General features: G+C 42.1%; 2 protein-coding genes across 2 annotated transcripts; both read left to right on the forward strand.

Moving 5' to 3' along the window:
- The first annotated feature begins 13,237 nt into the window (after positions 1 to 13,237).
- Positions 13,238 to 41,559, forward strand: LOC145349293 (interleukin-18 receptor 1-like). The gene is made up of 11 exons (XM_080197800.1): positions 13,238 to 13,247; positions 16,850 to 16,933; positions 18,650 to 18,920; positions 22,580 to 22,760; positions 23,492 to 23,639; positions 24,898 to 24,963; positions 28,452 to 28,569; positions 30,367 to 30,512; positions 34,152 to 34,304; positions 38,416 to 38,577; positions 40,108 to 41,559. The coding sequence occupies exons 1-11, from the start codon at positions 13,238 to 13,240 to the stop codon at positions 40,455 to 40,457; spliced, it is 1,689 nt and encodes a 562-aa protein (XP_080053926.1). The 3' UTR covers positions 40,458 to 41,559.
- A 17,857-nt stretch (positions 41,560 to 59,416) lies between these two features.
- Positions 59,417 to 101,355, forward strand: LOC145349294 (interleukin-18 receptor accessory protein-like). Its single transcript, XM_080197801.1, has 11 exons — positions 59,417 to 59,436; positions 61,128 to 61,228; positions 64,976 to 65,228; positions 68,021 to 68,198; positions 73,444 to 73,618; positions 79,934 to 80,002; positions 82,839 to 82,965; positions 89,967 to 90,112; positions 93,968 to 94,117; positions 97,227 to 97,406; positions 101,030 to 101,355. The coding sequence occupies exons 1-11, from the start codon at positions 59,417 to 59,419 to the stop codon at positions 101,353 to 101,355; spliced, it is 1,725 nt and encodes a 574-aa protein (XP_080053927.1).
- The last annotated feature ends 1,916 nt before the right edge of the window (positions 101,356 to 103,271 follow it).

Raw genomic sequence — 103,271 nt, forward strand, 5'->3', positions numbered from 1 at the left:
GGTGGGAGGAGAGGTCAAGGGGATGTCCATTATGGTTCTGGAAGGAAATGGAAGAAGTGAGAGTAGAAGTGCAGGAAATGGAATGGATATAGTAGAGGGAATCTTCGACTGATGAAAAGGAATGCATGTAGAAAACATCGATATAGAGAGTGGGATTCTCAGAACAGATACATTGGATTCCGAGAAGCTGGGAGATTGGAATAAAGCCCTCACAAGAAGTGAACTGAAACAAAGTACAGTCAATGTACCTTTGGGTTGATGGTGAATTTTTGTCCATAGATTATCTCCAGCAACTGAGACAGACAAGTCAAGGAAGGGAAAGGAAGAATTGGAGATGGAACATGTAAAGGGTAAAAATTGGAAACCAAGGGGGCGAATCTTCTAAAAAAGTTCTAAGTGTTGAATTTGCGGGAAAACTGGTGTGAATCACGATTATTTTTTCAGTGGGAGTTCACACTTGAATCTCCTACTGAAAAAGGCACCAGATTCTGGCAAATGGGGGATTTTCCTAGTAACTTCATTATAGTGTTAATGTAAGCCTACTTATGAATAATAAATAAACTTTCTGTGGTCATGACTTTCTTTTCTTGATCAAATTGAACCGCTTGTTGATAAGTGGTTCCTGGAAATTAGAGACAATTTGAGAATCAGTATGTGAAGACTCCCAATTTGAGGGCTGGTAAACATTTGCAAATGTTATCCTTGTGCGGGCTCAAAGCTTTTTGTTGAAGTTTGTGTATATCAAAATAGAAATGATCTACCAACCAGGTAAGACCAATATGAAAATAGATAATTAATCACGTGAGACATTCCAAAACAGCAAACGTATGACTCCCATCAGCACCATGAAAGATGGCCTAGTAACTAAAAATAAACATTGGCATTATCCTATACATCATATTAACTGTTAAAATGAGGACCAAGTCTCTTCCTTGAATATCTAATATTTTTAAAAAATTTAGTTCTTCCCTTTCAGCAGTAGGTGGCGCTATTTTAAAAGCCAACCAGTGACCAGCCCTCCCACTGGCTCCTGAAAGTTAGAATGTGGCTGTCAGTTGGAAAAGAGAACAATTATGCATTTAGCGCTCCATTCTTCTCATTCTAAAGAAAAATATTGTGAAAGAAGTAAATAGTGGTATTGCTCGTTACTATGTCAGCAGATTGTTATTGTAGTAACTTCAAAAGTGATTTATTGTGACTTCAAATTGGTCTATTAATTATATTAACTATAACTGGATGGCACGGCAGCGCAGTGATTAGCACTGCTGCCTCACAGCACCAGGGACCCAAGTTCAATTCCTGCCTTGGGTCATTGTCTGTGTGGAGTTTGCACATTCTCCCCGTGTTTGCGTGGGTTCCTCCAGGTGCTCCGGTTTCCTCCCACTATCTTAAGATGTATAGGTTAGATGGATTGGCCATGATAAATTGCTCCTTAGGATCAAGTGGACTAGTTAGGATAAATGCATGGGATTATAGGGATAGCGCTGAGTGGGTTCGTGGTCGGCGCAGACTTGATGGGCCGGATTGCCTTCTTCTCATAGAACCTCATAGAACCCTACAGTGCAGAAGGAGGCCCTTCGGCCCATTGAGTATGCACCGAACACAATCCCACCCAGGCCCTACCTCCATATCCCTACATATTATACCCACTAATCCCTCTAATCTATGCATCCCTGGACACTAAGGGGCAATTTCTTAGCATGGCCAATCAACCTAACCCATACATCTTTGGACTTCTGTGCTGTAGAATTCTATGATCTGTATATACACACATAGATATAAATACAAGATAAGGGTCTGACAAAATTGCAATACAAGTCTACTCTCTTCTCCTCTTTGGCTCCGACTGAGGTTCCTCCCTGGGATTTGATTTGATTTATTACTGTCACATGTTTTGGTATACAATGGACTGGGCTTCATTCATGACCCTTTGTAGTTTATTGCGGTCTTGGGCAGAGCAACAGCCATACCAGGCTGTGATGCAACCAGAAAGAATGCTTTCTATGGTGCATCTGTAAAAGTTGGTAAGAATTGTAGTGGACATGCAAAATTTCCTTGTCTCCTGAGAAAGTAGAGGCATTGATGGGCTTTCCTAACTATAGTGTCAGTATGGAAGGACTAGGACAGGTTGTTGGTGATCTGGGCACCTAAGAACTTGAAGTTCTCGATCATTTCTACTTTGTCCCTATTGATGTAGACAGGTGCATGTCCTCCACTATGTTTCCTGAAGTTGATCATTATCTCCTTCATTTTGTTGACATTGAGGGAGAGATTATTGTCATCATACCAGTTCACCAGATTCGCTTTGCTGTACTGTGTCTTGTTGTTGTTTGAGATGCAACCCACTATGGTGGTGTCATTAACAAACTTGAAAATTGAGTTGGAAGTGAATTTGGCCACACAGGCAGAGGTGTATAAGGAGTATAGTAAAGGGCTGAGGAGACAGCCTTGTGAGGCACCAGTGTTGTCTTGCACGGCCTCTCCATGGGGTCCGGCCTGATCATGTGGCTCTCAAAGGGTGTCGCCTTAGAGGGGCCACGTTATTGTATTCCTTCCACTCCTAATTCCTGAGTCTGCTTATGAATGAATCAAAAGGACCGCAATAAACTACAAAGGGTCATGAATGAAGTTTAGTCCATCACGTAAGCCAGCCTCCCACCCATTGATACTATCTACACTTCTTGCTGCCTCGGAAAAGCAACCAGCATAATCAAGGACCCCACACACCCTGGACATTCTTTCTTCCACCTTCCTCTGTTGGGAAAAGGATACAAAAGTCTATCAGTAAACATAGGCATACATAACACAATGACACATCAGGGACACCCCCAGGGGAAAACTCATCATAATGTCAGTCGGTTTGGAGACTTCCAGTCTCTAGAGGAACATCTCAACTCGGTGCTGCTTCAGTGAATAAAGAATCCAGGTGGGCAGATGCAAACGATAAACTCATCAATCTGGAGTTGACATTCTCCGTAATAGCTACTACTTCCTTGACCTTGGGAACCATAGGTTGCCTCAACTCCACATTTACAACTGGGATCCCTGAATCAGTAATTGGTGAACATGAGTCCACTGCAGGACAGACCTGTTGATCCCCTTGTATCATAAGATCATAAGACCATAAGACATAGGAGCAGAATTAAGCCAATTGGCTCATCGAGTCTGTTCCGCCATTCAATTATGGCTGATATTTTTCTCATCCCTACTTTCCTGCCTTTTCCCCATAACCCTGATCCCTTACTAATCAAGAACCTATCTATCTCTTTCTTAAAAACATTCAATGACCTGGCCTCCGCAGCCTTCTGCGGCAAAGAGTTCCACAGATTCATCACTCTCTAGCTGAATAAATTCCTCCTCATCTCTGTTTTAAAGGATCGTTCCTTTAGCCTGAGGTTATGCCCCCTGGTTCTAGTTTTACCTACTAGTGGAAACATCCTCTCCACATTCACTCTATCCAGGCCTCACAGTATCCTGTAAGTTTCAATAACATCCCCTTCTTCCTTCTAAACTCCTATAAGTATAGACCCAGAGTCCTCAACCATTCCTCATACGACAAACTCTTTATTCCAGGGATCATTTTTGTGAATCTCCTCTGGATCCTTTCCAAGGCCAGCACATCCTTCCTCAGATATGAGGCCCAAAACTGCTCACAATACTCCAAATGGGGTCTGACTAAAGCCATTTACAGTCTTGGAGGTACATCTCTGCTCTTGCATTCTAGTCTTCTTGGCATGAACGCTAACATTGCATTTGCCTTCCTAACTGCCAACTGAACCTACACATTAACCTTCAGAGAATCTTGAGTTGCAAGTCCCTTTGTGTTTCCTGATTTCCTAGCTTGACTTAACAAATCTTTGAAACAACTCTGCTGTGAATGCTGCGCCATTCTCTGACACTAAGACCTTTGGAATGCCATAAATGGCAAAAATCTGCCTCAACATATTGATAGCAGCTTTAGCCGTTGTAAACTTCATTAATTGCACATCCAACTATTTTGAATAAGCATCAACCAGGATGAGGAACAAATGTCCCCTAAACAGTCCTGCAAAGTCTATATGCAGTTTTGACCATGGCCAATCTGGCCACTCCCATGGATACGTATTTGCCAATGACAGCAATGACTGCTGGGCTTCACAACTTGGGCACTGGCTAACCAGTCATTCGATTTCTTTATCGATGCCTGGCCATCAAACATAAAATCTGGCAAGTGCTTTCATCCTATTTTGCCTGGGATGTAAGTTGTGCGATTCCTGTAATAAAAGCCATTGTCCCTGTGGTAGTATTATAACACGAGTCCCCTGCACAATAACATAAGAACATAAGAACATAAGAAATAGGAGCAGGAGTAGGCCATCTAGCCCTTCGAGCCTGCCCCGCCATTCAATAAGATCATGGCTGATCTGTTGTGGCTCAGTTCCACTTTCCCGCCCTCTCTCCATAACCCTTAATCCCCTCTCTTATCAAGAACCCATCAACCCGCTTCTTAAAAATATTTAGCGAGGCAGCCTCCACCACTTCAACGGGCAGAGAATTCCAGAGATTCACCACCCTTTGAGTGAAGAAGTTCCTCCTCAACTCCGTTCTAAACCGCCTCCCCTTTATCTTGAGGCTGTGCCCCCTAGTCCTACTGTCTTTTTTGAGCGGGAAGAGTCTCTCCACCTCTATCCTATCCATCCCATTCATCATCTTATACGTCTCAATGAGATAACGTGCCACCCTCAGATGTTATTTCCATCTTACACTGCTGGTAATGTCTAATTTGCTCTAATTTATCTTATCATCATCCTTGCATCACCATTCTCTTCACTTTGACAACACTGTGTCCCTTTTGATCCAAGTGTTTAAATGAATAGCTGAGGCCAGCAAAGTCTCTATCAAGTGCAGTGTCAACACTATCGTGGTACATGTGGTGAAGGAACTGTCTGCAGCAGTGGGAAGCGGCTGAGTGTGTCAGCATTTAATATTCACATTCTTGGCCTATGCTGGAAAGAATAGAAGTATGCAGATAGCAATAGAGCCCATCTCTTCACCCTTACAGAGGCAATTGGTAGCACTGGTTTACCCTCTTGGAGTAAACCCACTAGCGACTTGTGATCTGATACTCTGGTGAAATGTCTACCATATATATATTGATGAAACTTTTTCACTGAATAGATTACTACCAGACTTTCTTTGTTAATCTGAGAATACTTCTTCACAAGCCATTTAAAAAATATTCTCATTTTCTATTCTTACTACTGAAGTGAACAATCTCACACTTCCCCACACTATAGTCCACATGCCATCTCCATTTATATCTCTGCAGCCAACCTTCTCACAGTTTCCACTCCTGTGAGCTTTGTATTGTCAGGAAATTTGAATACATTATTTTCAGCCTCTTTTCTGAGATATTAATATGGATTGTCATGAATCTCATGAGAAGGCCAAATCGTGCTTTATGTAAGTTGGAAAGCTTCCCGTGGTCATCCCTTCTCCCCCCATGCAACAACAGCAACATCTTTTCCATTCAGGAATCATAACTCCATCCCCTCCCCAACCTCCCTTGCCCCACCACAATCCACCCAGCGGTGTGATGTCATGGCAGGGCGAATCATGATTGCTTTTAAAAGGCATGCACCTGGTGAGCATACCTCTGGGGGGTTCAGAGTTGAGGGTTGTGCTTGTGGAGCAGCTCTGCTTATTCAGAAGGGACCTGAGGCACCAGTCACAGACCCGGAGGTACTGTGGAAGCACATGGCCATACCAGCCAAGGACATGGGGAAAGGGGCAAAGGCCTCAGTGTTGAGCAGCCAGGATCTGGGGTGACGGGGGGATGACTCAGAGTCATCAGGGGAAGACTGCAGGCCAGAAGGGGAGAAGACTCCAGGCCAGAAGCAGGGGTAGATTCCAGGCCAGAAGGGGATACGACTCCAGGTCAGAAGGTGGAGTAGATTCCAGGCCAGAAGGGGATACGACTCCAGGTCAGAAGGGGAGAAAACTCCAGGCCAGAAAGGGGGGAGAATCCAAGTCAGAAGGGGGGGAAACCCCAGGCCAGAAAAGGGGGAGAATCCAGGCCAGAAGGGGAGGAAGAGTCCAGGCCAGAAGATGGATTACTGACCAGAGCAAATCTAATGGTAAGACAAGTTAGTAATGAACATTCCATTGCAGCTGAAATTTTTCAGTTACAACTCAATTAATATGCCTGGAGTTTGACTGCTGAGCCAATTATACTCACTAAATCATTACTCATTGCCACTCAGCAGTTAAGCCCTAGCACAATAGCTTCCAGATACAGTGACTGCTCTGGTTTTCCTGCACCATTGGCCAATTGGGTAAGTAAATACATCCAATTGGCAAGGGTGCACTCCCTGAGAGAGTGCTCTGAACCGTGCAATGTGTACTGAGGTGCATTTTGACATGTGTCTGCAAACACCCACCACCCCCCGCCAACACCTCCAGAGACTGGTTTGCAAATAATGCCTTTAATGAAGCCTGGAGCAATTTTTATGGCACAAATGAGAGCTCAGGATGCAGTACAGTAGCCAAAGCTGTGGCCACTTGGTCATGTTGCACGGGGTAAGGGTGGTGTGGTGTTGAGTCTATTCAGTGAGTGACTGAAAGACAGATTATCAATGTGATGGCCAGCACATGAGTCACTGGCTCTGGAGAAGCAATTTCCAATTGTGATTGGGCAAACAGTGAACCCTAGGAGGCAAATGGCAACAATCAAGTCACTCTTTCATATTGCTGTGAGGACAGTGAACTAAAGTTTCATTTTAATGTTTATTTATTAGTGTCACAGGTAGGCTTACATTAACACTGCAATGAAGTTCCTGTGAAACTTCCCTAGTTGCTACACTCCGACGCCTGTTTGGGTACAGTGAGGGAGAGTTTAGCATGCCAATGCACCTAACCAGCATATTCTTTTGGAATGTGGGAGGAAACCCACACAGACCCAGGGAGAACATGCAGACTCCACAGAGACAAGTGACCCAAGCCAGGAATCGAACCTGAGTCCCTGGCACTATGAGGCAGCAGTGCTAACCTCAGAGCCACCATGCCTTTTGAACTGGCCTGTTGAAATGGTGGCATGGAGGCACAATGGTTAGCATTGCTGCCTCAGTGCAGTGTGTTCAATTCCAGCCTTGGGTGACAATTTGTGTGGAGTTTGCATATTCTCCCTGTGTGTGCATGGGTTTCCTCCGGACGCTCTGGTTTTCTCCCACAGTCTAAAGATGTACAGGTTAGGTGGATTGGCCATGCTAAATTGCCCATTAGTGTTGAATGATGTGCAGATTAGGTGGATCAGCCATGCAAAATTACCCACTTATGCCCAAAGATATGTAGGCTAAGGGGATTAGCCATGGTAAATGTGTTGCTCTTTCCGAGAGTAGGTGCAAACTTGATAGGCCAAAAAGCACTGTCGGGATTCCATGTTTCTCTGGTTCTATGGCTCATGGATAGGAGAGAAGACAGCAATGGTGGTGCTGGTCTCACCAAAGGCACAGGTAAACCCTAAGGAGGAAGGGGATGGCAAGGCCTGCTCCACAGGCAGAAGAGATACCTCAGAGGGCGGTTGCTCGGAGATGTCTTTCTGGACCCCAGGTGTACGGATGGCACCTGATGTTCCTGCAAATGATCAAGAATAGTGTCACCAAAGATTCTATCTGAAAAGGGAGCTGATTTTTCACATATGCCATCTCCTGCAAGATTTGGCACTATGGGGTCTTGGAGGCCATCCACGGCCAATGGTGTTGCAAGTTATAGCCCCACTCAACTGTTATGTGACTGATTTCTTCCAGGGTTCCACAGGCATCTTGCAAGCCTCCACACACAATTGCATCGAGGAGTCGATGGACCCAATCTTTGCAAGGATGCAAAATGTTCATCTAGGATCATGCAAGCTGGGATGCAAGGGTCAAGGGATCTGCACAATTGTGTGGCTTTCCACAGATGCAGGGTGTCATCAATTGTACTCATGTTGCCCAGATGAATCTTATGGGTTCAAATTTTTGGTCCAATGTTGCACTATACAATATGGTGTATGCCATTGCTGTCAGCGGGCTCAACACCACTTTTCCCATGTACCATCAGCCTTTGCTAAATTCTGGGAAAATTCCTCACAGTCTATTAACTTGAAAATGCCCCAGCTAACCCTAGTCTCAGCTTCGTGGCTTTTAAACAACCCTCTATTCTTGCTAATATGTAACCCTAAGTGCACAAGACTTTACCTTGTGTAATAATATTTGTGTGGCATGTTATTAAATGCCTTTTGGAAACTCAAATATACTATGTTTACTGGTTTCCATTTTATTCATCCTACTAGTTAAATCTTTAAAGTTGCATCCTCTAACAAATTTGTAAAATGCAATTTCTCTTGTGAGTATATCTGATCACCCTATGGTTTTCTAAATTTGATGCCTGATGTCAAGCTAACTAGCCTGTCATTCCCTGTTTTCTCTCTCTCTCCTTTCTTGAACAGCAGAGTTACATTTGCTGATTCCAATCTGCGGGGACCAGTCTAGAATCTAGGGAACTTTGGAAAATCATAACTGGTGCATCCAGTAACTCTTATAGCTGCCACATTTAGAACTTAGGATGCAGGGCATCAGGACCTGGAATTTTTTGAATTTTAATCCCTTAAGTTTCTCTGGCGATCCAATGTACCTAGGTACATTATTCGATCATATCCATATTTCTCGGAGGTCCTGTGGCACAGTGGGTAGCATTTCTGCCTCTGAACCAGAAGCTGTGGATTCGAATCTTTCCAACACAAACCAAATGGTGAGAGCTGGAGAGATTCTTGATCTGTCATGTGATGGAAAGAAAACTGGAGTCCTTACCATCACTATTCGTAACTCTGGACTGCAACACCATAGAACCCCTACAGAAGGAGGGCATTTGGTTCATCAAATCTGCACTGACCATAATCCCACCCAGGCCTTATTCCTGTAACCCCAAATATTTATCCTGCTAATCCCCCTAACACTACAATCAATTTAGCATGGCCAATTAACCTAACCTGCACATCTTTGGACTGTGGGAGGAAACCAGAGCACTGCAGGAAACCCATGCAGACACAAGGAGAATGTGTAAACTCCACGCAGTGACTTGAGGTTGGAATTGATACGGTGCCCTGGTGCTGTGAGGCAGCAGTGCTAACCACTGTGTCATCATGCTGCCCCATGTATACAGAAGTCTCCATGTGGGACTGACAGGTGTGGATCAGATTGGTGCCAATGGCATGGTGTTCAATTTCCATTCTGGTGGATTTAGGACCCACTTCTTTGCCCTACCAGTAATGGAGATTGTGGTCCAGTGTGTCAGATTTGCCTTCAGGCAGATAGATGCTGAAGAAGTCTACATTTCTATGGGAATTGTAAATCATTGATTGTGATTATCATGTTTACTTAGTACTGTGCCCACTTTTATAACAAGCCTTTTTTTCAAAAAAAAAGTCCCAGGTCCATAGTAAGATGTCCTATGGTTTAGGAAAGTCAGAAGCATACAGAAGATGCTCATTTCAGGGATCTGGGAATGTAAGGAGGAGGATGGTGGAGCTTGGAAAGACTTGTTCTTAGGTTTGGGTTTATTGACAGGACCAGGGAGCAATAGAACTGATCTTTAGTGAAGGAGGTGTTAAAATTTTGCAGTGATAAGAGGATGTTTGTTTTTGAGGGTGTCAGTGCTGGGACGGTGATACTGGGAGTGGGAGGGTGGTGAAGTAATGGAAACAATGATAGATAAGATTTCAATTACTATAAATCTAGCCATCAGAGATGTTTATTTTTTTAAAAAACCACAATAAAACAAGATGAGGGCTGCAAACAAGTTGTATAAAGCACACCATGAAAGAGACTCGCCATTGATCAGGACCATGCCGGGAGGTGACAAAGAGGATCGACTCTTTACTCAGTGAAAGTGAACCTCTGCACTGCTTTTCTCTGTCGGTGAGTGCCTGTCCCCTCCATAGACTGATCTGGATAGAATTAGTGATAAAAAGGAGATTCAATTTTTCACCTTCACTCTGAACAGACACTGTAGTGAAACTGTTGGATCCGAGTGATGGATCTTGTGACCTACAGCAGCAGAATGTAAGTGTAGTCTCCAGAAATGTTCATTCTCACCAAAGCTGCAGCCTTATCTAAGCAATAGACATCCAACATCATTTAGATTCTCATTTTCAGCAATTCATCTGTTGATGATTTTCATCCGTTAAAACTCGCCCCAAAAAACCCCTCCCCTTGCTCGTTCCGACTCTTGCATCCATTGCCCTTTGCACATCTCTGGTAAGTCATTCCAAAAGGAGGAGGTGAACGGTCTGGTAGTAAGTTAGCATGACATTTGAGGGATTGGAAATCCGCAGGATGCTTTGCACAGGACTTAATTCTTAATATAAGACAATGTTTCTGTGATGGTTTCTGCGGATACGTTTTGTAAAATAATTGCCTCAGAAAATGTAAAACACAAGAATCACCGCCCCCCCCCACCCCCCAGCCAATCCCCTCGCCCCCTCTAGTTCTGACTTAGAGGTCTGGGATCTGCAGGAACCTGGAATCCAGCAGATAAAACCATTCACACTGTGGGTGTCACTGGAACTGCCTTAAGCTCCAATGTTTGCACTTTGAAGAATCAATCTCTCTCTCTCTCTCTGACAACACTAAAAAAGGTCACCCAGTAGCTGCCCTGACTTTACATGGTCAGTAGCTAGGTTATAAGAGGCCAACACGTGAAAGAGCCAGGAAGACCCTTGTCAATTCCCCATCCACACTGAGTTTGGTGATCTCAATTGGGTAGTGTGGTCTGCTCATCAAAATTGATCTCAATGCTCAGTAATTATACAAGAGAAAATTGGCAAAAGGGCTCTTGACTTTGAGCCATTTCCAGACTCATGTGATCACTGTTGTTTATGATGGGCCTTATTATTAATGTCCATGGCACTCATAATAAGGCAACAACATAATATATGGAATGTGTTCCCTCATATGTTTTGATTTGAATATTTGATTCCCATATGTTGAAAACAGTCTAATTCTTTCTGAGTTGTGATTAAAGTGTTGACTTCAGATTGTATGCACATTTTCTTCACAATTTAAAAAACACATATAAAAGGGTAGATGTTTGTAATACTAAATATGCGCTAAATATAGGATGCCTATTTTATGTGTAAATATTTAAATGATAAAATTTGATTGTGAGTAGAAGCACATTCGAATGTAATGTTCCTTTACAGTTAAAAGATTTATGGGCGGCACTGCACCACAGTGGTTAGCACAGCTGCTTCACAGCTCCAGGGACCTGGGTTTGATTCCTGGCTTGGGTCACTACCTGTGTGGAGTTTGCACATTCTCCTTGTGTCTGCATGGGTTTCCTCCGGGTGCTCCAGTTTCCTCCCACAGTCCAAAGATGTGCAGGTTAGGTTGATTGGCCATGCTAAAATTGCCCCATAGTGTTCTGAGATGTGTAGGTTAGAGGGATTAGTGGGTAAATATGTACGGATATGGGGGTAGGGAATGGGTGGGATTGTGGTCAGTGCAGACTTGATGGGCCAAATGGCCTCTTTCTGCACTGTAGGGTTTCTATGATACATTTAAATTTTTAAAAATTATCTGCTTTGTGAGTTGTTTACAACATTTGTTGTGATGTTTTGGCTTATCTGTGTAATCTATTCTATTATCATAAAGAATCCAGATAACTACCTATGTGTGAGATAAACTTTTCACATCACTTCTGAAATTGGTATTATATTTCCTTTATCACTTGCAGCTGTAGCATAAGATACAGTAGATTTGGGTTTGTGCATCATTTTAAGCAGGAGAATATATTTTATCAAGAATTGCAAAGCACAACATTTGTTAGACCAGTCTTTTTATCTGGTGTAATGAAAATGTGAGAAATATAAGTCGAGAATATCAAGACCACTTGTGGGTTACGATATACAGTTTTTGCCTCATTATTTAAGAAAGGATGTAATTGCATTAGAAGCTGTTCAGAGAAGGTTCACTTGACTGACTCCTGGGATATGAGGGTTATCTTATAAGGAAAGATTAGAAGGTTGGGCTTGTGTCCATTGGAAAGTAGAAGAATGAGAGGCTGAAACATTGGAATTTTATTGAAACGTTAACAATTCTGAGGTTGGACACAATGCTGAAAGGATGTTTCCCTTTGGGAGAGAGACAGGGGGCACAAGTCTCCCCAAAACATTCAAAGTGCCAAATTCAGTAAACTGGAGTAATTCCCGCTTTTTTTTTTCAGCGGGAGTTCATATTAAAATCTCCCACACACTGTGCAATGCAGAGGCCACCAGCGTTAATATCATTAGATTTCAGGGGGTGGACTATTCCCATCCGGGAGGTTGAAACCAGTGGGCCTCTGCGCATGTTCATTGGCCCCGAGATGTCAGCCTCCCTCTTTGCTGGCCAGCCCACGACCCCCGCAGTTCTGTCCCTCCAAACCCCCCCAATTGATGCCAATTGTGGCCCCCTCTGATCACTTCTGGCAGGCCCCGATTGCCCCCCATTCATTCCAGCAAGGCCATCCCAATAGTTTTCTCAAAAGCGGGAGCCTACTGTAAAGCCCGCTTGAGTGAAGTCTAGCCTCTCCCACCTCTGCCGGGGTGGGAGAGGCTAGCAGGCCTGGTGTATTCAGTCTCAGGCCTGCTAATTACACTTAAATAGCTTACCTGTCTTCCCACTGGTTTCCAGCGAAGATCTGACATCACCAGAAATCTGACGCTGGGAGATATGCTTGCGGTGGGAACGCATGCATGAATTGCATGCATTCCCGGATGCAAGATTCTCCCATCGTGTTGCGCTAGAAAATTAGCATGGCCGGATGGGAGAATTGCCCCCAGGGTGCAGAATGATATGGATGGCATGATGGCATGAATTCTCCAGAAACCATGTCGGCTTGAAGCCAACCCACTCCACACTGAGCTGCCCCTCGTGGGGAATAGGTACCCCTGTAGAGATGCCAATCGATTAGATTGGCTGGCAGCTCCATCAGTCCTGACAGCACCAGAAAGGCATCAATGATAATTGCCAGGATTGTACCTGAAGAAAGGAACCCAAGGACTAGGATTCCTGGAGCAGTTAAGCCCAGGGTCTTTGGCTGGATGGGTTTGAGAGGGTTAGGAAGAGGGGCTTATGGGGATATAACAGGGGTGTGGAACTGAGTAGAATGATCTTTCAGAGCGCATGATCAGCAAAGGGCAGCACCATTTAAGAGTAAAAAATCACCTACATGCTCATGCAAAATGTCTCCTGGTATGAGCAGTGTACTCTTAGGGACAGTTAGGCTTGATAACAAACCTAATTGACCCTTAATTGGTCAGCACCCACTCTTTGAATTACATATGAGCTCTTAGGTGAGGGGAATGCGGAGGGAGGTATGCCCATGCCATTTTACGTGTATCCCACACAGGAAACATGTCCACTTGGGACACATAAAATTTAGCCCTGGGACCAGGGTTCACACTTTAAAATTAAGGGTTGTCTCATTTAAAACAGAGGTGAGGAGAATTTGTTTTCTCTCAGAGTGCGGCGAGTCTCTGAAACTCATGTCCCCAGAGAATGTTACAGATAAGGTCATTGAATATTTTCAAGATAGATGTAGATAGGTTCTTGACTAACAAAGTGAATTGTAAGGTCTTGGAGGTAGGCAGGATAGTGGCACTGAGACCACAATCAGATCAGCTATGATTTTATTGATGGCCATGATGTGAAGATACCGGCTTTGGAGTGGGGTAGGCACAGTAAGAAATCTCACAACATCAGGTTAAAGTCCAATGAGTTTATTTGGAATCACGAGCTTTCGGAGCATTGCTCCTTCCTCAGGTGTCCACTCACCTGATGAAGGAGCAGCGCTCCAAAATTTTATTGATGGCAGAACAGATTCGAGAGAATCAAATTAATATTGTATTCTACACGATAACATTTTGGGATGTTCCGAAGTTGTGAAATAAAATTGAAGTCTCTATTTTTGTAATATGTGTTGAAAAGGTTTGGTCATTTCCATCTGGTCCCATAAAAGGCAGGGCAGGATTTTTGCAAAATTTTTTGCCCCAGAGTCCAGAACAAGTAAATCATGGTAGGAGGGATGGTGAGACCCAGGTGTTGGGAGAGGAGGGAGGTGTGGATCTTGAAGGAGAGGTGGGTGGAGGGGCTGCATGTGGGGAAGGGAGCAACCATTGGGCATTTGAGGTGAAGCCCCAGTGTGAAGGGGGCCAATGGATGGCAGCACCCCAGGACTGTGGAACATCAAAATTGAGGCTGGGTTGGAAACCATCTTTAAGTGGCCAATAGTTAGCCACTTAAGGATCTCAAACAGGACCAGGGCAAGCAGGCTGCCCCAGGTTGCACCTCCCCCATGTAAAATTTTGGATGGGTCAGGGGCAGATCGGAGAGCCACCCAGGAAAGTTTAAAGGTTCCATCCCCATGCTGGCAGGGGACCATAAATTTCTTCCCGTTCATCTTTCAATTCATGGTAGAATTCATTTGCAGATGACAATATTTTAATTGCTGTCCTCGTGACATTAATGCACAGGCAATATGACATTTGTTCCACTGCTTTACAGTTGTGATACTAATGGTTGGAGAAATGCTATTGCTCTGTGAAACTTTTTTTGTGTGTCTATATATGTGAAACCAGTACTGCAGAAATGTCGTGTGTTATATTGCTGTTTAAATTACTGAGAACCCAGATTGAAAGATCTCAGTTTACAGAATGAGATCAAATCAAATTTGAAGAACGTAGGTGAGAAATTGTGGTTCAGTGAAACAATGCTTTGTTTCAAATACTTGCAGTTGGTTCAGCTTAAAGAATGAGTTGGTTAGAAAGTCTCTAAACAAGATAGTTATTGCAATATCATTAATATTAATAGATAACTAACATTAATAACATTAATATTCTGTTCTCATTGATTTTTGGGGTTTTACTAGTATACAGTTAACTGGAAATGTAATCAAACCTAGTTAAATTTTTCAGTCTTGACATTTCCGATTTAAGGTCTTCTTCACACTTTGTTTTCTGCAACTTTACTTGATTAGTGGAACTGGATTTTTGCTTATCTTGACATATTTGGTTTGATTTGCTTTTGAAAAGCAATGACCATGCTATCATGTTAAAATTACATTCAATGCATAGCTTTCTACTTTTTCTGCTGTCTCTGAGTCAAATTCTAAAATTGTTATGTTGCTAAAAATGTTTTGCATGCTTGTTTCTAACTGAGAATATTGAATATCATGAGTAAGGTAAGTTATCCAACTAGCAAAGACATACATTCCAACAGTTGTCAGAAAAGTTCTAAGATTTATCTTATAGGCATCCTTAGTCAGGTTTAGTTCTCCCTGACCATCAGTATCAATCACAAGATAAGAAATATTTTGCAATAGGACCATCCTATACATTTTACTCATTCCTTAAAGGTTTACAAAAGGATTGATGGTTTGAAAATCCATATATTATGACCTGCAAATGCAATATTTGTTACAGCTGCATAATATCATTCAAAGGCTTCAGTCAGAAAAACAAGAGATGAAGGACAAAATAAACATTTTTCAAACAACATCTAATTATCACTAATGAAGCACATGCTCATTACAGTTTAGTAACAGTGAAACAGTTGGATAGCTATTGTTAGAACATATTATTCTTTAGCTAGTTAACATATTAATAATTAGTAAAAGCCTATGTATGCACCTTTTGAAGTCTACCAGTATTGAACCCATTAAAAATACATGTGGAATTATTTGCTGATACTAATCTGCAGATTACAATTTCCTTGACAATCTACAGAAATCCAATTTCAAATGCATGCAAAGCTAAATTGCAGATAATGTCAGGTGTACGGAGTTAACAGTGTGAGACTCACCAATGTCAGCTGTTTTCTTTCATAAAGACATACCTTTATGATAAATCAGTTCCTAACATCAGCCTAGAAGATGAATGAACTTGCTTCAGGTCAAAAGATCAAAGAGTATTTGTAAGACACATTCTCTGATGATTCTGCCAGAAACAAATTTAGTATTGTTTCAGAGAAAAGGACATGAAGAATAAAAATAGACATCCATAAAAGAAGGGGAAATAGTAAAGAAAATATAAGCACAGTTTATTTTTATTATTTTGTACAACATTGGGATCTAACTGTATTTGTGAAGTTAATGTCAAAGAAATCTGTGTTGAGAAAGTATTGGCTATGAAACATAATTCCCAAGTGGAGAGTATGATTACACGGGAGAGGAAGGTGGTGGACAAGAGGGATGGGGAAGATCAGTTCCAGTGTTTGTGGGGATGGTGCAGGGGTTTGTAGTGAAGAGTAGGGATCTGGGGAGGGAGACATGTAGAGGGTCTAATGATGGGGACAGGACCTAAGGCCTGGCATAAGCTCTTCCTAGGGTCCAAGGCTGTCTTTGCTGTGGCTGCCAATTTCAAGGAAATCCAACCAACCAAAATTTAAGCTACAAAGCAAATTAAGTTCATAGGATTTTAAAACTTATTACTATTATTGAAATGTCACCCCATTTCCTGTCCCTTAACCTGCCTGAATAAAGGGAGGTAATCACAAGTTAGATTTGACTTCCAATGGATTTACAAAGATGATACTAGAGGCCTGTACGAAGGGATTTGATGGGGTAAACATAGGGAAGATGTTTCCACGTAGGGAAAGTCCAAACCTCAGGTCATAAATAATAAACAATCACCAATAAATTCAGTCATGAATTCAAGGGAAGGGTCTTTACAAGTCAGATCAAATGGCTGAATATAAAGTTATATTGTTTCATGTGTACAGTAACAGTTCTAGAAGTTATTATCTTTCTTTATATTTAAGAAGTAATTTTTCCTAACATTAACAAAATGTCATTTCAGTGGTGAAATCTAACCAGAATGTGAAAATGGATGTGAAGTATTTGACATTGATAATATTCATTTGTTTTCTGGAAAGAATTCAAGGTAAGTAAAATAGTAGGTTTCCTAATGAACATTATTTTTGCTTCTATTTAAAATGTTAACTTTCAGAATAAGAGTAAAGCTTTGCTTTATATTACTTTTTCAGTGCTGATGTAAAATAAAATTATTTCAATGAGTTCCAGTTGAGCTAAATTCATGATTTCATCTGGAGTTTAGTGAAAGTATTAATTTTTTCGTTATATCACATTAAATTAGAAAATAGTCACCTGTAGTAACTGTCTGATACAATGAATTATCTTAAAATGCCTCATAAATTGCAGGTGATGAACTGGATAATGAGCAAAAGTTTCAAGAGCAGTTAGGAGAGGTGACCCATGATTTAGACTGGAATTCTTCAATCTCATCAATGGCGGAGATTCTCCAGTCCTGCTGCTGTGAATGGAGATTTGGCTGAGTGTCAAATTCTCTGTTCTTGCTGGTAATGGTGGCAGAGTATACTAGACTGGAAAATTCTTGCCTTGGTCAAAGAGAGGGCTGGAATTCCCTGCCCTTGCCTGTGGCTGGGATTTCCTGCTTTCGAGGGTGCATTGGTAAGTTGCTGTAGTGCATTTTGTAGATGGCATACACAGCTGCCGCTGTACGTCGGGGGTGGAGAGGATGAATGTTTAAGGAGGTGATGGGGCACCAATCAAACATGCTACTTAATCCTGGGTAGTATTTAACTTCTTGAGCATTTTTGAAACTGCACTCATCAAAGCAAATGGAGAGTATTCCATCACATTCCTGACATGTGTTTGGAGACAGACTTTGGGGAATCAAGAGATTAGTTACTTGTCATAGAATACTGACCTGCTATTGTAGTATTGATATAGCTAGTCCAGTTCAGTTTTTGGCTAATAGTAAGCCCCAGGATGTTGATAGTGCCAGATTCAGCGTTGGTAATGCTATTGAATGTTCAGGAGAGATGGTTAGATTCTCTCTTGCCTGGCACTTTTGAGACATGAATGTTACCTGCCACTTGCCACATCCTGTCTGAATATTGTCCAGATCTTACTCCATATAAATATAGACTTCATCAGTTTCTAAGGAGTAGCAAATAGTGCTGAACACTGTGTAAATCAGTGAACATCTGCAAATCTGATTTTATGATGGAGAGGTCAATATAGCTATACTGGTCAGGATGGTCCAGGAACATTTAACTGACCTCATTTGGAGCAGCAGTAGGGAAATTATAATTAATCTTAAAGAGTGATGCATAACCTCCTGCTGCTAATCACATCCAGTCACTCCTGCTAGAAGAGGTTATGTAGACATTGACTGAAATTTTACCAGCCTGCTGCCATGGGAATCGGAATGGTTGAGGGCCGGAGCATAGGAAGGTCCGTTGACCTCGGGCGGAATTTTACGGTTTCTGAGACGAGCGAGGCCGTAAAATCCTGCCCATCAAATGAGATATTAGGTGAACTTGATTGCAATGCCCCTGAGGCGGAATAGCATTTTCACACTCAATAATGTAAATAGGTGAAACCCAACAACAATATGGAGTAACTGGAGAGTTTACATCAGAACAAAATACATCTATGGTATCATATATTTTGCAATTAGCACATCCAAAATAAACATTGAATGAACAATCTTTGACTGGCATCATCACCCAGTAAAAAGTACAAAGAATGAACCTGTGTAAACAAGAACCAAGATGCTGTTCATAACACTTTTTTGTCACCTCCCACTGAGATTTTCTACTTCTGATTATAGGAGATCTGATTAAATGCCCTCAAAATTGGGGATCGACAACAACCAATGCTCTTGAAGGGGAGCATGTGCGTATAAGGTGTAAACTGTGCAATCTACCTGTCCGGAGTGACTTTCAAACATATGGATTTAACATCACCTGGTTCAAAGACACTTCCAAAAGTGGTCCTGTGGAGCTATCCAGAGAAACAGACAGAATTACATTTGACGGAACCTCACTAGGATTTTGGCCTGCATTCGAGAATGACACTGGAAGATATTTTTGTTTTGCCTCGTAAGTAGCAATGAGAATAATAACCCACACAAGCCCATAAATTTCCATCCAGGAACCTGTTGAAGCATCTTATGTCTGGTGACTTTAGCAGAACTTGGCAGGTATTCTGTCCCATTGATAATGGTGTGCAGTTTCTTTTGAGTTGGCACCAGGTACTTTGAAATTCAGTTCTCAAAAAGGTAGATGCTTCAGTTAAGTGCACATTAAGAATAGAGTTGCCCTGATGTCCTTAATGTTGTTGGTAAAGAATGCCAATAGAGGAAACATGTGCAACATTTCTGGGGCATGCAATCTGAAGGGCACAGGTAAGTACTTAAAACTATATTTGGGATAGCTTTAACACATTTTTGTGAGAAAAAGTTCCACTGACATTCAGATTCAAACTAATAAGTGACAAAATTCAGCACTGGAATCACTAAGTACTTCTTCACACAGCAAGTGATAGACACCTGGTATCACTTTTTGTGTAACATAGTGGAAGCAAATGATTTTCTCTAGATGGTTAAAACAGGATTTTCCTCTGAGACTTCAGGACACCACCATCAGGTTCAGATGGGAGTCAGCCCGCTCTGTGCGGATACAGTCACTCACTTGTGATTTTCCCCAATTTAGTGGTCAAAGGCCAGACTCGCCATAGGATGGCAAGCAGGATGTTGAATGAAGTGGCCATGAGAACATAACATAAGAACATAAGAAATAGGAGCAGGAGTAGGCCATCCAGCCCTTCGAGCCTGCCCCGCCATTCAATAAGATCAGCAAGACCTCCCTACTTTTATATTCAATCCCCCTCGCTACGAAGGCCAGCATCCCATTAGCCTTCCTGACCACCTGCTGCACCTGCAGGCTGGGTATATGCGACTCATGCACAAGGACCCCGAGGTCCCTCTGCACCGTCACCTGCTGCAGTTTTTCGCCCCGTAAGTAATAGTCCTTCCTACCATTATTCCTACCAAAGTGGACCCCCTCGCACTCACAAAGCCATACAATTTAGTGAACGCACAAGATTCAATAAATGCATCACAAGCCTCAACCAAAAAAAAATCAATTAAAAATGCAGCTCACTGAGTATTAACAGGAATTTCAGCAATTCAAATGAGCACCCTCTCGGAAAGGATTTTCTTCCCCCCCAAACACAAAATAAACCGGGTACACATGCAGATTCACACTGATGTTGTGATCAGGCACAGGTGTGGTGGGTAGCCCTCCAGCTCAGAGGCAGCATCTGGATGCCATGGCAGCTAAATGAGGGAGAAGATTTCTCATCTAGATGGAAGCACATTCTGTCCAACGTTTTTTCAACTGAAAATTCAAAAGGACTCTTTGCAACTAGCCATCAAACAGAGGTGGGGGTGTGGAGGGAGGGGGACCCTTCATGGGGTGACCTGTGGTTGCATCTGAACTGAGTAAAGCAGAGAGGGCGTCTATGAGAGAATGATCACCTGCACTGATCTTTGTGATTGTCAACCCATCTTTGGCCAATTCATACAGGGTAAAAGGATTATTATAAATAACTAGGATGTTGTACTATCATGATTGTGGGACGATGAAACTGTTTAATTATATGGTAAATATATTTTTGCTGTAGATGCGCATCGCTTAAATCCTATGAATTTCTGTTTGCCTTTATTAGTATTTGGGGTGAGGCAGAAATATATAAACTGAAATATATCTTCCTTTCCAAACATGTGAAGAAGATATTCAACTTATGGTCTAGAATTAGAACATAGAACAACATAGAACATTACAGCGCAGAACAGGCCCTTTGGCCCACGATGTTGCGCCGACCAGTTACAAAAACAATGACCCACTAGCCTATACCAATCCCTTTTCGTCCATAAACCTATCCAGAGATCTCTTAAACGCCCCCAAACTAGACGCATTTACAACTGCAGCAGGCAGGGCATTCCAATCCCTCACCACCCGCTGGGTAAAGAACCTACCCCTGACATCCGTCCTGTAGCTACCCCCCCTTAATTTAAAGCCATGCCCCCTCGTGCTAGCTTTCTCCATCCGAGGAAAAAGGCTATCACTATCCACCCTATCTAAACCTCTAATCATCTTATATGTTTCAATAAGATCCCCTCTTAGCCGCCTTCTTTCCAACGAAAACAACCCTAAATCCCTCAGTCTCTCCTCATAGGACCTCCCCACCATACCAGGCAACATCCTAGTAAACCTCCTCTGCACCCTCTCCAACGCCTCCACATCCTTCTTGTAATGCGGGGACCAGAACTGCACACAGTACTCCAAGTGCGACCGCACTAGAGTAGTGTACAGTTGCAACATGACGCTGCGACTCCTAAATTCAATCCCCCTACCAATAAACGCCAAGACACCGTACGCCTTCTTAACAACCTTATCTACTTGATTCCCAACTTTCAGGGATCTATGTACACATACACCTAGATCCCTCTGTTCATCCACACTATTCAAAGTCCTCCCGTTAGCCCTATACTCGACACATCTGTTGCTCCTACCAAAGTGAATTACCTCACACTTCTCCGCATTAAATTCCATCCGCCACCTCTCGGCTCAGCTCTGCAACCTATCTAAGTCTCCCTGCAGACTATGACACCCTTCCTCACAATCTACCACACCTCCGACTTTGGTGTCATCAGCAAATTTACTAATCCACCCAACTATACCCTCATCCAGATCATTAATAAAAATTACAAACAACAGTGGCCCCAAAACAGATCCCTGAGGCACACCACTCATAACCGAACTCCATGATGAATATTTACCATCAACCACCACCCTCTGTCTCCTATCTGATAGCCAATTCCTGATCCAACTTCCTAGATTACCCACAATCCCATACATCTGCATTTTCTGCAGAAGCCTACCATGGTGAACCTTATCGAACGCCTTACTAAAATCCATATATACCACGTCAACTGCCTTGCCCCCATCCACCTCTTTGGTCACCTTCTCAAAAAACTCAATAAGGTTAGTAAGGCACGACCTACCCGCTACAAAACCATGCTGACTATTTCTAATCAATTCATTACACTCCAAATAACTATAAATCCTATCCCTAATAATTTTTTCTAAAACCTTGCCCACAACAGAAGTAAGACTCACCGGTCTATAATTCCCGGCAAAGTCTCTGTTCCCCTTCTTAAACAATGGGACAACATTCGCTATCCTCCAATCCTCCGGGACTACACCAGAGACCAATGACGACCTGAAGATCAGAGCCAGAGGCTCTGCAATCACCTCTCTAGCCTCCCAGAGAATCCTAGGGTAGATCCCATCCGGACCAGGGGACTTATCTATTTTCAGCCCCTCAAGAATTTCCAGCACATCCCCCTTATCAACCGTAATACTGTCTATTTTACACCCCTGCAATTGTCTTGGAACTTTTTATAGCTCGATGCTTTTGTTGATAATCGTGCAAACTAGTGATTTTGTGGAAAGCTATTTGCATTGATCTCTTACTCAAGGCATCTAGTCTCGAAAGATATGCTGAGTAACTACTGGAGCCACCATGCCTAAGTTAAAGCTGTTTTACAGTATTAAATAAACTGGTACAGGCAGAAAACAAATACCAAAAATGCTTTCAAACATTGAAGGTTGAATGCTAGATTTTTGGCACTAGCTCATTAATAATGAGTATAATATTATAAAATTTATGGTGCTTATTTTCCTATTTGTAGGAATAGAACTTCTCGTATAATGAGTATAAATACAACCTTGAATGTACAAAAGAACAAAAGAGAACAAAATTGTCATGGCAGTTTCTATCCTTTTAATTCAAATGTTGGAGAATCCTTTACGTTGAGATGTCCAGGACTACAAGAATATAGCTATAAGGAAGACAATATTATATGGCTGAAGGTATAAACATTTTCATACTTTTGTGTAATTACTTACCTTATGGAGGAGAGTTACATTTTTAAGTTTTTGCAAAATTGTTTCAATTAGTGTATACATGCCTTGCAAAAAATAATTAACTGTTTCACAACTCAAAATTAAAAAAAACCTTTTCCATAAAAGAGATGACATTATTTGCAGGATAAAATGCCTTTATTGAAGGAGTTCGTTACTAGATAACAATACTGACTGTTCTTCAAAAATAGGTAATTGACTGTAAAGCAATTTGGAACATGTTGAGGATGAGATGAAGTGCAATATATGTGCAAGTTCGTTCTTTCATTCCGTCTTCTGGCGTTTCATTGATGAAGATAGAATTGTTATTATTGTAATTCAGTCTATCAGAAAAAGAAAATGTAAGATTTAGGCTTTTGTCATGTTATGTAGCCTATTGTAAAAGCAGAAAGGCATTTGATGTGTTACATCCTCTGATTATTTACATATATGATGCATATCTATGTTATACTACTCATGAAAATATTACACCAACAATTGGGGCATACATTTCTACCTTCGCTACATGTGTGATCATTTGGCTGAGCAACAACTCGTTCATTTGTTTTAAAATCTACTCATCAAGCTCAATAGGATGAAAAGCAGGCAACTTCTACAAAGTCAGAATGTCAACTCCATCAGATGTCCATTCAGAGAGTTCAGGTGAAAAGTACAACCAGTTACATTCTTGTATCTTTCAGGATTGCAAGCATAATGTCCACACAGGGACTCAGTACGTTATTCGGAAAGTGGAAGAAACGAGTGCTGGATACTATTTGTGTGTACTCCCTCTAGAAAACGGTGGTGTTCAATATAATGTTACAAGATTACTGAAATTGACAACCCAAGGTATAGATCGACATCCATTTTTATTACTGTGTTATTAAAAGGTACCAAACTGATGAGTTCAATTATGCAAAATATATTCTAACGTGAGCTGTTATTTGGAAAATTTATAACAAGATTTGGTCCATTTGGGCCTCAGAAGAACTGTATTCCTCTTTGGAAGTGAAGATTACCTTGCACTAGGGCAGACACACTCCAATGGCCAGCTCCGATCGCTAGCTTCCTGCATTCTGTCACTGATCCCAGTGCAGACTGGCAGCGGGATCCCCCACCCCCACCAATTGCCCCAAGTGGCCCCGCTCCAATAGGCCCTGCCCCCTCTGGCCTCACACCCTTGGCACTACTCGATGCCTGCTGGGTAGTGCCAAGATGACCCCTGGGTATTGCCACTTTGCCCCTTGGGCAGTGCCAGTGGGCCAGGCTGGCAATGCCTAGCGTGTATTCCTCATTACCCCCAATCTCCTGGGGGGACCTCTATGGCCTCCCTTCACTCCAGCATGGCTGGTCACCAGTTCCCCATTCGTGGGGAGCTGTTGTAAACTCCACTGGAGTGAACTGCTCCTGATGGGGCAGGAGGGGGAATGGTGCTAGCGGGACCGGAGGCTTCAGTTCAGAGCAGTGCAATAGGCTTGGAGAATCGTCCCCCACTCACCTCTGTGGTGAAGGTTGTGTGGAACTCATGAGGGAGCTATCTTGTGGATTATGGCCAGCCCCTCATGATGATGCTTTGTAGTTGCCTGCATGTGATGTCACCAGGAAGAACTGCTTGAGTTCCTGTATTCGACAAGAAGGTAGTACCTCCACAACCATAATGTCTATATCTTCCTCATGCCTCTCCTGAATTGTGGTGGGTAAGAAAGCTCTGAAGAGGCTATCAGTCAAGTACAACTCCCCGTCACATATGCGGATGATGCTGAGGTTGTAGTATAACAACTTTGGCATTATGCTTTGCAGCCATAATGTGGAGAGGTTTCTTTATGCTAGTTATGAGTAGCTGGTGATCTGTTTCAACCATTGCAGGGTGACCCTATATCAAATCATGACACTTCTGATAGGCAAAGACTAGAGCAAGGATGTCCAACAAAGGTAGTTTATTCCTAAACTCAACAGTTATCTGTTACTTGTACTCTGCCCAAGCAGAGCTTTGTTTTTTTTTTCCCTCTTTGCTTCTTTCTCCAGTGTTTGTTTCTTAAATGTACCATTATTGCCTCGGAATTAAAAATTAAAATCTGTTAATGAATATGTTCCTCCTTCTTCACAGAATTTGTCGAACCATTTAAACCAAAGTTAATTTATCCTATTGAAGAACAAATTGAGCTTGTACTTGGTATGTGTAATTTTGAGTAGCTTTGTGACATAACAATCCTGACAATTTTCTTTCCTCCTCTGCCGAGGATACTATTCATACTGGGGCAGAGGTTTGAGAAGCTTACTAAAGTAACCATTCTACATGTCTAAGTCAAGGTGGTTGGAGTCAAAACTATTTGACTCTGCCCACTCATGTGCAATTGTTACCAGGAATGACTGGAGAGCAATCTGGCCAAGATTCCTGACTCTTACCTTTCAATTACAAAGCAGAAAGGTCAACTGTAGTAACCTGAACATTGCCCCAGCTGAGATCAATACTGACTGAGAGTCAAGTTTGCATAGATCCATCCTTTATGATTTAGCAGCATAATAAATTAGACTTCCTGATTTGGTTTAGTTAACAGTGGCATTAATCCATGAATGGAACCTGGGTGGCATGGTGGCACAGTGATTCGCACTGTTTCCTCACAGCTCCAGGGATCCGGGCTCAATTCCTGGCTTGGGTCACTGCCTGTGTGGGATTTGCATGCTCTCCCTGTGTCTGCGTGAGATTCCTCCGGGTACTCCAGTTTCCTCCCACTGTCCATAGAAGTGCGGGTTAGGTTGATTGGCCATGCTAAATTTCCCCTTACTGTCCTGGGATGCGCAGATTAGAAGGATTAGTGGGGTCACGGACATAGGGCTTTGATGTCAGTGCAGACTCAATGGGCCGAATGGTCATTTTCAGCACTGTAGGGATTCTGTGTGTAGTTCCAACCTATTTGTTTCACATGGGTTAGCAGCCGCATTAAAGTCACATCATTCAATGTTGTTGGAAATTGTCTTTAACCATTTGGTGATCAGGATAGCTGTATATTTGTAAGGCGAAATTTCATACCTTATGTAAAAGCTGTTAGATCATTCAGGTCCTGAAAGCCTGCACTGTGGCTTGTGTCTCTGTTCCTTCTGCTGGTTAAAATCCATGAAAAGTAATCGACTGGAGAAGCTAACCCTATCCCTCTCACCATGGATGTAGCAAGATCTGCATGAGTGTTTCCAGCATTTTTTGTTTTTATCTATGACCCTGCAGAAATTTGTGAGGTCCTGCAGATTGGGAGTTAGCTAATGTGACACTGCTATGAAAAAAGGAAGGAATGGAAGTCCAGGGCAATTAACCTAACATCATTCAGAAAGCGTTAAGAATGGACTTGGAAAATCATAATATGATCTGACAAAATCAACATGCTTTTATGCAAGGGAAATATAATTTAACGAATTTATTAGTATGTTATGAGGATGTAAATAGTAGGGGTTTTGTATTATTTCAAGGGATGTGTACATCACAGGCCAGTATTTGTTGCCTACCCTTAATTATTCTTGAGAAGATGTTGATGAGTTGCTGCTGCCTTGAGCATAGTACATAGAACCATAGAACCATAGAACATTACAGCACAGAAACAGGCCTTTTGGCCCTTCTTGTCTGTGCCAAACCATTTTTCTGCCTAGTCTCACTGACCTGTACCTGGACTATATCCCTCCACACCCCTCTCAGCCATGCATCTGTCCAAGTTTTTCTTAAATGTTAAAAATGAGCCCGCTTTCACCTCTTCATCTGGCAGCTTATTCCACACTCCCACCACTCTCTGTGAAGAAGCCCACCCTAATATTCCCTTTAAACTTTTCCCCCTTTACCGTCAACCCATGTCCTCTAGTTTTTTTCTCCCCTAGCCTCAGTGGAAAAAGCCTGCTTGCATTCACTCTATCCATACTCATCATAATTTTATACACCTCTACCAAATGTTCCCTCATTCTTCTACGTTCCAGGGAATAAAGTCCTAACCTATTCAACCTTTCTCTGTAACTCAGTTTCTCAAGTCCTGCCAACATCCTTTGTAAACGTTCTCTGCACTCTTTCAACCTTATTAATATGCTTCCTGTAATTAGGGGACCAAAACTGCACACAATACTCCAAATTCAGCCTCACCAATGTCTCATACAGCCTCATCATAACATTCCAACTCTTATACTCGATACTTTGATTTATAAACGCCAACATACCAAAAGCACTCTTTATGACCCTATCTACCTGTGATGCCACTTTTAGGGAATTATGTATCTGTATTTTCAGATCCATCTGTTCTACTGCACTCTTCAGTGTCCTACCATTTGCCTTGTATGTTCTACCTTGGTTTGTCCTTCCAAAGTGCAATACCTCACACTTGTCTGCATTAAACTCCATCTGCCATTTTTCAGCCCATTTTTCTAGCTGGTCCAAATCCCTCTGCAAGCTTTGAAAACTTTCCTCACTGTCTGCTATACCTCCAATCTTTGTATCATCAGCAAATTTGCTGATCCAATTTATCACATTATCATCCAGATCATTGATATGGATGACGAACAACAATGGACCCAGCACTGATCCCTGTGGCACACCACTAGTTATAGGTCTCTACTCAAAGAAGCAATCCTCCGCTACCACTCTCTGGCTTCTTCTGTTGAGCCAATGTCTAATCCAATTTACTACCTCTCCATGTATGCCTAGCGACTGAACATTCCTAACTAACCTCCCATCTGGTGTGAACACTCATAGCATGGTTAGGAAGGGAGTTCAGGAGTTTGATAAAGAGGAGCCAGTGCGTGAAGTGTACTTGGATTTAAAAAATTGCATTTGATAAATGGCCACATGAAAGCTTAATCTGCAAGATGAGATAATTCAAAATAGTACCAGCTGAATAAAAATGACAGCCCAGAAATTGTGGTCTGAGTTTGGAGAACTGCAACAGGATTTCTAGCCACCAGTTAGATCTCATCTTTTCCAAAGTCCAAATTGTTGGAATGGGATTGTGTGAATACTGGGATGGGGGAGCAGGGGAAGGGTTATCTGCCATACTAATGGTGCAGCTGGTGTTAGTTTTAATTCTGTAGCTAACAATTTTAATTCCCTGCTACTGTCTGGGTATTTAGAATTTAGAATTTCTACAGTGCAGAAGGAGTCTATTCAGCCCATTGAGGCTGCACTGACCACAATCCCACCCAGGCCTTATCCCCATAACCCCATATACTTACCCTGCTAATCCCTGACACTAGGGTCAATTTAGCAACTTAACCCACGCATCTTTATACTGTGGGCGGAAACTGGAGTACCTGGAGGAAACCCACGCAGACACGGAGAGAATGTGCAAACTGCACACAGACAGACATGTTGCTGATGTCCAAATTGTAAGCACTTCTCTATTAGAAGTGGCTAAAAAATTAGCAGGACAGTGACCTTGGCAGTTAAGCTGAGATCTCATTCACTGAGAATTACCAGGACAAGGCCTTGACTTAATTTGTAGCCACTCTGAAAGGCTCATAGGTTTTTAGTTCCAACATATATTTTTAGTTTGTTTGAAGTGATAGGGAATCTGATGATATTTTTGAGATCATTTAGGTTATAAGAATAGTTTTAAAAAGTAACAGACAACAAATGCTTGTTTTACTGGCCACAGCAAAACATAATCACTTGCATTACTGTTTTTTTTGTATTAGGTGAAAAAAGAGAAATTGAATGCAAAGCTATTTTTGGCTATAGAATGAATGAATTCTGCATACTATATTGGATTTTTAATAAGAATGAAAATGATACAGTGTATGAAAGTTCTGAAAGGTAAGAGTGGACTAATATGTATATTGTATTTGGTGTAATGGTATCTTATTCTTAATTGCTTGCATGAGAAGAATGACAAAGTAGTATCATTAATCCATAGAGTTCAATCATTAACTCCCTTTATTCTCCGGTATGTTGGTTATTACACCCTCTGCTAATTTTGTGAGGAGTTATGCTGCATGGTGACATTCAAACAATCAAAGAACAAAGAACAACCCAGCACGGGAAACAGGCCCTTCGGCCCAACGAGCCCGCGCCGCCGCATCCTCCTACACCTACCCTGCCCTGTGTGTCAACCTTCATGCTTTTCATTAAATAAACCACAGAGAAGTGCAGATTTTATTCTTGTTCTTATTCATACAAAAATCCATCAAGCCTTTTCCATTTGGAGTAAATGTACATATTCTGCCATGGTGTTTGCTCCCACAGCTTTACCTATTGTAAATAACTAGGGCCTTCCCATGTTACACATTTCTATCGCTGCCGTGGGTGAGAATTTCTATCCTTTGGCCCGAGAGTGATTAGGAACATTTTGGGTTAATACCACTGTTGGATTATAAGTGATAGTGACAATGTTTTGATTTCAATGAACGTAATCTTATCAAAAAATGGCAGTGTTGTTTTGGTGAGAAAACTGGTGTATTTCTCACCAATAAACCAATTGGTTTCCTTTCCAGATTTGATCACACTCTGCCAAAAAAAAATCAGTGGGATGTGAATCATGCCATCATAGAGGTGGACAGGGCTTAAACACACCAGCAAACCTGGCTGCTCAGAGATCGGGGCACCATCTTTAAAGGGCGCCCTGATCAGAACTCCAATAAACTTCCCCTGACTCCACCATTGAGGAATGAGGGGTCCCCTTTGCACCCCCCAAATCAGAGCAAATGCTCGCTCTGATCTCTCACTCATCCTGCACTGTGATCATCAGCCCCTTCTCTCCTCTGTTGTCATTACTGGCCCCTTCTCCCCTCACCCCACCCTGCTATCATTGATCCCTTCCCTCCCACAGTCAAAGCCACTAACATCCCCTCGCAATGACCATCACCAGCATCTGGCATCCCCCAATCGTCAGATTGCTGCCAGCCACAAGCACAGCAACATTAACACCCCACCTCCAATGAGGCTACCTCTGTGACCTGTCCCTTGCACAGGTTGACAGTATCAACCTGGCAGTGCCAACCTGTGCCAAGGGGCAGTGCCAGGACAGTGCCTAGCCTTGGCCCTCTTCCCCAAGGGCTATACCTACCTTTATACCCTCAGGGAGACAGACCCCAATGACAGGTTCATGTCAGTGTGAACTGCATCAATGTGATGTCACTTCAGACTGTTGTCAATATCTGGCAGGGTGGGAGGGGGTCAAGATACAGAGAGGGAAGCAGGATTTTGGTATTAAAATGCATGCTAATGCGTAAAAAACAAGTGAACCTGATGGCGTCACCAGGGAAGGGCGCCAATGAGAACTGCAACTTCCGGATCTTGAGCCCCTGTCGCAACATGGGCTCGAGATTTCACCAAGAGATTTTAGAGATGTTTTTCTGCAGATTTCTTGTGTAATGGGAACTGTTGATTGTCCATTCTATTCAAGTTCCATATTCATGGCTAAAATGACATACCAGTCATTCCTTGAGAAGAAACGGGCAAGGAGATGTAAACGGTAGAGTTTTACATTCTCTCATCAATAATAATCATCTCCCATTCTCCCTCTGTTCTGTTTGCTGAAGTAGAAATTATTTATTTTGTTAAAGTCATTTGGTATTTTCCATTATAAAATGTTCACACTTCTGTACCTTTTAGGCTTGTTACTGAAGATAACAGAAAATTCTTGATCAGACCACTTGTGTTCACCGAAGTTAAAGCAGAGTATTTGAATCAATCTTTTAAGTGTGTTTTAAATTGTCCGGACACTTACCAAATCGGTAACATCATTATTCTAGAAAGAGGTATTCCATTCTTTCATAATAAGATGGTAAAATCACAACTGAGCAACTCTAACACTGCTTCTTGTCCTTTTATTCTGATGGATAGTCTAAAAAGTGAACTGATACTAATTGGTACTGGTCAGGGAGATCCAAGTCCATGTCAAGTCAGCTGAAACAATAACTATGGTGATATAATTGTGTGCTCATAGAATCCCTACAGTGCAAAAAAAAGCCATGTGGCCCATCGAGTCTGCACCGACCACAATCCCACCCAGGCCCTATCCCCATATACCGACACATTTACCCATAATCCCTCTAACCTACGCATCTCAGGACACTAAGGGGCAACTTTGGCATGACCAAGCAACCTAACCCGCACATCTTTAGACTGTGGGAGGAAACCGGAGCACTCAGAGGAAACCCACACAGACACGAGGAGAATGTGTAAACTCCACACAGACAGTGACCCAAGCTGGGAATTGAACCCAGGTCCCTGGAGCTATGAAGCCACAGTGCTAACCACTGTGCTACCATGCTGCCCATGTGCTTTTAAAGTAAAAGTTTAGTTATTAGGCACAAGTAAGGCTTACATTAACACCACAATGAAGTTACCGTGAAATTCCCCTGGTTGCCACAATTTGGCACCTGTTCAGGTCAATGCATCCAACCAGCACGTCTTTCAGACTGTGGGAGGAAACCCATGCAGACACGTGCAAACTCCACACAGACAGTGACCTAAGCTGGGAATTGAACCTAGGCCTCTGGTGCTGTGAGGCAGCAATGCTAACCACTGTGCCACTGTGCCATTCCATGGCAAGCAAAGGGAAGATTCAAGTAAATTTTCACTTCTGTTAAATAGCTGCTCTGGATGTTAGTGAGGATAGAATTGACTTGATTTGCAATGCACTCCGGGTTTAATTAGCCTGCCTTTGGTCACTGTTTACGTTTCCATGAGCATCAATTCCCTGTTTCTGTTCACCTGAACTCTAGGGACACAACTAATTAAAGCAAGCATGAAATTGGAAAAGAAGGGCCAGTCTCAATTTCTTTCTGGGCTGCACTCTTCCAATTTTAGTGAGTTAAAATGCACGTGTCAATTTTTTGCATGAGCTCTATTAATGTGAAATATAAATATATATAAAGGAACAAGAACAACTCGACAAAATTAACTTTTAAGGAATGAACCCTCGGAGTGGAATTTTCCCACCCCGCCCGCCATGGGAATTGTAACAGGCAGGGGGCAGGCTATGCAAAGGACCGTTGACCTCGCGTGGGATTTTCCTGTTTTGGGGCGCGTGTGGCTGGAAAATCCCACCCTTTGTTAGAAGTGGAGGATATTGCAGATGTACAGCATTTAAGAAGGAACTGAACGGGGGGAAAAGGGAACTGAACAAAACATAATCCCGCACGGGAAAGTGTTTTGATGAATTTAGAAGGTTGAGAGGGGAACTTATTAAAATAAGGAGAGGAGAGGAGAACTTATTAAAATATGTAAGACTCTGAGAGTGCTGAGATGGTGTTTCCACTCCTCAGGGAATTTAGAACTGGGGGTGGGAGGGGGCACAATTTCAAGTTGAGGGGTCTCATATTTAGGATGCAGGTGAGGAGGAATTTCCCCTAGAGGGCACACATTTTTGTAATTCTTTTCGCCAGCGAGCAGTAGAGTCTGCGTTGACTGAATTTATGATGTGGGTATGCCGGCGTTGGACTGGCGTAAACACAGTAAAAAGTCTGACAACACCAGGTTTTAGTCCAACCGATTTATTTGATAATATTCTCACTAGCTTTCGAGGGGACAGCCTCTTCGTCAGGTGAATGGAGAGTTCTGGCCTCAGACAGAGCATATAAAGCACAGACAGTTTAGAGATTACTGATTAAAATGCGAATCCTTACACCTAACCTGCTGTTCAAGACCTGAAGTGGCTGACAATGTGAGTGGTAGGAGCACTGATCACAGTTTAAAGAGATGTGTATTGTCTCCAGACAGTACAGTAAGTGAGGTTTTGCAAACCCAGGCAAGTCACGGGGGTTACAGATAGTGCGACATGGGATCTTGGGTTCATGTCGCACTATCTGTAACCCCCGTGACTTGCCTGGGTTTGCAAAACCTCACTTACTGTACTGTCTGGAGACAATACACATCTCTTTAAACTGTGATCAGTGCTCCTACCACTCACATTGTCAGCCACTTCAGGTCTTGAACAGCAGGTTAGGTGTAAGGATTCGCATTTTAATCAGTAATCTCTAAACTGTCTGTGCTTTATATGCTCTGTCTGAGGCCAGAACTCTCCATTCACCTGATGAAGAGGCTGTCCCCTCGAAAGCTAGTGAGAATATTATCAAATAAATAGGTTGGACTAAAACCTGGTGTTGTCAGACTTTTTACTGTGTTGACTGAATTTATTCAGGACTGAATCAGACAGGTTTTTGACCTACAAGGGAATCAGGGTGGGAACAGTCAGGAAAGTAGAATTATGGCCACAATTAGATCGGCATGCTCTTACTGAATGACAAAGTACACTGAAAAGGCAAATTGGCCTACTGCAGTTTCTATCTTTAATAAGCCTTTGGAGGCAGAAGTCCCTTCACTAAAATCCCTTTATTTACAACTCTAACAGCAGTACACAGAATGCTATCAGTCAGCAGTCTACCTCCAGAAGTGTCACAGGAACTGACACTCCCGGTTAGATACAAGGTAAAGACTGCCTGATGGCCCATCAATTGGATCCTTAATTAGGGAGTTCATACTCCAATAGGCCAACCTCAATTGCCTGATTGAAATCATTACACTATCTCTTATATTCTTACGTATTGCAGAAATGTGGGAAAATGGGAATAAAAGGCAGTGACAAGATATCTTTGCCAGTTAGCAATTACCTGTTCAAACCTAAGTAACTTAAAGAGTTATACTTTCCTTTCCGGTTCTTTATTTGCATTTTCTTTTCTTCTTTCACTGTTCCTTTTTAAATTTATTGGTAATAACTTCCGTTTCCAATGAAAGGTTCATACTTGAAACATTCACTTGTTTGTTTCTTTCCCACAAATGCTGTCTGTTGAATATTTATTAAGCATTTCCCAAATTTTCTGTTCTTGTTTCCGATTTCCGGCAACTGCCATATTTTGCACGTTGTCCAAAAGTATTTGTGTCAGGTAAAAGCAAAACACTGTGGATGTTGGAATCTGAAACAAAAACAGAAAATGCTGAAAATCTCAGCAGGTCTGATAGCATCTGTGGAGGGAGAATAGAGCCAACATTTTGAGTCTGAATGACCTTTTGTCAGAGTATTTGTGTGAAGTTTGGAACAGTACAATCTGATGTCATGGCATTTACTGTAAAAACAATTTTTGGTGGGAATAGGGGGTACTTTGTTACAACATCTTCTATAAATTAACAACTGGTTTCAAGTTAAACTATGTCATAAGTATATTGATGATGCATTAATTTCAGCTCACTTCACTTGAGTAAATAAAATATGTAAATTGTACAATGTGTGCACAAACAATATTGTTGAAGCCTGACTAGTTACATTACGCAAATGATGTTTATTCAGTGCCAGCAGCTGCAGAAACCACAGTATTTTTGGATAATGCGGGCTGCAGTGTCAGATTGATATTCCAGATTTTTGATAATGACCAAAAATGTTATTTAAGTTTTCACAGACAAGAGTGAAACTGGTCCAACAGTCCAGCTAATAAAAATAATAATAATAACAGTGGCAACTTTCATCGTTGTATCAGTTATGTACGTGAGGTTCAAGATTTACTTTGTCCTTTGCTTCAGAGACTTCATGTCCGGGGATGAAACTCTGGAAGGTAAGATTACAAAAAGAAAGCATACGTACAGATAGTATTTTGGTTTAATATCAAAAACAGCCCAACTAACTCAAACAGGGCTAGGAATGGAGTGCTTCTGTCAGACAGGGCTAGAATAAATCATAGCAGAAAGTGCTAGCATCACCTATATCAGACAGAACTAGATTCACCTGTATCAGACAGGGCAAGCATCACCTGTATCAGACAGGGCTAGCATCACCTGTATCAGACTGGGTTAATATCACCTGTATAAGACAGGGCTAGCATCACCTGTATCAGACAGGGCTAGTATCACCTGTATCAAACAGGGCTAGCATCACCTGTATCAGACAGGGCTAGCATCACCTGTATCAGACAGGGCTAGCATCACCTGTATAAGACAGGGCGAGCATCATCTGTATCAGGCAGGGCTAGCATCACCTGTATCAGACTGGGTTAATATCACCTGTATCAGACAGGGCTAGCATCACCTGTATCAGACAGGGCTAGTATCACCTGTATCAGACAGGGCGAGCATCACCTGTATCAGACAGGGCCAGCAACACCTGTATCAGACTGGGTTAATATCACCTGTATAAGACAGGGCTAGCATCACCTGTATCAGACAGGGCTAGTATCACCTGTATCAGACAGGGCGAGCATCACCTGTATCAGACAGGGCTAGCATCACCTGTATCAGACAGGGCTAGCATCACCTGTATCAGACAGGGCGAGCATCACCTGTATCAGACAGGGCGAGCATCACCTGTATCAGACAGGCCTAGCATCACCTGTATCAGACTGGGTTAGTATCACCTGTATCAGACAGGGCTAGAATCACCTGTATCAGACAGGGCGAGCATCACCTGTATCAGACAGGGCTAGCATCACCTGTATCAGACAGGGCGAGCATCACCTGTATCAGACAGGGCGAGCATCACCTGTATCAGACAGGGCTAGCATCACCTGTATCAGACAGGGCTAGCATCACCTGTATCAGACAGGGCTAGCATCACCTGTATCAGACTGGGTTAATATCACCTGTATCAGACAGGGCGAACATCACCTGTATCAGACAGGGCTAGCATCACCTGTATCAGACTGGGTTAATATCACCTGTATCAGACAGGGCGAGCATCACCTGTATCAGACAGGGCTAGCATCACCTGTATCAGACAGGGCTAGCATCACCTGTATCAGACAGGGCTAGCATCACCTGTATCAGATAGGGCTAGCATCACCTGTATCAGTCAGGGCTAGCATCACCTGTATCAGACAGGGCTAGCATCACCTGTATCAGACTGGGTTAGTATCACCTGTATCAGACAGGGCGAGCATCACCTGTATCAGTCAGGGCTAGCATCACCTGTATCAGACAGGGCTAGCATCACCTGTATCAGACTGGGTTAGTATCACCTGTATCAGACAGGGCGAGCATCACCTGTATCAGTCAGGGCTAGCATCACCTGTATCAGACAGGGCTAGCATCACCTGTATCAGACTGGGTTAATATCACCTGTATCAGACAGGGCTAGCATCACCTGTAATCGGACAGGGCTAGCATCACCTGTATCAGACAGGGCTAACATCACCTGTAATCGGACAAGGCTAGCATCACTTGTATCGGACACGGCAAGGATCACCTGTATCAGACAGGACTAGCATTACCTGTATCAGATAGGGCTCGATTCACCTGTATCAGACAGGATTTGGACCAACCGTTTCAGACATGGCAAGGATCACTTTCATTATATAGGGTTTAAATCATCAATTTTTGTACACAGACTAAAATATCTTGTTATGAATTTTAAGTATATACGTGTTGAGAATCCCACTGTTGTTCGATGTGATGTTATCCCAAAACCCAGAGTGTAATGTGGAACACTGGTTCTTAAGTGTGTGTTTTGTCAATTTGGTATGATGTGAAGACAGATATATAAACCAGTAAAGGAGAGGCCTAATCTTGTTTTAACCATAAAAAAATGTTTATGAATATGTAAAAACACACAACATAAAAGGCTTCAATACAAAAGAAAGATATACAAAACTACAATAATAGCTATATGCAGGTATTGTATTCTGGAATTAACCCAATTCCATTTATCCATGTTCCTGAACTCTGAGACATGTCCAAACACAATCATCTCAAACAGTATAACTCTGAGCTAACTCCAGCAAATGATTACCAACCACAAGTTGGGGGCAATTCTCCCAGCCCACTGCACTGCTCTATCATCTTTAATGTACCCTATTTTTGAATCTTTACTTTATTCAAGCTCTTGATTCCAGCAACATTCATTAGAAAACATCTCATTTATTATTCAAAGGATTTCCAAAGGTTCCATCATGCTACCCAACTTGTTTGTTCATTATTCCCCTTGCTGTTCCTTGTCCCCAAAGAGAAAAGTAATATTTACATGTATGTAAATGCAGAAAAACAATAGGCGCGTTGGAGATACTTACAGAAAGAAGTGATTTTGAACACACTCTGTAGTCTATCCAAGGAACCACCAATCCTGTCATGAATAGATTAAATAAGTTTTCACAATTTAAAAAAAAACACACTTCCAGCCTATAGGAGAACTTAAAGATTAAAGTTAAAATTTATTTATTAGTGTCACAAGTTGGCTTACATTAACACTGTAATGAAGTTACTGTGAAAATCCCCTGGGTGCCTGTTCAAGTACAACAAAATTTCGCATGGCCAATGCACCGTACCAGCATGTCTTTTGGATTGTGGGAGGAAACCGGAGCACTCAAAGGAAACTCAGGCAGACATGACAATAACGTGCAGACTCCACACAGTCACCTAAGCCGGGAATCAAACCCGAGTCCTTGGCACTGTGAGACAGCATTGCTAACCATTGTGCCACCATGCTGTAAGAAGTCTTACAACACCAGGTTAAAGTCCAACAGGTTTATTTGGTAGCAAACGCCATTAGCTTTCGGAGCTTTTGCTGCTCCTTTGTCAGGTGTGTGGGAGATCTTTTCACAAACAGGGCATATAAAGGCACAAACTCAATTTACAGAATAATGATTGAAATGTGAGTCTTTACAGCTAATCAAGTCTTAAAGGTATAGACAGTGTAAGTGGAGAGAGCATTAAGCACAAGTTAAAGAGATGTGTATTTTCTCCAGACAGGGCAGTTAGTGAGATTTTGCAAGTCCAGGCAAGTCATGGTGGGGTGGGGGGGGAACGGATTATTGTAACCCCTATGACTTGCCTGGACTTGCAAAATCTCACTAACTGTTCTGTCTGGAGACAATACACATCTCTTTAACTTGTGCTTAATGCTCTCTCCACTTACACTGTCTGTACTTTTAAGACTTGATTAGCTGTAAAGACTCACATTTCAATCATTATTCTGTAAATTGGGTTTGTGCCTTTATATGCCCTGTTTGTGAAAAGATCTCCCACTCACCTGACAAAAGACCAGCAAATGCTCTGAAAGCTAGTGGCGTTTGCTACCAAATAAACCTGTTGGACTTTAACCTGGTGTTGTAAGACTTCTTACTGTGTTTACCCCAGTCCAATGCCGGCATCTCCACATCATGACCACCATGCTGCATCAGGGCAGTTGGCCTAACGGCCATGGGAAACTAAGAAAGAAAGAATTCTGGAGGTCTAAAGTGATGGGTGTGAGGAAGTCAGAGAGGCACATACTCAGTTTGGTCTGGTGAAGCCTGGAGAAGCAGTCTTGCTCCCCCTGGTCATACAAACATGTAGATAAAACTACTTTTGGCATCTTCATCAGTTGACGACAACTGATTCTTCACAGCATGCACGGTACACAGCCCGTTTGAACTAAGAATGCAACAGGTGTCCTTTGCATGTCATAGTATTTTGAATGGGTGTATTAAATTACTCAGTTTTGCCTCGCTGTAGGCCTGGGGGAGCAGTACCATGGCTATAGCAATGGTAAACGTTTTGGAGTTGTCACTGGTCTGTTTACATTTGGTAGAAGGTCTAAAATATTAGGTCAACAACTGTTCATAGCACTCACACTCTCACAACTAAAATCTTGCATCCAGTGCTATATATCTACTTTTAAAGAAGAAACTATTACATTTTATCTTCTTGTTTTTCTTTAAATATATGGATTAATGCTGATGCTCCAAACTTAATTTTCAGACAATAAGGAATATGACGCCTATGTGTTGCTCCTTAAGAGCCATAAAACTCTCCTCAGTGCTGAGGAAGAAACATTTGCGTTGGAACTATTACCTGCAATTCTAGAACAAAAATTTGGTTACCGACTGTGCATTTTTGAACGTGATGTTCTTCCAGGAGGAGGTAAGGTGGATTTATTCTTTTCTAATCTTGCAAATCACCAAATCCAAGGGTTGCAAATTTATACATATCTGGTGCACAAGTGACCACCATTCATGGCAGATCATAATTAGGTTGAATTACACAACATATACAGCACTAAATAGACTCATTAGATTCTCTTTAAATCACCTGTATATTAGATTCCCTTGAATTCATCTATATGCTATTTATTTTAAGTACTCCCAATGGTTGTGAATTTCACAGAAAACAGAAAGTAGGAAAATCGGGTCACTCTCAGGTGGGCAGGCTGTGACTAGTGAGTAGCACAAGGGTCCTTTTGAGATATCTGTGTTGATTATATTCAAGTCTCTTGAGAATCCCCTATTTTAATATCTGGGGGTTACCACTGACCAGAAACTGAACTGGACCAGTAATATAAATACCATGGCTGCAAGACCAGGACAGAAACTTGTTACATTGCAGAGGATAACTGACCCCCTGACTCCCCAAAGTTGGTCGCCATCTGCAAGTCACAACTCAGGAGTGTACCAGGGACGTAGTGGCAGAGTGGTATTGTCACTGGTCTAGTAATTCTAAGGATCAGGGTAATGGTCTGGGGACCTGGGTTTGAATCCACAATGGCAGATGGTGAAATTTGAGTTCCATAAAAATCTGGCTTTAAATCTGGATTATGAAATGGTTGTTTTGAAAACTCATCTGATTCAGTAAATTCCTTTAGGGAAACAAATCTGCCATTATTACTTAGCCTGGACATGACTCCAGATTTGCAGCAATGTGATTGACTTTTATTTGTCCTCTGAAATGGTCTGGCAAGCCATTCGGGCAATTAGAAATCCAGCAAAGAACAAAAGAAGTCACTATTCAAAAAGTTCAACACGATCTAGAACACATCATCCTGCTTGATTGTCACCCCATCTTCAACATCCATTCCCTCCAACACCAACACACAGATACAGCAACCTCTACCAGCAAAAAGGATAAGGATAGCAGATGCATGGGAACACCATCACTTGCAAGTTTCCCTGCAAAGTGCCCACAATCCTGACTTGGAACTATATTGCTGCTCCCTCACTGTTGCTGGGTCAAAATCCTGGAACTCTAATCCTAACAGAATTGTGATTGCAGTGGTTCAAAAAGGCAGCTCACCACCACTTCCTCAAAGGCAATTAAGGATAGATAATAAAAATGCTGCCCTTGTCAAAGACATCTATGTTCCATGAAAGAGTTTTTACAAATCTGTGACTGTGCCTTCAGATCCCTAGGCCCTAACTGATAGATTTTCCGCAATGAACAGTTCTTCCTCTTTTTTGACTTTTAAGTCACTCCTTGATATTCATTGATACTCTTTGACCAACCTTTGGTCCATCTGCCTGAATATTGCATTATGTGGCTCAATGACAAATTTTGCTTTATACCAATCCTGGCAAGCAGCTGGGAACAATTTAATACATTAAAGACTCAATTTAAATAAATGCTTTGCTATTTACTTTAAATTATTTGTTCATCTAAAACGTTTATTTTGTTTTTCAGCTTCTGCAAGTGACATACTTTCCTACATTAACAAATGCAGAAGATTAATTATAGTACTTTGTGCTGAATGCATGGCAGACGATAGTTCCATGTATGAATTGATGACAGGTCTCCATCAAGCTTTAGTTGAGAGATTAATAAAACCAATACTTATTGAATATAATCCAATAGGAGATATTACAGTTTTGCCGCAGTCACTTCAGCTTATTTGGAGATCAAACAGGAGAGTGAAGTGGAGAAGTGCATCTCTATCGCAAAAGTCACACTTTTGGAAGAAGTTGAGGTACCTTATGCCAGAAAAGCACATTAAGGCATCTGAATATTCTCAAAATGGAAGAACAATTCCGTGACGGCAGAATCTAATGACCCAGAAATCATATAATTATAGACGGGAGCTCATACAGATCTCATTGTGCCTGTGATCATAGAAAGTATATCGTCTATGTCAGCAGCAAACTTTAAGTTCTGAGAAGTACCCTGCACACAAACCATAGAAGTGACTGACTAATACGAAAAACAATGGATAAATATAAAGAAATAAGAATTTAAGGATGGTTCATCTTGCCCTTCCCACAGATATATCTATAATTTGCACTATCACGATCTCTACTCAGTTAATTTGATCTCTGAAAAGGATGAACCAGCCTGAGGTAAGCTTCCATAAAAGAGCATCAAACTTACATTTTCTGAACACTTGACCCGGTTCGCAAAAATATCCCAAGGCATTTCACACAGAATCAATAACATTGTGAAGATACTGTTGATGTGTAAACAAAACACCATTTTGCCCATAGCTAGGTTCCGTCAGCAGCAATTAAACAAATGACTAGTTAATCTGTTTCTTGTAGTAGTTGAAGGAAGAATATTGACCATAACGTCAGAAGAACATCCTGCTCTTCATCGAATAGCGCCATGGGGTCTTTAACCTCCAAATGAACAAATGGGACCTCAGCAATGTGAATTTTTCATTCTATTCTTAATCAGCTCTTTTCCCAGTAACTAATGAAGAGTTATTTGATTTATTTGTGACAGAAGTAAAATTCCTCCTGATTTTGTTGAAAACATTCATGCACCAAAGAGGGGAATGAATCTGTAAAATGTTCCTGTGGCATTTAAGTATTATTGTGACAGTTCAAGTTACAATGACAATTTACGCGTAAATAAGGGGCTTTGTTGATGTGTAATGTGACTTTAGTGTAAAGATTAGTTAGATTAATTCAAGGTACTGTTTGGACTTGTGGCTCTCTATCCTGCCATTCATAAATAATGTTGTAATCGCAATCCACAATGGTCACATTTGCCAATTTTAACATTTGCTTATTATCTATGCATAACATATCTTGGGGAATGGGATTAATTAGATGAATCTACAGAGAGCCTGTGCTATTTGGATGCTTTGATGAAAAGAAACTTCTATAAGTGGAAGTATATGAAGATTTGTTTGTAATTCAAGGAAAGGAATATTTTGTATTGTTTGTTAAATTTAATAAAATATTTATTAAACACATCACCAGTGCCTATGTAATAAAAGGCAGAAAATGCTTGAAATCTCAGCAGGTGCAGCTGCAACAGTGTAGAGAGTTAATGGATGGAATGTTCTTTGGCAGAGTGGCGCAGTAGGTGGGAAAACAGGGTGGAAGCCCCTGGCCCTGAGAGTGGCTCACTCTGCCATATTGAGAGCCATTTGGTGAAAAAAGTTAAGGGGCAGGTATCAAGACATCGCGCCATCAGTGCCCACTCCACCAGCAACTTAGGTTTGAAAAAGAATGGGGTGCCATGTTTAAAAGGTGCCCTAATTTAAAACAATATAAAAACATCCTCCCCGCCACCACTTCCCAATCATGAAACTCCCTTCCCATGAAATCACCTCCCCCAAAACTGTGCTGGAGCTGCCTCCTGTGGCACAACACCCGAATATTGCCACTGCAGTGTCAAGGGATTGTTCCCAGACATGACCCTCTTCCCCCTGAGGTGCATTCACTTGTGTGCCTCTGATGGGTCCTCACCAGTGCATGTCATGGAAAATATGTTGTAATTCACCAAGTGGACAATTTACCGTGAGAGTGGGACGAACAGGCGTAAAGGCCTGATAACTATATTTAAATGTAATCATATGGAGAACCCAGTGTTCAACGCCAGGAGACCAATTACATTATGAATGGGGTGGGGGTGAGTTTTGGGACTCCCACGGGATTTTCTGATCCCCACTGCTATCCCCACATCTCCAATGATGGGAGCAGCATATTCCCCCAATATTTCAAGTGTCAGTGACCATTCTTCATCTTTTCCACATTAATATAGTCAATACTATATTAGTTTAGTCCAATAAATTTATTATGCCGCACCATTGATATTCCTGAAATTAGATATTCCTGAAATTTCAGAAATAAGAGATGTCATTACATAACACCTGGATATAACTTCATCAATTCTGTTGGATTTTGCCTGGATAAATATGTCCAAATGGTCTCTGATTTGCTAATATTATGGGTGAATTGATCAGTAGGGTAGATTTTATTAATTTAGACTTCTGGTGCAGAACTTTACTCAAAACATGAGGATTTGTGAGCATGAATCAGAAGAGCACTCTGAATTTTCCATTTATTAATATGCAAAGTCTTAAATCTTTCAATCACTTTCTGTTTATCACATTCTGGTTGTCATACTTGTTCAAGAGCACTGTTGATTGGTCCAAGATAAACCAGCAGTTAATAGGGACTACCAAGTTAAAAAAAAACTTAATCTCTAAATAATGATAATTTACCAAAAACTTAAAAACAACCAATCTTGATTGTCAGGTTCAAGAAAACATTAAAGAAATCAAAGCAACAGAAATAATACAAAGGATAATGGCTGCTGGAAATCTGAAATAAAAACAGGAAATGTTAGAAATATTCAGGCAGCATCTTTGGAGAGAGAAACTGAATTAGATTAGAATAGAGTAGAATCACTACAATGCAGAAAGAGGCCATTTGACCCATTGAGCCTACACTGACAATAATCCTATCCAGGCCCTAACCCTATAATTCCATGTGTTTACACTGCTAGTCTCCCTAACACTAAGGGTGAATTTAGCATGAGCAATCCACCTAACCTGCACATCTTTGGACAGTGGGAGGAAATCGGAAGCAACCCACACAGACACAGGAAGAATGTGCAAACTCCACACAGAAAGTGACCTAAGACCGGGATTTAACCCAGGTCCCTGGTGTTGTGAGGTCGCAGTGTCAACCTGTGCTGCTGGATTTTCCCCATGGGCTTCTGAGTGCTTCTGTCAGACTGGATTTTGAGACCACGTTCATATTGAGAACAGAGGCAGGCAGGTGGGCAATAAAATACGCACACACAGCTGGTGTATCAGTTCTCCAGCTTTATCTAATCCCTGTATCGTGTTCCTGGAAAATAGGTATGGGGAGTGGTGAGGGGCACATCAGGGGCATGGGTGGCAGGGCTCTGGCCCACATGACAGGAAACCAAATCAGCAAATTAACAGTCTACGAAGGTCAATTGAGGAAGGTTCTTGGAAGGGGTGGGGGCCATTTTAACTGTCAATTTGGAGAGCCTTCTTGCCTGGCTGGGTGCAGCAGCAGCTACAGGCCACCTGGTAGAGGGTTTCAACAACTCCACCCCTCACCCGAACCTCCAGCCTTCCTCCTTTCAACCACATCCCACCCACACTGTGATGATCAACTTCAAAGCCCCTTTTTTTATTTTGCATTTTAAAACCTGGATAGGACTTCCATTTTAAAAATTGGCTTGTTTTATATTTAAGTAGTTGCATGATTGTTTTTAGAGTGGGTCACATGATTTGGTGTTTTTGTCATTGAGGTTTTTGAAGCTCCTGCTTTTAGTTTCAGTTTATACTCAGTACAGTGTGGTGAACATCTCTTTCAATTATGCTGTTATGTTTTACTTTGAATCTACATGTGCATACTTCATCTTTTTCTTTTTGTGTAAAAACTCCAACCCCTAACATAATTAGGACATGACAAGGGTCAGAAGCCTCACTGTGTTATGCAGTCACTCTATGTGATATTCCTCACAATGGCCAGTTATTGGCCTGGCTCGGCATCTAATTAAAGATGGTGCCTGTGCTCTGGAAGCAAGAAGATTAATCAATGATATTCCAATCAGGGCTGAGTGCAGCATAGACAATTGAGGGAACTCAAACTGGCATGGATATTATTGTTCATAAAGCCAATTGCAGAGAACATGTTTGATTCATCAAGATAATGAATGCGTGAGAACAGAACTAGATCTTTTAGCAGGTTAGAGCTCCAATTAGGAGTGCAATTTAATGCAGGTGATGGGGGTCTTCTCCACTGGTTGAAGAATCCTGTTTTCTCTTCATCTGGGAAGGTCAGCATATTAAATGATTTGGCAACAGCAGAACTTCCTGGGGATCAAGGACCCCAGCAGAAATCCTGCCCCCTTACCCTCTCAGGAGCGGAGGCAGTCGGACCTGCGAGGGACACACTGTACTGGAGAGCAGGTAAATAGAGAGCCAGACTCGGAGTCTTCACATCTTGTTAGGAGCAGAAACAGCTGGACCTGTGAGGCTCGCACTGCACTGGAACAGCTCGCTTAGTTTGAAAAAAATATTCAGACACGCAGGAAAACTATAAATTGATTGGCTGCTGAGAAGATTGTGTTGGGGTAAATTAAGAAACTGAGTGCAGAGATCAGAGTTTAGTGAGAAGGGAGGCTAGTTAGTAATTTAAAAAACAAAGAAAAAATGTGGATGCTGTATGATCTGGGAATTCATGGACGCCATTGTGGTTCCTGGTGACCATATTTGTAGCAAGTGTTCATTGCTGAAGGAACGCTGGTTCAGAGTTGATGAGCTAGAGTCCATGCTGCAGACACTGCAACACATCAAGGAGAGGGAGAGTCAGGAGACTGTCATGCCCCCTGGGTTAACTAACTTGAATTCGGCCAGTGGTCAAGGACAGGAGGGTGTGACTGTGAATGAGGCAGGTACAGGGATTCAGGAGGTAGACTTGTAGGAACCTCAGCCTTTGTCTTTGTCCAACAGGTTCAAGATTTTTGCTGCCTGCATGAGTGACAGTAGGGACTCTAGGGAAGATGAGTAAACAGAACATAGCACCATGGTACAAGGAGCCATTGAAGTAGGGGAAGCCAAAAGAAAAATTATAGTGGTAGGGGATTCCACAATCAGGGGTATGAATGGTATCATTTGCAAGCAGGATCGAGAGGCCCCATGACATATTACCTACTTGGTGCCAGGTTGATGGACATCTCAAACCAGCTTGATACAATATTAGAGAGGGAGGGAGTGGATCCAGTTCTTGTGATCCATGTTGGGACCAATAACATAGGCAAGAGTGGGCAATAGGTCCTGTTTGGGGAATATTAGGAATTAGGAACAAAATTAAAGGACAGGACCTCAAAGGTTATAATCACTAGATTATAACCATGTGCAAATTGGCACAAATAATTCTTGCCATTCCTTTATGCTCTATCTTGTTATTTGTTTTTTTAAACTGTATTGACTTCCCCTGAGTCCTCCAACCCACATTTACTAGCTTAAAGTCCTTGTAACCACCTATTTAGCTTCTCTGCTAGGTTGCAGGTTTGGAAGAGGTTATCAAAGGTGACTTGATGAGTTGCTTACAGATGTTAGGCACTGCTACCAATGTGTTTTGGTGGTGGAAAAAATGGATGTTAAGGCTGGTGAATTGGATGCCAATTCAGTGGGCTGATTTGTCCTGACAAGTTCTTGAATGTTGTTGGATCTAGACTCAATCGGAGCAGTGGAGAGTATTCCATCAAATTCCTGACTTGAGTCTTGTAGATGGTGGACAGAGTTTGGAGTGTCAGGAGATGAGTTAGTACCACAAGATTCCTAGCTTCTAACATGCTCTTTGTAACTACAGTATTTATATGACTGGTCTAGTTCAGTTTTTGGTCAGTGATAACCCCAAGATGTTGATAATGGGGGGTTCAGCGTGGTAATGCCATGAATAATCAAAGGGATATGATTAGATTCTCTCATGTTGGAGATGGTCATTGGCTGGCATTTGTGTGGCGTGAATGTTACTTATCAGAGCAATGCATAGCTACTGGCCTCCAACTGACTGGCTGCTCTCAGGCGAACATAGGAACATACAAACAGGAGTCAGCCCATCGAGCATATCTACCATTTAATGAGATCGTAGCTGATTTGTGGCCCAACTCCATACACCTGCCTTTAGTCTATATTCCTTCATACCTTTGCTTAACAAAAACATTGTCTATCTCAGATTAAAGATAGCAACTGATTTAGTATCAACTGCTGTTTGTGCTTGAGAGTTCCAAATCTCTACTACCTTTTACCGAAACCTTGCTGCCCTTCATGCTGGTGGGATTCAAAGTTTTTAACTAGAGGTTTCTTAGCAGAAACAATTGGAATGAATGTTTTCATTTATGACAATTGCCCAGGAGAACTGATAACTCAGGGCATGGGACATAGTCAGATGAAATCTCTGCATAATGGAAAAGTAACTAGATCAATATTTAAATAAACATTGTAAAGTTGAGTTAGAAGAGTTTTTAAACTTTGTTTAACAAAGCTGTTTGTTAATATGTGTGTGTGTTTGAAATATGAGGTGTTTCTGTGAACACAGTCAATGATTTATGGTAAAACAATTGGATAAGTGAGTAAAATAGTCAGTATGGATGACTGGCTTCAAAGCATAAATACTGATAACATTCAGAAACAGACAATGAGGATGCCATCCTGTGCTGGATATTTAGGTTCCCACTTGACCTCATTATGCATGGGGTGGCACAGTGGTTAGCACTGCTGGTTCACAGTGCCAGGGACCTGGGATTGATTCCCTGCTTGGATCATTGTCGGTATGCAGTTTGCACATTCTATCCATGTCTGCATGGGTTTCCTCCAGGTGCTCTGGTTTCTTCCCACATTCTGAAAGATATGTTGGTTAGGTGAATTGACCTGAACAGGAGCTAGACTGTGGTAATTAGGGGAATTTCACAGTAACTTTATTGCAATGTTAATATAAGCCTTACTTAGGACTAATAAATAAACGTTAATGTTTGGCTGAGAGCTCAGAGCAATAAAAACATTAGTTCAGCAGGAAATCTGCTTTGACAATTGAAGTGAATTGTTGAGTTTGTTTGATTGACATCTTTAAGCGGTTGTAAAGGTTGCTGTTTTCATGATCTATTTTTCACAGAATCATAGAATCCCTCAGTGCAGAAGGGGACCATTTGTCCATGATTCAAATATATTTGAACAAGATTAAGAAGTGTGATCTATTTGAAGCTTCTGTTATTGATATTTAAATGGTCCACCTAATTGAAATTTTTGTAGCCTTGCAGGAACAGCAGTTTTTTTTTTCAAAGAACATTTCTGAATTGCTTTTTTCTTTTCCCAGCAGTTTCATTTGTCATTGTTATTATAAAGTTCATTAGTTATAAATCTGGGGCACACTGAGTGAATGGGCACGGAAGATGCATTAATTAGCATGGAGAGTACGAGTAGCCCTGAAAAGTGACCGGGAACAAGAGTAATATCTTTGGTCCCATCCCTTCAAAAGTTCCTGTGTACAGACAATGGTTCATGACTCCTCTGAGGGATCACAGAGAAACCGGCCTGACTCCAATAAAATTGCAGTGATCCAGGAGAACCTTACAATGGGGCTGACATGCAGGAATTCTGGAATTTGATCCCATCCACCATTGTTTAATAGCTCCAGAGTCATCCTGACTCTGTGAAAATCTGTTGGCCCTAAGATGTGGAAATTGTTATAAAGGTCAAAGTAGGCAGTCCATGTGATGGGGGGTGAAATGAAAAATGAACAGAAAGATGTGCATTCATGTAACACCATCCACAGTCTAATGATATCACTGAGCACTCTACAGCCAATGAACTGAAAACAGGGTTAAAATTCAGCTCCGTCAAATAAGATTTTGCAGCGATACAGCGATGTCTGAAAACATTTGTTTAAATTTTTCACTCATATACCCAACATTCCACATTCTTTGTATATACAGTAAAATCAACCAAAGGCAGGGACATTAGTCCTGCTGCAGGAGCAGCACTCCATGGCTGAGGCACTTCATGACATCCATCAGTGTTAATGTGAGACAGGAAGGGCATCTTGAACTCATTCCAGCTGCCCTTTCCTCTGCTAGGAGTCAGCCAGGGGTCCTAGGACCTATTTAGGAGAGGGATCAGCAAGTGCGTACCCCAAAGTCATCCACACAGGTGACTCCAAGAGTGATAACATCAAATCAATCTGTGATCTCCTGGTATCATTTATGGGTGAAAGCATACAGAACCCCACTGGAGTCCTGGAAGGATGTGGCGATGCCGGCGTTGGACTGGGGTAAACACTCAGCCAGAACTCTTCATTCACCTGACGAAGAGGGGAACCTCGAAAGTTTGTGAATTTACTATCAAATAAATTGGTTGGACTTAAACCTGGTGTTGTCAGACTTCTTAATGTGTCCTGGAAGGAGCCACTGCTGAAGTAATTGAGCACAGCAATCATTTTCACTGGAAATGGATGCGCTTCAAGTCCCCATTGTGCCAAATCCTGCAGCAGTTGGCATATGTGCATGACCAGTCCCATTGACATCGACGACATTACTTCTCACTCATCTGCAGCAAGCACACAAGCATTCTACAGACTCTGGGTCTGTTGATGCACCTGCGAACAATGGTTTCCTGCATTCATCCTCTACGTGCAGACCTTGCCACCCTTGGCCTTGAGGGTCCTGCTCCTACATTTGGTGAGCTAAGTACCACCATTGCATTCTTCTCCATCTTCTCTCCTGCCTGCAAGCAATCAGGCAGACAGGGAGGTCATCAGACTCCACTTTGCTGGTCGTCTCTTCGTTGCAGTATCAAAGGGGGAGGCGTGATGGCACTTGTCTCCTAAGGACCACTTTCGGTCATGTGTTCTCTTACAGCTGCCTCTCAAAGCCTTTTTATGCATAACAGAGAGTTCTACCCAACACAGGGATGCCCAGTATTCAGTGCACATGATACTTGATCAAAACCCCACCACCATGCCACAGCACATGAGTGAGTATTGACAGCTTCAACCACTTGACTACATCCTGAACTCTCACCCCAGGTGTAAGCATTGTTCTAGCCTGCACTCAAAGGCTTTGTTGCTTGCTTGGACCATGAGGGTGGCTTGTCAGTGTGTACTTTAACATAAAGCAATGGTTTGGGAGTGCACCCATCACTCAGTATTCCAGAATCACCTTTCTAAGAGGGTTCTCAAGTTTGCCCAGTCACCTAATGTTTCTGCAGCAAAATTGCACTCAATGAATTTGGAAGTCTGCATGTGAGGGGTTGAATGCAGAGCAGCAATTATTCCAATTTTTAAATAAATGAAATAACCAAATAAATTAAATCAAACTGAGGCATTTTTTTCAAATAAGCTGATGGAGTGGTCATCATCGGCACTCTCAGGAATTAATGCTGCTTGTGTGGGCACAATTGTTTGACAAGCCTAAACCCAAGCATGTCAGTTGAGCTCAAGCTAAACAGTTTCAGCTGTAGAAGAGGGCTTATCTTTGGCATGTGTTCCATTTGGCTGTTTTTTTCACCACCAACATCCTGACCCTTCACACTCTCACCCCTACCTGTCTTTAGGTGCAACCTCTTCAGTTTATGCTATCATGACCCATCCTTGCACTGTGACCCTTGACCCAGGATTCCCTTCTCCCCTTGCATTATTGTCTTTGCTCCAGTACCACACAACAACCATGAAGATGCCACCGTGGAGAGCTGTCTGTAATCTCTCCCCTGAATCCGTGGAGCTGCTTCCATGGATTGGGACCTTGTGAGTGCTGCACTAAACTGCTTGCACACTCACCTCTGAATTCCCCTTAAAACTCAGGGTGCCTTTAAAAGACTATTGTGAATCACAGGATTCTGACATCATGCCAATCTGGAGGGTGATTCGGTCATCGGGCCTCAATAGTGAATTCAAATTTATTAAAATTAATTTCCCGACATTCCACATCAGGAAATAATAGGGGAGGAGGCAATCGTACCTGGATTTACTCTACTGGGAAAGGCATCTAGGGCCTTCTCACGGGATTTTCCAAACTTACCACAGAACACAGCCAAACCAATTAGATGCAGAAAATCATAGGATAATAGAATACCTAAGGTTTAGAAGAGACCATTCAGCCCATTGAGTCAACATCAACTCTCTGACAAAATGTCTTACCGAGGCCCTCTCTTGCCCTTATCCTTGTAACCACACAGACTTCCTGCGGCTAATCCATCTAACCTACACATCTTGGAAAATTAGATGGCCAATCCACCTAACCTGCACATCTTTGGACTGTGAGAGGAAACTAGAGCATTCAGAGGAAACCTACGCAGAAACGGGAAGAATGTACAAACTCCACACTGTCACCCAAGGCCAGAAGTGAACCTGGGTCCCTGGCACTGTGAGGCAACAGTGCTAGCACTGTGCCATCATGCTGCCCTGGCTAATATCTCAGTACTTAGTAGATTTTCATAGCCAACCTCCAGTAATCTCTCCTCTTAAGCCAATTGCACCCTAATATTTTCAATTGCTCCCTTCATCAGGTCTATTAATATGAATGCTGAACATATTTGCATATTGCTGCACTGCAGCAGTTTATCAAAATTGTACATTTTAACACTTATTAACAACCATGCAGTGCTATTGTTCACACACCTCAACAGGTTTGCAAAAACCAATGACTCCCAGCTGAACAAAACCATGTTCTTCAGTTAGCTCCCCTCACAGGATTCTCCAAGAAAATTGAGCAAGGGATCAACAGTTACTCTTCCAGGCTGGCTCTACTTTCACGGGGCTTCACTGAGCGGTGCTGAAGACCTAAATGGATTGTCATTCAGAGACAACCAGAGGTAAGAGGAACAGAGATGATAAACTATTTTTCATGGGTCAAGAAGATCTTCAGTTCACTCAAAATACAACAACTGAACTATAGTCTGGTAAACATAGTCACATTCACATCAATATGTGACTCCTCGCAAAATTGTGGTTGATTATTCCTTGTTCAATTAATCTTGGATGACAAATAGTGGTCTGGTGAGTGACATCCATTTTCATACCCAGTGCTGCAATGTTAACACAACCCTGCATTGTACAACTCTAAAAATGGAACAGCATCAGTCACCACATCTCTGTGGCTGATTTGCCATATGCAGCAAGTGGCAAGAGGATAACACTCTAGGAAATCTGATGGATTATATCTCATGTTAATAAAGTGACCAGCTCTATTTCTTTTCATCAGTGTAACTGAGCAGCTGTACACTGTGAGCTACCCGATTTTTGAACATTGGTTGTGCTTGACGAATCCCCTACGCACGGGCACAGAATGCGAAAACTTCACTGCTTTGTCAAAGAGTTCAACTACTTCATTGCTTAATTGGGGCAAAAGTGAGAAAGGGATATGGGGGGAAAGCAAGATCAGGATATGGATTTTGATGATCAGCCATGATCAAAATGAATGGCGGAGAAGGTTGGAAAGGCTAAATGTTCTACTCCCCCTTCTATTTTCTCTATTTCTATTTTTCAATTATGCTGCGTATTTGGACTGAACCCTACTGGTTCATGTTATTCTCACCTCTCCCCCCCTCCCCCCTGCCCCACGCAACTCCTCAGCAAATAATCTGTTAGTTCTTTCTCTCTCAGAGTTGCTTGCCAAGATTTCAGGCTTTCACAAACATCAGCAGGATTTTTAAAGGAAGCTTTGCTCTCGAATTCATTCATCTTTTTCTGACCAGAATATAAGTTAGGAAGTGCTGAAGGGAAAAGTCCTGGCAGTTTTGGTCCATTGATTTGTTTGCTGCCAGTGTTAACAGCCCTTCCTCTCACCTTTACAAATCAAAGATTAATGAGAATCACGCCTACATTGTCACTGACGTTTGAGGATGGAAAATCCCTGCTCCAATTGCAACAAGTTTCATGACGTCCTTAAACCAAGATAATCAGGGTATTTACATTCTCAATTACATTTATCAAGGTGGGAATGGGGAAATCACTAAGAGGAATGCAGGTAGCATTATTATAGGAATGGGGGAAGTGGAGAAATAAATTAGATGTCACTGGCACTAACATTGATAAATCCTAAGAGAAAGAGTGGGAATAGGGATTTCATAAGTGGGTAAGGGATTTTCACAGACTGGTAGAGTTTGAGTCATATAGTTAGACATTATCAACAAATAAAGACAGCACCAAAGCAGACTTCCTGTGAGAAAACATACTCATGGCATGTGCAAATGGCAGGTGGCATAGGCTTAATCGTAGAATCATAAAATCATATAGTGCAGAAGAGGCTCTATGGCCCATCGATGCTGCACCAACACGTGAGAAACATCTGAACTCCTACCTAATCCCATCTACCAGCACTTGGCCCATAGCCTTGATGTTAATTTGTGCCAAGTGCTCATTCAGGTTCTTTTTTAAAGGATGTGAGGCAACCTGTCTCTACCATCGTCCCAGGCAGTGCATTCTAGATTGTCATACCCACTGGGGAAAAAAAATTCCCACACATCTCCCCTCATCTTGAACCTATGTTGCTTTGTGACTGATCCTTCAACTAACTGGAACAGCTGCTCCTTATCCACTCTGTCCATGCTCCTCACAATCTTGTACACCTTAATCAGGTTGCCCCTCAGTCTTCTCTGCACCAACAGAAAAAGCTCAAGCCTAACCAATCTCTCTTCATAACTTAAATGTTCCATCCCAGGCAGCATCCTGGTGAATCTCCTCTGCACTCCCTCCAGTGCAATCACATTCTTTCAATAATGTGGCAACCAGACCTGCACACAGTACTCTAGCTGTGACCTCTCCAAAATTCTATACAACTCTAACATGACTTCCCTGCTTTTGTAATCTATGCCTCAATTGATAAAAGCAAGTGTTCCATATGCCTTTGTCACCACCTTACAAACATGCTGTTCCATCTTCAGAGATCTCTGACAAACATGCCAAGGCCCCTTTGTTGCGCAGCATTTCCTAGTGTCCTGCCATTCATTGAATACTTCCTTGTCTAATTACTCCTTCCAAAGTGTATCCCTGCACACATTTCAGGGTTAAATTCCATCTGCCACTTATCTGCCCATTTGACCATATTGTCAATACCTTCTTGAAGCGCAAGACACTCAACCTCACTGTTAACCACCTGTCCAGCCTTTGTGTCATCTGTAAAATTACTAATCATAGCCCCCACATGGTCATTCAATGTTGTTTATATAAATAATGAATAATAGGGAACCCAACACAGATTCCTGTGGTAACCCACTAGAAACTGGCTTCCAGTCACCAAAGCAGCATTCTGTCATCAGCCTCTGTCTCCTACAACTGATGTAGAGATGCTGGCATTGGACTGGGGTAAACACGGTAAGAAGTCTCACAACACCAGGTTAAAGTCCAACCAGTTTATTTGATAGCAATTCCACAAGCTTTTGGAAATGCTGTTCTTTCATCAGGTGTAGGGAAGGCTCTGATCAGAGAAGGGCATATAAAGTCACATACAGTTAACTGTGTCCTTCTCTGATCAGAACCTTCCACACAACTGACGAAGGAACACTGGGATTACTATCAAATAAACTAGTTGGACTTTAACCTGGTGCTGTGAGACTTCGTACTGTCCTACAACTGAGCCAATTTTGAATCCACATTATCAAATTACCTGTACCCCATGTTCATTTACCTTCTTTGCAAGTATCCCATGTGGGACCTTGTCAAAGACTTTGCTGAAATCCACATAAACTACATCAAATGCACAATCCTTGTCTACACACCTGGTCACCTCCTCCAAAAATACAATCAAATGTGTTAGGCATGACCTCCCTCTGACAAAGCCATGCTAACTATCCCTGATTAAGCCTTGCCTCTCCAAGTGGAGATGGATGCTCTCCTTCAGAAGTTTCTCCAATAAAATCCAATAAAATTAAGAAGCTCAGAGTGGTGGACAGTTTTCAGTTGAATTTTTAGCGAAGACAAATGCAGACAATGGATAACTGGAGGCTGAATAGGAAGAGGCATGAATGGAAATCATGCCCAGTTATTGGGGTGAGTTGTTGGGTGTGAATTTCCAACCTTGCCACATCTGGCGCAGATTGTGCTGATCCCAGAAAATAGCGTGCAGGCCTAAAAGTCGATTTCGTACCTGGCACCAAACAGTCTACAATTGTCCCACTCCCTTTCTAGTGGTGTAAACTGGATCATACCCAGAAAGGCCACGAGCCTGATTAGCATATTTAAAGCAGTGTTTAAATATGCATAGCTGGTTCAACGCTGTGTTCTCCCAACTCCTGGAGCCTTCTGACCTTGGGACGCACTACAAGACGAGTAAGAATCACTACTAGTCTCCACTAACGGAGACTAGGCATGATGACTATACCAAGAGACTTAAAGGCCATTGAAGCCCTTGGTGATATAGCTGGGCAGTTCCATCAGGCAGTGCTCACCTAGCGCACTGGCAGTGCTTACTGGGCACCCCAGCAGCACCCACCCTGCATCCCCACAGTGGCAGTTGACCACTGCCAGTGTGCTGGGGCAATGCTGACAACGTGGGGCCTGAGGGGTCTATGATGGAGATGCTATACAGGAGAGACATGAAGGGGGCTTATGCAGTGAGTGTTGTGCTGGGGTGGAGCATGAAGGGGGACATGATGAGGGTATGTCAGAAATCATGAAGGGGACCGACTGGGTGGGCCCTGATGCTGATGATCGATGTCGGAGAGGGGGGTGGGGAAATATGCTGCTGATGAAGGGGGGGCACGCAATGTTTGTAGGGAGGGGTGGTCTCCCTGTCCACTATGAAATCGGGATGCCCTTCCAAAATGAAGCGCAAGTACCTTGCAGTCAGGCTCACCAGCATGTTTAGGCATCCTTACCAACCGCCACCCCCCCCACCACCGCCCCACATCCCCTCCTCCCACCCCTCATCCCCTACCACCCAGCCCACTCAGGACTCACTGTTCTCTCAAAAAATGATTGAGTATGGGACGATTGTGGTCTGGACTGCGCCTGACAGACTGATGCGGATCGCTCTTGTATTCTTGCCATTATGATACTTAAGGGAAATTCCGTCCATTATCTGTTATTGTTTTCTCTTCTGCTACCCTCATTTTCTACACATCACTTGTCACAGTGCTGAGGTATTACACCAGATCTGGCAAAATAACATCCTTGCCAAAAAGATTTCTTCACAATAAACATTTCTTGCTGGCTCCTCACACTGTATTGGGGAGCTAGGCACTGACTTGAATCCCACTGTTTGGATTACGTGGCAATTTGAAGATTATTTTCTGGCTCTCCCAGCCCACTAATAAGTTGTTCAAGGAGCTCAGCAGGAAGTTAATTGAGGACAAATGGGTTCCTGGCTCCTTCTCTCCCATGCTCTCACTTTATGCTAATTGGGGGCACTTATTTCTAGGTGTGCCCATAACAGACCTTGCTGCCTCCCAGAGGCAATTGAAAATTAAATGCACCATCTCTAACTTACCCTTTCCCTAAAAACCTTGGAAATTAATTCTTATTTTCTTCAGATTTTCCTTACTCTGCTACCTTTGGCCTTTTACAATTCATGCTTGGTGTCATTAAATTATGACTTTTGCACTTAACTTTTTTTTGTTCCATTCTTTCAACCAATGGTTCCCTGCACTGCGGGACCTGACCTCTCTCTGATGGTCATTCTTTTATTTGGATAAATGACTGATTTTTAAATGTGGAATGTAAATAATGGTGTGTAGTAATGATAAATTCATTCGCTGGAAATTTCTTCAGAGATTCCCCTATTTACCTTCTATAACTTTGGCAGATCAATAGAAATTTTGGTAGATTGAACCAGGGCAGAACTTATTCAGTTAATGGTTGGGCACTGGGGAGAGTTACAGAAAAAGAGATCTAGGGGTACATGTTCATAGCTCCTTGAAAGTGGAGTCACAGGTGGATAGGTGGTGAAGAAGGCATTCAGCATGCTTGGTTTCATCGATCAGAACATTGAATACAGGAGTTGGGACATCTTGGTGAAGTTGTACAAGGCATTGGTCAGCCCACACTTGGAATACTGTGTACAGTTCTGGTCACCCTATTATAGAAAGGATATTATTAAACTAGAAGGAGTGCAGAAAAGATTTACTAGGATGCTACCAGGACTTGATGGTTTGACTTATAAGGAGAGGCTAGATAGACTGGGACCTTTTTCTCTGGAGCGTAGAAGGCTGAGGGGTGATCTTATTGAAGTCTATAAAACAATGAGCGACACAGATCAATTTGATAGTCAATATCTTTTCCCAAAGCTAGGAGAGTCTAAAACGAGAGGGCATAGGTTTAAAATGAGAGAGGAGAGATACGAAAGTGTCCAGAAGGGCAATTTTTTCACACAGAGGGCGGTGAGTGTCTGGAACAAGCTGCCAGAGGTAATAGTAGAGGCGGGTACAATTTTGTTTTTTAAAAAGCATTTAGGCAGTTACATGGGTAAGATGGGTATAGAGGGATATGGGCCAAATGTGGGCAATTGGGATTAGCTTAGCAGTTTAAAAAAAGGTGGCATGGACAAGTTGGCCTGAATGGCCTGTTTCCATGCTGTAAATTTGTAAACCTCTAAGTAAAAGAATAGTTGGATGGGTAACCCTTAATAATGCACTCTTAGTTATAAATATGTAAATCTAACACAGGAAATTCTGAAAATGTCACTATCATCGCTGGAATTCTCCAAATTCTTCAGGCTCACAAATTAATCGCACCAGCAAAGGCAACTATATAATTATGCCCAATTTTATGCTCTCCCTACACCTCCCCTACCCAGTGACAACCTGTTATGGGGAAATGTAAAATTCTGCCCCAAATTATTGAGGCTGAAAGGCAGGCAATGAAAATGCTATATGTTTTAAAACTGTAGCTAATTATCTGACAATGGGGATCTTCTCACACCCTGCATGTGGTACATATTCCTTAACATCGAAGCTTATTTTTTCTTCTCAGTATTCACACTCTAATTTCAGTTATTGGGTTCCAATGCACCAAATAGAATATAAACTAAATTGAAAGTGTTTAAGAAGGACAGAAAGCATGGAGTTCCCAAGTTCTCACAAAACAAACCTCATTTTCTTCCAGAGCTTATGTTCCGTTGACTAAAAAATGAATGAAAAATAAATTTTAACATGCTATCTAAATGCTTCATTTTCTTTTTTTGTTGTTGTATCAAGAACACAAGAAATAGGAGCAGGCGTAGGCCACCAGGTCCTGCCCTGCTATGCAGTGCAATCATGGCTGATCTATGCCGGCCTCATCCCCTTTTCTGTGTCATTTCTCCATAGCCCTTTATTCTTTGAACTATCAAATATTTATCTATGTCCACTTTAATAACTTCTAATGATCCAGCTTCCACTACCCTTTGGGGCAGAGAATTCCAGAGATTCCCCACCCTCTGTGAAAAGAAATTTCTATGTATTTCAGTTTTAAAAGCATCTCACCATCTATCCTGTTACACTCCCTCAGGATCTTAAATGTTTGAATAAAGTCACACCTCACTCTTCTAAACTCCAAGAAATACAAACCCAGGCTACTAAGGGCACAGTCTTATGATTTTGTCCTGCCCAACTATTGGCGAGGTGGTACGATTGGGTGAGAAGCGAAAAATTAGAAATGTGCTCAGTTCCTTGCTTGCTTTGCTGGTGAAATTGGTTTCACACCCAGAAAGGTACTCACCAGACACCCTGGCACCATAACTGTGCCAGAGCTGTGTCAAGGTGGTGGGGCTTGAGTGAGAGCAGAGCTTATGTGGCTGGTGCTATGATAGGGAGAGGGATGTGATCTTGGCAGCAGTGGGAGAGAAAGGAGATCTCTGCAGGGATGGGTGGGAAGGGGAGAACTGTGCAGGGGTGGGAGGGAAAGGAGGAACAATGCAGAGGTGGGAGGGGATGGGGGCTCTGTGGGGGGGTGAGCGGGGAGGGAGGGAATTCTGCAGGGATGGCAATTTGGGAAGGAAGGAATTGTGCAGACAATGGCAATCAGCAGGGGAAAGGAGATAACCTGGCAATGAGCGTGATTGGCGTGAGTTGGTCCTGATGTCTGTGAATTTGAGGGGGTTGGGAGTGGGGGGGAGGAGACGGTGTGGGGGGTGGAGGGAAGATCCCAATGTCCATGGGGCAGTTGGGGGGGGGGGGGTGAGATCACTGGGAGACTGGGCCAACTGCGCAGTTGTGCCCCAAGAGCTCAGCAGCTGGCTTCCCCACAGTTTTTTCACACTGAGTGCCATAAGATTGTGAGTTGCAGCTTGCTGAAAAAACTGTTGCGGTTGTCTCCCATTTTCTCGCTTGTTCGGCTTTTTTTTCATATGATCATGCACTAAGTCTCTCTTGATAGGACAACCCTCATATCCCAGGAATTAGCCTAGTGAATCTTCTCTGGATTGCCACTAATATCCCCTTTTAGGTAAGGGGACCAAAACTGTATGCAGTATTCGAGGTGAGTGTGATGACTTCAGCCAGGCTAATGAGCTTGGTTTGCTAGAGTGTGAATTATATGATGGGTCTTAATTGATGGTTAAATCAGGGAGCTTCATGGTCCCTATTTAAAGCAGGTGTGTCAGATTCCCAGCCTGTATTTAGCAGGGAGCAATTGGAGAGCTGGTTGTGTATAGATGCATGGTATAAATAAACTAACTTGGTGAAGGGCCTTCTGCCTCGATGGAGTTATTACAGTGAGGCCTCACCAACACCTGGTAGAATTGCAACAAACCTCTTTATTTTTATATTCCAATCCCTTTGCAATAAAGGCCAAAATACTGTTTGCCTTCTTAACCACTTGTTGGGCCTGCCTGCAAGCTTATCTGCTGTATCAGCTGTAAACCAAAGCTATAAAACATTTTTGAGGCTTTCTTGTTCAGAATGTTCAGTTATCACAGGAAACAGTAACTCTATGGTCATAGATGTTGTATTTTTCTCTTTGGGTGTCATTTTACTGAAGAAAATCACAAGCATATTTTATTTTAATGCAGTAACAAATAAGGGAAGGATAGAACATGTTTTACTTGTATTGTTACTGATGGAAAAGGAAAGGAAGTTGAAAAATGTACATTTCACTGACTTAGAATACAATTATAGTGCTACTACTTAGGAAAGAAATTTGCATATCTAAAAGAGCAATGTTTTGTACAAACATTGGTTAATTCCCAGACTTGATGATACTGATGAACAGGAAACCACACACACACTATTTCAACCTTTGTGGTTCGGAGGCTTAAGGACAGTGTTCACGTCAAGGAAACAGACTTAGATGAAATTTTGAAACTGTGACTGCTTCAGATGGAAAAACAGCAGTTAAAGTAAGTATACTCCATATACTCCATATGAACATGATTAAAAGCTGTAGATATGGTTCTTTGGAAACAAAATGATTGACTGAACCTAGCAAAGCCTAAGGCCCACAGATATTTTTCACCGGTTAAGTTTAACTGTTAGCTGTGCCAATAAACTATCCATTGCTGCTGTTAAATTTAGAATTATGCTATTTACTGCTCTTAATACAATTAGTGGCTTACTTTTCTTGAATGCTGTACCATTTCAATAAAAGTCTAACACCAGATTAAAGATTTGAAGGGATACTGTCGTTCAAGTGTAAACTTACCCTTTAAATTAAAAGTTGCCATGAAGCTGATAAATTTTGCTCTGGCCCAGTGATGCTGAGGCCACAGCAAACTAAACTAAGAATTTGCCAAGCCTTCACTCAAGAGCAATGGCCTTGCCAGGTAATGTGAGTTAATAGTGCCAAGCAGATTACTATGTCTGGGAGCACCTTGGAATTTAAGGTTGGAATGTCAGGTACTGGTGTTATAAGAGAGGCTGCAAGCAATCTGTAAAGCGCCATGGTTTTACTTTTGAAGGTGAAAAACCCCTTTTGATAAAATGTCCTTCAAACAGATGAAGCAGACTCTGGGTTATCCTGTTGCATTGACAGTAACATCCAGGTAAAAGTGTCATTTTGACATTTTAGGGATGAAATTGGCCTTTGACATGTCTGAAAAGAACAATCACAAATTGACAGCTGGTTTTATTATCCCACTTGACTGTTTTTTCTTTATTGTAAAATGAGTCAAATTCCTGTTTTTGTTAACTTTAAACAAAGAAACAAAGGTTAGAAATGATGCAACTAAAAACAATCTCATGACCAAGAGTCAGGATCCATTAAAATGACATTTTTGTGTGGAACTTTCTTTCTGTGACATACTTGATGAGCCATTTGGAAATTAGAGGTTTTTTAAAAATTTCCACAGTCCCTTGTTTATTGTTACAATTAACAGTTCCCCTTGAGGTTTGGAGGATTTTGCAATCATTCATTGCAAAAATTACAGTTTGCATTTCAACGACTCTGGGTTGGTTCCAAGTGTTTCATAATCTTGGTGAAATCTGCCTCACGAGTTACAAGCTCCTGACTGTTTTTATGGAAGTAACATATTCAATAGAAACTGGTATTGAGATCTACTGCATTCTTGGTGTTTGATTCAGTGTCACTAGCTTCCTCCATGTGGGTGAGGTCTAAATTATAAATCATAAATAAAAGAATTGTCACTAATAAATTCAATAGAGAGCTGTCTTTGTTCAGAGGGTGGTTAGATTATGGAACATAGTGCCACAAAGAATGATTGAGGTAAATAGTGTAGATGCATGTTAGGGAAGTTAGATTAGCAAGTGAGGAAGAAAAAGAAGGATATGTTAATATGGTTAGATGAAGATGAATCAGAGGAGGCTTTTGTGGAGCACAGATTAATTGGGTTGAATGATTTGTTCCTTTGCTGTAAACTGATGCTACCCCTATGCATTGATTCTGAATTATGCATACTGTAGGTTGGTAGATTGTAGAAAGCTCCTTGTAGTTGAAATCCGTAAAAGGTTGTCTTATCAATGGAGAAAAATGCATCATACTTTGTAGTGTCTTAAGTGTACTATTCTATCTAATATATCATACATGCACCAGTTTTACCTTTTACCTGCTCAACTGCTTTTGTCCAAACTACAGGATGATTCAGAATTTTTGGATCCTCTTTTTTATATTCACCACACCTGAATTAATGAGTGGAAACCTTGTTACACATCCTTCGGATTCTTCAAATTATCCAGGTTAGATGTCATTATTATTTATTTAACTCCTCAAACACTCATAAATAATGATAGAAATTACATATATGTACTCCTAGTTTGGGGTCCTGACCATCAAGTGAATGTTCAAGCATACAGGTTCAATTCCCTGAGAAAATGTCAGCCAGGGTTTCTTCTCCAGATTGCTATACAATGCCCCCATCAGAAAGTGCACATTTGTGGAATTCAGGTACAGACATGATTGGAATATTGTGATTCCTTTGATTGAACCATTGAATCTCTACAGTGTTGCAGGAGGCCATTCAGCCCTCATGTTGGCACCAACTCTGCATAAAAGCATTTTACTCAAGGCCACATCCCCCATCCTACCTTTTCCCCATAACTCTGTGCATTTACCATGGATAATCAACCTAACCTGCACATCTTTGGACTATGGGAGGAAACCAGAGCACCCGGAGGAAAACCACACAGACATGAGGAGAATATGCAAACTCCATACACACAGTGACCCAAGGCCAAAATTGAACCCAGAACATTGGTAATGTGAGGCAGCAGTCCTAACCATTCGTGCCATCATGTATTATTATGCTCACTGGTATCTCAACTTTCAAGGGAATTGGAAATGGGTAATGGCTTGCTAGCTTATGATGTTCTTGTCTCGTGACAGAATTTTTAAAAATCTAGACTTTGTTTAAGGATGGAGGTTGTCAGTGTTTAAGGTAGTAAAGTAAATTAATCTTGGAAGGATTCTGGATGGAAGGCTGACATCTTCTACTGCCAGAAGATATTCTCTGAAGTTTTTGATTTGATGTGATTTACTATTATCACATGTTTTAGTTTACAGTGAAAAGTATTAGTTCTTGCACACTAGACAGACAGAACATACCATACATAGAGAAGGAAAGGAAAGAGTGCAGAATGCAGTGTTACAGTTGTAGCTAGGGTGTACAGAAAGATCAGCTTAATGTAAGGTAGGTCCATTCAAAAGTCTGATGGCAGCAAGGAAGAAACTGTTCGTGAATCAACTATGTACGTTTTTTCCGACAGAAGAATGTGGAAGACAGTATGTCTGGGGTACATGGGGTTCTTAATTATGCAGGCAGATTTTCCAAGGCAGTAGGAAGTGTAGACAGTATCAATGGGTGGAAGGCTGGTTTAAGTGATGGACTGGGTTTCGTTCACAACTCTTTGTAGTTTCTTGTAGTCTTGAACAGAGCAGGAGTCATACCAAGCTGTGATACAACCAGAAAGAATGCTTTTCTATGGTGCATCTGTAAAAGTTGGTGAGAGTCGTAGCACACATGCCAAATTTCCTCAGTCTTCTGAGAAAGTAGAGGCATTAGTGGGCTTTCTTAACTGTAGCATTGACATGAAAGGACCAGGACAGGTGGTTGATGATTTGGACACCTAAAAACCTGAAGCTCTTGACTATTTCTACTTTGTACCCATTGATGTAGACAAGGATATGTCCTCAACTATGCTTCCTGAAGTCAATGATAATCTCCTTTGTTTTGTTAACAGTGAGGAAGAGATTATTGTCATCGTACCAGTTCACCAGATTCTCTATCTCTTTCACGCACTCTGTCTTGTCATTGTTTGAGATTTGACCCACTACAGTGGTGTCATCAGCAAACTTGAAAATGGACTTGGAGGGGAATTTGCCCACACAGTCATAGGTGCATAAGAGTAGTAAGTGGCTGAGGACACAGCCTTGTGGGGCACTGGTGTTGAGGATGATTGTGGAGGAGGTGTTGTTTCCTATCCTTACTGATTGCGGTCTGCGGGTTAGGAAGTTCAGGATCTAGTCGCAGAGGGAGGAACAGAGCCTCGGGCTACAGAGTTTGGAGATGAGTTTCATAGGAATGATGATGTTGAAGGCTGTGCTGTAATCGATAAATAGGAGTATGACATAAGTGTTCTTGTTATCTAGGTGTTCCAGGGTGAACAGTGTGAACAGAGTATCCTTTTAACGATCATTTAATGATCTATACCAATTTACCGGTGTTGGGATGGACCTCTCTTGCACATGTGAGGAGATGGCCAGCTTCAATAAGGTGACTTCCCGTAGGGAGGTAGTTGTGGGGAGGGAAGGGGCCCTTCCTTTCTGGGTGCTTGATGGCATACGTAGGGGCTCCCAATGCCAATGGGCACCCACATGATTCCATTGGCAGTGCTGGAGCGTTCACTCCTCCAATTGCTGGGGCCTGCCTGCCTGACTCAGTGCAATAAAAAAATACTTTCTAGATCTTCAGCCTTCTCCCTGCAGCCTTAGGGCCGTCAGCTCAGAGCGATAGGCCGCAATCCATAATCTGATGATGGTTCCGGTGATAGGCTCTTAATTGGCTATGCTGGTAAAATAGCTTCTTCAGCCCCATTGCCTGCCAGTGTCCATGGCATTCCGACATCGGGGACTTCATTCTTGTTTGAAAACTTCCAGCCAATGGACAGGGATTTAATAGACTGGAGCCAATTTTCATCTTACCAAACTAGTGTCTCACGATGGTAACAAACTCAAAATGATGTTGGTCGACTTATTGACTCAGCAGCGCCAAAGATTCGGTTGCTGCACATTTAAATGGTCTTCCACATTGCCTGTTTTAATTGTTCCACTATTGGTGGCCATTCCTTTAGTTGCTTCCGCCCTATACTCTGGAATTTTCTCCCAAAACTTGTCTACTCTTTCCTCCTTTAAGGCATTTTTTAAACTTGCCCTTTTGACCAAGTTGGCCTAATATTTCCTTATGTGCCTCAGTGTCAAAGTTTAATTGTTAAAGGTGCATCCTAAATGCAAGTTATTGTTATGAATGTACTATGCTTCTACTTTACAATAATAGACTGATGTTAAGTTCACGGAATGATAGACTCCTAGGATGGCTTCAGCACAGGAAGCGGTGATTCAGGCCCTCGAGTCCATGCCAACTGTCTGCAAGAGCAGTAAAGCTAATCCATTATCCTCCATTTTCCCTGCAACTCTGCAATTTGTTTTATTTTCAGGTCATTATCCAATTCTCTTTTGAAAGATATCCACTACATGGACACAAAATTTGCATGCTCTGTTATATAAGGGTGCTTACTGGATAGACGCTGAGAGGTTGTTTCACCTTGTAGGAGAGTCTAGGATCAGAGGGCACAATCTTAGAGTTATGGGTTGATCATTTAAGACAGAAAAGAAGGGGAACCTTTTCTCTCAAAGGGTAGTGAATCTGTAGAATTCTTTACCACAGAGGGCTGGAGAAGTTGGGTCCTTAAGTATGTTTGAGGCTGAGATAGACAGATTTTTAATCAATAAGGGAATCAAGGGTTATGAACATAAGGCAAGAAAATGGAGTTGAAAATAATCATAACAGATCAGTCACGGTCTAATTGAATGGTGGAGCAAACTTGCTGGGCCAAATGGCTCCGGTATCTTATGGTCTTACAGTTTTGCTTATTGTTTCTGGAGAATATCTGGACCAAAGAGGTGATATTTGTCCTGGAGTGTGTGCCTGAGAAGAACATGCAGGGTGCAGTCAGTGAAACAGAATTCATGAATTTGCCACACAACAATATTATAAAATCCACTGCTGAATTTGTGATCTTGTTATTGTTTCTATTGAATAAAATGACTACGCTGAAAGTGCCAAAGGATACAGAAATATTTCCACAAAGCTCACGTCTTGTTGTGTATCCTTATTAAATGTTTATATTTCCACACAATTCAATGGAATGATTGTTTTATGTGTATGACTTCCTTCGAAAAGGAAATCATCAATGTTATTTTTCATGCAGGTTGTTTCAACAAAGCAGTAGAGAGGTATTATTATGCATTTGCCAGAGACCCTTTTGAATTGGCATGTGACCCAGATAACCTGACTAATGATACCTGCATGTCCAATGCAAATGATTCATTATGGTACAGACAAGATAAGGAAGGAGATTCTAAAGTAAATGGCTGGAATGAACTTATCAATCAGACAGGAAGGAACTTCTCATTCACGTCAATCAGCACTGCTGATACCGGCACTTATCTCTGTTTTCTCAGGTATGGGAATTAATCTTAAAGTTCAAATATTCAACCCATGGATATTCACCAATTGATATATTACGTTTTGACTTTAACAGCCGATGGTTCTATTTTCCAAACTGACAACAGGGGTCAAACAGCGGGAAGCTTCTTCAGTGAAATAGAGAGGCTGAAGTAGCATTAATCAGTGAAACTGAAGAGGTCCAGCCATGGCCAGATCAGAAGCTGCTACAGCACTCCTCAGAGAGTGCTTTCACTGCTTGACTGGTGACTGCCAATTTCCATGTTCATGGGTTTGTACTTCATTCACCTTAACTGCATTTCCCCACTGTCCCGTACTTTCACCATTGCATTGGGGCAGCTTCTGTAGCTCTGCATTGCACGCAACAGGGCAAAGGCAATGGACAAATAAATCCACCTCCAAGGAGTGAGACCAACTCATCAGCACACTATGGTCTACAGGCAATTGATCAAGTCTTGTGACATGTCAATGCCTCAGATAGCTCAGGCTCTTGTGCAAGTCTTTTTGACATCTGCAGCCTTCTGAAATAAGACTTCCTTCCCAGCTGGTGGGTGTGTGCTGCAAGTGACCTACAAGCTGACTACTACTGGAGTATAACACCTGACCAGGTCTCCAACTCTCCCCAAAGTTGTGCCCTCTCTTGTTCCTGCAAGAAGAGAAAGCAGCAAATGTATGGAATAGGTTTTGTGATGAGGTGGGAAGGACATTTATGGCTGTGACTGTGAGAGATGGATGCAAGATGGCACAAAGGTGAGTATTGGTTGATCAAATGTAATCTGAGGAGACCCCTTGAGAAAGAGGAGTGAATGGAGCTGCAAGGTGTATTAGTCAGAAAAGCTTTGATCAGGAGAATACTGAGAAAGTCAGAACATTGTGCCACTCACTTCACACATTCTACTGGGATCCTGGATCCTCGTGATGCTCCATGATGAAAGGAGCCCACTCCAACTGCTGATTTCATGGAATCATAGAATTTCTACAGGGCAAAAGGAGGCCATTCAGCCCATTGAGCCATCATCGACAACAATCCTGCTCAGGGTCTACCCTGCCTCATGCCCATAACCCCATACATTTGCCCTGCCAATCTCCCTAACACTAAGGGCCAATCAACCTAGCCTGCATTTCTTTGGAGCATGGGAGGAAACCAGGACACCTGGAGGAAACCCATGCAAGCAGGGGGAAAACATACAAATTCCACACAGACAGGCACCTAAGGCTGGAATTGAACCTGGGTCCTGCAGCTGTGATGCAGCAGTGCTAATCACGGTGCCACTGTTGACTGCTTCCATGCATATCTGCTTGGTTTGAGAAGTTGTCCTCTTCTTCCTGTCCTTAGGAGAGTCCCTGCAGCAATACTTCCAGGTAAGAGTCAGAGACTCGGGAGGCAGCCTTCTCAGTTCTCTTCTCTGTTAACGCAGTATCAGGAATGCATGTCAAGTTGAGCTTCCCTGAGCCCCACTGGAATCCCTTTAATTAGAAACCTTTCCTTTGACAAATTTGGCACATCATCTTGCCTGACCTCTTAATGTCGATTATTCGCTAAATGTGTTCCACAGGAATGCAATATCCACTGCAACGTTAATAATGAGTCAGGCAGTCTGATCCATTGGTGAATTCTAAAGCACTAAAACTGTCAGTGAGAGCTGGGATCCTTCACACTTTGCTCAGGATAATTGCACAAACTAGTATCATCGCTGGTAGGTTGGCTGTGGTTGGGAACACAGTAAAAAGTCTGACAACACCAGGTTTTAGTCCAACCGATTTATTTGATAATAGACTCACAAGCTTTCGAGGTTTCCCTCTTCGTCAGGTGAATGGAGAGTTCTGGCCTCAGACAGAGCATATAAAGCACAGACAGTTTAGAGATTACTGATTAGAATGCGAATCCTTACACCTAACCTGCTGTTCAAGACCTGAAGTGGCTGATAATGTGAGTGGAAGGAGCACTGATCACAGGTTAAAGAGATGTGTATTGTCTCCAGACAGTACAGTAAGTGAGGTTTTGCAAACCCAGGCAAGTCATGGGGGTTACAGATGTCGCACTATCTGTAACCCCCGTGACTTGCCTGGGTTTGCAAAACCTCACTTACTGTACTGTCTGGAGACAATACACATCTCTTTAATCTGTGATCAGTGCTCCTACCACTCACATTGTCAGCCACTTCAGGTCTTGAACAGCAGGTTAGGTGTAAGGATTCGCATTCTAATCAGTAATCTCTAAACTGTCTGTGCTTTATATGCTCTGTCTGAGGCCAGAACTCTCCATTCACCTGATGAAGAGGGAAACCTCGAAAGCTTGTGAGTCTATTATCAAATAAATCGGTTGGACTAAAACCTGGTGTTGTCAGACTTTTTACTGTGTTTACGCCAGTCCAACGCTGGCATACCCACATTGTGGTTGGGAAGCCATAGGATCTCAGGTAAGCTGTGCATTCTATTCTGGTTACAGTCCAATAGCAAGTCTGTGCATTCTCGAGGGTCACTGAACCTTGTCTCTTAACCTGCACCCAGTTTTTCAGGGTTTAGGAAGGTAGGGTATACTCCAAAGAAGAACGTTCTCCATTAATCAGCAGTTGGGCAGTCTATATTGAGGACAATCTGATTCCTCAGCAGTTTGATTTGAGAACTCTCATGTACACTGATGTGTTCTACATGTGTCAGACATTCAAATGAGTGAACAAATGGTGAAAAAAATAACTTGTTAATATTAATTCAGAAACTAAAAAAAACCAATGGACTGCATAAAGCTTTGTCTCTTTGCTTAAATTTATTTATGTTTAATCAACAGAAATACACGCCTTTGTCTTAAGGTTTTTATATTAGTTGTACAGACGCAGAACAAACCAAGCTGTCAAGATGCAGGAAATTGTGATGTTTTCATAATTCGGAGTACTGCAGATATAATATCATGTCCAGGAATTCAACATTTCAATGTTTCAGCAAGCTTCCCTGTAAAATGGTACAAGGTCAGTTGTTTGCACTCGGAATATGTGAAAAATGTAATGTTTTCCAATTATAGGTGTGGGATGTTTGGCAGATAAATTCAGAAGTTGGGGACAGGCATTCAGAGAAATTTAACACTCAAGACCAATCAAAGTTAAAAATGTGATGTTTGGAACACTGACAAGAAAATAGAATGGAAATTGAGGACCTGATTTTACCGTTTTGATTCTAAGTGCTGAATCTGGGCGTGATTCAGATCTGACTTGAAAACCTGTTCTCAGGTGCCCCCATATGCACTTAGCTTGAAAAAAAAATCACGAGTCTGAATTGCGCTGTGGGCAGGGCTTATCGTGCCTGAAATGATCAGAGCTTTGAACTGGGCATATGCAGTGAGAAAAAGAAATTGAAAAATGCACCCCTGTCACATCGCTCCCAGGCTGCAAAAAACGGATAAAGCGGCCCACGAGTGATAGCCCCCACAGACATTGCCCCACCCCCACAATATAACTGTCCCCCTTATCCATCCATCCACCCTCCCTGCTACCCAGATTGATTGTGACCCCCTGCCCCCCTTCACCCCCACCAATCGCCTGCAGGGTGGCAGCGGTCTCCCCTGTGCCACCACCCCCCCCCCCCCCCCCCCCCCGCCCCCAACACACACCCCCAGCACTGCCAGACAACAATCTGTCCTCCCTCTGTCTTTGCTCCCCCGCCAGAGAGCGATCTGGCCTCCCTCCTCACCCCCCCACCAGAAAATGATTGGGCCTCCCTTCTCCCACATTCTCCTCACCAGAAAATGATTTGGCCCGCCCCCCCCCCCCCTCCCCACCTCCACCACTGATCTGAGTCAGAGAGCCATTAGAAGGTCTGAAGGTACCTCTTCAGAAGCTGGAGTGCCTGAAACAGACCTTTGCTGAGCAGGTCTGTTTCACGCAGGATCTGGATGCACAAACATGGTAGTAAAGAGGGAAATGCTGATAAAGTTGAGGGGGCAGCGCACTAAGTCAATATAAATGCATGCAAATGCATTTAAACCACCGCTGTGCCTGTTTCGGGTTTGAATCAAAGTGTGGCCATTTTCGGGCCTTGGCAAAGTGGGTATCTGCACGGGCGCAAGCGCAGATTGCAATTAATGGCCTCACACTCGGCTTTACCAAGTTTCCACACTCGTTTTCAGACGTGACACAATGGTAAAATCGGGCCCTGAAAGTATCACAAGGGCCATCAGCCACATTCCTACACTCTGCACCTTTGTTCTGCCATTTCCGCATTCCACCTCTTAATGGATGCTCTTAACACCATTCCTATCCTTCATCATCACCATTTACATTTCCTTGTCCATGCTATTCCTATCAATTAAAGCTCCCACTGTCCCACCCCATTACTCTCATCCTATTTTCTTTATCTTTAGCTCTGACAATGGGTCATCCAGACTCGAAACATTGGTTTTATTCTGTCTCCTCAGATGCTGTCAGACCGTCTGAGATTTTCCAGCATGTTTTGTTTTTGTTAGAAGTGTACGTTTAACACCAATTGCTGAAAGTAATGTAGGAAATTTAAAACAGGATGCTAGTTGTTGATTTATTTTGCAAAAGAAGATCTATGATATTAAATAATCTCAGCTTGGTTAAAAATGCAGCAGTATAATTGACTTTTCCAGATTAAAGAATAGAAAAGGATTCAAGTTTATACCATAACTTCTACTGAAGAGCACTAAGATCAGGATCTGTTGTGATGGTTGAAAAACCTGGCACATTCACTGCCAGGGTTGCACTATTTATTTGGAGTGCACTAGATGGCTGAGGAATTACATTCAATTTGCCTTCCTGAGTGGAGGGAGAAATGCTAGACAGAAAACATGGGCAGGATTATGAGGTTTGTGTCAGTACCCCAATTTCAGGATCAAGTCATGACCCTAACATTGTAGGGAACAGTGAATCATCTGACAGCGATTTTCACTGAATTGACCAGTTAATGGCCAGGGGGTTAGCTCGCCATACAATTAAGGATGGTACTTAGAGCCTTGAAGGAAGAAACCTCTTCCTGCCACTGCAGATAAGGAGGAGAGATCATCAAGTGCCCTCTTAGCAGATATCAAAATCTTGTTTAAAAAAATGGTCACAGCTGCTAAGCAACGACTCTGAACCCTGTCTTTCTGCAGGCAGTTAATAAATTCTACTGCTGTTTCTGTTGGAAATTACAGGAGTTGGCAGTTGAAAATCAAAGAAACTTCCCCATTTGCGCTTGTTGAAGTCCACCTAGCTTCATTTCTGAATAGGTTTAAATGGTGGCCTTTGAATTGCTACATTGTTAATGGCGTGAGATAGAGCTTAAGTACAAATTACTGGAAGGTCAATATTAGGCTGAAGGTAGCAAAACGAATGGAGGAATCAAAATGATTGTTTGGGAATTAATATCATGGAGAGACAGAATTTGTGGTGCTTCACGCTGTGGAAAGTTTCAGGCCATTCAGCATCTGAGTCGACAACTAGACTCCAATGCTTGCCCCCACCCTGATTGCTGACTGACACACCCAGTCCCTGATCGTTTGTCTGTTCTCAACTCCTTCATTTGCTCTTTCTGTTTGCTGCTTCAAACTGGCTGGAACCAGCCCTGTTCCTTGTTTGTGCTCCAACTCCCTGCTCAGGCCATCCATCTGGCTGGCTCCCTGCTTGGAGACTGCAGCATGTTAGTTAACTTCACATTCCTAGTCTTGCTGTGTTTTTTGTTCACATCCTGCCTTCCTCCACATCCTTCCTGCCTTCCAGCCAAGACTGGGGCCATTGTTTCAGTAACCAATCCAATTATTGCAGAACAAAAAAGATCAAAAGTAAATGTTTATTGTAATGAGCTGTTCTGAGAGTGTTCCTGTTGATTAATTATGTAAATCACAATGAACAATTCTGCCGTATGAGTTTGGACAGCATGCTTAATCAAGGTAACATCCTCTATTTGTGACCTTTTACACTTTTCAAAGAAAATCTTCATATGGAAATTTAAGATTTACACAGGATTTAAGCCCACAAAATTCATGGAAGTTCCAGCATAATGGTTGTTTATTCTCTTGGCATCAAACCTATAAACACATTCATGTAAAAGCTTATTTTAAAGAAAGAAACATTTTTACAAAGGACAATGTTTATTCATTATTCTAAACCTTAGGAAAGCCGTTGAGAGCTCATGCCTGACCCAAAGAGTTCTGATAAAGGGACATCAAGACTCGAAATGTTGGCTCTACTCTCTCTCCACAGACACTGTTTGACCTGCTGAAATTTTCCAGCATTTTTCTGTTTCTCCCAAAGAGTTCCACGTTATCCCACCAATTTCCTTTTTAACCTGTCAGAGAGTTGTGAATGTGAAGAATGGTAGCTTTGATTAAAGAATCCAACTCTCCCAAGTTGCAAGTGGCAGGGTGAATGTGCTTCACCTTCAAGGTTTGGCAGCTCTGTCGAAAATCTCATGGCCTATTCAGCCACACCAATGGGACCATTCTGCACAATCAATTTGGTCCTGTCCTGTCGCAGCAGGAATCTTCTTTCCTGCAGCCACAGTGGCCCTGCAGTCTCCAACCATGCAGCAGCCAACTTCTTGTTGGCCCTGCTGCCTCTCTCTTTCTCCTCAGCCCACATTCAGAGCTCCTGGCTTGGCCTCTTGAAAATGCTGCTCCTTCAATCGAAGGACCCAAAAGAATTGATCAGTTCCTCTCCCTGATGCTGTCCCACACCATCAGCACTGGCTGGCTGCGAGCCGATGGACCATTGCCATAGCAGCCATGGGGCCCAGTGCAAGTCACAGAATTGTTATGGTGAAGAAGAAGGCCATTTGGCCCTTTGTGTCTGCACTGGCTGGTCCAAACAAGCACTATCTTTACTGTCATTCCTCTGCCTTTTCTCCGTTCACTTATACAATGTTTCTATTGAAGTAATTATCTAATGCCCTCTTGAACGCCTTAGTCGAACCTGTCTCCAACACCCATCCAGGCAGGGCAATCCAGATCTCAACCACTCATTGTATGAAAACAGTTTTTCTCATATCACATTTGCTTCTTTTGCAAATCATTTTAAATTTGTGCCCGCTCATTCTTGATATTTTTAATGAACGGGAACAGTTTCTCCCTATCTACTCTGTCCAGCCCTTCAAGATTTTGAACATCTCAATCCAATCTCCTCTTAGCCTTCCTCTCTCCGAGGAGAACAGTCCCAACCTCTTCTGAAGTTTCTCATCTCTGGAATTATTTTTGTAAACGTCTTCTGCACTCTCTCCAATGCAGTTCACATCCTTTCTATAATGTGGTGCCCAGAACTGTACACAGTATTCCAGCTGAGGCCTAATTAGTGTCTTGTATAAATTCAGCATACTTTTTTTGGTTTTGTACTCTATGCCCTGTTAATAAAGCCCAAAATACTATGGGTGGGATTTTCCAGCCGCCGTGGCCCTGAAACTGGAAAATCCCGCCAGAGATCAACGGACCTTTCCATGGTCTGCCCCTAGCCCACTATGATTCCAATGGTGGGCAGAATGGAAAAATTCGCCCCTCAATCAACTGCTCTCTCCACCTGTCCTGGCACTTTCAATGATCTAAGCAAATATACAGCCAAGTCCCCCTGCTCCTGCACCCCTTTAAGAATTTCACCAAAATTCATCAAATGCATCATCTCACACTTCTCTGCATTGAACTTCATCTGCTACTTATCTGCCTACATCACCAACTTGTCTAAGTCTTTTTGAAGTTCTACACTCCTCACAATTTATAATATTTCCAGGTTTTGTGTTATCTGCAAATTTTGAAATTGTCCTCTGCGCATCAAGAGCTAGATCGTTTACATATCAGGGAAAGCATGGGTATCTATACCGACCTCTGGGGAACAGCATTACAAACCTTTTTCCAGTCCAATAACATATCCATTGACTGTTGCTCTCCGCTTCCTGTTTTGTATCCACTTTGTTGCTGTCCCTTTTATTTCATGAGGCATAACTTTCCTCAAGTCTGTTGTGGGGCACTATGATGATGCATCCATTAGATTAAAACAATGCCTGTACTTTACAAGTAGTTAATAGCCACAAAGCACTTTGGAATGTCCTGTGAGGTGCTAAAAGATGCTATATTAATGTAAGTTTTTTCTTCTTTCTTCCCCACAGTTAAAAGGACAGTAACATGTGGCACATATCCAATTTCTTTACAGAATAGTAATGATAACCGCAAAATAATATATTAAAATCTATTAATGTAGCTTCCTGGAATTTACTATTGGCTTTGATTTCCTTCAGAATAAGAAAATATTTGAAGAATATATTGAGCGACCTTCTCTCAAGATCAAAGATGGTCAAATCCATTTAAACAAAATATATGATTTGGATTCTGGCAATTACACATGTATCTTTAAATTCATTGAAAATAATATCACATGGATTGTGAAAAGAACATTTATGGTGACAGTTGTGGGTAAGTGAAAATGTACCATTAATCTTGATTTAGTATGTACTTTTTCTGAAGAAGTTTTACTACAACTACCAGTTCAAGAACTCAGGTTCTATACTCATCACCTGTACTCACACACTCATGAACAGAAACTACAGGCAGGGATTCTTGGACAGGTGTGTTTCTTGCCCTGCCTCCCAGAGAATTGGTGCGGACCCATCCCACCTGATACCAACAGCTCCACAACTATTTAACGTTCAATAATTTACTTAAAACAAGTCTTCTGCCCCCGTCTTGGGAGGAAGTGCCTCTTTAGAGTCTGCCAGCCAGTTAGATGACGAAAAGTTCTGTCTTTGAACAGTTGTGCTGGTTTTGAGCAGAGGCCAGTTCAGGGACTACAGCAAGTTCTCAAAGAGAAAAAGTGAATGGAGGCCAGACTGAAGGTATATCCAAGGTATTGGCAGGACCTGGCTGGTCAAGGAGGAGGAGAGTTGAGGGCTAGAGGTGGAAAATTAAAGAGGGGGTATGACTTTGTGAATTGGCGTTACTTCCCAGGGACACAGGAAAACCACCTGTCCCTTGCATGACACCAACCTGTGCACCTGCAGTTGTTGGACTACCTGCTTGGCGTGACCCTCCATGCCACAGATAAATTAGCAGTGGGAGTGAGATGAGACTCTTACATGGCCACTAATTGGCCACTGAAGGGTCAAAAGAATAGGTGGGCCAGTTGATTCCTCTACTAACACTAATGAAATGGAGGGCAGTTAGGTTAGCAGTGGACATATCACTTGCTGCATTTTATAAGCCTATCCCCACCTTCAAATGCACTGGCGAAGAACCATAACATTTCACCCTGTGAACTCAAATCAAATCCCAGTATGAGTCAACATTTTGAAGAAGAAAGAGAAAAGGAGGAAATTGATAATACTGCATGAAAGGTTTTTTCTTGCATTATTCCTTTTTGTGTGAACATACTATTTTCATAGTGTTTGATGATAGTATGCCCTATATCAAAAAAAACTTCATGAATTTATACAAACCCTTAAAAACAAACCCTCTTTTTTTAAAGGAAAGATTGAAGCAACATTCCAGTGACTTAGGAACACAGTGAAAGACAGCTGGGCATCACATACTAACATGATTGAAATAAGACAATGAGCAGAAATTTCCGGGATACCTTGAGTGGGAATCTAATAGCTAACAGATTCCAGGCAGAATAAGCTACCGATAGATATCCTTAGTAATTTGATTTTGAATTCTCTGCTGTTGGAAAGTTGCAGCTCCTTATTTGAAGGGAATCTCATAACACCATGTTAGAGTCCAACAGGTTTATTTGGCATCACAGGCTGCTCCTTCATCAGGTGAGTTGCCTGGTGAAGGAAGAGTGCTCCAAAAGCTCGTGATACCAAATAAACCCATTGGACTCTAACATGGTGCTGTGAGACTTCTTACTGTGCCCACCCCTGTCCAAAACCAGTGTCTCCACATCATGGCCCTTATTTATAACACACATTATAGTTTACGCTAACATACCTTGGGCAGAATTCTCTGACCTCCTAGTTGCGTGTTTCTTGGTGGCAGGGGATGGCATGCTGTTTGCTGGCAGTGGGATTCTCTGGTCCTGCTGCTGTCAATGGGATTCCCCATTGAAGCCAACCTGTGTGATTGGGAAATCTGCGGACAGGTGTGCTGCCAACAGGACCAGAGAATCCCGATGGCGTGAACGGCCGGAGAATCCCACCCCTTGTTTTATGACGCCTGAATTAAATTGCAGTAGTTAACATCAGCCCTGCTGATGGTGTTATACTTTGCATGCACCAAAATGGACCCCTTGTGCCAAATGCACACATCAGTGTCTGCAGAGTACTCCATTTTTCCTCATTCTTCACAACTGCAAGTAGAAATGAATTTTTTTTCCAAGCCCTCACAAAATCCGTATAGAATCATAGAATCCTACAGTGCAGAAAGTGGCCATTCGGCCCATCGAGTCTGCACCATCCCACCCAGGCCCCATACCCATCATCCCAAGTATTTACCCTAGCTAGTTCTTCTGACACTAAGGGGTAATTTAGCATGGTGAATCCACCTAACCCGCACATCTTTGGACTGTGGAAGGAAACTGGAGCACCCTGAGGAAACCCACATAGACACGAGGAGAATGTGCAAACTCCACACACTGACCCAAGCCAGGAATCAAACCCGGGTCCTGGCGCTGTGAGACAGCAGTGCTAACCAAGCTGCCACCATACCATATGCATGGCACATTGAAAGCATATCGAAAAATACAAAAGAATCTAACTATTTAAGGAATGTTTAAATAAAAACTACCAACACATATCTAATATTTCTGCAGTGTCAACTGCAATGATAAACATCTGGTAAATTCAGCAAAACATAATTGATATAAATAACTTTGAAATTTGTACAACTTTTAGGCTTTTCACACAGCAAGTTATAAGAATAATAAATATTCAATGGCTGGTTCCAATATTCCATGACTGGAGATGGGGCTCACTTCTGAAGCTGCGCAACTCCAAGAACAAATCAATTACTCAACAACCAACAAGAATTCTCCCTTCTCTGGTTTGTGTTTCTATCTCTGCCTCACCAGCTGGTGTTTCTTCCCTCAGTCCCTCCGTCCCAGTTGGTCTCCAAGGATACTCAGCTTTCTAAGTGACTGATTAGGCATTGTGCCAATTCCACTCATAACTGGCAACGAAACAGTGAGTTACAAATAACCAGCAGATCTATCTTAACGCAGGAGGAATTCCACTCGTGTAGCCATCACATATGCCCCCAATGGAGAGTAGTCCTTGCAGAAAGCTCTTTCAGATGGAACCTGGTGAACCGCAAATATTGGAGTGCATGACCCATGCCCAGGCCTCACGCTCACAAATAATGACCAGTATTTTGGCATCCTCATGCCTTGTATAAGAGCAAGTTTATTCTTTTGAGGTACGTTGAATACTAGGATGTCTGTAGCTAAGTTTAAAGACCTGAAATCCTCATGAAGGTACAGTTCGCAATTCTCCTCACTTTGAGTAGGAATTTATCAAAATGGAGATTGATGTTTCCAAGTGTTGCTACTGGCAATTTGGGTGAAATGGTCCTTCAATGTGCAGTTCCCGCATTTATAGTGACCTAAATATCATAGCTTGAAACTAAACCATTTTGTCTGAGCTTTTCTGTCTATTTGTAACACACTGTTTCATTGCCAGTTGGGAGTGGAATTGCCATAGTGCCTAATCAGAGTCACTTAGAAAGCTGAGTATCCTTAGAAACCAACTGGGGAAAGAGGGACTGAGGGAAGAAACACCAGCTGGTGAGGCAGAGAGAGAAACACAAACCAGAGAAGGGAGAATTCTTGTTGGTTGTTGTGTAATTGGTTTTGTTCTTGGAGTTGGGCAGCTTTAGAAGTGAGCCCCATCTCCAGTGATGGGATATGGGCACCAGCCAAGTGAAAAGTCTAAAAGTTGTACAAGTTTCAAAGTTATTTATATCAGTTATGTTTTGTTGAATCATTGGTATTTACCGGATGTTCTTCATTGCAGTTGTCACTGCGGAAACATTAGATGTGTGTTGGTTGTTTTTATTTAAACATTCCTTAAGTAGTTTGATTCTTTTGCATTCTTTGATTTGTAAACTATGTTATTCATCTCACTGTAAAACATAAATGTTGAATATTTTATTTGGGCTAAGTGATACTCAAACACATAACTAAAGTAAATGCAGTATTGGCTAGCAGTGAGGAAATGTCATGTGGTTTAAGCATCACATGAAATGTGTCATAGTCATATGATCCAATGTCCCACATCAAATTTTCGGAAATACGTCGAAGCAGAGTTGGCAACTCTCAGTAAAGGGAAAATTCACCTTCACATGTTTTAATATGTGAAAGTTAAATGATTGAACATGAGAATGTTGGGGTGGATGGACAAGGGTGGTGGACACCTTTTAATCTTGTCTGCTCTAATGAAAGAAAGTATGATGAGTTCAAAGAACAAAGAACAAAATCAGCCCGGGAAACAGGCCCTTCGGCCCAATGAGCCCACGCCGCCATCTCAACACCACCAGTCCCTCTCTCCCCCCACTACCCCTGTCTAATGTTTTATGGCCATCCAGATTGAGGGAAACTGATTTAAGGACAATTTATTCCTGCCAACCAGCCTAACAGCACATCTTTGGGGTGTGGGAGGAAACCGGAGCACACGGAGAAAACCCACGCAAGCACGGGGAGAATGTGCAAACTCCCACAGACACCAGCCCAGATCCATGTGTCTGCACAGCAATCAGCGATAGTCACTGAGCTGCTGTGTTGCCCAGTATCTTGTCCAGTTTAGGCACACACTAACGACATGAAGCACTAGGCCAATTCTGAACAACCAAGAGCAGCCCCAGTACGACCCATCGCGTGTATGCCCCTCGTTGGACGCGAGGTGGACCGACTTAAAACCTGTGAATGAAAAGAGAAAAACATTATTATCATACCATACCCATTTACATTACCAGGGACGCCCCAATGCTAATGACCCTTATTTAAGGCAATCTCCTAGATCCACCCATCTCCAGCCCAGTCTAAGTTACTCTTAAATGACTCTTGCGTGTTTGCCTCCACCACCTAAAAAGGTGACACATGTATCATGGTACCCTCAGAAAGGAAACTCATGGTAATCGCAGAAATGTTACAGAGCAGAAAGAACCATTATGTTTGCACCAGCTCTCCAAATATGCATTATGACTTAGCGCCATTCCCCTGCTTTTTCCTCATATCCCTGAATAGTGCTTCCATTCAAATCATCTAATGTCCTTTCAAATGCCTCAGTTGAACCTGCACCCACCATACTGAAGTGTATTCTACACTAGAACCACTCACTGTGTGCAAAAGTTTTATCTCATATCACATTTGCATCTTTTGCAAATCACTTTAAATCAGTGCCCTTTCATTCTTGATCCTTTTATAAGTGGGAACCATTTCCCCTATCTTCTCTGATCAGTCTCCTCATGACTTTGAACACCTCTATCAAATCTCCTCTTAGCCTCTCCCTAAGGAGAACAGTCCCAACCTCTCCAACCTCTGCGCATGTCTGAAGTTTCTCATTGCTGGGCCAATTCTTGTAAACCTCTTCTTCACTCTGTTAAATGCATTCACATCCTTCTTTATAGTCCAAAAGAGAAAATGCTAGAAAATCTCAGCCAGTTTGGCAGCATCTGTAAGGAGAGAAAAGAGCTTCTTGGTAAATACCTTGTAATTTCTTCCTTACAGCATTGTGCCCAGAACGGCACACAATATTCCAGCTGAGGTCTATCTACTGTCTTGTATAAGTTCAGCATAATCTCCTTGCTTTCATACTCTGTGCCCCTATTGATAAAGCCCACCAAATTATATGCTTTATTAATTGTTCTCTTCACCTATCCTTCGACCTTCAATGATCAATGGATTGAAACAATTAGGCCCTTCTGCTCCTGCATCCCTTTAAGAAATTTACCCCTTATTTTACCTTGTCTTTTCCTGTTCACCGGACCAATGCATCACCTCACACTTTCCTGCATTGAACTTCAACTGTCACCCATCTGCACGCTCCACCAACTTTTCCATGTCATTTGTATTCTACACAGTCTTCTTCACAGTTTACAATACTTCCGAGCTTTGTGTCATTCACATACTTTGAAAATGTCCCCTGCACACCAAGGTTGAGGCCATTGATGTATACTAAGCAAATGTTTGAGATGAAACTAAATCAATTCAGACTGAAGAAAGAAGGGTGCTGAAAAGAAGAAAATCTTAATCACATCAACTCTTGCCAGAAGCTGAAAAATAGCTTCCCGAAGTGAACAACATAGTCATTCTCAGAACTTTCTGCTGCACTAGAAGGTTACCCATTTTCCTGCTAAAGCAGTTCGGATCCTTATCAAATAGATTGTTTACCGGAATAAATAGAATAATCGCCGCATAAATTTGACTCTGCGGCATGTGCTGAACTTTACAACAGGTACTGATATTTTTTGCTGACACTAATTTGCCATGTAAAAGCCTGGCTGGCAAAATTGGAGATGTGGGCTCTGGAGAGCTCTCTATAGCTTAGTCTACATTGACCAGGAGAATGGGCAAATCTCAGAAAATCAGGAACAAAAGTGCTAGCTTAGCAGGACTAAAAGTAAGTGACCACATTGGAAAGACTCTCATTACTGACTATTTCCATCCTTTTTGATTTCTGGTATTTGGCACATCATTGGCATTTTCAATTATAATGAAAGGAGTAAACCTACAAACACAAAGTAACCTATTGAACTATGATGAGTGACCACTTTACTAATGCAATATTATTATTTTTTCAGTTGAGAACACAAGACAAACTCCAACTGTTATTAACCCTCACGGAGTAAAAACAATTGAAATAGAGCTCGGTAAGTTAGAACAAGTTTGATTCTGGATGGAAATAAATGTAGGTAATGTTTTAAATTCTGCAACCTGACACTGCCAGTGAGGCATGACGTTTATGTCGTAGAACCAGTGGATGTCCATGATTTCCTGAAATGACCTCCCGATGAGTGTTGCTCCCCACTGGGAATGACAGATCACAGATTTCCCCCGCTATAATCTCAATACCAGGAAATTTTGTGAGCTGATTGCTCAACTCTGTTGTCCCAAGTTTCCACAGTAGTGCAGAACCTGATCATTACAGGTCAGTTATAGGATCTTGGTTCATGGCTGTTAGCACCCAATCCATGAGCTTATTTTCAAACTGGCAATTTTTCATCCAAGCTGGAGTGAGGCATTATCACTGATATGTGCAAGCTTCCTTTGAATGAATTATTTTTATTCAAATGTACAATCTCTCTGAAATCCCCTGCAGATGAGTGACATTTGAGGTTATTACGTATGTGTGCTTTTGGGATCCTGAACACCTATTTGTTGAAATGAGCACCTTCATGGTGGAGGCATATTATGGCTGATGGAGAAGCTAATTTTAATTTGACAGTGTTGTTGTGTTTTGCCCAATGCATTATCTGGGCAGAGTTTTCCAGCCTTTTCCACCGGTGGGATCTTCTAGTCGTCTCCCCCTACCGTGGCAGGTTCTCTGATGGCAGATCGTGCACACAAGGCAAAACTCTATACACATCAGCTGGACTGGGAGATCCCACTGATGGCCAGTGGTGGTCGGCTCTGCCACCAGAAACACACAGTGTGGGGGTGGAGAACCAGTTTTGCTCCGAACTCTGTCTTTTTTTGTTCTTGTTTATGCATTCCTTTAACATTTTTAGCTGCTGTGAGTATTTTTTTGTGAGACATGAGCATCACTGGCTGGCCATCCCTAATTGCTCGAGGGCAGTTGAAAGTCAACAGCATTGTTGTGGCTCTGGAGTCACATGTAGGTCAGACAAGATAAGGATGGCAGATTTCCTCCCTTAAAGGACATTAGTGAACCAAATGGATTTTCCTGGCAATGGACAATGGTTTCATGGTCATCAGTATATTCTTAATTCCAGGTATTTTTTATTGAATTCAAATGCCATCATCTGCTGTGGTGGGATTCAATCCTGCAGCATGGTGGCACAGTGGTTAGCACTGCTGCCTCACAGCGCCAGAGGTTCAATTCCCGACTTGGATCACTGTCTATGTGGAGTTTGCACATTGTCCCTGTGTCTGCATGGGATTCCTCTGGGTGCTCCAGTTTCCTCCCACAGTATAAAATATGTGCAATTTAGATGGATTGGCTATGCTAAATTGCCCCTTAGTATACTGGAATGTGGCAACTAGGGGTTTTTCACAGTAATTTCATTGCAGTGCGAATGTAAGCCTACTTGTGGCAAATAAATAAACTTTCTGTAAAAAAAAACCCAGGTCCCCAAAACATCAGCTGAATTTCTGGATTAATAGTCCAGCAATATTATCACCAGGCCATCATCTCCCCTTAAAAGGCACTGCAAAGGTGCTGTGCATTGATATTCTGAGATGAGTTCTGAAAGTGTGGGATGCTTTAAATAAGGGAGAAGTTTTGAAGAACAAAGAAATACTACACTCATATTAAGCAAATGGTAGTTGATCAAAAGCAGCAACACTATCATCATCAGTATCCCTGGAATAGGAGTCACCAATTGGGCATAGTACTAAAAACAGAGAGCTGGATAAACTCAGCAGGTCTGGCCACATCTGTGGAGATTGAAAGAGAGTTAATGTTTTGAGTCAAAAATAACTCTTAAAAGAAAATACCCCTGGAGTTGCTTGTAGATAAAAATATCTAACTCGGCCTTGAATATATTCATTGACCCAACCTCCACCACTCTCTGGGAAGAGAATTTAACAGACTAACAATCATCTGGGAAAAGAAATTCTTCCTCATCTCAGTTCCAAATGCGAATCCTCTTATTTTTAAACTGTGCCCACTTGTTCTAGATTTTTCCTATGAGGGGAAATATCTGTTCAGCATAAGCCCTGTCAAGCCCTCAGAATCTTATGTGCTTCAAGAAAGTCACCTCTCATTTTTCTAAACTCTGAGGAATATAGGTCCAACCCTGCTCAACCTTTCTGCATAAGACAATACCTTCATCCCAGAAATCAGCCAAGTGAACCTTCTCTGAAGTGTTTCCAAAGCCAGTATATGAGTTGATTTGATTTATTATTGTCACATGTATTGGAAAGTATTGTTTCTTGCATACTATAGAGACAAAGCATACCATTCATAGAGTGCATAGGGGAGAAGGAAAGGAGAGGATGCAGAATATAGTGTTACAGTCACAGCTAGGGTGTAGTGAATGATCAACTTAATTTAAGATGGATTCATTCAAAAGTCTGATGGAAGCAGGGCTTAAGCCAGGTGACCAGGTGTCCATGGCACTTTAGAAGTGGTCCACCAAAGCCCTGTACAATTAAAAACAGAGAGGTCTATTGTATAGCTTTGAGGACAAAAAAATGTCGGAAGCTTGGAAAAGTACTGTGTTGAGAGTATGTTAATTCCCAATTTAGTATTTAGGAGTTGTCTCCTTGTCAAATATTGTGATCCGTAGCCAAGTGTGCTACAAGCCAAGGTCAATTGGCAAGTTTTTTTTCCTTGCACACAATTGAGAGACAGGGTTTCCCATTGAGAACTGGAGACAGTCTATCATACTGCATTACATGTACAGGTAAGCCCACGAAGCAGTTCATTATTGGAAAAAGCAAGGCTTAGTTGAGGTGATAGGAGTCAATTTAGTATTTTTCACTATGTAAGCCATTTCTAACAGCTTGCACATTTCACTTTAGGACAACCTGTACAATTAACGTGTGAAGTTTATTTTGGTTACGAAAGAAATTTTCATCCTGTAATCAAATGGTTAACAAATGGCAAAGATGAAGCAGAAAACATAAGACTCCGACAGGGTGAAGTTCAGTAAGTATCGGCCACTGAGATCTATGGTGCGTCATTTGATCATGTATATCATAAGTTAATTGGACAAAACCTGATAAGAGAATTATTCTTAGCTCCCACCATTCAGATTTAGACCATAAGACCAAAAGACATAGGAGCAGAATTAAGCCACTCGGCCCATCAAGTCTGCTCCACCATTCAATCATGGCTGATATTTTTCTCATCCCCATCTCCTTTTCTTTATAGTCCCTGATCCCCTTATTAATCAAGAAACTATCTCTCTTTGTCTTAAAGACACTCAATGACCTGGCCTCCATAGCCTTCTGCGACAAACAGTTCCACAGATTCGCCACTCTCTGGCTGGAGAAATTCCTCCTCATCTCTGTTTTAAAGGATTGTCCCTTTCCCCTGAGATTGTGCCCTCTGGTTCTAGTTTTGAAAAACCTAGCAACTTTGGAGGAAAAATTAGATAAAGCCTGATAAAATGTTAGGAAATTGCAATATGCAGTTAAGTAAGCTGTGCCCATTCATTGTGGTACAGGCAGCATGCAAACTTCATGCTGCCTTCTCATTATAAGGAGGGCAGTAGCCCAGCACTAAATATGTTGCCACATACCAAACCAATGAGTCAAATTCTTGCGAGGCTAGCTGTACTTAAAGTTAGCATACGTACTTAAAACCTTCTGTATCTCTGTGTCCAGTCCCGATTTTCAGTTTTACACTGGATCTGTAAATCGCTGGCTCCCGGCCCTCCGATACCGCTGTCTGATACCAAGGATAATGAGTATTCACAGGTATCGTCTAGAACTGATTTGAGGCCATCATCAGGAAACTGATGACCCTACCCAATTGTTATGGGGAAAATCTATTAGAGCGTATAATTTCAAGAAGGTTACTACTTGCTGAATTGAGGGTCGTCGAGAGAAAAAAAGTAACCATGATGAGACCCTGACTAGGCGCAGAATTACAGCAGACTTTAATATCATTGCAAAAAGAGATGTGAACTCTCAGAAAGCCAGCTCTGCAGAAAAAGGTCATTATTGAGTTGCATAGAAACTAGAAGAGTAGGCCACTTGGCCCTTCGAGCCTAATCCGCCATTCATTTTGATCATGACTTATCATCAAGAAGAACTTTCTGCTCACCTCAGTTCTAAAAGATTTACCCCTTATCCTCAAACTATGACCCCTAGTCTGGACTCCCCCATCAGTAGGAACATTCTTTCTGAATTTATTCTGTCTAACCATGTTAGAATTTTATAAGTTTCTATGAAATTCCCTCTCACTCTCCTAAACTCCAGTGAATATAATCCTAACCAATTTAGTCTCTCCTCATATGACAGACCATCCCAGGAATCAGTCTGGTAAACTTTCGCTGTACTGCCTCTATAGCAAGGGCACCAAAACTGCATACAATACTCCTGGTGTGGCCTCACCAATACTGTATACAATTGCAGCAAAACATCCTTATCCCTATACTCACTATGAAGTCGAACATGCCATTTGCCTTCTTTACTGCCTGCTGTACCTGCGCACTTATTTTCAGTCACTGATGCATGAGGACTCCAAGGTCTCATAAAGTATCCACCTCTCTCAAATTACACCTATTCAACTAATAATCTGTCTTCCTATTACTGCTACCCAAGTGGATAACCTCACATTTATCCACATTATACTGCATCTGCCATGACATACCCACACACTCAGCCTGTCCAAATCACGCTGAAGCATCTCTGCATCCTCTTCACAGCTCATCCTCCCATCCAACTTTTTATCATCTACAAATTTGGAGAGAATACATTCAGTTCCCTCTTTTAAATCATTAATATATACAATTGGTGTCTTAGCATAGATCTCTATGGAACCCCACTAGCCACTGACTGTCAATCAGAAAAAGACCCATTTATGCCAACTCTTTGCTTCCTATCTGCTAACCAGCTTTCTATCCATCTCAAGACATTATCTGCAATCTCATGTGCTTTAACTTTACATAATAGTCTGTTATGTGAGACCTTGTCGAATGCCTTCTGAAAGTCTGGATGAAACACATCCATTGGTTTTCCTTGGTCAACTCTATTAATTACATCCTCAAAAAATTCCAGTAGATTCGTCAGACATGATCTCCCTTTTGTAAATCCATGCTGACTTTGTCTGATTGTACCACTGCCTTCCAAATGTTGAGTTATGAAATCCTTGATAACAGACTGTAACCGATGATGTTAGGCTCATTGGTCTATAGTTCCCTGCTTTCTCTTTACCTCCGTTTTGAATAGCAGGCTTACATTAGCTACCCTCCAATCTGTAGGAAGTATTCCAGAGTCCAAAGAATTTTGGAAAATAACCACCAGACATTAGGATCTATTATTTCCAGGGCCATTTCCTTAAGTACTCTGGGATGAAGATTATCAGGACCTGGAGATGTATCCATCAGCACTTCTGGTACATTATTCATGTCTTCCTTCGTGAAGGCTGAAGCAAAGTACAAATTTAATTCCTCAGCCATTTTGTTATTCCCTGTTATGAAATCTCTTGTTTCTGACTGTAAGGGGCCTACATACATTTCTGCCAATCTTTTTCTCTTCACATATCTATAGAAACTTTTATAGTCAGTTTTTATGTTCCCCTGTAGCTTGCTTTCGTAGTTTATTTTCCCCTTCTTAATAAGAACATAAGAACATAAGAAATAGGAGCAGGAGTAGGCCATCTAGCCCTTCGAGCCTGCCCCGCCATTCAATAAGATCATGGCTGATCTGTCGTGGCTCAGTTCCACTTTCCCGCCCTCTCCCCATAACCCTTAATCCCCTCTCTTATCAAGAACCCATCAACCCGCTTCTTAAAAATATTTAGCGAGGCAGCCTCCACCACTTCAACGGGCAGAGAATTCCAGAGATTCACCACCCTTTGAGTGAAGAAGTTCCTCCTCAACTCCGTTCTAAACCACCTCCCCTTTATCTTGAGGCTGTGCCCCCTAGTCCTACTGTCTTTTTTGAGCGGGAAGAGACTCTCCACCTCTATCCTATCCATCCCATTCATCATTTTATACGTCTCAATGAGATCTCCCCTCATTCTTCTAAACTCTAACGAGTACAAGCCTAGTTTATTCAGCCTCTCCTCATAGCTCAATCCCCTCAACTCCGGTATCAGCCTAGTAAACCTCCTCTGCACTCCCTCCAGGGCCAAAATATCCTTGCGCAGGTGCGGCGCCCAAAACTGCACACAGTACTCCAGCTGCGGCCTCACCAATGCCCTATACAGCTGCAGCAAGACCTCCCTACTTTTATATTCAATCCCCCTCGCTATGAAGGCCAGCATCCCATTCGCCTTCCTGACCACCTGCTGCACCTGCAGGCTGGGTTTTTGCGACTCATGCACAAGGACCCCGAGGTCCCTCTGCACCGTCGCCTGCTGCAGTTTTTCGCCACGTAAGTAATAGTCCTTCCTACCATTCTTCCTACCAAAGTGGACCACCTCACACTTGCCAACATTAAATTCCATTTGCCATTTCCTGGCCCATTCGCCCAGCCTATCTAGATCCTTCTGCAGACTCTCCACATCTTCCGCACAATTTGCCTTTCCCCCAATCTTGGTGTCATCAGCAAATTTCGACACCCTGCACTCGGTTCCCTCCTCCAGATCATCTATATAAATGGTAAATAGCTGAGGCCCCAGCACCGACCCCTGGGGCACCCCACTAGTCACCAACCGCCAATCCGAATAGCACCCATTGACCCCCACTCTCTGCCTCCTATTTGACAACCAATCCTCTATCCACGCTAACACCCTACCCCCAACTCCATGTCCCCTGACCTTCTGCAATAACCTCTTGTGAGGTACCTTGTCAAACGCCTTCTGAAAATCCAGAAAGACCACATCCACCAGCTCTCCTCTATCCATCGCCCTAGACACATCCTCATAGAACTACAGTAAATTTGTAATCAATCGCTTGATCCTTCTTTGCTGAATTTGGATATTCTCTCGAGCCTCAGGCTTATTGTTTTTTCTTGCCAATTTGTATGTTTCTATCTTGAATATGATACTATCTCTAATTTCCTTTGTAAGCCATGGTTTGGCCACAATTCCCTTATCACTCTTGCACCAAACAAGAATAAACAATTTCTGGAGTTCACCTATTCGTTCTGAATGTGGCAGGCAATGCCTGCCATTGCCTGTCCACTGTCTTTCCTTTCAGTAATTTTTCCCAATCTGTCATGGTTTGACAGTAAACACTTCCACATGCAGGATATCAGGAACAGGGCCATATAGACTCATAGGCCAAAGAATCCAAAACAGAAGCTGCACTCTTTTGTCACAACTACCATCCGATCATTGCTAGACTTCGTATCTCTTCTTCCAGTGCTTCTACATCCTGTGACGTATCTTCTAATCCTTTCAATCTATTCCCAATACATCCATAATAGAAGCAGAATAGAAGCTGGAAAACCTTAGCAGGTTGGACAGCATCTGTGGAGAGAGAAACAGAGTTAATATTTCAAGTCCAATATGACTCACCTTCAAAATTTCTTTGTTCTTCCAAAGAAGAGTCAGACTGGCTGAGGTTTTCCAGAACTTTCTGTTTTTATTTCAAATTGCCAGCACCTGTAGTATTTTGCTTTCATTTTAGTGCTCAATAATCTCATCTCCATTATTGCCATCCCAACACTCCCAACCACATCTTTCCACAGCTGCCAAACTCCAACATCCCCATTCATAGAATCCCAATAGGAATCACAGAATCCCCACAATGCAGAAGGAAGCCATGCAGCCCACTAAGTCTGCACCGAATCTCCAATAGAACATCTATAGAGGCCCACACTTCTGCCCTATTTCCATAACTCCACACATTTGCCCTACTCACCCCCCAATCTACACATCTTAGGACACTAAGGGACAATTTAGCGTGTCCAGTCAAACTAACCTGCACATTTTTGGACTGTGGGAGGAAACTGGAGCACCTGGAGGAAAACCATGCAGACACGGGGAGAATATAAGAATAGGCAACAACACCTCCTCCACGATCATCCTCAACACCAATGCCCCACAAGGTTGTGTCCTCAGCCCCCTACTATATTCCTTTTACACTTATGACTGTATGGCCAAATTCACTTCCAAATTGATTTTCAAGTTTGTTGATGGAAGCACCATAGTGGGTTAGATCTCAAACAGTGATGAGACAGAGAATCTGGTGAACTGGTGCGACAACAATAATTTTTTCCTCAATGTGAACAAAATGAAGGAGACAGTCATCGACATCAGAAAGCATAGTGGAGAACATGCCCCTGTCTACATCAATGGGGATGAAATATGCTAAGATTCCACCTACCAATTCTATTCCCAACAGCACACACTCCCACCAGAATCCTGTGCTCAAATTCCAGTGATCCCACATCTGAGAATCTTTCCCCTAATTCTTTCAGACCATATCGGAAACCGATGGTTACCACCTTTAACCTGCTCATGGTATTCCCAGACCCCAGGGCCATCCTCCTATTATCGTCTGCCTACACGGCTACACTCACTCCCCAGTGCTGCTAGCTTCATTCAACCTATCGCAGCCTTTACACTTACTCATGGTATTTAAGCCTGAACATGTCATTAAAACTCAATATTTAGAGAAATGAATATTATCTAATTACTGCATGCCCTGACAAAATATTGGGCACTTTTTGCTTTTATTGCATTTGGACATATTGAATTCTGTACTTAAACAAGTAATCATCAAGCAAACACTATTACAAGGATATAATCCTCTTTGTCTGATCTTCACTTTGTATGCCCAAAAACAATAACAGGAAAATATATTTAACTGGGGGCAAATTTGCACCTGCGTTACTGGGAGCACAAACAGCAATATGGGTGCAAAATCTTGCAAAAATTGGAAAACGAGATTCTTGGCAGTGAGATTTAATTTTCTGGTTTTCCCTGCCCTCGCTGATGATGTAATGATGTTCCTGCCCTTTGCAGGAACTCATTTAAATACATCTGAATATGTTTAAATACTATTAAAGGGCTTCCCCACTATATGCTCGCCCAACAGAAAGAATTCCCTCTGTGTTAATGTGATGTCATGTTGGTGAGGTTTCCAACAAGTATTTTAAAATGTGAAGCAGTCAAGGGGAACTCGTCAGAATACGTAGATAAGCATAGCTCACAGGGGGAGAGAGAGATGCCCAGGCAATGCCTTGGCAACCTGATACTGCCCCTTGGCAGGGCCACCTTGGCAGTACAAACCTGGCAGTGCCACCCTGGCACAACCATGCTGGCACAGCCAGGAGGCAGTGCTGGAGCAGGGCCTCTGCTGAGCTCCATTATGGGGGGGGAGTTCCTCAATGAGTGGATGGGAGATGTAGGGAAGAGGGGAGGGCAGGGAGCATTTCCCCATATCCGTGAGTATTGTTTTCAGTGCAGACCAGGTCACCCTTTAAATAAGGGTGCCCTGATCTCTGTGGAGCCAGTGTTGCCAGCTCTGTCAGGTCCTGCCCACCAATGTGATGGCAAAAACCATGCCCCTAGATTTTCTGGAGAGAAAACTCAGCTGTGCAGCTGGAGAGATACACGCTAGATTTTTCACCTTTAACAGCACACTGTGCAGAGTGAAAAATTCCCCCTGTTGTGTCTTATAAATAATAAAATTGCATTCCCACTTACCCACTATGACCAAGGCTGCTGCAGATCATGTTTAAAATTGAGCTGCATTGAAATTGTGCTGTGCATTAATTCTGCTGAAGAGACGAATGAATCGTACAATTTTCCTGTAAATGCTATTTTAACAAAGATGGTAAACCATGTAAAATAATGGTTGAGTTAAGATCTTTGCCAAAGCAATTCTATAGAATATTGTGCAGTGCAATATGGCATATTTTGTTAAAACTAATATACTCTACTCAGATTCTACAACATTAGTGTAAAAATCAAGATCAAAAAAGCTTCACCAAACAAACTAATTGTTTTATTCATCTTGAAAAAGCATACCATGTACTTCTTTACCATGAAATAAATTAAAACCAATTCTCATTTAATCTTTTCAGGGAGTCAAAAACAAATGAAGGATTTACTTTAATTCGGAACGCATTTCTGAGTAAAGTTACTGAGGAAGACTTAAGTACCAACTTCACATGCTTCTCCCAGAATTCCCAGGGAAATTCATCTGGTGAGCTCAGACTCAAAGAGAAAGGTAGGAAACAAGCAGTGAATACCTCCAGTGTCACGTGTTTCGGAAAACCTCAAAACAAAAACTGGTTATTGTTTCAGAGAAATCTTTCAATTACTGCAATATGGTAAGAGAAGGCAGGGTGGAGATTTATAATATATTTGTCGTAACCTGGGACTGAAACTAGCTAGATTCATGGGAAGAAAGTCCTACAGAAACAATCTGTGCACACACTCATCAACACATACACATGATTTTAATTATCAGCTGAAAATCAGAATGCTTTCCGATCAAATCTCGAGTACAGCATGGTGGCACAATGGTTAGCATTGCTGTCTCACAGCATCACGGACTCATATCCAATTCCAGCCTTGGGTGATCGTCTGTGTGGAGTTTTCGCATTCTCCCAGTGTCTCCGTGGGTTTCCTCTGGGTGCTCCGGTTTCCTCCCACAGTCCAAAGGTGTGCAGGTTAGGTGGATTGGTCTTGCTAAATTGCCCCATAGTGTTCTAAAATGGGTAGGTTAGGTGGATTAACCACGGTGAATGTGTGGGATTGCATGGATAGGGTGGGGGAAAAGGCCTGGATAAGTTACTCTGTCAGTGTCTGAGAGTGGGTGCAGACTCTATGGGTTGAATTGACTCCTTCAGCACTATAGGGATTCTCACTGTAGTGATTCAATGAATGAAGCAAGGTTGGCCTCTTCTCCCTGTATTGTTCTTGTGTTGAACTGAGCATTTTGCAGAGTCCATCAGAAAGGATGCGAGATGGAGTGGGCAGGCATGCCGCTTTTGCGAGGACAGTTGGATTTTTTACTAAATGTCCTGGTGTCCCAACAGCTTTCTCCGAATTGCTCAAATGTATGGGTTTTCAGCTGCACTGACTCCCCTCCCTTTAACCCACTCCTCACGTACCATTTACAAATGGCAGTCCCCCAAAAACTCTTTCCACACTGCACGGTGCCCTAGAAATTTTAAAGAGATGGGAGAATACATCCTTCACCATGCACTTTAAATTACTTTTCCCTTCAAATGAGAGTGAGATGGGAGGCTGTCCGGCTGTCTCTCAGGTTGTTGTGTGGTGTTGCTGTGCTTGACGTTTAGGGGTTAGAGACACCACGAAACATCTCAACCCCTCCCTTACTCATCACCAACCGTGCCGCCGTGATACAGACACCGGCACAGGGTCCACTTTCTGGAGAAATTGTTCACACTGACACCCTAAACAAATGGTTAATGTCTTCGTGATATTTGTAATGGCAATTCATTGCTCTCATCTATACTTGATTTTGCATTTCTCAGTGACATGGGCAAAAGACTCAGAAAAGTGCTGTCAGCCCTTCCCTGAGTTAGAAAATATTTTAATTATTTTTGTGGATTTTTTTTAAAAAGTTAGAAAAATTAAACCTCTTCTTTTGATTTGATTTAATTTATTACTGTCAAATGTATTAACATACAGTGAAAAGTATTGTTTCTGCACGTTATACAAAGCATACCGCTCATAGAGAAAGAAATGAGACAGTGCAGAATGTAGTGTTACAATCATAGCTAGAGTGCAGACAAAGATCAACTTAATGTAAGGTAGGTCCATTCAAAAGTCTGATGGCAGCAGGGAAGAAGCTGTTCTTGAGTCTTGATTGGTATGTGACCTCAGACTTTTATATCTTTTTTCTGATGGAAGAGGGTGGAAGAGAGAATGTCTAGGTTGCATGGAGTCCTTAATTATGATGGCTGCTTTGCCGAGACAGTGGGAAGTGTAGACAGAATCAATGAATGGGAGTCTGGTTTGCGTGATATATTGGGCTACATTCACAATCTTTTGTAGTTTTTTGTAATCTTGGGCAGAGCAGGTGCTATACCAAGCTGTAATACTTGAATAATAGAAAAGGAATTAGTTGGTCCTCTCAGATGCTTTCTCCAAGCAAACTATCAAAGCTATCCGGCAGAATGCCTCATTTCCAGAACTTTCAAACAAGCAACAAGATATAGGTTGGCGAGTGGTGGCAATGGCCTGCCTTGTCAGATTCTTTTTACGTGCCTCGGAGTCTCAGTGCCACCACACGGAGGAGGCTGTGATATGGCATTGGCCTTTGTTGGAATTCAGATTATCAGAGTCAACCCTTTATTCTCATGGTCTGAATGGATTCAAATTAATAACCCTACTGGTGACAATACGTATATTTTATTCATTACACACACTAATGTCTGAGCAATCATAACAAAGTGCATTATTATTACACCCTGGGAAGAAGCGTGGCATCCACATTAATACTGCCTAGTTCTGCCCTCAGTACCATTCTATCAGTCAATGCAATGCAAAATACTCAGGATGGCCCTTCAAATTGGGAAACAAATGGCTAGCCCCAGTTCTCTGCCTATTAGTGGTTTGTAGGCAGAATCATCTCTTTTCTGGTGGCATCTCTTCCCTTTGAGTCTCCTTGTCTCCCAGATTGACTGACATGAGACTGGTCTCCAAACATGTATTAATAAATATTCCTCATCACAAACTGGCTTCTGCCAAGTCGACATAAATTCATTTTATTCCATTGCCCATACAAATTGTCACTGGCATCTTGAACACAGACATAAAATAAAGTTTGCATTTATCTTGCTGTTACTCCTGACCAGCCACAGACATACAAAAATATCTGAACAAGCAAAGATCAAATCTCTCTGACTGAGAGATGAAGAATGCTGATACCTGACCTTTAGCTGACACTGAAAGCTGCAGCTGTAGCAGGAATCTGCATTGTAAGTATAAATTTAACATATTTAACCCAATGCACCTTGCATTGCACTGTGAGTTGCCACTAATATATAACTTTACAAGCATATACCTTAACAAATCTTATAGATAAAGTATGCTTTTGGAAAAGAAAGGTCACAGCAGTCAGTCCTAACTTTAACTGAGTGCAGGGAGTGGGTAATGAGCCCAAACAATTTTAATTCCAGGATATTAATTGCATGCTGCAGGTTAGCTGCTTGCCTGAAACTGGTGGAAAGCAGCAGTTGGATAGCAGATGGCAGAGGAACTTTGGATCTGCCAGCAGCAATTGAACACCGTCCAGCAAGTGTGTGAAAAGGGGTTTGAGAAATGCCATAGCTTATGCACATTGGAAAATTTACAAACAGCAGCCAACTGATTCTTTTACGCTTTAAGATTCTACCCCTGCCCCACCCCCTTGCATTTCCCAGAAGTTTTGCCTTTATGCTTCTGTTAATTCACATTCCAACACACTCTTGGACAGTGTCCCACATGCCAGCCTCTGTAAATCTGAGATCATCCAAATCTCTCCTGTCTTTATTTTAATTCACTGAAAGACTGTTCCCCTATCACCCTTATATTGTTTTTACAAATCACTGGATGACTTTGCCCATCCCCATGTCTATAATCTCCTCTGAAAACAATTCTCTGAGATATATCTGTGCTTTTATTCTGGCCTCTTGAGCATCCTGGATTTTAATTGCTCCATCATTGGTGGCCATGCCTTAACTATCAAGTTTTACGTTGTGGAATTTCCATTCCCACTGTAATATCCTCCTTAAAACCTATAGCTTTTGGTCATTTGATCTAATGCCTTCCTGTGTGGATCAGTGTCAAACTTTGTTTCATATTGTTCCTGTGAGGCATTTTGAAATGTTTTATCATGTTAAAGGTACCTTAGAAATATACGTTGTTGTTAGTGATTAATTACTTTGTATGAAGACAAATTCTATCTTTGAACCTGATTATAAATTTCATTTATCTGTTTGAATAAGCTGAGGCGTCATAAAAACTTGCATTCAAATGTAAAGAATGAATAAAATGCTTGTTAAATGAAATTGAATTCCTATGTGCTAAAGCCTAATAATATTCTTCGTTCTTTATATTGCGCTTTCAGAATCCAACATCTTCCAAATAAAAGTGATAACCATACCTACATCGCTAATATTTGTGACAATTGTTTGTGGGTGTGTTGGAGTCTATAAATTTTGGATTGAAATTGTTCTTATTTACCGACACTATTTCTCGAAGGATGAAACCATTGGAGGTAAGATAAATTCTAGTTTAAAAAATAATTCAGGAGAAACGATGGCCCAGTGTTATCACCCGATTATTAATCCGGAAGCTCAGTTAATGTTCTAGGGACCTGGGTTCAAATCTTGTCACAGCAGATGGTGGAATTTGAATTTAATATAAAATACCTGGAAGTAAGAATCTACTGATGACCATGCAACCATTGTTGACAGTCGGGAAAAACCCATCTGGTTCACTAATTTCCCTTAGGGAAAGAAATCTGCTGTCCTTACCTGGTCTGGCCTAAATGTGACTCCAGAGCCACAGCAATGTGGTTGACTTTCAATTGCCCTCCAAGGGCAACTAGGGAAGAGCAATTAGGGATGGCCAGCCCGTGACGCCCTTGTCCCACGAATGAATAAAAAAAGTAAAAAAATCATAATTTCTTAATTATAAGTCATCTTGTTTGTAACCTCGTCATGGATAGACAGTCTCATAATCATTTGGGGTCATTACATTGCAGCTCTATTGTACCTTGTTTTAGTTTAGTCTAAACATAACATTAATTGAAAAAAATAGGATTTTTACTGATGAAGGCAGAGGGAGTCACAAAGAAGGAGTAGCATCTTGGGAGGAATGGTGGGTTCCCCATGGCCACAGGGCACCCCTTAAAGGACGTACTGCCCTTTCTTCCTGCCTTTTAACCTTAGATGGTGAAGTGGTGGGCTGGCCTCCCCCATTATGTCTCCCAGTCGTACATATTATCATGGTGTGGCCAGAAACAGCCCTTTAACTGGCTTTTAATTGGCAGGTTAAGGGCCTCCATAGGTCTAAAAGCAGATGGACTGGCTAATGTCTTACATGTCCACCATAATTTGGCGACTAGGCTAAAAGTGGGTGTGAAGGCAGTACTAGGTATCTGTCCTAGGAATTGGGGGGAGGGGGTGGGGTGCGGTGGCTGGATCTGGGAGCATGACATTCTCTTCTAGATTTCTATATTGTTTCAGATTAAGTTTATGATATTTGAAAAATAGTAGAATATATTTTTGAATATTTAATCTGTTACCTTTTGTACTTCAGTATGTTAGTGACGTGCTACTTTTCCTCTAAAAGTTATTGTAAATATAAGAACATAAGAACATAAGAAATAGGAGCAGGAGTAGGCCATCTAGCCCTTCGAGCCTGCCCCGCCATTCAATAAGATCATGGCTGATCTGTCGTGGCTCAGTTCCACTTTCCCGCCCTCTCCCCTTAATCCCCTCGCTTATCAAAAACCCATCAACCCGCGTCTTAAAAATATTTAGCGAGGCAGCCTCCACCACTTCAACGGGCAGAGAATTCCAGAGATTCACCACCCTTTGAGTGAAGAAGTTCCTCCTCAACTCCGTTCTAAACCGCCCCCCCTTTATCTTGAGGCTGTGCCCCCTAGTCCTACTGTCCTTTCTGAGCGGGAAGAGTCTTTCCACCTCTATCCTATCCATCCCATTCATCATCTTATACGTCTCAATGAGATCTCCCCTCATTCTTCTTAACTCTAACGAGTACAAGCCTAGTTTATTCAGCCTCTCCTCATAGCTCAACCCCCTCAACCCCGGTATCAGCCTAGTAAACCTCCTCTGCACTCCCTCCAAGGCCAAAATATCCTTGCGTAAGTGCGGTGACCAAAACTGCACACACTACTCCAGCTGCGGCCTCACCAATGCCCTATACAGCTGCAGCAAGACCTCCCTACTTTTATATTCAATCCCCCTCGCTATGAAGGCCAGCATCCCATTCGCCTTCCTGACCACCTGCTGCACCTGCAGGCTGGGTTTTTGCGACTCATGCACAAGGACTCCCAGGTCCCTCTGCACCGTCGCCTGCTGCAGTTTTTCGCCACGTAAGTATATATATGTATGTATTATATTTTTAGGGATGTTTATCTGGAAGTTTTCATTTTACTTTTATGATGAGATGCAATAAATTTCCAATTTAAATTTCCCTATGTTGTATTAATTTACATCTGGACAATTTGGGATCCCTGACACCTAATGCTTTGATTGTAACCACTGGGATATGGACTTGGGACAAAAGAAAATCTGATTTGTTTTTGCATATTAATGGGATAAAATTGGACAGAGCTCTGATGACAAAACAGATATAATCTCATTTGCCAAGCAGTAACAGATCGTACATTAAGGTCAAAGGCTGAAACTTTCCAACCCCTCGTGACGGACATGAAGCCAATGCAGTAGAAGATGAAAAATAATTTCCTTGCTATTGTAAAATGATGGCAGGAACTTGCGCTCCTGCTTGTAATGGCAGGTCACCATTATCACCAGAGGCCAGCGAGAAACCAGTTTGCATTCTGTTAATGGGATGCGGATGACAGCCTGGCCAGAGTTATCCCCACCAACCCCCACCCTCAGTGGGATACCATGGCGATTTGGAACACATCCAGACCAATATGGCCAACACATTGGATTTACCTGCAAGAAGGACTGGGGCAGATCAGAAGGGAGGATGGTGGCCTCCATTGACCATGGACCCTCAAACAGCATGTGCAGCAGTGGGTGGTAGGAGCACTTCCCATGTGAATCTTCTGCAGTTTCCAGGTGGTGGATCTTCTACCTTTTGAAACTGCCAGAGGTGATTTTTTTTTTCCTTCAGTTGTGGTTAAGTTGACATCCAGGTGCTTCTTCAATATGATGCCTGGATATGATGGCAGGGAATGAGTCATTCAACCCTGTCTGCCATGAAAATTATTGGGAAATTCCCAACTGCATGATCAATCAGGCCAGTGTCGCACAATATAGCATGAATTCCCACAGGCCTCTGTAGCAGGAGATGATTCCTGGCCCCAATCTGGTCACAGGAATTTCTCCTGGAATGGAAAATTCCTCCTAATGGAACTTAAAGCAGTGCGGCTAATAGGTAGTCAATACCATACAGCCTGTTGTGCACCCTCTGCATGTGTCCAATTCAATCTCTAATACATATGAAATTCCAAATGTGATTTTAAAAAAGGGATTTTATTCTAATGTACTCCTCTTTTGTTTGTATCAAAAAAGTTTAAAATGTTGTCAAAATGGCTCAAAGACAGTAATTGTTATTTCTGCTGTTTTGTTCTCTCCCACTAACACCTCCTCCACCCTTGTGACCAGACGGTAAAGAATTTGATGCTTTTGTTTCACATGCAAATACTTCTTTGGGGGAGGAAGATGAGAGCGATGATAATATTATTACAGAGGAGAGGTTTGCTCTGGAGCTCCTTCCATTCATATTAGAGAAGCAGCATGGATATAAGCTGTGCCTTTTTGAGAGGGATGTACTGCCTGGAGGGGGTGAGTACTCTTTGCATTTTGTTGTGTTTGTTTTAAGTTGTACTGTATTTATTGTGTACTGCTTATGTGTTGTGAAGTTTGTCACAGAATGCATCTTTATTATATAAAGCCAAAATATAGAAAATGGTTGATTCGATATTGTCATATTCTCATTTATTTCTACATGACAGACATTTCCATTAAGAAAAAAGCAAATCATTAGTATCTCTTCAGTGAATGTCGAAATCCCGACTCACTCAACAGCTCCAAAAGGTGAAATGTATCATCCTCTAAAATCCTCACAGAAAATTCATTATTTACACAAATGGGTATTGCACTGTGTTGAAGAATAAATAAGGAACATTTCTGAAAGGAAAATGTTTTGTTTGTTGTAGTTTACTAAAAGTTCCAACTGCTATATGGCCATAATTTTTCACACCCCTTTTCGAATAACAAATTCAAATGAATTATTGCTGTTATTGAGTGAGATAAAAGTGAATTATTAAGATACAGATCCGACTTGGTCAGCAAGAGTGGCCAAATGCAAAGCCAGAGTTCCATTTTAACCTGCTCTATTATTCATAAAATTGTGAACAATGTTGGTAAAATACATCAAATACAATTAACATGCTGATTTATTTTTAAATTTTACCACATAACTTCCATGTGAACCATGAAATATAACCACACGATCCTAAGATAACAGATAGCACACTGTTTAACTATGTGCATAGCTTCAGAGAGAGGAAACCTGCAAACTAAAGGGTGGGATTTTATGGCACTTTCCACAGGTGAATTTTCCAGTCCCGTCAAAGTAAATGGAATTTTGAATGGCTCACTGCATTTTACAGCTCCACCCTCAAAATGACAAGCTGTAGGGACGGCACGGTGGCACTGTGGATAGCACTGCTACTTCACAATGCCAAAGACCCAAGTTCGATTCCCAGCCTTGGGCCACTGTCTGTGCGGAGTTTGCACACTCTTCCCCCCGTCTGCGTGAGTTTCCTCCGGGTGCTCTGGTTTCCTTCTAGAGTCTGAAAGATGTGCTGGTTAGGCTCATTGGCCAAGCCAAATTCTCCCTCAGTGTACCTAGACAGGCAATGTGGCGACTGGGGGATTTCACAGTAACTTCATTGCAGCATTAATGTAAGCCTACTTGTGACGTTAATAAATAAACAGTCTTAAACTTAAACTTACTCTGCCCTAAGACTTCAGGTGGAATTTTCTGTTTTTCCTTCTAGTGCTGGACCAGGCCAGAAAAGCAGTGTGCAGCACACTGCCAGTTTTTCTTGCAATATTGTTCTGCACATAGAAGAAAAATATCCTGGAAGCATGCCCCATGCCATTACGCAGGAGGGTGGGGCCTGAAAGAGCCAACAACATCAGATTTCCAGAGACCTTTTCAAAGGATGTCCCAAACTCTGGTAAAGAAAGAAGATCCCCCACAGACAGAGAGATACCCTTATAGGTACACGGACATGCAGCTCTCTCCCCAAGTGCACAGGAAATCCTCTCATGAAGTTCCCCAGATGTCCCCCCCTCCCATACTGCCCTTTGACATTGCCCCTTGGTATTGCCAGGGCACTGTCCAGCATGTCCCGCTTCCCTCTGTGAGGTGTATCTATGCGCCCCCTGCATTTTCTCTTTGCCCAGTTCATGTTGCTCTAGACCTGTTGTAAACCTTGCCAACGTTGTGTTGGTAGGGGGGACATCCGAATGTGGGGGGGAGTGATACAGTAGGAAAGCCCACCAATGAGATGGTACATGAGGATCCTTATCTTCCTGGGAGGAAGCCTCGTTATGTTAATGGCAGTGGGTGGGAATGATTGTGCCAAAGGATCTCGCTGGCAAGATTCCTGCTTTTGGCTTCTTGTGGGATTATGCCCCCATGTCATTTTTTGTGTCCATGGTGAATATGGGCACAAAATCCTGGCCTTAGGCTTTCAGTTCAGATTCTAGAAAATCAGGTAGCCTCTGCATTTACAATGCTGAATCTGGTTCCCTTATCGCAATGACAGAAACACAAAACCAAATCTTTGTAAATCAATAACTTTTTTGCTACTCTTCAAGAAAATAAACTAAACGGACAAGTTTTACTTTGGTGGAGTGAGTAATGTCATTCATCCTCTTGTGGCACTAGATTGTTGACCCCCTGGGCACTTATGGCATCAGTTACCTGTACAAATGGCACATTGTCATTCTTGCTAGGCCTGTTCCTACCTATCAGCTGGGTACAGAATATCCCCCTGGCCTTGACATGGTTGAGGAGGATGAGCAGGGAGGCATCACTAAACTTGGGCACTGGACCTTCACCTCTCCCTTTTGACATTTCCTGTCAATGGTACGTGGTACCAATGGTACATCAGGGTTCTGTGGTACATCAGGGTTCTGGGTGCTTTTTGAATATGGTGCCTGAACATGATGATGGGATGCACACCATCAAGCCCACCCAACACAGGAAACAGCACAAACACTTAGATTCATAATTAATGAGGTCGGTCTGGAAAATATGATATGGTTTCCCTTCGATCTCTGCAGGGGCAGAACTCCCCATCATCACCACATGCCTTAGTAACAGATGTGAGAATTTTCCTCATAATATTAGCGAATATTGTAGATAATGTTTTTGTGGCTTGCACAAAGTTGTTCTATTTAGTTTCACACTTTTTAACCAGAATTTCCTGTTCCTATTTTTGTGAATTAATGATAAATAACCTTTTGCACATAAATCTGACTTATAGAGCTCCAGTCCATATTAAGCCTGTTGAGTCACTTTTAATTATTTATCTACATGTACGTTTTAAAATGCACAACATTTTTAGTAAAGGTTAAAATATGTGCAAAACTGTTTTTGTGCCAGACCAGACAGAATTAAATAGCGCATACATTTATCTAATAGAATCTTTTGTATCACTTTGGTGGGTTGAACTAGACGTTGACATTTTGAGTGTGAATTTCAAATCAGAGGTGAGATGAGTGTTTCCTTTATGACACCCGCTTTAAAACGTGTTTAATTTGCACCATATCACACCTGATTTAGAAGAATTAATTTTACTTTGCTATTTGGGAGTGGACTACTAGGGTAGGATTTTACTGCTTCGTTCACCTCTAAACTGTAAAATCTCACCCAAGGTCAATGGGTCTTTTCATGGTCCACCCCTCACCGGCTCCAATTCCCGTGGCACGCGGGATGGTAAAATTCTGGCCCTAGTCTTTATAGCATATGTTAAGCTCCATGGAGATACAATAAACCATTGCGTTAAGCCTGTAGCAAAATTAGAATTGGCATGTATTTATGATTCTGTCAGTTCCTGGGTTCCAGATATGCTTAGGTTATGAAAGTACCAGAAAGAGATTAGGACATTTGGAGGTGACTGCACTCATACTGGGCTAAATCTTACCAAAAAATGGCAGAGTGTTGTTTCTGGCGAGAAAACTGAAACAGGTCAGTTTTCCCTCCAGATCTTACGATGCTGCCAAAAACAGATTCTCATTTCAGTTGGCTTCACCAGAATTTAATTTATTCCCTGAAATTAAAAGAAAGGTAAGAACATGGGTTAATGTATTCAGTACTCAAAAGAAAGTGAAAGTTCATCTTCACTTCAAAATAGTCATTTGGATGATTGTTCCTTTTCTTTGTCCAGTTTACACAGAAGATGTTATTTCATGTATAAAAAGAAGCAGGAGAGTAATAATTGTCCTCAGCCCAAACTACGTTGCCCGGAATGGATCAAAGGTTTTTGAACTGCAGACAGCAGTCAACAGCATGCTGGATAATTACAAAACCAAGGTGATTTTGATAAAATTCCGATCTCTTCCTGACACAATCGATCTTCCACACAATGTGAAAAAGGCAATCACAGTGCTACCAGCGATAATGTGGAAAGGAAACAAGTCTTCTCCCCCATCCTCAAAATTCTGGAAAATGCTCAGGTATCATATGCCAGTGAAGAAGAGTGCTGCAGCCTAAGGGACAAACAAAGATCTTTAACTGATGTATATCTGCCAGTTTTCCATTTAATTATGTTCTGTAGACTATGTTGCCAGTTGCGTATGGAAATCACAAACTCTCGAGCTGTTTTTATTGTATGAAATACAAAGATGCCAGCTGTGACTCCATTATGATAATATGATAGTTATTATATCAGTATAATACTCCAGAGGCATGGTTCACATCTCACCAAGGAAGCTAGGGAATTGAAATTCAATTAATTACGTAAAAATCTGGGATGGAAAACTAGAATCTGTAACCATGAAACTACTAGACTGGTATAAAACCTAACGTCCCATAAAGAAGAAAATGAGCTGTCCTTACCCGGTCTGGCCTATATATAACTCCTGATCTACAACAGTTTGGTTCCTCCTAAACTTCTCTCTGGAGTGACCTAGCAAGCCGTTGTTATATTTAAGAAAGTAGCCCATCACCACCTTCTCAAGAACATCAAGGTATGCACAGTATATGCTGGCCTTACCGATGACCCCCCACATCACGTGAATGAAATTTAAAAAGCGTTGGTTGGGCTGTTGTCTCTGAATCAAAAGGTTGTGGGTTCAAGTTCCACTCCAGAGTCTTGAGGACCAAACTTTAGCTAGTGCCGTACTGAGGGAGTTCTGCATTTTCAGACATGATGGCCTGAATTTTCTAGCCATTCTTGCTGATGGGATTCACTGGTCCCACTGCAGTGAACAGAGATTTGGCTAAGTGCCAAATTCTCTGACCTCATTGGCAGTGATGATGTGGCGTGAAAATTCCAGCCAATGCCTTTTGAATTAGATGATAAATCAAGGCCTGTCTGCTCTGTCAGATGTACCTAAAACATAGATCAAGTTGCACTCTGAGGTGCTTCCATACAATTGTGATACATTGAACATTCGCCGTTTACATTCAATGTGAGTCATTTGGCTCGGCGGGTTTCTATACAGTTCCGTTCCCCAGAGTTCACTCTGGCTGAAAGGTGTCAGACAGCACTATCATGTCGCACTATCATGTCGCACTATCATGTCGGCCACTTTAGGACTTGAACAGCAGGTTAGGTGTAAAGATTCGCATTCTAATCAGTAATCTCTAAACTGTCTGTGCTTTATATGCTCTGTCTGAGGCCAGAACTCTCCATTCACCTGAAGAAGAGGGAATCCCCTCGAAAGCTAGTGAGTTTACTATCAAATAAATCGGTTGGACTAAAATCTGGTGTTGTCAGACTTTTTACTGTGTTTACGCCAGTCCAACGCCGGCATATCCACATCATGACTACTATCGACTCTGCAGCAGCTCAACCGAACCTAAGCACGTCCTTCAACAAGTACTTCTGAGCTTTGAAATGTGCCAGTCTGCAACATTCAGTCAGGGACAACTCTTTGCACTGAAAGACCAATAGATTTCGGCAGACCAAAGAGCATCATTCACCTAGTTGATGATCCCCTAGCAATGAAGCACCTCAGAATGCAACATGATCTATGTAAAAAAGCTGAATATTATCACACCTTGTGTGACAGCCATTTTGAAATGTGTGTAAAAAAATAAATGATGTACCTCATATCCCAGCCACTATTCAGAGAAGAGCAGGCGAGACATCTCTGGTGCCTGGGAGATTCCTTGGTCAACATCATGTGGGAGTTTGCTGTGGCCAATTAGTTGTTGTGTTTTCTATGTTACAACAATTATTGCACTTCAAAAGTGCTTCATGAACTGTCAAATGCTTTTGGGTGTCTTGAAGTTGTGAATGGTGCTTTATTAGTGTAAATCTTTATTTTTATACTTCAAGGAACTATTTAATATATATAAGTGAAAGAATTTCTGCAGTGTAACTGTATTCCTGCATGAACTGTGCACTTGCTGTTGTAGTTCAGAACTTTTGATTTATGTTTTTCTTGTAGCAAGAACTTATC

Source organism: Carcharhinus amblyrhynchos, chromosome 10 (genome assembly GCF_965287045.1).
Source record: "Carcharhinus amblyrhynchos chromosome 10, sCarAmb.v2.hapA, whole genome shotgun sequence".
Classification (NCBI taxonomy): domain Eukaryota; kingdom Metazoa; phylum Chordata; class Chondrichthyes; order Carcharhiniformes; family Carcharhinidae; genus Carcharhinus; species Carcharhinus amblyrhynchos.

What these genes read in the sequence shown, in the direction of transcription:
- LOC145349293 (XM_080197800.1), top strand. An exon ending in AGATATTTTTGTTTTGCCTC is followed by an intron (nt 18,921 to 22,579) that starts GTAAGTAGCAAT and finishes TCCTATTTGTAG; the next exon opens with GAATAGAACTTCTCGTATAA. An exon ending in ACAATATTATATGGCTGAAG is followed by an intron (nt 22,761 to 23,491) that starts GTATAAACATTT and finishes TGTATCTTTCAG; the next exon opens with GATTGCAAGCATAATGTCCA.
- LOC145349294 (XM_080197801.1), top strand. Translation starts at nt 59,417, where the DNA reads ATGGAAAAACAGCAGTTAAA. An exon ending in AACAATTGAAATAGAGCTCG is followed by an intron (nt 80,003 to 82,838) that starts GTAAGTTAGAAC and finishes ATTTCACTTTAG; the next exon opens with GACAACCTGTACAATTAACG. An exon ending in GAAGGATGAAACCATTGGAG is followed by an intron (nt 94,118 to 97,226) that starts GTAAGATAAATT and finishes CCTTGTGACCAG; the next exon opens with ACGGTAAAGAATTTGATGCT.